Below are 142,285 nucleotides of genomic sequence, written 5' to 3'. Positions count from 1 at the left end.
GCTGCATTCACGTTTTGAGATAACATGAATTAATGAAATTACAAGGAATCCATTGATGCTAACTTTGTCATGTTTGATCTCTGGGATGGGGCAAAAGAATCTAATGATGTGTTGTAACCACTTTGATGAATTACTGATAATAATCAATCTTTATTGATCCCTGAATGAATCCTAACATTTTGCCTGCTGCTGCTGTTGGCTTTGGCTGTGTGTTGGTTTAAATGCTGTTCACCTCTCTTCTCTAGGAAATTAAAAATGAGCTGCTCCCCAATTCATTTTCTTACCCTGTTTTTTTGTTCCTTTTTCGGGTGTCCAGACTTCACTTTCTTGTCTGCTCTCTGTCTGTAACTCGATTGAACAAATCAGTGCAGGTGTGGACTAAACTAGTTTGCAGTTTTAGAGTGATAGGGCCCTTAAAGAACATCCATCATTATTATAATATTAATAATTAGAAAATTTAAAATAGAACACAAAAATATGTATTTAATTCCAGGATTTTCAAGGGCCTCAATCCTGCAGCGGATTAAGTACTGCTTACTGATATCTTGATCTCTTCCTTTTTCCCTTTTAATAAACCTGCTCACCTGTTTGTTGACATAGACGCACCATTACTCGTGGCCAGACTGAGAGGTGGGGGTGGGTCTCTTTAAGGAATTCTGCACCAGTCGGCCACTCTCATCTCAAACTCTCCACATTGTCACTTCTCTGTCTTGATTCAAAGTTGGTCAGCCCTTTGGGGCCTCTTTCTGACTCAGGGCCCCAAGCATTTGCTTGGTATGTCTGTTGAGTTAAAAGCCATAAAACACGACAGTTTAAGTGTTGCTTACTAAAGCAGTCTTAAGTTTCTGTCCCACCTGCAGCAGGTCAGACTGAATCCTGAGAAACTTCAGACCAAATCACATCTTTTAAAAACATTTATTTTATCAAACTTGTGAATAACAGCCTTAAAATATAAAGAAAGTTAAAAAAAAAAAAAAAAAAAAAATGTACATGCAGCTAAACAAATCAGATTCAAATGAGCTGAAAGACGTCTGTTGCATATCCAGTTTCACTGAATGGCCTTAACATTTGATCCTGTTAGATCTCATGATAAAGCTACTGCTGGGACATTTGATTAAAAAGAGCTTTAATCTGTTTAAGCTTTACGTTCTGTTTAAATATGCCGAGGCACATCATCAAAACATTTTATGAAGACTTTAAATGCACAAAACAGTTTTCAAAACAGTGAAAAAAAAATCTGTAAATCTTAGTTTTTATCTATACAGAAAAATATTCTTTAAAGACAAATAATTTAGGCTTATTTTTTTTTTTTTTTGCGCCACAAAACAAGAACATTTTTTTTTTATCATATTTAAGAATACTGAGCTGATTTCATGTAGGATTGATTTTTCAGTGCAGCCCAAACACAGCGTGGCGTTTACAACATATAAGGAAGGAGGTAAAGTTTGTCTATAAAGTTTCTTTCATGGATAAGCATCACCAGCTTCAGAATCCTGGAAAGTACAGCTTCAACACTTCTGAAGTAAACTTCAGAAGTGTTGAAGCTGTACTTTCATGACACGATGAGATCATCACAAAGACATTTATTTATCAAAAATAAAGAAATGTGATCAATTACATGATGCAATGATAAAAAAAAAAAACACAATCAAAACAAGAAAAAGTTCAAATTAAATAAACTGTGAATACAGTCTATAGTTAAATAATTACATAAAGATTTTAAGATGATTTATTTATTTAAGTTACACAGTTTGTCTTAAAAGCTGTGCAGTAACATAAGTAAATTTTTAAACAAATCAATGATATGTTGGATGCTCCAAACAGAGCTGCCTGTAATAGTGAGTGAAAACAGAAATTAATTTAGACCAGTCTCTTGATAAGGTGGTTTACCAGCAAAGATTCTTTTGTAACTCCTTTGACTTTTATCAAAATGGTTGTCTTGTGTGCAGTGATGTTACATCTTTGTGTTAATACATCTATTTTCTGCAGGAACATCAACATGAGTGGGTCTAGTTACCAGTGGGCTGAAGATGACTTCCTTCCACCAGGGGTAATTCGACTGAGTGCCCAACAACCAGATGATGGTAAAACCTACGTCATGTATCATGGCACCACCCGGGCAAATGCTCAAAGCATTAGGGCTTCGGGTTTTCGCCGATCCGCCGATGGGATGCTTGGCCCCGGTGTCTACCTCAGCAGAGACCTGGAAAAAGCAAGCCGCTATCCGATTGGTCTCAGTGACGATAACAAGACTGTAATCAAAGTTAAAGTGAATGTGGGAAAAGTGGTTGTTATTAATCGACAGAACCACCCGCGCCAGAAGACCTGGAGTCAACACGGCTACGACACCGCCTGGGTGCCGCCCAACTGTGGGATGGTGAAGAGCGGCCTGGAGGAGAACTGCGTCTACGATCCCAGTCGAATCCAGATCCTTCAGCTCATTGGTCCAAAGAAAGTCCAAACCCAGCCTTGCCATTGTGGATGTGGTTCACGCGGTTACATGTAGAGGTGTAACCTGCAGTTACTGGCTTCTTTTGTATGTTCAAGTCTATTTTATACATTTGTATACAAAAGTATTTTGTAGCCTACCTGTGTCATTGTGAGCTGGAAAATAAAAATGATAAGTGATGAATCGTGCTCCCTGAACCAATCTAATGACTTATGATTTTAATCAAATATGAATTAATTATGCAGACCAAGTCACATCTCCTGCTCTCTCTGAACTACCTCCAGGTTTGATTCTGTCACCTGACAAAATAACACACTGATGCATGCTAAGGAAACATACTTTTACCAAGTGACGATTATTATCACCATTATTAATAAGCCATTTACCATGTACTATTATTAAAGACTCGGTAATGGAGTAATATTTTCTGTGACCTAAACTTTTACAGAAACTCCTTCTAAAATAACTCATGATGTCCATTTTTCTTTTATTTGCTCCTGACCACCATTAGCACGGCATTTTGACCCTAGTTCTTTCACCAGCAACAGATTGACAACAGGGACAGCCAATCACAATAGCCATAATAATAAGAGCAGAGCCAATCATATCAGTTGAAATGGGATATAACTTAAAGCAGGAATCACCTGTTGATGGACCAGAGAGATCACCAATGTCTCAGCTGTTTGTGAGATGGAAAATGGTTGGAGGTCCGCATCAACGGTTCAATCTCAGTGGGAAAAACCAGAAAACCAGCTGCAACACCTGTAAGGAAACAGAAAACCACTGGCAACATCTGCATGGAAACAAAGCTGACAATCATCAGGAGCACCTCTAGAAGGATAGGTGAGAAAAACAAAAATGTTAAAAATCTTGAATCACAACAACAAAAACATCAGCAACACAAAGAAAAAGCATGAACAAAATTGTAGATAAAGAAATTATATATATATATAAATATATATATTTAACAAACTATTGCATGGAGGCTTAAATGTACCACAGGAAACCCAATATCATGTATATGAGCAAGTTTCTTTTTCCTTAGAGAGGATTTTTGTTTTGAGTAATTAAAGTTTATTTATAGGGCATGTTTTACTTATTAACAAATAAGGTATTTCACGAAAAATCCTACAAGACACATCCAGAGGAGCCAGATGTGGTAACTGACATCTGGTTTGGATGCCTCTCTGATGAGGTGTTCTGTGCACGAAAGGCTCTGGGGAGACCCGGACTGCGTCTCAGATGGCCTGGAATGAAAACAGTTTTCTGTGTGTTGAAATTTTACATTTTAAAATGAACTAATGCCACAGTTAAATTCACCCTGGCTGAATGATGGGGGCGAGACTGTGTTTTGCATCAACAATAACGAAGGATGTTCTCTGACTTGCTATCACTCTTTTAAACCGTTGCACAATGTTTTATTCCACATGTTTACCCGGTAAATTCAACTTGGTTTCTTTTACAAGAGAGGTACGCCGTTTGAGCTGATAGCAGCAGTTTTCAGGGCGAAGACCGCACGTAAAGCTTCATTTTCACTAAAGAGATTCATCCCGGTCATAAATGAATCAGGATCAAAGTCCATTAGTGGCGAATTTTGATGTGGGCGAAGAGGCTGAGTACCCAGGACGCAACCTAAGAGCGCACCAGCGAAAGAAAATAAAAGTAAGTGTAATTTGTCTCATGGGAATGAATTGTACTTTTCCACATACAGTAGCCTATATGATCGCCAAAACATGTATCTGGACGCCGCTCCGACCATTTCAGCCCCTTATGGCACGTCAACGCGTCTGCAACTTTGGACAAAAAACATGGTTTATAGACAGGTGTTGCACTTTAACAGGATTAAATGTTAAACTTTCAGTAGATTCGTGGCTTCATATTTTTATATGGTGGAAAATTTTCATATGGAAGTGTATGTCTACCGATTAAGGAAAGAGGACCATGTCACGTTATTAAGTGATAACCTTTTTTTTTTTTTTTTTTTTTTTTTTGTAAAAGCGTGAAACTTATTACGTTATAACATTATTCGTTTTGTGGTGAAAAGGTGGAATATAAACTGTTTTCGTCTTTGAATGAGGAAACTGTGCATGTAGAGGTAGCCTATGTTAACCGAAAGCAAAACACACGCGCACGAGCATCTGAGTCTCAACGAGTCTCACTGCGCGCATGCAGGTGTCACACAGTGTTGCTTTTACTGTCCCACATTCCAACAAGAAATCATAGAACAATTCATCCTTGTCAAAAAGAGCTGAAATGTTTCTGCGTAATGAGAATAATCTGGATGCAGAACTTTATGTTTCGTGGTCTTACAATAAAACTTATCACGTCATAACGTGATGAGGTCACATTTCTTTCTTTTTAATTTTTTTTTTACAGCTGTTCAGGTTCAATGGGAGGTGTCAAGCGCGAGAAGACGCGGTTCATTTTTCCTTATTAACACAAACATTATTATTATTATTATTATTATTATTATTATTATTATTATCTGATATAAAAGGCATCAATATAAAGTTATAAAGCCTCATTTGGTGAAGATTAATGCACCCATAAATAAATCTGTTTAATTATTAAAAAATAAACAAAGGACTGGAAAATGTTTGGGGTTTTAACTTCTAAATATGCATGACAGATATTGATCAAGTGAGCATGGGGGCTTAGCAAGATGGTTTATACATCGGGCTCATTGACTACCAAAATGATTGTCTTATCTTTGTACTAATACACCTGTTTCCTGCAGGAACATCAACATGAGTGAGTATAGTTACCAGTGGTCTGAAGATGATTTTCTTCCACCAGGGGTAATTCGACTCACTGCCACACAACCAGATGATGGTAAAATCTACGTCATGTATCATGGCACCACGTGGGCAAATGCTACAAGCATCATGACTTCAGGTTTTCGTCAGTCCGCTGATGGGATGGCAACAACAAAACCAAACAAAACAAAAAAAAAATCAGAGATCTGAGCTGCAGTTTGTGCAAATTAAAAGCAATATGAATCAGATTTTATCATTTTTATTTGATATGTTGGTTGGTGCTGAGACAAAGAAAAAGGAAAAATACATGAAAAACAAAAAATGACTAAAGAGTGTTTTATGATTTACACAAGCCTGTTTTCATTATGTCATCAGGCTGTAAAACAACTAAAAACCTGATACATGTCCAGTAGAAATCTTGGAAAACCAGATTTTATAAGTAAAATTATTTGTCACTGATTCAGTTTAATATGTCTTTATGTGTGCAGCAACCAGCTCCCGACAGTCATGTCAGGCACTTCACAGACACTTCATTTCAGTCTAATCCATGTTTTTCAGTTAAAATCCAATTAAAGTAAATCCATTACACCATAAACATTACTCCATTTTATAACTGTTCATATGATAAATAAAATGATTTAACCGAGCAATTTCTGTATTAATTTTTTATCATTCATTAATCATCCTTGATTAAATTCATTGTTATTACATTCATTAAACATTATACATGATAAATTAGTTTTATCCACGTTCATGTTTTATTTGTCTTATACATTATCCTTTCATTCATACTTATGTTCTTTTTTCCAGAGTACAAAGGGATGACCTGACCTTGGGCTGGGAACAGCCTGGTAAATGTGGGAGACACTGAGTTGCATACAGGGCATCTGCAAGATAAGACAGGTCATGGGAAATGTCAGAGGGAGGGAGTCAGTCTTATCTGGTCACAAACTACCCACCCTAGCCCTGGTTTTTCAGAACTTCCTGAGACTTTTTGTGAGTCTGATGTGATGTTCTCCCTGTACACATATTTATATTCTTTCTTATAATTACCTTTGTTAAAAGTCCCTCATCCACACTTTAGATAATTTATTTTTCTACAACACAATGAAACCAACCGCCATCAGAACCAGAACCATGAAGGAAAACCTCTTCCTGGAATGGTTGGGGTGGAGACAAGGATACCTGCTGAGAAAGAAGAAGAGAAGCACAAATAAATGACAACAACAATGTCAGATATTTCTACACGGAGAGTAAAGCGAGCAGAGAGGAGCCCTGTGCATCATGAGATGTCCCCCAGCAGGAGGATGCTCCTCATTCTGGGAATATTATGTAGGTGGAAGAAGGTGGTCCTAGAAACCAGATTTATATGTGAGCCAAGGTTATTTAAAGGCTGAAAAATTTAGATTTTTTTCCTTAAAAATAATTTAAAATGTTCTCATTTGCTGCAAGGGATAAAAGGAAGCTTCCCTATAAACAATATGTCTCCTACATCAACAATGTCTTTGTCAAGTTTTTCTCCTTCAAAATAAGAGTTCCGTGCCGGAATACCTTGGGTGCACCATGTTGCTCTTTCCTACTTCCTGGTTCCTTAACCAATCATATGCGATCTCCACGGTTGCCTAACAACAAGGTTTGGTATTTTATGTCGGCAAAAGAGCAGCTGCGTGCAGGTATGGAAGCTAGTAAAAGAAGCGGACCAGAAATAGTTTCAGAAAACCTAAAAAGCCTCGGCATCCAACTAAAAAAAGCAAACAACCAATAACGGAATAAAACGAGGATCAATATTGGAGAATCTTTTGAAAGGTGGAGAAGTCTGAGCTGGCTAAGTTTCTCCTCGACAGGGAAGCACCGGAATTTTGCTTAAATTAATCGAAAAGTTTATCTTGATTTTCAAAGATTTTAGTCTAATTTATTTCTTGGCACTCATTAAATTAATTTGTGTGACTGTATGGATGTATTAGTGGAGTAAATTGGTGGCCTGTTAGTTTACAACAACAAATGTAATGATGTTTGGGCCTGCAGATTTGCTAAATCTGGCTGTGCAGCATCATGTTAACACTTCTGTTTTCTTTACATTCTGTACACACCTTCTGCATGAACAGTTTGAATGTCAGAATTTTTCCTTTCTACAGAGCAGACAAACTGCACTCTGAATTCCACTCGTTTTCTTTTCCAACACAGCTGCCATTTACTTTTTTTTTTACTGAAATAGATTTATTATTATTTCTTGGCTCGGTTGGCCTACACCCGCTTTGAGACCTCCTCCCCCCACACAAAGAGGAGGGACACAGACACAGACACCTGGACTTCCACACCCCCCTCCCCCTCACCAGTTTTCTCACCAGCCCGGATAAACAAAGCCCTGAGGAGGATCAACCCACGCAAAGCGGCGGGGCCAGACAACATCCCTGGACGAGCCCTCAGAGCATGTGCCAACGAGCTGACAGACATTCTCACCTCCATATTCAACCTCTCCCTTACCCAGAGAACTGTTCCCTCCTGCTTCAAGACCACCACCATTGTCCCTCTTCCCAAGAAGTGCCCCCCCCCCCCACCTGCCTGAATGACTACAGGCCAGTAGCACTCACTCCAATCATTATGAAGTGCTTCAAGAGAGTGATACTGACCCACATTCAGAGCTGCCTACCGGTCACACTGGACCCCCTGCAGTACGCCTACCGGCCCAACAGGTCCACCTCAGATGCCATCGCCGCTGCACTGCACATCTCCCTCTCACACCTGGAGAATAAAGACTCCTACATCAGGGTGCTCTTTATTGACTACAGCTCTGCATTCAATACGGTCATCCCTCACAAGCTCACCCACAAACTGTTCTCCCTCGGACTACACCCCATCCTCTGTGACTGGCTTCTGGACTTTCTGACTGGCAGGCCTCAGTCTGTCAGGATAGGGAACAGAACCTCAGCCAGTATCATCACAAACGTTGGCACACCACAGGGGTGTGTTCTCAGTCCCATCCTCTACACCTTGTTCACCCACGACTGTGCAGCCTCCCACAAGGACAACATCATTATGAAGTTTGCAGATGACACCGCTGTGCTAGGACGCATCACAGGTGGGGACGAAGCAGCCTACAGGAGGGAGGTGGCCTCTCTGGTGACGTGGTGTGAGGACAACAATCTCACTCTCAACACAGACAAGACCAAGGAGATGATAGTGGACATGAGGAAGGAGAGGAACCCTCATCATCCACTGCTTATCCGCGGGCTGGAAGTGGAGAGGGTGAGCAGCTTCAAATATTTGGGGGTCCACATCAGTGAGGACCTCACCTGGACGCTTAACACCACACAGCTGGTGAAGAAGGCTCAGCAGCAGCTGTACTTCCTGAGGAGGCTGAGGAAGTTCGGCATGTCACCAAAGATCCTCAGCAACTTCTACATCTGCCTCGTTGAGTCAATCCTGTCCAGCTGCATCACTGTGTGGTACGGCAGCTCTACTGTCACGGACCGCAAACGCCTGCAGAGAGTGGTGAAGACTGCATCTAAGATCACCAGGACTCCCCTTCCCTCTCTGCAGAGCATCTACCAGCGCAGAGTCCTCAGGAGAGCTGCCTCCATCATCAAAGACCCCACCCACCCTCAACATGGACTGTTCACTCTCCTCCCCTCAGGCCGGAGGTACAGGAGTGTGAAATGCAGGACTAGCAGACTCAGAAACTCTTTCTTTCCCTCAGCCATCAGACTCCTTAACAGTTAAGAGCAGACTGGAGTCTGTAACAATGGACTGTACATTTACACATACTGACTGTTTACATTATCAATGCACCTTATTATTATTATTCAGTATTTGCACATGTATCATACCGTCTACCTCATGACAGTTCAATTACTCATTCAATGCTGAATGTTGCACAGTTTATGTAGCACGCTGCACATTATGTGCATAGATTACTTTACTTACTTATATTTTACCTATAGTTTATATTTATGTTTACTCCTTTGCATGCTCTTCTTAAACTAGTCTTTTCTATATACTTTGAATATTTATGGCATTCGGTGTGGACGGCAAAGTAAGAATTTCACTGTACAGGGAAACCTGTTTCCTTACTGTGCATGTGACAATAAACGCTTTGAATCTTGAATCTGGGAACACCTCGGGATCCCTCCGGATGGATTGTGAATGTGGTCGGGGAGAGGGAAGTCTGTGCTTCCCTGCTTAGGCAGCTACCCCCGCGACTCGACTCCGGATAAGCAGCAGAAAATGGATGGATGGATGGATTATTTCTTAAGGTACTGCAACGTTAGTAAACAACATTTCTTATCAAAAGACAGTACTTGCATAGCCCAGAGATCCCCAATCCTGGTCCTCAAGGCCAGTGTCCTGTCCTTAGACACAATGGACTTAAATTAACGGGTGGTTAACAGGCTTGTGTAGAACTTGACAACCTTCACTTTGAGATCCATTTAATTTGAGTCAGGTGTGTTTTAGTTGGGAAACATCTAACACCCACAGGACAGCAGGCCTCAAGGGCCAGGGTTGGTCATCCCAACATTAAAAAAATGTATCACAAATTCATGAAAAATAGTTTGGAATTCAGTTTAGTGAACACACTTCCAATGATGGTATGAAAGAGATGCTCTCTCCTCTGAATGGATGGAGTTTTGTTTTGGGATGTAAGAAACATGGGTGGTGGCGGGGGTGAAGGGAAAATTTCATGAGAGGGTCCCTCTCCCACCGGGGGGAGCTCAGGCTTCTTTATGAGAGGGGAAGAAATTGTTATGTGACATGGTGCCACGTTGGCTCTTCTCTGGGCTCCCACTGGTTGGCTGTCCCATGTATCATTAGATTGTGCATCACAGACCACCAAGATCTTGTAAAATAGTTCATATGTTGCTTTTTGCTGGACATCATCAGTCAGAAATGTTCTGTCGTTTGCAGCTCGTGTGCAGACTGAATGTTGTATATGTGGTTGTAGAAAGGTGGCGGTACATCTGCATGAGAAAGATTCAGCTCTGTCTAGTGCACGTGTGTGGGTGTATGTGAGACTGATTTTACCTGAAACATTTAAACTAAACATTTCTCAGCAGCTAAACACAGTTTCAGGTTTTTTCATATTTGACCCAAAGACAACAGGAGTGGTTCTCAAACATTTTCCATCATTGTTCCCCATGTAGAATATTTTTCTGTCCAGAAACCCCCTAAACCAGTTCCACCATCAAAATGTTTAAACTTAACTTTTTTTTTTTTTTTTTTTTTTTAAACATTGTGGACAACCTGAAATTTCTGGGAAAAAAGGAAGTTAAATCTTTTTAACATTGTTATTGGAACCAACTGATCCCAGTACTCCCATTTGAATGACTTTGTTTTGTTTTTTGGTCATAGACCGGGGAAGGCTTGGACGACTCACTGTGTTCCAGATGATTCTGCATGCATCCAATTACTGAAAAATCTGGGTTTTAGTTTTTTCTGTAACATTTATATTTAGTTGTTTCTGCTGTTTAGCTCATAGATTACAACCTCAGACAGGTGTGATCTTTAGATTCCAGGTGAAACTACTGAAGGAGGTTATTCTGCGTTATTAAGACATTCCCAGTTTCCATCCAGCCTGGAAAAGGAGAAGAATCCTTCTGCGTATAAAGGAATGAAAACATTTCAGGAAAACTTCAGTGGGATCATCGTACTGTTAATAAATGAGTGTGATTCAGAGTAAACAGGTCGGTTCATATAAAGGTAGATGATGCAAAGTCTCCATCAGGAAAATCATGGTATTCACAGATCAGCTGATGGGCAGCAGCAGGTATCAGAAGCTGCAGGTGAACATAAAGCTGTATCTGGGCCTCCCTTAACCAACAATCACAGAGAAAAGTTAGCAGCAGGCTGATAAAATACATGAAGACTCATTTTCTAACAGTTTTCTTCTCTAATGAACATAATGCTGCACTGAGTGATCCAGATGGATAGAGGTCTGGATGATTGGTGGACGGCCACCATGTCCCAACAAGGCTGCCATGTCAGCAGCTGGAGGTGGAGTGAAGTTCTTGGCTGGAATAATGAGTGAGATGGAGGACCATTTCCTGCAGTGGTATGAAAGGAAGAAGCGTTCCTTCTGCAGTGCAGCATTCCATCCCATGATGCAGGAACACCAGCAAAATCTTTGGCTGCTGTGGGTTTAAAGGCAGAAAAAGTAAGTAAGTAAGTGAATGTTTATTTATACAAAGTGCTTAACAATAAAACAGAACACAAAATAACACAATAACAGAACATAAAAACAAATAAAACTAAGTAAAAGCAAGTTTAAAAAGCTGCATTTTTAGCTGCTTTTTAAAAGCAATCATGGAGTCCACAGATCTCAGGCTGAGAGGAAGTTCCAGAGGGAAGGAGCCACTGCTGCGAAGGCTCTGTCACCTTTAGTTTTCAGCTGCTTTGGCTTAACAACCAGCAGACCTTGATCACTTGATCTCAGGGACCTGCTGGGCACGTAGGGCTGTAGGAGGTCTCTGATATATTCAGATGCTTGGTCATGTAGTGCTCAGTAAGTTAAAACCAGAATTTTAAAACACACCCTGTGATGAATGGGAAGCCAGTGCAGCTGGATTAGTAATTGAGTGTCATTTTTATATCAGCCTTGCAGCAGCGTTCTGAACTAATTAATGGAATTACAATAGATGAAGGCATGAACGATAATCTCCATCTCAGATGGTGAAACAGTTGGATTCAGCTTGGCAATGTTTTTGAGATAATAAAAACAAGAGTGAACAAGTGATTTTAAATGAGCATCTAAAGACGGTGCAGGGTCAAGAGTTACACCAATGTTCCAGACCGAGGGTTTAATAAATGCGGCAAGTGGACCAAAACTCTCAGCTATCTTAGGGAAAAATCTATCAGGGGCACAAACAAGGATCTCAGTTTTTGCATCATTAGGTTGAAGAAAGTTATCATTCATCCAACTCCTGACAGCATCCAAACACCCAAAACAAGATCTGCATCTTAAAAACATCCTGAGGTTTAAAAGAAATAAATATCTGAATATCATGATGGGACCACCATCATTCCCTGACCTCAACCTACTAAGAACCTGTGGCGCATCCTTAAAAGGAAGATCTATGAGGGTGGGGGGCAGTAGACCTCCAAACAGCAACTTTATGAGGAGATTCCGGTCTGCTTGATGGGCTTCCAGGTTCAGTGATGAGAGTTTTAACATAAAACTGGATCTGGAAACATATTTGTTTGTTTTTATCTTTTGTCACAATTTCCTACATCTTTAAGGTGATTCTTTAAAATAACTTCATGCTTATTAGATGCAGTTTTCTGAGTAAACTGTTAATCCTCTGCAGCTGCAGCATCATGAAGCTCTGACATGAATCAGTTTGTGACTCATCCTGCGTCTCACATCGGTGAGCAGGAAATCAGTTATTGTGTGTAATGTTGTTTCATCTGAGACGTCATTTAAACTCCTCCACTACAAGTGAAAGATCCAGCTGGCGTTTAAAAAAAAAGATCTTCCAACTAGTTTTTTTTAAACTTTTTTATTCCTGAATGGAAAATTTGGCTCTAAATTTGACCCATTTCTAGCGTGAATAAAGTTTATTAAATTCAAAATGTTGAGCGATTTCCCAGTTTGATGTCCACCTATTAATGTGCTGCAGTCATGTTTATAGCTAAATATAGTCTAATCTATTTCATTTACATCTGTGTTTATTTTATGGCTTCCACTGTAATTTAATAGGATCCATTTATTTATATAAACATTTAAATCACTTAGTTTAACCCTGAGCTCCTGTTCTAACCAGGAAAAAGCAATGGAAATATTTGCTTGGCTTTTTTTCCATTTCCTTGGGACAATATTTTGATTTTTTTTTAAAATTCAGCTAGTTGAACCCAGTAAGCTTGATTGCAAATCTATAATTTATCCCAACATTCAATAGAATCAAATTAAACAATAATTTTCCATTAATGTTCTAAACTAACGCATAGCCACAATTATCTCATTCCCTTACACGGCCGCATTAAGTCCATGGGATAACATTTGTCACCAGATGGGCTCCGTGTGATTGAGCTCAGAGTGGATAAGAAGATTTTGTTTGTCCCAGTCAATCAATGAAATATGAAGTTGTTAAGAAGGAAACATACAGGCTGACCGAAGACGTCAGTGCTTCAGAAAGCGCAAAGTAATGACGGAAAATAGAAGATGTCCAAGAAAAGAAACAAAAAACAAAAGGACATAAACTAACAGCTAAACAGAAGGAAACCAGGCTCAAGTGAAGCTAAAGAGAATGGAGCATGATGATTGGATGGAAAAGATACAATCAGTGATGAACCAACAATCTGATTGGACAAGATGAAGCAGGAATTTTGGTTCTGGTCCAGTGAAACAGAAAGATGAGCTAGAGGATAAAAGCAGCAGATTTCCTCCATCATGATGATCTGAGGTTGACATCAGGTAAGGACCAGGACAAATGGGGGTCATCACCTCTACAGGAGATGTCCAGGTGGACATTTTGGATACTTTCTCATTCAATCAATCAAAATGAGGCTTGATGATGCTGAACTCAGTTTTCAGTTGATGATGATGATGATGCATCTTCCCCAGGCAGCATGGCTCTAAACACAATGTCTTGTAGACTGTCTGTGTTTAACCTGGATCTTTGTTCATGCAGTGAAGTTTGTACAACTTCATGATTTTCTTTTCCCTCTTCAGTCATCCCGTCTTTGTATTTCATCAACGTGGGTAATATTAAGAGCTTCTGGGAAATTCGGCCACATAATTAATCAAATGGAAACAGAACATGAAATCACTTCTGACCAGTGACGTGTGATCAGGGGAGGTAGCGCCTCACCTGTCATGATAAAGAAAAAAATATACAATAAATATTAATATTTTCCACTGATATGTGATAAAAATGCATTTTCAGTATGACTAACACATTTTTGACAGTTTATTAAGTAAAAATTGCCAAATTTTTTTTTTTTTTTTTAAATTGCCAAATTTGAGTATATCCCGATCAAATCCTTTGTAGAAACCCCGGTGGAGGCACGGGCGAGCTGTGCCTCAGCTCTGACTGTGTCATCCAATACAAACTGGGTTGCATGACACGTGCTGTTTTCTGTTCCTCAGCATATCACCAATATCAACTTTACAGAAATATTTGTTATACACCATGATTCTCTATAGTCTGTGTAATGTGAAAGTCAGAGAAGTCAGCAGGTGAGGCAAACAGTACTCTGCCTCACCTCAAGGGGGCACACTTACACACCAACAGTGTGAGTGTTGCCAACTTAGCGACCTTTTGTTTTTTTAAAGCAACTAGCGACAAATCTAGCGACTTTATCAGCATTCAACATTTTTAGTTCTTAACTAAAAATTTTAGTTTCTCAATTGTAAATCAGTGCCTCACCAACCATAAACTTCACCGCACATCACTGCTTCTGACTCATTTCACCACATTAACTGATGACACAAATTTTTTTCCTCTGCAAATTCACTAAATGTGACACATCATGAGTCAAAGTTTTTCTTTCACACACAGATCACCACCATCTACTGCACCGCCTCCTTTTATGTCTCTGAGAATTAACATCATGATCTCCTCCACTGTCATCATGTTTACCGTTGGAGGTGAACTCTGCAGTCTGGTGGATGTATTGGCTAACAACCATTCTAACGTGAGGGATGCATGGGAGTATGAGGGCAGTGACGTTTGGCCTATTTACGTAGGCAAAGAGAACCTAAATGAGCTTTTAAACTCCACAGCTGTTTAGTTCAGACCATCGTTATGTCTGCAGGTGTGGGAGGAAGAGAGGCAACGCCGGATGACAGATTGACACATCCCAAAATGATAAATGAGGCAGAAGTAGAGTTAAATCAATTTAAAAGGTAAGGAGACATTTTAAGTTAAAAAAAAAAAGTTGGAATGCTGCAGAAAACGTAAATAAATCCAGATTGCAATGATTTACAAATCCCAACACACATTTTATTTCTAATGGAACAGAACCTACATAAGATGTAGAATGACATATCTTGTGTTAGATTAATAAAAAACTTTATTTATCTCAGGTCATGTACACAAGTATTTAGACAAATTGAATATTTTTTGTGTCTTTCATCCTCAAACAGCTGCAGTCGTTGGGGCACTGGAAACTTTAAGAATGAAGATTGTGTGGAGAGAAAAACAGACATCACTAGTGTGCCGCATCACAATATGCCCTGCTAACTTAGCTGTTTCCATGGCAACTAGCAGGACTTTTTACATGTACATATAAAGTTAGTTGAGTTATTGAGCAGACCGCTACATAAAATGAAATACTCTGCTTTTCCGCGCTTTGGATTGGCTGGAAGCTGTAGTTTTTCTGCCCTCTGATTGGCCAGCATGGCTTCAGCGACTTGGCTCTACCAATCAATTCACTTTCATGTGGACGTGGCCTGAAAATCAACCAACAAAGCCGACATGTTCTAAGCAGAATGAGGCTTTAGATATCTGTAGTGATCATTTCTGACCAGAAGTAATCTGATTACACACTTTAGCAGGACAAAAAGATCCATCATTGTGCTTCACACCAACATTTTCACTCAAGTTTGCTCTTCGTAGAGGCGTGGCTCTTCATGTGCAGCATCATGTACGTCTTCCTGTAGAAGCTCTTACCGCACACCTCACAGCGGTACGGCTTCACCGCGATGTGCACTGAGCCGTGCCGCTTCAGCGCTGTCTGGTCGCTGAAGCCACGTTTACAGATGCTGCACTGGTATGGCTTCTCGCCGGTGTGGATCCTGAGGTGTCGCATCATGTTATGCTGGATGTTGAAGCACTTCCCGCAGACGTTGCACTGGTACAGCTTCTCCCCGGTGTGGATCCTCGAGTGCAACTCCAGGCTTTTCTGGCTGTCGAAACACTTCCCGCACACGTCGCACACCTTTCCCTTCTTGTGCGTTTTCAGGTGAGCTTTCAGGTTTTCCTCTGAGTGGAAGCGAATCCCGCAGACGCCACAGACGTCCGTGGCGTGACGTTTGGCGTGATTCACCAGGGAAATGGTGGAGTGGAACATGTGGCCACACACCTCGCAGATGACTTGGGATTTTTTCATCGACAAAGTCTTCTTTAAAGTCTTCTTGTTACCGTTGCCATTTCCCGCTCTGGATGTTGTTGCCATGTCGTTGTCAGGCTTGTTGCCGTGGATCGTTACATGGCGTTTTAGGGCGGAGAGGTCGCTGAAAGACTTTTCGCACACGATGCAGGAGAACGGCTTCTCGCCGGTGTGGATCCTGAGGTGTCGCAACATGTTGTGTCGGATGTTGAAGCACTTGCCGCAGACGTTGCACTGGTACGGCTTCTCCCCCGTGTGGATCCTGGCATGCATCTCCAGGCTTCTCCGACTGTCGAAACACTTCCCGCACACATCGCACCCCTTCCCATTCTCGTGCATTTTCAGGTGAGCGTTCAGGTTTTCCTCCGAGTCGAAGCGTGTCCCGCAGACGCCGCAGATGTCTGTGGCGTGACCTTTAGTGTGATTCACCAAAGAAACGGTGGAGTGAAACATCTCACCGCACACCTCGCAGGTGACGTAGGACTTATTAAAAATCTTTGTTGATATATTCTCACTGTTGTTGTCATTTTCCATTTCGGATGTTTTATCTGTTCCGCTGTCGGGCAAGTTGACGTGGACCACCAGGTGGCGTTTCAGGGCTGAGAGGTCGCTGTAGGATTTTCTGCACACGGTGCAGGTAAACGGCTTCTCGCCGGTGTGGATCCTGACGTGTCGCGTCATGTTGTGTCGGCAGTTGAAGGACTTCCCGCACACGCTGCACTGGAATGGCTTCTCCCCCGTGTGGATCCTCATGTGGATCTCCAAAGACCTGGACCCTCCAAAACATTTCCCGCAAACGCTGCAAACCCCCGCCTTCACGTGCGTTTTCATGTGAGCCTCAAAGGCTGCCTCGCTGTCGAAGCGCTCCCCACACACACCACAGACGTCTTTGGGGTGAACTTCCATGTGGTTGATCAGAGAGACGTTGGCATGGAAACCTTTACCGCAGACTTTGCAACAGATGCGAGACTTCTTCTTGTTCAGGGTCAGTTTTAAACGGGACCTCCTTTTCTTCTTTTTCTTCTCCTCCTTCGTCTTGTGACTGCCGTCGCTGTCGCTATGAGATTCAGAGCTGGCTCTCCATTCATCATCATCGTTGGCTCTGAGGCCATCTTCACCATCCTCACCCTGGTCCTGCTCAGCAGACATGCTCGGTAGAGGATCTCCTCCATCAGCATCTTCACAGCTGGACTGAAAACGGCCAAGGTTGTTCTTTGCATACTGAGGAATGATGATAACATCTGGAGCCCGCTCTTTCTTCTGGCTTGTGCTGGTCTGATCCTGATCCAGACTGGAGCTTAATTCCAGCTCCTGATCAGCGATGAACTCCTCTTCCCAGACGGACAAGGTCAGCTGGGGTTGCTCTGCAAGACAAAACAGAATTATCAGTCAGGATACGGCTAACTGCAAGAAAGAGACAAAACATCTACCTGTTCAACTTCCTGTTAAACACATATCTAACCAGCCAATCACATTGCAGTATTTAATCATGTCGACATTAGGGCAGAAACTTATAATCAAATTATTTGATAGATTAAAATTTTAGTAATTAATGCTTCGTTTACCAAGAAAGAACAAATAAAAATAAACGTTCCGTTTAATGCATCCCTTCCGGTCTGTGTATGCTACTTCTGGTATTACCTGCCGGTAAATGAGAAGAACACTCGTTTGTTGATGGCAACAGGAAGTGATGGAATCAGCAGAGCAAGGAGAAAAGCTTCCCTGGTCTTATACGGGTTATAATATTGTGAAGATTTGCTCGGTCATCACTTATCTAGTGTTCTATTGGCTGGAGGATGTTTGACAGACAGCTCATTCAGCAACCCAACAGAGAGGAACAAATATCCAAGAGCAGAAGTTTAAAGAGCGCAGAGGATGTGTCTGAATGTGATGGAAAAAGATCGATCCTGAGAACAGGAGATTTGAACCCGTAACCCTAAACTTGAGTAGAGGAACAGAGTCTTGAAAGAAAGAATATCTTTGAAACCAAGAAGGGACTATCTGAGTGTGAGAGCAGAGTTTTGAGAGAGAGCAATATTATATTTGAGCATGAAAACAATAAGTCTTGCTCTCAAATTAAACAATTACGCTCTTGATTACAGATTAAGAAATACCCCCATAGCAGCGCTGCAGTGCCACTTATAGGCCTGGTGTTGATACTACAGGAAACACTGTATTGTTGTGGTATTTCAGAAGTGCATGTTGATGTGTGTGACAAAGTGGGTGAGTTCACACCATTTGCCTCTGTTTCGTCTGTTGAAGCGGGAGTCAGTTCGCCGTTTAATATCTTTAGTTCTGTTTATTTGGTTAAAACAGTTTTGTTTGTTAAATGTCATTTGAATGTTACTCACCATACTTACCATGTGTTCCAGGGGCAAAAGGAGGGAAAAGTACATCACTTCCTGCATTTATTGGGTTTGCCCTGATTTGATGATGTCACTGGAAGGGTTTAAGTATGGGGGGGAGATTGATTATGTTTTGTTACAGGAATTGTTTGATTTTTCTATTACCTAGTTCTGTGGGTGGTACCAGGATTAATTTATTACCAATTGTGTCTGTTTATTTAAGTTGACTGGGATTTGGTAATTTAAATTGTATGTTGTATTTAGGTTGAATGAACAGACTCACCTGTTAAGTGAGAGGAACCCAGGGAAGCCATTTTGGGGATAGAACTCAAGCCTATATAAGGCTGGCCTTTAGTCAGTGGGGGGGGACCATGATGATGCAGCAGGGTGCATGGCTAGTTTAAGTTTGGTTTATTAGATTTCAGTTATGTTTAAGTTAACTGTTGAGTTACATTATGTTTCTTTGCTGTTTCCACTTATATTTTGTTAAAACATGCACCTTGGACAATAAATTCTTGCCATTTTTGGAAGACCTCTGCCTACTGCCATCTTTCTGCCACTCTGGTCACACAACCTACAACAATGTGTCAGACCAGATTATAACAGTAATCTGATTACTCCCAGATAACTGATCATGATCGTCACGTAAATGGACCTTGTTTTATAAAAATAGTTATCTAAGAATGTCTTTAATATTCAAGAAAAGTAGCTGTAAATGAATCAATAAATCAGATTTTATCAAATTGAAATAAGCTGCTGTGAATCAAACTGATTCAGGAAATTAGTGACGATACCAAGCAAAGGTCAAACTAGGGCTGGGCAATAAAACGATAACGATATGTATTGCGAAATAACTTTTTCTCAATAGTAATATGAGACTATCGCGATAGAGCTGAATCTGAATTAAGCACCATGTGGAACCAATCACTCCGGGAACATAGTCGGTCAGGTTAGGTTGACGTACAGCACAGGCGAAGCTAAGTAGGTAGGTGTGTCCCAATTCAGGGTCTGCGCACTTCGAAGTGTGCAGACCCTGAATTGGGACACAGCTAGCAGCACGTGTGTAGTTTGAGCTGCAGTAGCCGACTAGCCGACGCGGCAGCCGAAAAAAATGAGTGGTTCGTCTGGAGAACCGTCAACCATGGATGACGAGGTCACTGAAAAGGACAAGGATCAACGTTCAAATGCCGAAGAAATTGTTGAAAGGAAGGGCCCAAAAAGTTCGGTAGTGTGGAGGTATTTCGGTTATTTAAAGTCTGACAAAAAACAGAGTAGCGTGCACTGTAAACTGTGCAGAAAGCATGTTCCCACAAAGTCTAGATTTTTATTTTCTCTAATTTATTGCCTTAGAGCATCAGATTGTTGCATTTTATTTAATTGTCTTTGGAGGCTGCTTTAATTTGCACTAAGGGTTTCAACAAATCTTTATTTTATTTTCTTTTATTTTGTATTTAAAAAAAACAACCCAACAGACTTCTGTATATAAGGACAAGGAAAGATTCTGAGAATTTAATTTTAATTTCTATCTTATTCATTTGATATTGACAAATGCTTGTCCATTTTATGTCTGTTCTCCTTTCGAACTTGAAAACGTTAATCTATTTTTTAGAATTAATATTTGTTTTTAAATGGAGTAGACCAAACACTTTAGTGGTCTGTTTTGTTATTGTTCTCTTTTGAAGCTTGAAAGCTTCTGCCTTGACTTTTAGTTTGTAATATGTACCTTTTTTTTAAGTTATTTTAAACAGTTGCATTAGGTTCCTTCAGTACATCTGTCATGCTGTACCTATTGTAGGAAATAAATATTTAAATCAAAACAATCCTCTCACTTTTGATGATTTCACATCTCAGTTATGAGCAACAGATTATTTAAATTTGACAAATAGTGATTTGAGTTTTATATCGTGATATATATCGATATCGCCTAAAATGAAAATAAATATTGTGATATGAAAAAATCGTATATCGCCCAGCCCTAGGTCAAACATAACAATAACTCAGGTAAAACAAATAAATATGAACCACTGTTAGTGCGGTCCCGGACACATCAGTATTAAAGTATTACTCTAAACAGACATGAAGTTACTAGCAGTCAGCATGACGCCAAACTACCTGATTTCTGTTTACATCCCATCCTGCTCCTCCCCCCAGAGAATGCTGCTTCATGTGATCTTCTGCATGTGGTCTGTCCCCGCTGGCTTGTTCAAATAACAACATGGTGCAATCGATCCCTTTTTACATTCCTGTAGTGGCAACACAACCCCCAAACAAACTGTGTGTGAGGAAGTGGTCTGAGGACCTGTTTACACAATGTTTGCACACGACACCTGATTGCACTTTAGTCGGCTTGATTATTGTAACAGTGTTTTTACAGGTTCTACCTAAAAAATCAATTAGACACCTGCAGCTTATTAAGAACTCTGCTGCTCGAGTCCTCACTAAGACCAAGAAAGTGGACCACATCAGTCCAGCTCTGAGGTCTTTACAGTGGCTGCCTGTTCGTCAGAGAATAGATTTTTAAGTTCTTCTGCTGGTCTATAAAGCTCTGAATGGTTTAGGACCAAAATACATCAGTGACCTCTTGACCCTGTATGAACCTGCCAGAAGCCTCAGTTCATCTGGTTCCAGTTTCTTATCGGTTCCCAGAGTCAGAACCAGACATGGAGAAGCTGCATTCAGCTTCTATGCTCCACATGTCTGGAACAAACTCCCAGAAAGCCTCAGATCAGCTGAAACACTCAGTTTATTTAAATCCAGGTTAAAGACCCACCTGTTCTCTGCTGCATTTCACTAGTTTTGATTTAGAAGTCAAAATCTACATCTGGTTCTTTTAAGCTGGAATCATGTTTTAATTCATGCCTTTGCATGAAAAGCGCTTTATAAATAAAATTTGATTTGATTTGATTTGATTTAACTTTATTTCTTGCATTTTATCTATTTTATTTTAGCATATTCCTTCTGCTTTTATTTCATTAATTGCATTTCTTTTAATCATTATTTATGTTTTTATTTTTTAATGCACTTGTATTGGTTTCTGCATCCTGCTGTAATGATTTATGGAAAGCACTTTGAATTGTCTTGTACATGAAATGTGCTATACAAATAAATTTGCCTTTGACACACAGAAACTGCCCATGCAGGAGAAAATGCAAAGAGGACCAGAAACGATGCAGTGCGCATGCCAAGCCCCTAGTGGGCAGTGAAACTTTGCAATGACACACCCAGGTGTGCACCATCCTCATAAGATGTCAAAACCCAACACAACAACAGAAGTAGGGCTGCATGATTATGACCAAAATAATAATCACAATTATTTTGATGAATATTGTAATCACAATCATTCACCGTGTTTGGAAAAACATGTACTTTTATTGCACCAATTATAAACTATGTACATAAAAAAATTTTATTGAAAAATTAAACTTTAAATTAGAATAGATTAGTGCTGGGCGATATGACGATACATATCGTGGGGATGATAGAAAAGTGTCTATCGTGCCATTTCTCTTCTATCGTTTCTATCGTTTCTAACCTAATTTTATCAATTATTACAACAAATATATCATTAAATAGGCTGCGACAATTTTATTAACGTTGTCTTGTCACTATGCATACTCTAAGTTTATATAAGTGAAAATAAAGAAGAATAAAAAAGAGACTCCATCTGGTGGTTTTGCGACATGACGCTGCTTTACGTTCTTTGATTCTCACAAAGCAAAATGCTTTACGTTAATCATGAGTGCTGAACGATGGACGCGGAACAGGTTGATGTTTCATGCCCGGAGTCGCAGATAGAGACAGCTACGCAGGCAGCCCAACAAGAAGCACTTTTACCCAAAAGAGGGGGTACGTCTGTGATTTGGTTACATTTTGGGTTCAAGAAGTCCGACACGGATCAGAAGACGGCCATATGCAAACTATGCCAAAAGACTATTCCTGCGCCCGATGCCAACACAACAAACCTCTTCTATCACCTTAAGAAGGTCCACGAAAAAGAATACATGACAATCCAAAAAATCCGAGCTAAACCAAGTGGAACAGCGGGGGCAAGTTTCGAAAAGAAAAACTATAGCCAGCCGAAGATAAAGCAGTCTTTCGCACAAGGTACGCCATATGAGAAGGCGTCCCAGCGCCATAAACAAATCACATGTGCCATCTCGCGTTACATCTGTAAAGGCATGGCTCCCGTATATATAGTTGAGAAGGACAGCTTTCGAGACCTCATCAAAGTCCTTGATCCGAGGTACGTTATGCCCGGTCGTAAGCACTTCAGTAAAGTCGAGTTGCCTCGCTTATATGACGAATGCCGGGCCAAAGTAGAGAAGGATGTTTGCAGTGTGGCGCATTATGCCTTGACTACTGACCTGTGGACCAGCAGAGCTACACAGCCCTACATGAGCGTAACCATCCATTTCATCAGCAAAGACTGGACCCTCTGTGCTCGCTGTTTACAGACTTCGTACTTTCCAGAAGACCACACGGGAGTCATGTTAGCCCAAGGTATGAGTCTGCCATTGCTACATATTTATTCTATTTATAATTATTTTACTAAGGTGCATATAATATATGTATATATGCACATTAGTAAAATAATTATATATTACTGTTTTATTATATTGTTCTGTCTGCTGTAGTAATTCAGAGTGACCCCTTATTAAGTATTCATCTATCTAGGTCTGAGAGATACACTGGAGTCATGGGGATTGCAAGAATGCCACCTTGTCTGTGTCACCACAGATAACGCTACTAACAACATTTCTGCAGTGGAACTGAATGAGTGGGAACGGTTACAATGCTTTGGTCACCGTCTACAGCTAGCCATTGGTAAGTGTAAATCAATCTAAAAATGGCTTAGTGCAATATTGCAATGGGAATATTATAGTAGCAACAAAAATATTAGTGAATTGAAATTTGGTTGGTTATCCTGTGTTGTGTTTGATCAGCCTATGTACAAAACATTATTTTACAAGTTATTCTCTCTATTTTATTTATTATTTTGCCTGTCATGGTAAAGAAAAAATTGTGATACTAGCTGCCCCCAGTATCTAATTATTAAATCAATCCATAAATCATTTAAGTGATGCATAATGATAAAAATTTAAATTGCTCTCAAAATATGTTATTACATTACATACTTTTTGTTTTATTTCAACAGAGAATGCTCTAAAAGCTCTCACACCAGCATCTACAAAGCAGGCTGTAGAACGAGCTGTTGGAGTGTGTAAAAAGGTGGTGAGTGCCTTCTCCAACTCATGGAAGAGAAAACGAGACTTGGCCAAGGCGCAAGCAGTGCTGGGCTTGCCTCCCCATCAGCTCATCACTGAAACCCCGACAAGATGGGGCTCGCGGCAGATTGCGAGGTTCCTAGAGCAGGAGAAAGCTCTATCACAGGTCCTCCTTGCAGACAAGAAGGTGAGATATGGCCACTGGACAATGCACATTGATTCTTTTCATTGTGGATTCTGATTATGTTTGCAGCCTAGATTCACCTCCTCATGAAATTAACCTATTTTTTTTGCTATTTGACTTAGGCAAGACATCTGGTGCCAAGCTGGCAAGACATGGCATTGCTAGAGTCCTTGAACAAGGCACTGGGTCCACTGTTCGAGTTTATTGGCGCTTTGTCGGGGGAGAGGTATGTCAGCATATCTTTTTTGAAGCCAGTACTGCACCTCTTCAACAACGAAATCCTCAGCCAGAAGGATGGGGACACAGAGCTCACAAAAGCAGTCAAAGAGGGTATCCTCAATTACCTCAATGAAAAGTATGATGACCATACCACCGACAACCTCCTAGACATGGCAACACTTGTTGACCCACGGTTTAAGACGGCCTACATGAAGGAAGAGAGGGTGGAGTTCATAAAGATGAGAGCTGCAGCAGAGCTGGTGGTCATGGTGGCCGTGGCACCAGAAAGTGCACAAACAGCAGCAGCCTCCAGTTCACCCCCAGCTGCTGAAGATGATCCAGAGCTTACCCATCCCACAAAGAAGACAAAGAAAAGTTTAGGTAGCTACTTCAAAAAGGCAGGTCAAGCCACCATCCACTCCCAGCCAAGCAGAGCATCCATTGAACTGGAGCTCTCCATGTATCTTCAGGCACCTGGGCCTGACTCAGAGACCGACCCACTGGAATGGTGGAAGCAGCATGAGATGACCTTCCCATTGGTGGCCAGGCTCGCCAAAAAGTACTTGTGCATTCCTGCTACTAGTTCTTCATCTGAAAGGGCCTTCAGTGCGAGTGGGAACATCATCACATGTAAGAGGTCATGTCTTAAGCCAAACACAGTTGACCAACTTGTCTTCCTTGCACTCAACCTATAAATTTGACAGAAACTCTTCTACTTCTACAAAGTAGCCTTTTATGTTTGCACTTTTATTCATGGTTAATGCCTTAAACAGAGTTCTGTTCAAACCGATGTTTACTTTATACACTTTATATTGCTTGCAAACTTTGCACTACAAGGTTACAGATTTCAGAAAGCTGAAAAATCATTTGTTTTTTTTATAGCTGAACTTTTGTGCAAAAATGTGTTTTTCTCCTCAGAAACTTGAAACTGTTGTGCACTTTAAAAATAGTGTTTATTTTGACAGTTAAGTTTAAATAACTGTATGATTTTGAAAAAAATGTGAAGGCTACTGTACCTCAACCACAGCTGTTTTCATTTGATACATTTATATTGCTGCACTAAAATGTATGTTTCTCATTTGTGACAGTACAGTTAAATGTCACTTCAAAATAAAGCTGGAGAAAAGTAAGCAATGAAATTTTTGTCAAACTTTTCAGAGAATAACTGAAAACATACTTTATTGTAGTATATCGTGATATATATCGTTATTGTGATATAAAATAATCCATATCGTGATATATGATTTTTTCCATATCGCCCAACACTAGAATAGATTATAAATAATGCAAAAAAATACATTTACCATTCATGTTTGAGAAGTTAATGTAAATTATGGGGCTACAAAAGATGCTAAATTAAGAGCCAATCTGGAGCGTCTCTGAAAAGAGCCGAACATCCCATCACTAGTATAGATGTAATGGATGCTACTATGGAGAGGAATGTCGTGAGAAAGGCAAAAATTGATGAAAAGACAACATAAAAATGTTTATAAAACAGCAAAAAAATAATAAAATAAAATTCTTCAGTCAATATTTGTTTTTTTTTTTAAGTTTAATTTTATTAAGTGCAACATGTCACAACACTTAACTTTTTAAATATTTATGTCCACACTCTTCATTAATAAACACTAATATCTGACGGTAAGCATGTGCGGGATCATCCAGCAGCAGCTTTGTACGTTTCATTTTCAGCCTGGTCATGAAACGGAGGCGATCATCTCCTGCTCTGAATGCAGCTCTGCTGCGTGAGAAACAAGCCTCTTCTGAGTGCTTTGGACTGGGGAGGGGTCGGTGCGGCACCCAGTCCTCATTGAAGAATAAACTATACGCTCTTTCACGTCAGTCTCCAAAAGTCTCCAATATCACCGGAAAAAGTCGCTAGATTTGTCGCTAGTTGCTTTCTTGAAAATAAGTCTCTAGGGGCGATTGAAAACTCGCTAAAATAGCGACAAAGTCACTCAGTTGGCAACACAACTAGCTGCTGATTGTAAAAGGTGTACGCCCTTGTTCTTTAGGCAACTTAATGGCGCTTTGGCCTTGCGTCTCCCCCTGGTGGTTGGCAGACTACTGGTTGAGAATGTGTGTGATCAGAGGCAAGCAGCAGAGCTCGCATTTTGAATGTAAATATCATTGACGATCAGGTTCATTTAATTGTGGCCACCAAAATCGTGATTAAGATCAAAATCCGATTAATTGTGCAGCTCTAAACAGATGTGTTAGATGTCGACCACTAGTTATCTGCTGCATGTAACCTCTGCGTCTTCGCTGACAGCATAAATACTCTACCAGAAACAGGTTTAGCTTCAACAGACCAAATAAATTAAAAAGATGCAGCAGCACAAACATGACACGGAGGTCCACCATTGTTATTCTTGAGCTGAGTGCGCAAGTGCAGGATGACGTGAAACACGTCATTGTTGCCAAAAGATTCAACTTCCAGTTCACACTGACTGGATTCGCCCTACATTGTGAGAAAAGTTCACCCTGGAGGTCGCTGTCAAATCTTTGCATTTCCACAGTAATTCTGTTACCGTGGGAAACGAGAGGCCAGAACACAAAACGTTTGCTTTACTGTCTCAGCATTGTGGTGTAAATGGGGCCTGAGGAAGACTCTAAAGGACTATAATCTTATCTAATATGCCAACTTATTTAGAAAATGCCCAATGTTTTGTCAAAAAGACCCAAGAAAATAGTAACTGTAACAATGTGGGAAACTTTTTTCATCCTACATTAAAAAGGTACAATGTGTAAGAATTACTGACATCTAGTGGTAAAGATAGACATTGCACAGTTGTGAATGTATGGTGGCCATCAGTGACCAGAATTCTTCCACACATAAAGATGTTTTTATCTGTGGATCCAATGGTCTCAGGTGCAGCGATGACTGCACTACAGGTAAGAACCAAAATTATGTACGTGTGTACAGTCTTCTTCTAGAATAGAATAGAATAGAATAGAAATACTTTATTAATCCCTTTGGAGAGTCCTCAGGGAAATTTGGGTACCAGCAGCAATACAACACCAACAGTAAAGCAGGACAAGCACAAGACACAATATATACAGGTTCAAAGCGAAATAGAGGCAACAAGGTGCAAGAAAAGCACAAATAGAATGCAATAAATAACAATAAGATAAGTTAAATAAAACAATATAAACAAGCATTGCACACAGTAGAGGTGGTACAGATTCCCAGTTCACTATTGCACGTATAAGTTATAGCAACTGTTTGTATGGGTTATTGTGCATGTGTTGTATCAGGCGGACTGCACACCTCCCTCTCCCCCCTCCTTCTCCCCCTCCTGCCTAATGCAGAGTTGTACAGTTTGATGGCTCGGGGGACAAAGGAGTCTCTGAGCCGGTTGGTCCTACTCTTGGGGAGGAGCAGCCTGTTACTGGTCAGACTTCTCTGTGCACTGATGACAGTGTGCAGAGGGTGACTGGCATCATTCACAATAGCCAGTAGTTTTTTTTAAGTGTTCTCCTCTCTGCCACTGTCACCAGGGAGTCCAGCTTCATGCCAACCACAGAGCCCGCCCGCCTGATGAGTTTTTCCAGCCTGTTAGCACACCTTTTTGTCATGTTACCCCACCAGCAGACAACAGCATAAAAAAGCGTACTAGCCACCACAGACTGATAGAACATCCACAGGAGTTCTATGGTGCTTTTAAGGTAAACTTAGCCCAAATGATGCTCTAGCTCCTAACAAAGCTACTAGTGCAGTTTTAAAGCTTCATACACAGAGTTGTTTGTCCATTCAGAGACACCGTAGTAGAAATTGTGGCAGCTGCCATTTATGTGGATCCACGGGTCCAAGAAGTAGATATAAATGGCTCATTTTAAAAAAAGTTATTTCAGTACAGTGATTAAATACAAACAGAAACACAGTTTTAAGGATATATTAAATTTTTATGTCATTGACCTTTGATTTTGTTACACGATGCACCTTTAAGCTTGCAACTGTGCTGCAACAAACTATAAAAATAACTTTATAGGAGTGTTAACATAAAATAGAACACGTGTTTAATTAATTAAGGAGTTCAAGTTACATTGTGGCACATCTCAAAATGGATTTATGAAAATTAGAAAATAGTTCATTTGTTTACTTTTATTTTAATCTTCCCATTTGCCAGGTACCAGAAGCCCTTGGCTAATACAAGTTATGTTAACATGGGGGGAGGAGGGGACTTTGGGTTTGTTTATCAGCTTGTTTATGATTTAACTTTATTTATATTCAACTGAACACTAAATAAAGTGGCGCAGCATGTAAATATGTTCTGAAACATAAGATTCCTCATGATAGCAATTCAGGAAATAGTCGGAGCCACACCGTTCTCCAGATATAGTGAAAAAAACGACAGCTCCATACCTGAGTGACCGCCGGACTTTATTTCTTCCTCGGACACTTTCTGCAGCAATCTGCGTTGCCGGCGGATCTCCTGTCTGGACGCCTGGATCTCCTCTTCGTACCCCGATATGGTCTTCTTCAGCGCCTCGAAGATCTCCTCCGCGGCGGCGGACAGACGCTCGTTGACGAGCACTCTGAGCAGCTGCATGCCGGACATGATGCGCGCGGACTGAGTTCTTCTGAAGACACGGTGGTCTCTGGTTTTTACACACTGTTTTAGCTTCGAAAAATTAAACGGCACTTAAACTTGTTTACATACTTCCGGGTAGGCTAACCTTCAAAATAAAAGCTTAATATCCATGTCTCGTTTTTCTCCTACAGTGAAATCATCGGCTAATAGAATAAGCAATTGATGCTTATATAATGCTATGTGGCGCTTGCAATGTTTCTTCTACTATTAAATAAACTTAGGTCAGGTTTAAAACACATACATATAAACGTTTATTGATCAAACTTTCTAGGTGTGTGACCCGTCCCGGATGTTAAATCTCACTTTGAGGATGTCATTTCCTGCCCTCTACCGAATGGAGGTATAAAAAATATCCCTATATTTGCAGATCTGCAATATTTAGTTGGCAGATTTAAAAAAAAAGAAAAGAAAATGCAAAAACAAAATGAAATTCTAAAGAAGATTTGCCTGCTATTCAGAATGTAAACAGGATTTTTTTTGTATCTTAAAAACTCAAACTCATCTAAAAACCCCAAAGAAAAATCTTTGCAAAACATGCAAATTTACAATCCAATAAGAAATCCTTTCCTAACCGTATATATTTTTATGTTCAATCATATGGCTCACTACAGGAAATTCTGTCAAAATAACCTGAACAAGCTGAAAGTAGCCACCAGAAGATGCTACACTGTGGTCATAGAGGGATGGACATGGTCAGCAACAATACTCAGGTAGGCTGTGGTAAATGGTCTGTACTTATATAGCACTTTTATCCAAAGTGCTTTCACCCATGTGAACACTGATGGCGGAAGCTGCCATGCAAGGCGATCAACCAGGACCCATCAGGAGCAATTAGGGGTTCAGTTTCTTGCTCAGGGACACCTCGATATAAGCTCTCCGGACTGGGATTGAACCGGTAACCCTTGGGCTGCAGGACAACCACTCTACCCACCGCCATGTAGTGGTTAAACCAGGCCATGTTGGTACAAAGGGGACCAAAGTGGGCCAAGAAAATATCCCCCACACAACAATACACCACCAGCAGCCTGAAGTGTTGATCTAAGGCTGGATGGATCCATGTTTTCATGATGTTTCCAATAAATTGTGAGCCTAGCAACTCAATGTGGAACTGAAATGGAGACTCATCAGACCAGCAACGTTTCTTCATCTTCTATTGTCCAATGTTGGGGAGTCTGTGTGAATTGTAGCCTCAGTGTCCTGTTCTTGCAGGAGGAACCCGGTGTGTCTTCTGCTGCTGTAGCCCATCTGCTTCACAGTTGGACGTGTTGTATGTTCAGAGATGATATTCTGCAGACCTTGGTTGGAACCAGTGCTGATCTGACTTCCTGTTGCCTTTCTATCATCTCCAGCCAGTCTGCCCATTCTCCTCTGACATCCCTTTCATGAAACAGCTTGAAATTATAATTAAGTGAGTCTTATATATGCAGCAGGTTTATTCCTGCTGCCGTGTTGGCTCGTTTCTTACATATTAAAGCAACACTCAGAGATCTCCAGCAGGTGGCAGCGTCCTCCAAAACTCAGCTGATCTGTCCAGAATCAGACATGGACACATTGACTTCAACATTCATTTTAATTGTGAAAAAGTTTCTTCATACACATCGCCTTGAACTGTACAATCAATAATTTAGAAAAGAAAACAATGTAGAGCTTGGTGTTTGAAGAACATCATCACACACACTCTCACACACATTTCAGGTTACTCAGCAGCTTCAGCCAAAATCAGAAAACAGGAATAGTGTTTTACAGGTTTAAATACAGGGAGCGTTATCAGAGGGAAGCCCTGAAGGCATCCTGAGGCCAAACATCCCACAATCCTTTGCAAATATTTAATAAAAAAACAAAAACAAAAAAAAAAAGTTCAGGTGAGAGAAAGGAAAGGCAAAACAAGGAGGAAGTGTTTCACTGCTTTAAACCTAGAAGGTCTCATCATGCTCATTACCATGGAGACAAAGAGGTGAAAATTAATCGTGGTAACCCGGGAGTCGCTTCTTCTTCCTTCAAGAGAAGAAACACTTTCAACCTTCTTCTTTAAAATAACATCTTCTCTGTTTGGGTTTGTGTGTCTACATCTGGAACAGATTAGTTTTTGTGCAGATTTTCACTCTTTTGAAGTGAAGAGGATTCATCCTGTGGAGAAAATTAAAGTACTTTTTTATGACATATTTCACAGAATAAATCTGGAGCGTAACGGTGGAGCTACAGCAGAATCATCAGGGTGGATCCTCTGTGAACATGTTAGAAGTCATGATGGCATCAGGTGGGTGGATGGACCGACAACCTCGTTTACCTGCTTCCTGCTCATATTTAATAAAAACGGGAGCCAGTGATGGATGCTGCTCAGATAAAGGAGGGAATATATTTATACTTTTCTGAACAACTTCAGAATCTTCTAAGAACCTTTTTTGCTTTTCCACCACAAGTTTAATTCCTGGGCGGTAGACTGGATCACAAACACCGGTTTAAAACAGCTGAAACAACGTTGGGAAGCTGTTTTCTGGTGGGGAGGGGGGTAACTGCTGCACCACTAAACCTGCAGCAGGGCAGGCAGTGTATATTTTATTTGAGATATTTTTTACTTATTTTTCCTGTGTTTATTCAGTTTTCATACAATTGTGAATAAATGTAGGTGTTAAGGGGTTAATACTCAGTCGTGCATGGGTGTATACCATCAATTAGAAAATTGAAGTAAATGTATAATATTTTGAAAAATACTTTAATAAGTAATTCTGGGTCATGTTACCCAGCAAAAAAACAACTGGGGAGACGTTGACTTCAAACATGACGCTTGCAGAGCATCAGTTCATCTGCTTGGTCTCCGTTTTACTCCTGGACCAGAACAGTTGGCGGCTCTGAAGTTCCAGAGTTTGGACAGAAACTGACTCCAGACCAGGTCCCAGTGGATCCAACCACAACTTAATCTGATCTGGTTTAAATGTAAACACAAACCAGAATGTAGTTGATCCTGTATGAAACTCAGACATCTGGAGTCTAGTTGGCACATCTATAAATACTAACAGAGTTCAAACCATTTTCCAGCTCTGAAATCCAGGGTCTGAAATCTCTGGTGGTTTTGGGAACTTTGTTGGTTTAAAGAACATTTTGAAAAATATACTCATACTAAATAGAAAAATCCAGATTAAGTTTTTAAAAAGCTTTAAGTGTTAAATTAGTGTTTTATGTTTCTAAAGTCGTCTACATAATGGAAATTTGCAGCTCTAATCTCTAAATCATAGTAAAGCTGTATAAAATATAATTTTTAACCAAATTCATGGACAAATTTAACGGTCTTGTCTATTAAAAATCATTAAATCTGCATAAAAGTTTTCAATGAAACAACTAGTGGTGCAATCAGCAATAAAAGGCTGCAGGTGGATGTCTGAAGTCCAAAGAGCAGAACACTTACAGGAAATAGTAAATTGGCTGAACCAAGTAAAAGCACTTGTCTGGTCTCTTAATGCTGCAGTAATCTGACTCTGGATTGGAGTGGGAAGCAGAAAGCTTTTCTAAATCAAAACATCTTTAAGTCTGGAAGCTAAGAAAGAAACAGACTGAGCTGAACGGGACCAGAATCAGACAGAAGTTTCCATCAAACACTTGAAGAGGCAAAGAAAACAGAATTAAAAACGAATGAAGCTGAACACCAGCCGCTAATCCTCACAAATGACGAGGAATAAAGCTCGCAGAGTGCAGGATGAAAGAGCAGCGAGGAGGAACGTAGAGGAGGCCCTCCAGAGATCCATGAAAGGAGCATCTATTATTCAGCAGCTATGAATCATGGGACGGCATGCGGAGGCAGCGAGGTACATCAGAGGCAGAGAGAAGAAGAGACGACGTGCTGCATTCAGCGACTCGGAAGAATTCACGTGTTGGGACTTGTTTCTACACGAGTGCCAGCTCAGCCTGATCCCACGAAGCAAGGCACTGATGCTGAACTACATTTACCAGAGACGGCCATTTTTCCTGCTGACCCTAAATGCAGCGGAGGGAGAAATATGGCTGCTGATTGTTTTAATGATGGCTAATCAAGTCTTTGTGATCAGAATTTATTATCATCTGCAGACATGGCTCCAATTAAACAGCTCATATAAAAATATTCTAACAATAAATTAAACACAAAAACTAAAAGTAATCCTGACCAGCGATGCTGGTGTGAACATGTTGTTCGCTATTATTTTTCATCTCCTCTCTAATAAATCTCCACTTTAGGAACCACACAATGCCCATAAAGTCAAGAAACACTGTGTATCCCCCAAGAAAATGTAAAAACTATTTTTCGGGTCCCATATGTGCAGGGGTGCAGCAAATTGGTCCAACAGTGCCACCCCCTGCAGCAGACCCAATAAAAAGTAGTCTTAAAATCACACATTTGTTATCTGATCTGCATCTAAACGACACTTTATCTTTAACAACAGTGACTTCTTGGAGACATCTACATCTCCCTATGCCGTCATTGCCATAGCCCCGCTGTGGACGTGCCATGTTATTTACCCTGTTGTTTCAAACCAATCCAACATGTTAATTCAATACTGAGCTGATTTACATGACCATCATAATCAGATAAATATAATAAATAATCAGATCTGATGCATCTACATGGACTTTTGAATTGTGATATTTAAAAGAAGCCCGTCTATATTTTCTAGTTCATTATCAGATTTCTTTTGGAGTACGTATGATCGTATGTAGTGATGTAACTTATTTTCAAAACATCCAATCTTAAGTGAAGATGGTTGCGCCCGCAGAGCTAATAAACCTGTAGCATAGTCTACATGTGAATGGTTTACTTTGTTTATACTCCAACTTCCTGCTGCTGCATCGTGTTTTTCTTTTGTGTTCTGCTCACGTTGTGACCCTCACAATTTACACCAACAGTAGAAACAGTTGAAAAACTGAAAATCCTACATAAACCACCAAGAGCTGTCAGTGTTTATAATGTTTCTAACAAATTTACCTGGAAAACTATCGGCATGAAAGTAGGTCTGATGATGAAAAAAAGGCAACATAGTCAGAGAGGATTAAAACACGATAAATATGGCTCACTTTTCACCATTAATGATGTCAGTGGAAAACAGGGGGTTCAGTTTAAAGAAAAACAGCAAATCATCATATCAGAGAACATTTTCTTTACAAAACTGTAACGGCATCCATCCTCCTAATTAGCAGCTATGTTAATGATGAGATTTACAACAATACCTAAAACAGTTAATCCATCCTACTGATGAGCACACAGACGGGTTCTGGGTGGAGGATCACTACCAGAGAGCTTTCTCCTGCATTTGACAGGTGAGCAGAGAAATCTGAAGAGTCCCCAGACAGTCGACAGGGAGAACAAAAGAAAAGAGGAGGAGGAGGAAGAGGGGGAGAATGAATCTAATTTGTGAATCTGTCGTCTTTCATCTCATCTTCAAACTACCAGAAACTCCAGAGTCAAAGACGCATCACTTATTTATCCAAACACAGATGGATGAATCTATTTAAAGGAGAAGTCTAATGCTAATCTACACCTCAGTGCCACAAACACCATCATAACACCATCATCCTGCTGCCTAAATTCCAAATGATTACTCTGCCACTGAAAACAGTCCCTTTGAGTCTGCTTTTAGCTAAGCAACACAGCTTTGTTCAAGTGTTGTTTTCTGGGTTTAAATAAAAAATAAAGTTCATTAAAGATGAAAAGACCTTAAAATAGGCTGTCTATTTTTGCACGATATCCATAGCAACAAGCATCACTGGCTCCCCTGCGAACAGCAGGATAATTAAAGATGAACCTCTGTGGGTTTTTGGAGCTTGGTGCTACCTGAATCTTAGACTCCTGTACTGGACTCAAGGCACAATAACAAGTCTGGATCTGAGAGTTGACCAGGTTGTGCCCATAAGGTTTTTAGGAGGGAAGCAGGTGATACTTTGAACCAGCCGTGAATATATGATAATAACTGAAGAGCTGACAGGTTATTAGTGTCTGATTGTAGCTTATTGGTCACTGAAACAGGAAAGAGACGTGGACAGAAAGAAGACACCTGTGCAACATGAAGCGAAGAGCAGAGCTTCATCATGTAGAGCAAGTAAATATGAGTCTGTGAAACATTTCTGTACAGGTAGATAACACTGGAGCCAAGAGTCTGTGCTTCCATAGCAGATGTAGTGAAAATCAAGTCAAAGACTCGTAGTTGTTCTGTGTCCCACCCCCCTCACCTGGAAAGTGCGTTATTGTCTTTAGCACTCTCTCAGGAGGGTGGGATGTCCGCACCCTCCATGTTCCAGCTCAGTTAGGAGATTTTACAGTTGCTGCGGGTGCAGTTCTGAGGCGGGCTCTGTGGCGGACGGATGGACTTGGGACGCTTCAGGCTGTTGCCTTTGGAGCCACCGGCCGGGTTGGCCAGCGAGTAGGAGCGTCCGTGCATCATGACGGCGTTCATGCCGTTGGCCATGGAGAAGGACTTGAGGTGGGACTTGATGGCAACGGGAAGCGGGAGCTTGTCGATGAGATGGACAGGCGTGCATGAGACGATGGCTCTGCAACAGAGGTCCTGGAGGCTGAAGACTGCAGCAGAGAGGAGAGGGGTTTGGGTTTCAGAAAACACAAAACAGGTCAGCTGGTTTCTGACTTAAAGGTGCAGTGTGTATAATTACTGACATCTAGTGGTAAAGATGGGTATAGCACAGCTGTAAATGTACGATAGCCGCCATTGGCATAAATATGTTTTCATCTGTGAGTGGATCCAGTGCAGGGTTGACTGCACTACAGGTAACTACTTAAACACTGTGTACATGTGTAGTGTCTTCTTCTATGGTGCCTTTACTTATCCCAAACAGTGCTCTAGCACCTATCAAACAAAGCCGGTACTGCAGTTTTAAAGCTGCAAACAGAGTTGTTTTTCCATTCAGACGCACCGTAGTAAAAGGATGGCAGCAAATATAACGGGTGCCATGTTTGCCAAAACTTTTTTTTAACATTAACATTTTTTTAAAGGCTGCATACCCTAAGTCTCAGCTTCCATGCCAAATGACTTATGGATTTTTCATCAGCTGATCATGGAGCTTGTGTCGTATCTTACAGATTAATGTTACTGTCTTCTCATGAAAAGTTTTATGTGTGTTTCTTTTGACATTTTGATTTTATAAGTCCTGTGAAAAGCCAAACAGGAATTTGACAGACCATGTCATGTGGCCAATGTGAACCAACATTTTCTGAAATTGACATCAGCCAATGAGAATTTACGTTTAGCATAAAACCCTCCCTCCCTCTTACTATCAAGTTTAGTTGCTAATACGGAGGGAAGAGTCAAGTTTGGATGAGATCATTCATTCAGGAGAGACAGCCACCTACTGTGCAGGTCAGGATGGAGGATTTCATTCATTGTGAAGTGCAGTTTTTCAGCCTTGGGACGCTACAGGTCAACAACGGCTCCAGGAATGTACTTAATAAATGTCAGTGTGGCATCAAAGCGAGTCAGAAACACATATTTCAGAAAGTGACATAGTCCTGCTTTAATACAGCAAAAAGAGTCCAGATGCAGACATGCAGAACATCAAGCTAAACTCTGTTCACATCTAAATCTCAGAGGGCATCACTTCCCACCACTTTAATCTGTAATTACACATGAATGAGTCGGAGAGACGACAGGTGGGAGGGAGGATTAATTACAGAGATGACTTTATGTAAAGATGTGACACCCATTAGCTTGTTTGCAGTGCAAGCTTTACACAGTTTCCACTGGAGAGCATTTAAACTCCCTGAAACCCCCAGCTCTGAAATGTTCACCCACCTCTGTTGGGCCTCCAGAACTTCTCCATGCCGTGCCTCATGAGGACGATGCGCGACAGCTCTGTGAAGGACTCGATGACGTTGAAGTTGCACAGAGGGCTCACTTCGAAGAAGGTCATGCCATTCTTCTCAGCGTATGCCCTCGCCTGCTCGGTGGGTACCTGCCTCTTGAAGGCCAGGTGTAGACGATTACCTACGAGGATGCGAGGCACACCTGGTGCATGCTGGGAAGAAAAAAGAGAAAAGTTAATTATGCTTTTTTTGTTTGTTTGTTTTTTATTAACAAAATGCAAGACATGCATGACAACACAAGGGTTAAGTGACAGAGAACAGATCAGATTTAGGGGTAAAAAGTGTGTGATGTGACAAGTGCTTCTGTCCGTGTAACAGCAAATAATCCAGTAGGTAAAATACATAGTAAACATTCGTGGGGGGGTCAGCCAGGACAACATATTTGTTTTTATTATGTGTTGGTGGGATGCTCTCAAACTAGATGTTTATAAAACATCAACCATCAAGAGTTCACTTGTCTCTTAGAAATAAGACATGAGCTCCAGTAATGATTCTGTAAAAAAAACAATAGTAAATCTATTTGCAGTTGATTAAACGCATCAGATGGAGAAATTAAGTGACTCAGAGTTAAGAAATTCATATAAAGTGACCAGCAGAGGGTTGTTATTAATTCAACAAGCTGGAGGCAGCAAATCTCTCTAATTCACCCCCATCTGTCCTAACAAACTGAATGAAACATGATGGCAGCGACAAGACGACCTCCTTCACTCCTCCTGACTGTCACCATTCATCAGCCTCTCTGTAGACTTTCCTCCTCGCTGCCTTTTCCTGCTCCAATTCTCTTGACTGAGGTCAGGCCTGAGGAAACAGGTTCTTCCTGCAAATAACTTTTTTGTAGATCGTTTCCTAAACGCAAATTTACCTTCAGATCACAAACTTTTAAAATCTGTTTAAAAAAGTTCCATGAAATCCAACCCACTGACATAAATACACATCTAAACACAAAGTTTATACCTAGTCGTTTTAGTAATTGAAACCAATAAAAGCCTGAAGGCTCTCTGATAAACAGAACCTTAGCCTTTTTCAGACCGTCATTAACCCGACGACAGTTGGACGTACTGTAGTTTCCTAAAAATGTGAGTCAGCAGTCCTGCAGCTCAGATCAGATGCAATCACTCAGGCAGGTCGTCGGTCTTTATTCTACATATCGACTTCTTTCTATCCAACAGATGGTATTAAATCAATAAATAGCAGCTCTGCTCAAACCTTCCTCCTCCACAGCTCTGCCCATCATTCTGTGGTGCAGCAGCTGATTCGCAGCTTTAAAGCCAAAGAAAGGACTCAGCAGAGACGAGTTAGAAACATTCCCACTGCTCAACTTATTCACATGGCAACTACGAAACCAAACTATGATACTCCATTCACATCACAGCTAAAATGTTTTAGAGCTTCATCAGATCCATATCCTTCCTAACCAAACAAAAGATTCTTCTTCAGATGTTCTGTTTTTCACTGGAGGTAAACTTAATGTCCAAAGGCCTCATTTAGAAAAATAAACCTTTTCAACCTGAAAAATGTATGTGAAACTTTAAACTGAAACTAAAACCTTTCAGTCCTCTGCTTCAAAGGAAAACCAGGCTTTATCTGAAAGGTCAAAGCATGAGACGTATTATAAATTATTGACTGTCCTATAGCGTTCATCAATATCTTTTAAAATTGTGGAGGAAAAAAGTTGCTGCTTGAAACGGATCAGGACTCCATCAGGAGGAACGAAAGTCTTTTGTGGTGAAGAGGGAGCTGAGCTGAAAGGTGAAGCTTTTGATTTACTACTCCATCTCAGCTCCATCCCTTACCCATGATCAGGAGATCTGAGTAGTGAGCAAAACGATGAAACTGAGGATGGAGGCGGCTGAAATGAGTTTCCTTTAAAGGTTGGCAGGGCTCAGACTGTACAATGGGGGGAGGAGGCTGAGCATCCGTTCAAGCATCTGCCTCCTAGTTACCTCCATTTGGAGGTTTTTGGGTACATCCAGCTGGGAAGAAACACACAAGAGGGATTTTCATCCCCTCTGGCCTGAGAACCCCTTAAGATCTCCCAGGAGGAGCTGCTAGGGGAGAGGGAGGTCTGGGTTACCTCTTTGACGTGACTTTGAACTGGCAGAAGATGGAAAATGTAAATAGTGTTTAAAACGTCCACAAAGTGCAATTTTAACAATGCTTGCTCCGACTCAATTTTTCCTTTAGCTGATCAGAGCAATAAAACCCCAGAGAGGAAAAAGCCAATCACATTTTTTTTCAAATGCTGATGGATCAATAAGCTTTAACATGTAGAGAAGTTAGATAGTCCCATCCATCAACAGTGACTTACACAACCAAAGCACACTTAGTAAAAATATAAACATGTTGTGAGGAGACGGTCAGACATCCAACATCCCGCTGGGCTCATGTCTGAACAAGGCTCTGTGTGGGATTTTAAAAACAAGGCAGAGATGAAGCTCTCCGGAAGCTCACGATCAATATTTCATTGTAATGTGACCACTCTGAAAGCCGTGGGTGGATCCACATGGTGCACCAGCTGTCGTCTCATTGATCATCTATCCATATTAACCCATCATTCCGGTTTATTCCAGCCTGGCATGTGGCTCTTTGGGGGTCTGCTCACTATGAAACTGTCCCTGCAGCTTTTCAGCACAACGCCCAAAAAATGTTGAGCTCAGAAAACAAACTCTGGGACCATTTTATAGTTTTATTTCAGCATCACTTAACCGCTTCACTTCTACCATGAAAAGAATAACAGCTGCAATTATTGCGCCTCATTCACTAATATCTTCTTACAAATTGTCTTAAATTTGTACTTAAGCTGTACTTGAGAAGTTTTTCACGGAAATCTTTCGTCAGATTTGCAAACGTGTTTGTAGACCATGAAATCTTTTGTATCTTTCCTCTTAGACTGGTGAATTTTCCTGCTAAACATAAAAAAAATGACCATAAAAGGTGATGACTTGTGGGCCGTGTGCAAACAGACACAGACAGACAGCAGATGTACAGGTGAAGAAATATAATAAACAGAACGCCAAAAGAATGAATGAAAACAAATAATAAAAGTAATGTGTACGGAGACCTGAACATCATCATGGAGTAGTGGCTAAAGAGGAAAATGATACTCCGTAGTATAAATGTTCATTACATCTTCTGCACCTTCTAGTCTGTAAAGCAAACTGCCTCCATATAAAGGAGCATTACGTAACTTTCTGACCTTAAAACTCTGCTTTCCAGACTCAATAATAGCAGTGGCATCTATTATGTTTATTTCTAGAGTGTTTTTTTTTTGTTTTGTATTATCACAGTGGGTGGCAGTAAAGAGCTGCATCAGGTGTGTTAAATGTGTTAACGGGGCATTTAATTAGCTTGGGTGCTGGAGGATGGCATAGTTTTTACTGCTTTCACGTTTTTGTTAATTGTACCTTTGTTTAAATCTGAAATGTGACCTGTCACCATCACATGTAAAGAATCCCTGAAAATAAACAGGAACTTCATCCAACATGGACAGCAGCTTTAGGACTGGTTCAGAAGTGCGTTAAAAACAAATCTCTCTCCTCACCCAGCTGAGTGGCCGGATACCACAGTCACTACAATTATATTAAGATTACACCATTTTAGTAAATTTTAACTATTAAGTACCACATTCAGCAGGTGGACATGGGAGTCTCAGGTGACCTGGACATTCATGTAGGGATATTCTTCTGGATGAGGGGGAAGACCAGAAATAGAATTAAATCCTATCTTGACTGCGACTTGTTTTTGAACGAATGACTGAAAAATACTTAATTTTTTTCTCTGAAGCAATTAGAACATTGAGACACAATCTCTTATCTCACTATTTATTTAAATAACAAAATAATAGGGATGCACGATATATCGGCATTAATATCGGTATCGGCCAATGTTAGTTATTTTTTAACATATCGGTATCGGTCCGAAAAGCAAAACTGGGCCGATATTAACAGCCGTATAATTGCTGATTGTGTACGTGTGTCAGAAGGTTTGGCCATGCAGCCATGTTTGGACATGTGACAGCGATGCAGCACTACATTGTGGGATGTAACTGAAGCAAGAAGCAATTTCAGCTATGTGGTAATTTTTCACGGTGTAAAAAGAAGGTACTCAAAAAGCAGGATGCAATATCCACAAAGTCGAAGTAATGCGAGGAGGATGCCGTGTCAATCCGTTCAGCACCACAAATTTGATATGTCATCCGAAAAACTGCCATCCAGAACTTCACAAACAATGGTGGGAAGCTAACACCACTAATGTTTGCCTTATTTTCACTTTGTACAGAATTTGATAATCTTAAACCTTTTAAAACAAAATATATATATCGACATCGGTAAATATCGGTCATCGGCCATAACAACTATATTAATATCGGTATCGGCCAAAATTTTCATATCTATAATTTTTCATCATATTGTGATGAACAGAACAGCAAAAAACACAAAAACTAATTTTCTTCAACCACGTCGACACTCAAATGTTTGTCGGAGTTCGCCTGAGTCTACGGAGATATAAAGATACAAAGATTTTCACGAATGCCCCAATCTTCGTAAAAAGTTTGAAGGAAGGACATAAGTTTTTTAGTCTTTAGATTTATTACTGGTTGTAGTCATCTCAGTCACCGTGATGGCTTGTATGCCAAAGCTACGTTGTGCTGTTCACGTTCCCTGAGGAACACTGGTTATCACTGACATACACGGCTCTTCTTATTTTGGGAACTAGTAACAAGAGTTTTTTACACATTGGTGACGTTCATCATTTGAAGGCTCCCAGAGTCTGGGACTGAACTGGGGAAACGATTGTTCAACTGTGTGAAACTGGTAAATTACTGGTTGTTATAATGTATTTTGTAGTTGTATTTTCCATGAAGAGTGCTGCTGAGTTCTTTTTCAGGTTACGCTTGTAAAAGAGATCTCAATGGGATTTTAATCTGGTTAAATAAAGGTTTAAGAAATAAAAAATAAATAATAATGATTGACAGACATAGAAACTATAAGATGAAGTGGAATGATCAGTGCATTAAAAGCAAACAAAAAGAAGCCTATTGTGTGTTATTACTGAGTAAAAATTAGCTGTGATTTTAGCTAAACCGTGCAGGTTGGATGACTCATCTTCATCTGTTTTCATCTCCTCTACATATCCACACAGCATCCACACATCTCTGAGACCTCCAGCTCTGTTTCTGCTCTTAAAGGCTTGAAGTCATGCCACTTCTGTGGAGGTGGAGCAGGAAAGGCCAAACTGGAACACACATTCCACAGACCAAAAATACCACAAACACACACAGAGACAGGCAGACAGAGCGGACATCCTCTGAGTTCCCATGTTAGCAGGAAGGACATGAAGTTAGACGCTCTCAGACTCGGTTGTGTTTCACTGCTTTGTGTTATTTCATGTCAGAGTCTGAAGACATAAAAAATGATATAGCAGCAAAGAAATGAAGTGCAGGTCACTGGGTCAATGCAGGGCTCCAAAGTCCTTTTTTCCAGTAGTACCATTTGGCTCCAAACTAAAAACCTCTTGTCTTAAAACCAATGCTTGTCTTAAATCTGCGTTAACCAGCAGAAAATCCAGTTTATTCTGTTAACTACATGCAAATTCCAGGAAAGCTGCCTAAAGATTTACAGAGGAAAAGGGTATTTCTTTATCTTTGTGGGGTCATGGATGGAGAGTGTGTTAGCTTATTGTGGTGCATGCACATATCACACACACAGTTACAACAGACATGTTACAGGCTGAAATAAATCAAGCATTTTTCCAAAAACATTTGTGGACTGAATAATGACCAATAGGGCAGCATTTATCAGACCGAATGAGCCTCACCTCGTCGATCTCCCTGATCCACCTGTCGATGCCGTCAAAGGACCAGCGGTTGGTGATGTCATAAACCAGCAGGATCCCCTGAGGAGAGATGAACCAGATCAACACAGAAACATGTAGGTTGTGGGTTTGATTCCTGCAGCTGTTTTCACTGCAGCGTATTTAAAGCTGTCCGTTTCTTACCTGAGCACCGCGGGAATACGAGCGAAAGATGGTGCAGAATCTCCCCTGACCCGAGGTGTCCCTGTGGAGAGCAGCGGAGGTCAACACTCAACTCACACATACGTTGTCGTGAAAGATAAAAGATTTTCTCTGTGTAATTTATTTAGGCCATTTATTGTTCTTTTGCTGCGAGCTTTGGCAGACGTATTTTAAGAACATGTCTGAAATTCTATGAATGAAAAGACAGCTGCTCTTTGATCACAACTTTTGGATCTCACCAAAACTGTGGCTCATTTATATCTAAATGATTACATCTAAAATTCTACTTTTCATCCCTGAGAGCACATTGTCACCTTCTGCTTCAGTGGAAGTTAAAAAAGGCCCTGTCCATTTCTCAATGGCTTCAAGATGTTGCCTATTTCCTGAAAGTGGTAAAAAACTAGGATTGAAATAAAGGGTACTGATTATTTTTTTGGCAAGTGGCAACCTTTCTTCAATTTTAGTTCTCTTAGGGTCATGCCGCCAAGTAGCTGTTGTGACAGGAGGAAAAAGGTCAACTGTGGTGGAGATACACAAGAAAAAGATGGACACCAATTACTTTCATATCTATGGGGTCGGCAGGTGCGCCGGCACATTCAAATATTATAACAAATTCAAGACAGTATAGCAACAAGGCACAGCCATACAGTGTCTACTTCAACTTCTGTCTACAGTTCAAACCACTTAAATACCAGTTTTACAGTGCTGCTGATAAGCCAAGTAAAACCAGAGTTATGATAAACATCCGCTTTCCCATTGCTGGAAAAATGCACCACATCAACCATGCAAAACATGATACGACAGCGTGACGTATTTATCGTCCATTCCAGTTGTTTATGGAATTTGTTGTCTGCCAGAAATGACGAAGTTACCTTGTTTTTCCGACTGGAGACTGTGTTCGTTTCAGAGGACCCAGGGAGTCCAGATTTAAAGATGACTGCTCTCAGTACCACCTGTAGTCTATTGTTGTCTTTATTAAATTTCTCTCTAACATGTTTTGTGTCCAGTAAGTTTCTAGTGCAACAGCAGCGAGTTGTTGTTACCGATGACTACAATGCTATGGTGGGGTTGTGAGTGAAATGTCACATAAATATGTGGTTTATTAATCATTCTCATGGTACACATTTTTAAAACTCTAGTTTTATACAGCATAATTGTAGATGTTCATAAATTGGCTACTTTGGAGGCATCCATTTTCCCCACACCAACTGCCTGGTAATGATGTTGCCTACTCTTGGACACTGAGAATTACGAGACAACTGAAACATACCATTAGTATCTGAGGAAGTTGTGGCAATGACCAAAATCCTCCAAAAGCAGATTGAAGTGCTGCCTCCTGGTGGACAGGAGGACTAACACAGCCTGGAAATGTCCAACCTGTTTTATCCTCTCTATCTCTGGTAGGGATTTTTTTGTTTTGTTTTGGTTATATTTTTGGGAAATCATGTACGCGGCACAGGTGGTGTGGTGGTTAGCACCGCGGCCTTACAGCAAGAAGGTCGCTGGTTCGAGCCTTGGCTGGGAGGAGGTTTGAAGTTTCCATGTTCACCCTGTGTATGCGTGGGTTCTCTCCGGGTTCTCCGGCTTCCACCACCGTCCAAAGACATGCATGTTAGGTTAACTGGTCACTCTAAATTCTCCCTAGGAATGAGTGTGAATGGTTGTTTGTGTCTCTGCTGTCCCTGCGATGGACTGGTCACCTGTCCAGGGTGTAGCCTGCCTCTCACCTGTTAAATGCTGTTAAGCTCCACGACCCTTAATGGACTGAATGAATGAATTTATGTGGCATCTTATGGTGACGTGAATATTCTGTTTAAAAGTGCTGGAGACATTGCAATTCAACAATAGTTGTTTATAACTTTGCTGTTTACTAAATTTGTACATATTCTTTTAAAAAGCACTATTTATATTTGCATTCTAAGTTATAAAAAATGGTTTGTTATATTTTTGAGGCTTTACACTGAAAAATCTAACTTTTTCTTACTTGGATTTTATCTTTTTTTGTGGGATTTCATGTCCTGTGTGTTAAAACAAAATGTCAGAATTAAAAAAAAGATAACTGTAAAATCACACAACAAATAGGTAACCGTTTTATAGGTGAAATATAAAAGGTAAAAACAAAAATAGCCAAAAACATCCAATTATATCCAAATTCCCAGAGGGTTAATATCCAGGAATATCTGGAAAATTTATTTATCTGGGAAGAGCCTGGTCAGGTAGACGAGTTTATTGTTTGTTAGCTCACATCATTTTAATCTTTGTCAGATCAGACATGATTTATGGAGTCATTGCTATTCCCTCTGATGTGCATCAAGTCTTTTTACTTTGACCCTTTCTTATTGGGATTGTGTTGAAGTAAATCCCCGCGTCTCATCCTGGGGTTTGATGAAATTAACTTTAAATCTTAAAGTTCTCAGTTTCTTTGTCACCTCAGAGACCAGCAGAGTTTGAGTCATGAGATGGAACGCTGGAGATGATCACAGATCATATGAATGCAGTGAGAATAACACTGAGGCAGCAGAAACCAGGAGGATTCTGCATCATGAAACTTGGCTCTCCACAGGGAGGACGAGGCGTTGGTTCTCCCCCGAGGAGCTGAATTCCTTGGCCTACTTCCACCAAACAGGCCTTGCCTCACACTGCAGTGTCTTAACTGACGAGTACACAGACCTGCTGTCTCTCAGCAGAGCAACAAAGTACAGTAGAATCAAAATGAGCACATCCACCTTGCTGTCTGATGTTGTGTGGCCTGGGTGCAAATGCTTTTACCCTTTGACCAAAATAAACAGATGTGGAAGTTATAGATATACAACCAATAGGCTTGGCTACATCTCATTCTCCGTGACAGTGATTGGATGGATGGGACAAAGCACAGCAGGGTTAACTATTTTTACTGGATAACTTTTTCTTGCACGAGAATCCTCTAGAAGTGTCCAATTTAAAACAGTAAGATGTCTGTATTTCTAACACAGACTGTTTCTATCACAGGAAGTGTTAAACCGGGAAGGTTAGGGATCTCTATGGGGTATCAGCTCAGGTTTTCTGGCCTAATTTACTCTTTTCAATGTCAAACTATTTAGGATTTATTTGGAAAGCTGTGATCATGCTTGTACAACTGGGTGCAAAAGTTTCATACCACTGTAACTTTTATATTAATATTTGTTTTTGCATGTTTCTAAGCACGAGGTTGAGATGAAAATGGGAGGTTATGAAGATTCACATCATGCAGTAAGAGAGGTCTGACATATTTTGTCAGAGAATGGTTGGAATGATCCAGAAAGAGTGCATAAAAGAAATTCACCCTCTTTTAGCCTGTAAGTTTTAAATATCAGGACATATCACCAAACTCGGTTAAAATTCAATAACAAAGACAACATGCAGAGGAAGTGTGTCAGTTTGGGAGAGCAGCTGGACAGATGGCTTCACATTTAACTTTGGTAAAAATATGGACTTTATGGTCCACCCAATGACTTGCAGAAAAAGCCCAGATCACCATCCCTTCACCACTGTGCTGACAGTTGGTATGAGGTGTTTGTGCTGATATGCTCACGAAACCTTAAAAAAGAACTGAGAAATTTCAGGCATCTGTTTACGAAGCAGCAGCTTCGTGCTTCTCGCTGTGCATATGCAACTTGAAAGATTTAACTCCCACCAAACCAAGTTTTAAAAAGCCTATTGCGCAGTCTAAAGTGGGTCTTTTAGCTATTACCTGATGTCAAATTATGGCACAAATGTTGATCCACCCAGCTAACATTAAATTTGCACAACCACGACTGACGCGCCCACTAGCTAATGAGCTACAAACTGCTGATGTGTATCTCTGAAAATAGCCCCCCTCCCACAAACACACTGAATAAATGTTCCGCTTATTCCCTTTGCTTACAGGACAACACAAAACATCAATTGGAAATTCTTTACAGAGATGTCCAAAACCCCTCAGAAATCTTGTTTATGTTCTGTCATATTTTTAAGACTGGATTTAAGGATTACTTGTCATTTTTAAAGGTCTTAATTTTATAAAATCAAATTTAAGACTTTTTAAAGGCAAAATAAGTAGCATTGACACCTAGTGTTTCAAATCAGAACTGCAGTTGAAAGAGAAAAACACGGAGAACATTCTTCCCTCCTCCCCCTAGGAGAGTTTCGCGTAGGTTGCTGGTTTGTGAGAGGACGGTTCTTTTATACAGTCTATGAAGGACGGAGAACATAGCGCCAGCAAACATCATGATGACGAGCGAAGATGATTCACACACACAGTAAGTTGCTATGCTTTGCAACGCTTGCGCTAATTTCACGCACTAATTTACATTAAGCATAAAATAGAGTGTAAAACACTACATTAATCAACAAATGCCACGCAGCGGCAGTTTTCCCTTAGTCTCACTTAATTAATTAATTTGATAGTAATTTCATAAGTTTATAAGGACAAACACAGTATTTACTTGTCACACAAATTAATTTAATGAGTGCCAAGAAATAAATTAGACTAAAATCTTTGTTATTCAAGATAAACTTTTCGGTTAATTTAAGCAAAATTCCGGTGCTTACCTGTCGAGAAGAAACTTTGCCAGCTCAGACTTCACCTTTTAAAAGATTCTCTAATATTTATCCTCGTTTTATTACGTTTTTGGTCGTTTGCTTTTTGTAGTAGGATGCTGAGGCTTTTTAGGTTTTCTGAAACTATTTCTGGTCCGCTTCTTTTACTAGCTTCCATACCTGCACGCTGCTACTCTTTTTCTGACATAAAATACCAAACGCTGCCTTGTTGTTGTTAGGCAACCATGGGGAGTCGCATATGATTGGTTAAGGAACCAGGAAGTTGGAAAGAGCAACACAGTGCACCCAAGTTATTCCGGCACGGAACTCTTATTTTGAAGGAGATATTATTATTTTGTTGATGTAGGAGACAGATTGTTTATAGGGAAGCTTCCTTTTATCCCTCGCAGCAAATGAAAACATTTTAAATTATTTTTAAGGAAAAAATCCTAATTATTCAGCCTTTACAACTTTCTTAGGATCCGTGGATATCCTGTGATTGCTGCCGAGCAGCAAACTGACTCTCTTAATTTCTGTAAGAGTGGACTGTTTTTTACACACTGCTTCTGCATTTTGACTTAGTTTTGTTAAATAAAAATGAAAATGTGTAACATGTTTATTTTATCTAAATTCCATCAAAATGCATTCCTGCTCAGCAACATTTCAGGGAGAAATTTTTGCTGGTACATTTAACTTGATGCTGCACAAGATGGTTGATTAAATCAAATAAATGCAAATAAATTGAGAGTTTTTCTCCCATCCCAGGCAGTGCTGCCAGAGCATTTATCACCACTGACAGCGCTGTGAAGGCCTGGATTTAAGAGACTCACACAAATGTACAAATTTAACTTAAATTATCCCCCAAATTTCAATGATATCTTAAATAGTGTCCTTTTATCTCTTGCAGTGGTGTAGATGTGTTCTTACCAAAGCTCCAGCTTCACTCTCCTCCCATCCAAAAGGATTGTGGTGGTTTTATAATCGATACCTGCACAAAAAAAGAGAGCATAAAGAAGCAGCCATTAGACAAAAAAAAAAAACATCAACATCCTTGGCATCAGCCAGGATCACAATAACAGTCTTCATCTTAAACCATCAAAAAGTGAGCGTAAACTCAGATACAACACACCACAGAGGACTTTGAAAGCAGTGCTCCTGTATTCTGTCTCTCCTTAACAATAAGATGACTTGTCAAGCTAACATGAGCATTGGTTACATGTGAGAGCAGCAGATGAAGCTGTTCAAACCCCACATTGAGACAAGCTGAAGCGATGTCTCACCTACTGCTGTACTGCAGAGGACAAGAAGAGACTACAGGAAGTGGCTCCTTAGTGACATTTACACTCGCAGACTTCAGCAGAAAGAAAGAGGAACCATCAGAGACCCTTCACACCCTGGTCAACCCCCTTTTCTGTCCCTTCCTCTCCGGGAGAAGCTACAAGACATTTACATCCCCTTTACACAACAAAGCCGAAAAAGTAAAATGCTAAACTTTTATGAGTTTTGGCTTCTCGTTTCCAAGGTAACAGAGTTTTGGGTGGACAAAGCCGCAATGGTTTGAGAAAAGGCTCCAAAGTGAAATGTTTTTGTAATGCAAAGTGAATCCTGTCTGTGTAACCATGAACTGGAATCTTTTGGCAACTATAATGCCCCCTTTCTATGCGCTTATTATCCACCAAACCTTGTCCTTGAGTAGTTTTCCTTTTCCAAGCAAACCGTTTTGGGGAAGGCTGCGCTACATAACTAACAGCCATTGTTATGTCTTCAGGTCGGATGAGGATGTAGTGCAAACGCTGGGTGTGTCACTGCAAAGTTTCACCGCCCACTACAGGCCTGGCATGCGTACTACACCGTTTCCAGTCCTGTCTGTGTTTTCAGTCTGCGTGGAGGCAGTTTTTACACTGCTGTTGTGTAAATGCAACTTTTTTTTAATACACAAAGGGAAAATTTTGGGGTTTTCCATGGAAGCGTTGTGTAAACATGGACTTAAAGCAAAAACAAACAAACTCAAGAAGAGCTTTACCCCCATGCTGTTAACTGTATCTCCTCCCATCACAACACACCAACCCCCCACCATCCCACTGACTGAATAACCACCAACAACCAGACAGAGCTACACCCCCCCTCTGTAAAATATTTACTGATAATCGCATGCTATTTATTCACACCCTGTTGTTCATTTGCACCTTGTATATATCTTTTTATCAATCAAACATTATTTAAGCACTTTTCATTCATTAAAATGTCGCACAAACTGCTTTACAGACTTTAAAAAACATTAAACATTAAGAATAGCCTATCAACCACGCCTCTAACCATACACACGCTACCCCTCCAACCATCACCACACATACATATACGCACACATACACTCAGAATAACATGTGGCTCAGCAGAGGAGCCAGGTCAGAAAAACATGAACGTTTTCTGCAGCCCTGAGGTTCTCTGGCAGGCTGTTCCAGATGCAGGGGCTGTAATATTAAAAAGATGCCTCGCTGTGGGTATGTGTCCTGACTTTAGGAAGTGAAGACCAGTGCCAGAGAACCTCAGGGTCTGCGAGGGTTTATAAGGTAAAAGCAAGTCCGAAAGATAAGAAGGTCCACAACCATTAAGGCATTTATAAACCAGTAAAAGAACTTTAAAAACACAAGGGAAGACAATGCATTGACCTTAAGACGGGTGTAATTATATTTTCATATTTGTATTCTGTTGTAGTCTCTCGTCTTATATCTTGTATATTTCTCTATAGTTAACTTTGCACTTTAAACCTGCTGCTATACAGCTTCTAACTATGTATAAAGGTAGATTTTTTTTTTCTTAAGATTTATCAGAAAAATTCAGAACATCTGCTTTAAAATAAAACTTCAGGCTGTCAGTTAATCATTTTTTTTAAATATAGGTGAAAATGGGCAGCCAGCAGCATTTCCTGTTAAAATGTACTTTTTAGAAACAGTGATAAAGAGAGACTGCATTAACACCTAAAAAAAACCAATCATTTGAAAGTACTAAAGAAAACTCCATGTACATGATCCTGGATTTAGTTAATCAGTCCAACCATGGACATAATTTTGTTTTAATGCCAACATTAACAGTTTTAATATTTATAGTCAGTTTTGTAACTAAACCAAATGAGACCAGGGCTACAATGATGTAAAATGAATGCATCAATAGATACAGCAGCATAAAGACCGACCAGAAACAAGAACACTGAATTTATTACTATCAGAACTTTGTAGAAATAACACACAGATCAACAGTGACCAAACCTTTTCTCATCTGCACATCATTCTCTCAAGTTTTGGCTTTCAGGAGAAAAATATTCACATTGAAACAAACACACAACAGAAACAATTTCCATATTTACACTTCTTCCTCATTTACAGTTATTTCTGCTACTATTTACCTGCTATCCTCACTAAACCAACTTCATCTCAGCTGCTTCTTGGCTCCACCGTGCTTTAGAAACGTCTTCTTGGCTTTATTCCAGCCATAGAGGAGCATTATTTTTCTTCTTTTCAGACACACATAGAACTTTCTGCTCACTTTTTGATCTTTGGCTGCTCCTGATTGGACATTATCATCAATTTAAGCTCTCTTGATTGGTGGAAAGTTTAACAGTAAGTGGCTTTATCAACATTTCCAGGTCTAAATAGAGGTCTCTTAGCAACATAGTAGTGATAGTGATCTTTTTGTGATAATGTGATAAATAATGGACTGTGGATTTAGTCTCTGAATAAACACTACATTTTGCAGCTGGATTGTAAACCTCCTAGTTGGGATATAAATGCCTGGAAAACGTCTAAAGCTCATCTTAAGAGTAAGCTATCCATCACAATTTACCCCGCAGAGATGCACACTACTGTTCTTTAGAAACTGATGATGATATCATAGCTAGTACTGGAGTCACTGGAGATCTAGTGGAGTTTTAAGAGTTAAACATAAAAAAGACAAATTAGGAATTGCATTTACTTTTATTAAAAACGATGGTAGTAATGTTTTCTGTCATTTTCATATTTACAAAAAACATACTGTGGGCCAGATTGGACCCCTCTGGTGGGCCAGTTTTGGCCTCCGGGCCATATGTTTGACACCCTGAAAGAGACTCAAACATTTGAGTTGCCCTCTAAATATGAGCACAAGCTCATGTTTATTGCATAAAACCACAAAAGTGAGCTTTGTAAATCAGTTTGATTCATCCTCTGAGGAACATGAATGTAGAAAGATTTAGACCAAACTCAACCGTCTTCTTCCTTTTAGAGATGACACACTGTAGTAGAATTATCTGTATCCTCAAAGTCAACGCTGAGTCAGCTAAAATACTCATTTCCAAAACAAATATTCTTAACTATGCTTATTGTTTAACCATCAGGATGAAGGCAAACCTGTTTGGCTGCTCTGCTGCCTCTTGTTCCATGTCTGGACATGTTTTCACTACGTCTGGCAGCACCTGAGGCCAAACAGGTGAACCACTAAACAAGCAACCGCCGACAAAACGTTTATCTTTTCACCTGTCCACACCTGCTTAAATCTGCCTGTTTAAAGATGCGCCTGATGATGTCTTATAAATGTTTACAAATCAGAAACCAGACTAAGATGAATAAATATAGTCCCAATCAAAATGACCCAAGAGATTACAAAGCCTTTTAAAAGTTGTAAAAGGAAGTGGCAGCCGCAGACGAGGCTAAAAGGTCAACTTCTCTCAGCCATCCACGCACACGTGAACATTTTCCTCTCTGACAGTAATTGCTGGAAACCTCTCTGAAACCTTACAGCTTCAGGCTGTGATGGGTAGCAGCTGCTGGCTAACAGCATTAGCACTATCTTCTAATTTCCAGGCAGCGTAAAGCTGCTGCAGAGCTGAAGTGCTGAGCTCAGACCGGTCTAATCGAATTGGAGTGAGTGCTGTGCTGCGTACCAAGTGCTTCTTTTTCTCTTGTTGCCAGGGCTCGCTTAGACAGCCCAGATAATCAATAAAGCTTCTCCGATGTTTCTGATGTCTTAGTTGAAAATTGCCTTTTCAATTCTAGGAGTTGGACAGCTTTAGGTCCTCTTAAGCTTTGTGAAATTTCTAACATTCAAATTGTGTTGAGACAGTGTTGATTTAAGGACAGAAAAGGTGATGTAGCTAAATTCTCCATTATGATATATATGTCAGTTTGGTATTCATTATGCTGATATTTGATTACTGGGGAAAATAATCAAGAGAGAAAGAGTGAATGCAACACACATACAGAGAGCATCACTCCTGACATCTCGACCATCCAGACGCTTTGAAAAAGATTGGATATATTCAATTTAGTACCACATATGAAAGTGATCTGGGTTGGATTAGAACAAAATCTGATTTGTGCTGTTCAGACTATAATAAAAAAAAACAGGCATGGGTACATATGGCTCTCTCCCTTCCTCTCTTTTCCTTGCTTCTGTCCTCTTGCGTTTCTTGACCGAGTAGGCCACAGCCACATTTAAATCGGCCAGTGTTTTGATATCCAGTTGCTAGCGTGCAGCAGTGTATAAAGCAGCTGTAGCATGATGCCCTAGGATAAAAAAAAAATTAAGTGTGGTTTCTCAGCCTCAGGATGTTTCAGATTGATGGCTCCATGAAAGTACATAATAAATGTCACTAAACCACCAAAACCAGTCAGGAAAACAGAGTTTTAAGGTCATAAAGTTGCATAGTGGTACTTTAAAATGTGTTTTTTTATATATATATATATATATATATATATATATATATATATATATATATATTCTTGCTTCAAATAAAGAAACATTTTTCTAATCCCTCGCTCTTGCTCACAAATATTTCAATAAGCATCAATGTATATGGGTAATGGGCAAAAAGCAGATCTTAAAAATGTACAAAACTTTGATGCATTTCCATGTTTTGCTGGTGCACCCAAATAAAAAAGTTAAAAACACCAGTGCAACCAGTACATAAAGTTATTCTGGAGCCCTGCTTAGAATACCAAAGTACTCAACAAAGCATTGCTGCACAGTTTTACAAACACTGTAGATGGAATTTGTTGCCAAAATTGGTCACCTACAACCAGAACTGATAATTCATCAGCTGACGTCACATGATAAGAAAAAAATGTTTTAAGTGCTGCTATGTTAATCTGTTACCTGTCAACCCTCCTGCTCCCACACATTTCAGGCTTTACTACAAGACGTTCGGGTGGCTGACTGCTCCAACCAACAGTCTGTAGAAAGGCGGCTTTTTTATGGATTTTGCAGCTGCATAAAAACTAGGACCAGAACCCAGAACAACATGCTTGCAGAAGTAGAGCAAATATGTGGTGTAGCGACAAGAAATTAACCACATTCACACAGCAAGCAGCGTAAAAATGTAAAGAAAGAGAAGAAATGAAGCAGAAAAGAAGGACAAGTGGAATAAAAGTGGTGGACTTCATTTACAGCTACGCTCTGTGATGACAGTCGTGTGCCTGTTTGTGGATCTCTGAAAAAGATAAGACCACATTCAGCTTTTCATCCACCTCCCACTTCTTTACACTCTGAAGCCCCCCTCCAGGAGGGTGGTTTAGTTATCTGTGAGCTGGCTTGCATCCAGTAATGATTGCTACATGAGGATACGCTGCTGTGAAACGAGCCAGTCCGCTGTCATGACTAAACAACGGACCACCGCGCCAAGTCCACCCCGGGGAAAAGACGATTGTTAGCGTGCAGCAGGCAAAATAAGATTTAAGGGCCTCCGCTGTCTAGCAGATGCATGGAAATGTTTTTTTTTTTTTTTTTATGTTTCTTCATTTTAATTGGCCCCTCTTCGTACTGGCTTTTATCTGATGTCTACCATCAGCTGTTATATTTAAGCTTTGTAACGGTGAACAGAATTCATCTCTGAAAGGATTTTTGTGCTGATTTACTCCATTTGTCTCCTTTTTATATCAATGAGCCAGTTGGTGTTGTCAAGCCCGGCTCGTAAGAGACTTGACAAACAAGAAGCGGGACAACGAGGGATGCCAATTAGAGTATGATTTATTAAGAAACGGTGACTAAAGTAAATAAACGAAGCTTAACTGTGTAACCTATGTGTACAATCTGTAGCATCAGTAGTGTGTGGAAGTGTTGGTTGTAGAGAGGTGTTGCGTGGGAAAGCTAAAGTGGATAAACTAATGGGTGCATAAACAAAGGAAAAGGAGTGCTGCCAGTGAGCAGGCCGGCGCGAGCAGAGAGCCCCGCAGGTGGAGAAGGCCTGGTATTTAAGCCCAAACGGGCCACGCCCCCGCCAGGTACCGCGGGAGAACCGGAGCAGCATACTGGCCACCTGAGAAACGGAGGACAGAGGCGGAGAGAAGGAGGAGGAGGCAGAACAAGAGAGAGCGGGAAGCAAAAAGTAAAGTCCCCAGAGACGGACAAAATACAGCCCGCTCTGGGGTTGTCACAGTGTGCAACCCCAGCACTCACACGTATTAGATTAAGACAGAAGTGGAGCAAATCATGAAAACCTAAAAAAAAAAAAAAAAAAAAAAGCAAGTGTGGCTAACTTTTTTCTTGGTTGCATCAGTGTATTTAATATTTTACTGTCTCCTCATGCACCTCAGAACAGAGGATTGAATCAGAGGTTTGATGCAGTCTTTGTTGCTTTCCTTTGCTAGATTATTATTTTTATGAACTGGTTCAAGTGAACGCAGTTATAAATGATACTAATGTGGCTCATATAATGGATTTGTTTTAGATGGGTTAACAATAGAATAAAGTTACCACTTTTCTAACAGTAACACTAATCAAAGAGGTAAAAATGTGGCAGATCAGTTTATCCAACTGGCTCCACCAAGATCAGAGCCAACCACAGACTGTGGACAGCGTTATACAATCAAAATCTGTTCTGATTTCCTCTCCTGAAATATTCATCATCTTGTTCTGGTTTGTTCTGGCAGAGCAGGGCTACAGTGATTTTTCAAATAATCTGTAAAGGGTTAGAAATTTTGTCTGTACCAGTCCTGAACTGATTAAAACCAGTAAGCATCTTTGGTGTTAAGTCATAGATAAAATGCTGTGTAATCAGGGTTGTGTGGATTTATTATCATGAAGAGAAAACTTGTTAAGTAAACTGCAGTCATATTTAGATGAGACTGTATTTACCTGACAATATGTCCACTAATTCTCCCATTGCAATGTGTTGATGCACAAAAATCAATATCAAGATTCACAGTTTCAGACCTTGGCAGGATTTACTGAAATAATCTAATCTCCTCTTACTTCAGGAAATCAAAAGCTGAAGCACAGCAGGGGGTTGTGTTTCCTCACAAAGGGGCTTATCAAGCGAACCAGCATTGACTGGCATCTGAAAACTCAGACTGGATGAGGATCGCTGCCCATGTGAGAGAGTGAATTCATCAAAAACACTCAAGTGGGTAAAACTGGGTCAGTTAAACAGTCTCAATGACCATTTTTCCGTTTACTTATCATCTCAGCTTCAACCACAACATCCATCAGCTCTTTTGTTATTTTTTCACACCTTCAGCTGCTGGAGGAAATGTGGGAATGTGCAGAAGGGGAGTCAAACACCAACAGGCAACATCAGCCTCAGGCAGCGCTCATTATTTATGGAGAAAAAAAGATGGGTCATTCTGCTATCTGATGTATTTTTTATGAACACATGCTGTTGTTACTGAAAGGGGGAGAGAGGGGGTCTTTATCTGAAAGTGTCTCATCTCTCAACGTCTGCACAGTTTACCTTTGAGGGATTTGTAATTTAGCACCTGAGAATCCAACATCTGGGATTAAAGATGGAGAGATTAAGACTAATTAGTCTGTGTTCATGTGTCACTGTGCTCCTCATAAACATACAAGCTTTATTTACTTTTATCTATTCAATGCTATGATTTTCTTTTTTACTCTTTCAACTTTGCTTCTGGTTTTATATAATCCAGTTTTACTGATTAAAGCCGCTGGATGATTTTAGTTTAGTGAAAATATTGAGGGAAAACACAAGGAGGTGGTTCATACATGATGTTCAGTTGTCGTCAAATCAATGGCAAGAAGTGCAGGAGGAGGCCATATAGGGACACAATGAAAGTTACTCAAGTAACTTTGTAGGAGATGAAAACAGAAATGACATCATCTTAACTTTAAAAAACAATACAAATCTGAATTACGCAGGTAAGTGACAGGGATGTCCCAGACTGGGTGGTTTTTAGTAAGACACTTAAAATGAAAAAGGAGGAGGACAAAGAGAAAAAAAGAAAATAAGGAGTAAATGACCTTTTATGAAACTGAAAACTGAGATTTGAACCTGGAGCTGCTAATCCTGCAGGTTTCAGACATGCTGATGCTGTCATACATGACCTGTTTACCACTGAAGCAGGTGACTCATTCACCAGATGAGATTGTGGATTAACCAAGAAAAAGTCTTAAAACTACCTGGCAAGTTAAAAATCAGACTGTTTTCAGTGATTTTTTATGTGGTCGTCCAGCTATTCTTAATTGAATTGAATGTATTTATTTAGCAGAGACATTAACAACAATACATTGATATTAAGGGAAAATATGTTTTGTGCCAGGCTTTAGCAAAGCTGCTAATTTCCACCTGCAGTCCCTGGACAGGTAAACGTTACCTGTTACCTTCCCTTAAGGAAGGAAAACAGGGAGAAAAGGCTGAGGTATGAAACATGACACAAGAACTGGGCGGAAAATCAGTGGTAATGATGGAGGGATGGATCCTAGCCAGAACACAGACCTCAACATTTTTAAAGCAGTGTGGAATCATCTGGACAGAGAACAGAACAAAAGGCAAAAAAACATCCAAAAAAGAGCTTTTGAAAGTCTGTCAATGGTTTTAGAAAACTATTCCTCAAAAGAAATTAGAAGAAAGCTCGTCTAAAAGGGTTTAGACTATGAGGAACGATAAAGATGCTCAAACCAGTTCATATTTTGCATGTTTCAACGAATCTCTGCAGCAATCTCCTGTTTTTCCTGTTAGGGAAATAAGCTTGTGCACGCTAAGGGGACAGCAGGTCACACCAGCAGCTTTTCTGCAGCAGCAGGCAGCGATTAGGGCACAAACAGAGATCCAGGTGATCCAACACTCCTGCAGCAAAAGGTGAGATGAGCCATCCGGCCACAGCTCTGTCATGTTAAGAGCTCAGAAAAAGCTTAATACTTATATTTTTGTAACAGTTGTAGCTGTTTAGGAATAAAAGGAGCCATACTGAATATAAAATATCTAACATGAGCGTCATGTGTTAAGGCTCAGAGGTCAATGAAAAGCATTGTTTAGAGAGGGACATTCTCCAGTAACAACAATGCACATACTATACGTCCATGGGAGTCTGACTCATTTCCATATGAATGCTTTGTCCTCTGTCGGGTTGTGTATGCAACACAGCCAGAATGTTCACAGCGGGGGGTGGGGGGATAATAAAAAATCAGCTGAGACAGGAGTGACTCACCGCTACTGTAAGCGTACGGAGACTCTGCAGATCCATCCTGCAGGCTGTCCAGGATCTCTCCTTTGCCCACGTCGCTGTCTCCCACCAGGAGGAACTTGAGCAGGTAGTCATAGCTTTTCACCGGGCTGCCTTGGCTGCCCATCTCCCCTCTGAATGCAAGAGGCTGAAGATGAGCGGCTGGAAACGTGGATGGGTAGCTTCACCTGCACCCTTATGTGTTATCCTTCTTGATTCAAAACAAAGTCTGTTATGCCATGAACTTGTGGAAAGTGGGTCCAACACTTAAGTATTTGTTTTGCCTCTTTAAATGAGTATTTCAGACTTTTTTTTCCCTTTTTTTAAAAGGACCACAGTCTCAAGGGAATCTCCTACTTGAAAAACAAAGCGGGTGCCAAGAACGAGCTTCTGGAAAGCAAGGCATTTTTACAGCACGAGTTAAAGATAGAAGACGTTTTTAGGAAAGGTAGAACACACGGGGGGAAAAGTCCCATGTAAACAACCAAAACAATATATACGCGTGACCTAAATTTGCCCAGTTTGTCTTAGTTAAGCAACTTCAAATAAGGATTAAAAGCAAAGATAACCAGAGTTAAACTCAAGTGGTTTTAGCTGGTTTGAAAGGTAAAACCCCCAAAAAAAGCTAAATAAAAAGCAAAAGCATGCTTATAGTGGAATTATTATAAAAAACTTGGCGCCACTTTGAACATTTTTTAGCTTTAATACTTGATGACATACGTTCTGTAGTCTGCTAAAAAGCTACCAAACCTGAGGTGTGAATGGTTGCTCCCATTTAAGTGAGGCTCTCTGGTTAACTTAGCAACAAGAAGCTAGTCCTCTCTGGAGCTAGCCAGCTAGCTTAGCTGCTCTCACTGCTGCTCATAACTAAATTAATACTTAGTAAAATACTGTCACGCCACAGTCAGACATAAAATGTATTGCTTTATAACTTTGAAGTTAATAAAAAAGAAAAGCGTTATATAACGGGAAGCTTATTGCTATTTTAGCTAGCTTAACTTCAACCAACGTCTAAATAAATTCAGGCCCCCTTGTCTTCGTTTAGTCCGGGTTGACAAAGATTTCCGCGACTTCTATGCCTTGTAAATGATCCAGAATATTCCCACAATTGCAGCGGAATCACAAAGCTGTATGGTTTTTACGTCCAGTCAGAATCTCTGTAGCTGTATTCCGTGATCTCAGCTCGTGATGTTTCCATGACTCTCCATTATACTCAGTCATAATCACAGCTGTGTCTCTTCAACACTGCACAACACTGACGCTGACAGATCCTCGGCGCCCACCACGTCTCATCTAAGCCCCGCCTGTTTTCCATGCAAACCCCGCCTACTCCATTAAATGATTGGACACTGACCTAGCGGTTGCACTGGCCGTCGCTTCTATTGGCTGAATTACATGTCTATCACGGTTCTCTGTCAACAATGCGCAGATGGCGAGGGGAATGTGGAAAACAAAGATGATCCATTCCTCACTGAATTCCCCCAGAACAAAGGCAAAAATATCTTATCATGTGGATAAACATGATTGAATTAAAGCTAGATTTGATTCTCTAAGAGGGCTTTATTCTAACTTAAACCCCTCACTTTTAGGTGGAAGTCTTATTTCTTTCTTAAAACCCATTGAAGAGCGTCCTATCACTTTAGTCTCTGCAAATCAGCACACACAATAGGCTAAACTGAGACGAAATGAGATAAAAAAAAATAAATAAAAATAAATTAAAAAAAGGATGCATTAAACCTGCTAAATAAATCTCCAAATAACAATTCAATAACAATAACAATTTGGTTCAAAAACAAGGTTTCTCCAAGGTGTTATCACGTGGTTCAAATCTTAACAATTCCAGTTTTTAGAGGATGTAAAAAACAAAAGAAACAAAAACATGCAGGCCCTTCTGAATATACTGCATAACTGCTACATGAATAAAACTATTAAATGTAATGTGCAGTAATGTGCTGTGTTTGTATCTGAATGAAATCTGTTTTTATAACACATCATGACTCATCTCTCCCTTCAGCTTTGCCAAAGCACCTACACACATATTGCATAAAAGAAACAGACCTGGACTGACAGCAACAGCTTGAATAAAATCATTAAAGAAAATATTGGGAGCAAAGTACATCTGATGCATTCACAGTTTGGAAATATACTCACAGAGGGCAAAAATATCTGTCCATGTCTGCAGTTTAGCATAAAATGCTTACAATGAGGAGGCTCCAAGGAGCAAAAAACAACAACATTTCAGAAAACATTGCAACCTATCTAAGAGCTGCAAGGTGTCCAGGTCCAGATCATTGCCCCTCTATCACCCTGCTGGGCGGTTGGTATGAGGTGTTTGTGCTGATATGCTGTGTTTGATGTTTTTGTGCATTCCAACCAAGCTTCTAAATTTTAGTCTTGTTTGCCCAAATATTATTTCAGAGAAATCATCCACCAAGCCATCCACTCCTCTCATCATATGAAATAAAATCCTGGAATCCTGTGTTTGAATATGCACATCACATAAGCTCATCAATGAACCATCTCTGCTCAGAAGCTGAGGTTTTTTTTTCCTCAGTGCTGCCATGTTCTTTAAGAGAGAAGGTACTTTCTCCTGCAACCTTCCAAACAAGACATACTGGTTTAGTCTTTTTCTAACTGCAGGGTCTGAGCTGTAGCTTCCTGTTTAATTTTGGGCTGAACTTGCTGGGATGTCCACTCCTGAGAAGATTGGCAGCTTTACTGAATATTTTACACATGTGAAAAATCTTTCTGTGTGTAGAATGATGAACTCCAAACAGTCTGGAAATGGTCTTATAACCCTTCCCCCTGATGAATAACAACAGCAGCTTCTCTAAGATCATGAGGGGATGTCTGATTATGACACCCAAATGTCCCTCCTAACTCCCTTGGAAGCAATAAGGGGAACCTTTTTTTCTTTTCATGAACTGCTTCTGCATTTTGGCTTCATTTACTGTTGAATGAAATATGACTGTGTGATGACTGAAGGTTTCCTTTTAAATGTCCCAATAGATTAAACCTCAGAATTATCAGATGTAATTACTTTTTTGTTACACAGAATACATGATGAATAAAACATTTATTAGACATTTTAGTTTCGTTTGGTTCAGCAAAACATTCAGCAGGAATTAATCTTCAAACTGCAAAAGTTTGAGAAATTTGAGAAAACTCAATTTTTTTTAATCTGCTGTATTTTTTGGCTTTTTAAACTTTTTTTTTAAAGTTGAACTTTTTTGTATATTTCACATTTATTAATTTAAAAATTTAATGAAGTAGTAAAGGGATCCACCAGGGGGCAGAAGACATGTATAAGATTGTGTACAACAGGTTTATGAGCAAAGTCTTTACCATAAAGTGATGCAAAAGGTCTCAAACTGTATGCATCAAATATGACACATACAGTATTAAAGGGTTATCTGCACAAATAATAAACAAGATATCAATAAAGCATGTTTTAATGATTAGTTTTATTTGTGGATAATAAAAAAGTGTGGGAAAAAAAAGCAGAAAAGTAGATATTTAATATATATACATGGAAAAATAAATCACTTGAATTTGTTCACAGCAGGAAAAAAAGTGTGAAGTTAAAATGTAAGTATTCACTTTGCACAAACTCCATTAACCAGGTTCATTTTAAAATGACTAGAATTGGCACATAAACAGTCTGACAATCTGTAACAGATTCATCTACTGGAATAATTTTGTTGTATGTTAGGTTAAAACACGCCCCCAGTGCAGGATGAGTCATTAATATTTTTCATATTCTCTAACAGACTCATCTATTGGTGTAAATAACTTCAGTGATTCAGAGAAACATGACAACAAAATGAAATAGAAAAAAAACAATAGTGATTTCATTCATATGTAAAACTTTCAAGATTAAACTTTGTCTTTAAAAGAAAAAAAAAAAAAGAAAGAAAAATCAGACCACAGTTCGCGTCCTTAAACTTTGCATGTCAGTGCCTGGATTTCAATGAGCCAATCCAATAGACAGTTTTAATAAGAAATAAAAATCAGGTCTAATTTACTGACCTAAAAACTTTCTGTTAAAGTCTGTCTTCAGTAAAACAACTGAACCAAAACCAAAAGAAAAAGTCCAGTTTGCTCTGATTGGTCAGCTCTAGTGTTGTCTATGCCCCACCCACTTTCACAGAAGATTTTAGGTATTTTTCAGAGTCAAAGTTTTCATTGGATGTGAAGTTAGGACATGCCCTCAAGTCCAGGATGAGTCTTCAATTCTTTTTATAATTCATTCGGTAACAAACTCATCAGTGTAAATACTTCCAGTTATTCATGGTGACAAAAAAAAAAATCATACTATACTATAAATCTGTTTTTAAAAAGAAAAAAAGTCTTGAGTTAGTTTAATTTAAACTTGGCTTGTTAAAACTCAAATTGAATGCATAATATATAGGTACCTGGATTCAAGTAAGCAGATCCTATAAATAGAAATCTAAGCTAAATTTACTGACCCTCTCTAACTGTCAAAGTCTTCGTAAAACATGTGAAACCAAACCAAAGAAGTCCAGTCTGCTGTGATTGGTCAGCTCCAGCAGGCTGACTAGGCCCCGCCCACATTTCCTGAAGATTTTAGGTGCTTTTCAAAAGTAGAATGTTTTTCATTGAATATAAAGTTATGACCCAGAGTCCACCCAGATAGCAGACATGTTTGGGCCGAATATCTAGGCTACTTTTGGCACTTATGGCTCAGTTATGGCTCTGGCAAGTGTTATGTGGGCCAGAAGTGGTCTTAATATGGGAAACCTTCTTTATTGCAATTTCCTTGTTGGCCACATGTGGTGGTCATGTGACTGAGTTTTGGTAATCACATTCACATTTAGTCAATGAAGCAAGTAAAGGCCAAATTTGGGCCAAACAAAAATGTAATTTTGGGCCATATCTGGGCCAAACATATTTTGGGATTCAGGCAAGATGAGTAAATATTTTTAAAATCATTATCAGAAACTCAAAAACTCCAAATTAACTTTAAGAATCCTACAAAATGACATTTTAAACGTCACTGGAGTAGAAATTGTAAATATGATGTATGGATAAAGACACTTAAATGTTAAATTTGGGTTCAAATTTGGGGTAAAAGAGGTCAGGATGCACATCTAAACTAGACATGACTTATTCTACAAATAAAAAGTTATAAAAACGAATTTGTCCACTCAGAGGTTTCCCTGATGCAGCAAAACATCAGGAGAAAGTCCACCTTCTCTATAAGTCTTAAAGACATTTCAGCTGGATCTTAGTTTTCCAGAAAAGCGACAACAATCCACCAAATGTCATCAGACTACAAGATGTGAGCAGATAGAGGATCTCAGGGTAAGACTTTCACTAATGTGTTGTTTGTTATGGAAAGCAGTCAAAGGAGTGGACGCCAACTTATAGACGTTAAAACTCAGAAACAAACCAGATGGAACCATGAGGTCCCCCCACCTGTACTGGTTTCCAGTTCACAGGTAAGTCAGAAGTTAAGTATGGGATGTTTTTCCTTCTTAATGCGAAGGTTAGTCATGTTGTGCGGTGTTACACCAATCAGACCTATTCAGCTCCATCAGGAATTTATATCGTGGTAAGAAACATGAATCAGTACAGAAAGCAACCAGAATATTTCCACCTATGGTTAATGACACATCGTGAATTTGTGTGTTAAATAAGTAGGATGAAAACAGCTCATATGCTAGCTTGACGTGTTGTTTGTTGTGTTAATGCCCATCAGCTGTTTCTGCATCTACAGGATGAACATCGCCGACAGTCCCAAACATGAAAGAGTCAATCACATTTAAAATGAAATTTCAAGTTATATCTCTGGTTGGCGACCAGTTACAGCCAACTGGAATGTCGCTTGTATTCCCAGTTTAATCACTCTGAACCTGCTGGGGGAAAAAAACGTTTTCAGAAGTTCAGCTCTGCGTCATCACCGACTGGAAACTAAGCCAATGTCTTTCATGACAACCACCTAAAGACGGATGAGACCTACTTTTCCTTGGCTACATTATTCTAATGGTCATTTAACAGGTTTTACACTATAAAAAACAGTAGAAACAAAATAGAAACTGACTTCTGTGTATGTCAGCATATCTTTTAGCAGCAGCTTTTAAACACACTTTAAACCATTCTTGGTTCAAGGTATGTTAACGTAGCAGACAGGAAAACACCTCAGTTTTCCCAGAGACGACACTGGTGGTGTTAAAAATGTAACGTTGGTGGGAGTGAGCTGCTGAACAAAGATCTGAATAATGAACATGGAGTGATGGAGCACGGAGGATGGAATTCACCTCAGCTGTGAACAGAAAGTCTGGATGTGACAACTTGCTGCTTTCAAGTTTCCTCTGATTTTTCATTCATCTCAAAGTCGATTAGAAAACTTCCCGACAGCTTCACTCCGACGTCGTTTCCGTCCAACACGGCGGGAGATCGTCTTCATGTCCGTTTCCAGTCTTATTATTCACCAGCGTCCCCCCTCATCTCTCCTCCTTTTCTTCTCCTTCTTGATCACATTCCCGGTTCGTTCTCAGTCAGTCTTGGTGGGTTTTGTGTCTCCAGGGGTAAATCAGCTCCCCGACAAACAGCTTCTTGACCAGGGCGGTCCACGAGTCTCTGGGGTAGCAGCTGTAGGTCGGGGTGCGGTAGGTCTGAAGCACGGTGCTGCACTTCAGAGGGTTGATCTGAGGAAGAGGAAACGCACATTAACTCAGATTCTTTTATAAACTTTAATCAGAAGATGCTGTAGAAACATTTGCATGGATTGTGGAGTGTGACCTCTTACCTCCATCAGCAGGTGAAGGGCGGTGCCCGGCTCCTCACACAGGACCCTGAACTTTACACCCTCTGTGTGAACATACACAACAATTTTATACAGTTTATTCATACTTAAAGTTCTGTCCATAAGTTCCCAGTAAAAAGTGGTGTTGGTCAGTAATTCTCCAGCTTTCAGAAGGTTTGTTTTTGTGTCAACACATAACAGACAACTTTTCACCAGTTGTTTATTTATCCAGAAGGCACACTCTTACGTGCATTAGGGTTAGCATGGCTAATGCTGCGCTGTGAAATAAACCCGTCATGCTAAACAAGCTGCAGCTATGAGCAAAACAACCCAAGCTGGAGATTCCCGCTTCTTCCTTTATCTCCTTCGTGAGTCGCATTGTCACACAGAATTACAGCATTTTAGCAAGAAGACTTTTACAGAATGATCTTGAAACTTTGGCTGTTCACAGATTTCAAGTTGCCATCTTGCCTTTTTATGTTTCCAGACCAGAATCTATTTAAATCAGTGATATGCTAAAGTAGCAAACACAGCTCATTACCCATCAGACTTACAGGTGTAGGTGTTGGCAACGCTGTGTCTGAACTAGAAACTCAGAGTAAAGAACTAAATTATTTATTATTTATATATACATGTTCTAGTGGAAACATTTCCTGAACTGATTCTGCATCAGCATATTTTGTTTGGCCTAAACCTGCATATATCTTACAATTTGTAAACACAGGGCCATGAAAGCTCCCTCTGTGGATCTGTGAGGTAGATTGGGGGAATTCAACCCGATATTTGATCCATGAATCAAGTCAGCATTGGAGCCAGATACCGATGTTGGATCGGATCTGACCCAATTCTAATTAAGACGCCAGGAAGTTTAAGTTGTTTAAAAAAAAAAAAACTTGGATTGGTCTCATGTTGAGAAATTTGAGGTGGTGGAAAGGTGCTCTCTCAGCCCTCATTTAGTTCCTGTGTTGTTCACTCAGGCCAAAAATAAAGAAGATGTTTTAACCTGCAGGAATAATTAACTCCCATAAAAAAGACTCTACAAGGATGCTGAGGTAAAGATGGCCTACCTGCCAGTCTGTAGGACCGACAGACACGTAGCCCCATGGCGAACAGAGGGAAGGAGTTGATGAAGTCCACGCTGAGATGGAGGACGCCCTGGAACAGCACAACCACCAGCCGCAGCTGCAACCAACACAAAAACGTTACAAAGAAAATCCCCAGAACTCACAACGAATAAGATGGACACCTGGACTCACCAGAGTGAAGACCAGGTAGTAGAGGGCGGTGGTGGGCAGCAGGAACAGCAGGATGGTGAGCAGCAGCGTACCGATAAAGAGCTGGAATGTCATACACAAACAGTAAACTGAATTTCCACCAACTTTCCTCTCACTGAGATGATCCAAGGATCAAATGGAAGCAAAGGCTTTTCCCGTAGTCAAACAGCCATTAACACATTCACTGACAACATGGAAGTTTCAGCCTCACGTGTGACTGCCTGGTAAGAAAAACAGTGATTTCTGTGGGGGTCACCTGGTCCAGGTCGTAGGAGCAGGAGTCCACTCTCTGTCGCAGGACGTTCCACTTCTTCCCCCGGAAGAGCCTCCAGAGAGACGAGAGGCCGTAGATCTTCAGACAGTACAGCCTGACGGACACAAGCATAAACACGCTGGTCAGACTGGTCCACCCGTCACAATTCATCTGATCTGAGGTCAGATGCAGCCACGCTCACTCTGCTGACAGGAAATCATCTTCCTCATCAGAAACTCTGACCATCATTCATTCCTGGAATAATCTGCCAGTTATTTTTAGGAAATCATGGATTATTCACCATTAAAATGAATCTTAAGAAGCAGTTAAAACACACCAACAACTGTTTCTCATTACGTCCGTTATTATTGCTGGAATTGTTGTTGTGTGTTATTATTGGAGATATAAAGACACATTAACCAGAAGCCTTTTAATTTGCAACCATTGGATGTAAAAATATGCTGTTTCTATCTCATGTCTTGTTTCAGTTCCTGTATTAGGTTATTATACGTTGTTGTTGTTGTACTTTACTGTTTTAAGTCCACCTACCTACCGAGGAACCAAAGTTGGAAATCATTGTCATTGGTTATATGTTGCATATTTCTGTGAAAATGTACATTAACATGGCTGGTCCCTATTCCTATTCTTAAACAGGGCTTCTTTTTAAGAATAGGGACTGAGCAGCAACAGTTGCTGTGGTGGTTAAACCAGGCCACGTTGGTACTAAGGGACCCAAAGTGAGCTAAGAAAATACCCCCCCCCCACCCCACCATTAAACCACCAGCAGCCTGAAGTGTTGATCCAAGGCAGGATGGATCCATGTCTTCATGATGTTTCCACCAAATTCTGAGCCTAGCATCTGAAGGTGGAGCTGAAATGGAGACTCATCAGACCAGCAACGTTTCTCCATCTTCTATTGTCCAGTGTTGGTGGGTGTGTGTGAATTGTAGCCTCAGTTTCCTGTTCTTAGCTGACAGGAGGCACCCTGTGGTTTTCTGCTGCTGTAGCCCATCTGCTTCAAGGCTGGATGTGTTGTGTGTTCAGAGATGCCATTCTGCGTTCTCCTTGGTAGGAACCAGTGCTGATTTGACTTCCTGTTGCTTTTTTATCATCTCCAACCAGTCTGCCCATTCTCCTCTGACCTCTGACATCAACAAGACATTCGTCTTAACAGGCATGCTACATTCAAAGTCACTTAAACTCCCTTTCTTGCTCATTCTGATGCTCAGTTTGAACTTCAGCAAGTCGTCTTCACCATGTCTACATGACTACATGCTACCATGTGATTGGCTAGTTAGATATTAAATTTAAAAAAATAAAAAATAAATAAAAAAAACGCTTCTTCCACCTGAAATCACTTGAAAACCAGGAATTAGTGTAAATAAACTGATTTTCTATTGACTTGAAGCTGCACTACCTCATTTATTATTATATCAGCTCCTTCTCTGGAGGCTGTTTTTTGTTATTGGTTAAATTTTTATCAGAGAGGAGAAGCTCAGGATTTCCTTTTGATACCTTTTAATTTTTTTTAATCAGACACATCAGTAAAATGTGGATCATAGCTAAAGATGCAGCAGTAGCGAGGACAGACTGGATATCCTCAGAATCATGAATATTTCTGTCTGTCCTGGAGGCAAGTGCTGCAAAAACACTCCAAAAACCCACCAGTTTCCAAAAACCACGAGTCCTGATAAGCTCTTTCTACATGAGGCTGCCTGATAGCAGAGGGAGGAACATTTGTGAGGAGGAGTGATTCTTCATCCTTCATCTCCTCCTGAGCTGCCATCACAGCAGGAGGTATTTTTAGGCTGAATAAAAGACTCTGAATCTAAAACACACTTGGCCATGTTTCTGGAGCTGATGGAGCATAAATATGCAACAAGGGATGTGAGAAATATTTCATTGGCCACCACAGGGGAGGGAGAGCTATTTTTAGAGCAAATGCATAATTCAATTAATGGTTTCTCCAACACTTTTATCTAAGCTGATATTCCTCCACACTGAACCAGGATCAATGAATTAAAAAACTGCAACACAGGCAAACATTTGGTGCTCATTTAGGAAAACCAACAACAAACACTTTTCTTTTTATCTCCATCAGGATTTAACAGCACATGAATGTGTGTGTCAACATAAGACCACCAGAGGACGACACCACGGCTTCTCCAGCTTCACAAACTGCACTCAACTCCTTCTTTTCCGCCCCAGAAAAGGACACAACACAGTCTTACAGGGGTGGGCTCAAAATCTTGAGTAGAAATACAACTTCAGCTCCAAAAGATTTGGGATGCTGTGTAAAATATTAATAAAAACAAAATAGGGAGACCGGGGACAGCTGTAACACGGGTCAGTTGTAACACTTGCAATTGCTCCAATCAGGAAGAAGTTAGGAATCATCTAATTCACATGTTCAGTTTAGTCCTTAGTCTGTATGTGAAAAGGAATTGCCTAGAGACAAACACAGCTAGAGAAACACAGAATAAAAAGCTTTCAATATCTTTAGTCATTATCATGGTCCTTATTTCATAATGTTACATTTCACCTCAACGCATGTTACAACTGACCCTGACTTTCGGGTCAGTTGTAACATTTTATTCCTTGTGTTTGAGATAAAGCCATACATTTTCTCTTTGCGCTGCACAGGTAATTTCCAAACCATTTATTAGCAGACACTTGAAGCTAGTTTGCATAGCTGTTTGAACACACAGGGTTAAAAGAGCTTGAAGTTACAGACAGAAATGTCAAAATTGTTACAACTGTCTCATCAACCCATATTTTATTCTCAGCAGAAAAAAGGTCACCAATTTGCGGGTCACAGTCTGGGTCTGGAGAGTTATTTACAACCTGGCAAGAACAAGTTGCTAAATTTACGAATTTCCCAATCAAATACAGAGTAGAAATCCGAGGTGCGGCAGCAGCAAGCCTCACCTCGCCTCTGAATGCAAGGTCCCTTGCAAATCAGGTTCTGTGGTGTGTTTTTGCTTCTCAGCATGTTGCCAAAATAGAGCTGTTCTACTATATTGTTAGAAACTTTGTGTATACACCGCCTGGCCAAAAAAAAAGGTCACACTAATATCTGGTTGGACTACTTTTAGCTTTGATTGCAGCAGCATTCTCTGTGTCATTGTTTCAATAAGCTTCTGCAATGTTACAAGATTTATTTCCATCCAGTGCTGCTTGTTTTCCACTAAGTTCTTGTGTTGATTCTGGGAGAGTCTGACCACTGCACAAATCCTGAACCTAGACCTGACCAACTGCAGCAACACCCAGATCCTAGACTGCCCCCACAGTCTTGTACAGTAGGCATGATGGCTGCATCACCTCATCTGCCTCTCTTCTTACCATGATGCTCCCATCACTCTGCAACAGAGTAAATCTGGACTCATCCGACCTCATGACCTTCTTCCATTGCTCCAGAGTCCAATCTTTATGCTTCCTAGCAAATTGAAGCCTTTTTCTCCAGTTAGCCTTCCTGATTAGTGTTTTTCTTATGGCATTGGACAGTTTTTAACCCAGTTTTAGTATGCCAATGATTTGATCCTTCTTTAACAGACTAACATATTTTCCACGACCACAAAATGTGTCTTTCCACATGGTTATTTAAGAACCGAGAAGGTACTCACTGCTTTAGTTGGGGTTAAACAACTTGTGTTAAACTTGGGTTAAACAGCTGAAAAGTAATAGTCCACGCAGTGATTATCCAATAGGAGGCTCCTACCTAGTTAAATCCAGGTGAACACTTATTTTGCCCAGTGTTGATATCTGTCACAGAAAGCATCCCTACAGATGAAAAATCACACTTCAGTCAGACTGAAATCCAAATAATCCAGCTTTCCACCAGCATTTAAACGCACCACGTATTTGTAAGAGTAAGGAGTCTGGAAGAGCGATATGTGTCGCAAAACTCCACATGCAAGCTGATCCATGCACACGTTTAAATGTGCAGAAGTCTTCTTGAAACTGTAAATGATGAAATCTGTTCAGATGAGAGTAAAAATTTGTGTAAACAGTGTGAAGTGTGTTATTGTGTAAAGTTACTTTATGTTCAAATTTCTTGATTTCTGTGTGGATTAGAAGTAGATCATGTAATATGCATCATACCACACCATGAAACCATTTTTTACAGCACATATTTCTGGGTGAAGCAATAAAAACTCTTCTGTGCCTCACAGCGGTGAAAAACATGGACATTCGTAGAATAAATGAGGCCTACCTGGCTCCGTAGACGTAGAAGCAGTAGATGTGGAAGGTGAGCAGAGCCACCATGTCGGACAGCAAAGAGAGGGCAAAGGTCAGGCCGAGGCAGGCTGACAGACCTCCGTACCACAGGATCCCCTCGATGAAGGGAGACATCAGGTGGATGTAGCCTGGGGGGAAACATGTTGAAGTCTCAACATCTGGCGGGAGAAACGTTTAGCATGATTTTGTTTTTGCTGCCACTCACTGATCCAGAGGTGGATGTGGTACAGGAAGAAGCGACCCAGAACCTGGTCCAGAGCCCGGTTCATCTTCAGGCCTGCAGGTGCTCCCATCAGCCACTGCAGCAGCTCCTCCAGCTCTTTAGCCACGTGCTGAGGAAAAGGAGAAGGAATTAAGTGGAAGAAAATCGCTCGGTCTGACGCCTCAAGTCCGCCTCCATCTCATCTGTGTGGTGTGATCTCAGAGGGACTCTTACGTCAGCTGCAGGCACCAGAGTGTTGGCCAGCATGGCGATGTGGTCGTCTCTGTAGAGCCACGACATGAGCAGCACGCCGAGCGCCACGTCCACCAGGAACGACACCAGGATGTTGGCTTTCCTGCCGGCAGAGAAGGACAGATGTGAAGGAACGGTCGTCACATGCGTTATTGTCATGCACAGAAAACCCCGAACCCTTAACCCACCTCATGAACTCTGTGTGATTGGCAGCTGCTTTCGGCGAGCTGAGCGTCCTCATGTGTTCGGTTCTGTAGCTGAGCTGGACGCACGTGGACAGTTTGGAGGACAGAAATCGCAGCGGGAAAAGACTGAAGATTCTGGACATGAAAATAGACAACTGATCAGAAAGAGGAGGAACATTTGTGGCTACAATCAATTAACCTTTTTATCATACAGCCCCCGCACAGGTGTGTACAGGTGTGTACAGGTGCGCATAGTACAGAGGCTGTTTGCAGACACTAGGAAGCAGCAATCCTAACATGCAGCATACCAAAAAGACGAGGAGAAACTCAGCTGAAAGACTCTGCATCCAACCAAACACAGTTCAAACCCAAAATTTTATAGTATTTAACTATTTATTGTTATTCATTCATTAAATATTAACTTTATTATCTTATACTAATCTTTTTTGTTGATGTTTTTGTCCTTATTTTGTTTTTTACTTTCTTTTGTTTTTATATAATTATGAATAAATTTAGGCCATAAAAGCTCAAACTAACCATCAGGTGATGCTGCTGGAAACTGGAAAAATGAAGCTTTTTCTGCTTCAGATTGTCAACAAGTTTCAAGAAAAAAAGGTCAAACATTTGAGCTCAGTTATGTAATATCTGTTCTGCAGAAATCTTTTTAAAATGATTAGAATGACTGATTTATTCATTCTTTAATGGATGGATGAGTTCATTTATCAGAGCTGGTAATGAGTTATAGATAATTTTAAGATTCTTAATCTTAATTTTAATGTTCTTAGAGAACATGTGAAAGTAATCTGAATGATTGACTTCTGCTCTGGGAAAAAAAAGACATCTGAAGATGATTTTATGGCTAATGAGAAAATAAAAATAAATAAAATCAGCCTGAATTTTCTGCTGTAACATGTGACTGATCTGAGAAAAACCAGCTGAAGTGTCTCGGCTGTGGTGTCATTCGTCTCACCGGATGTCACAGATCCACGTCCACATGGAGAGCAGCCAGTGGACCAGGAGGCAGAGCGGCACTGACGCCTGCTTCAGCAGCTCCACGATGATGCTGGCCTCTCGGCCTTCAGACTGCCAGTGAGTCGACTTCAGCGGCGCGTCATCGTATTTGTCCAGGAAGAAGAGCGGCTGACTGCTGGCCACCGTCTGGAACACCTCCACGTGAAGAAGAGGAGAGATGGAAGTGAAAATCAGCCTGCAGCAAGTGGGAATCGACCTTGGGGCTCCATTTAGTACCTGTTTCAGCTCAGATTGAGGCTCAGCTTTGTCGTCAGGGTCTCCGCTCTCAATGGGATGAAGCTGAGACAGCATCACCTTCCTCTGCTCATAGTGGACAAAGATCACCTTCTCCTCATCTTCTCTGTCACCTTCATCCTCCCCTTCCTCGTTCTTCTTCTTTGCTTCTGGCTGAGCTGCTTCTCCACCTGGAATCAGGAAAAAAAGAAACTGAGGGAGTATTTTCCACGTTACACATAAAGCCCTCGTCAACTCAAGGATCTTACTCTGATCACGGCTGAGCACCTGGCAGGTGAAGCCCATCTTTCCCATCTGGCGGCTGATCTGAAGCCAGCATTTCTGAGGAAAGATGGTGCTCAGGTCTCTGAGGAAACTTTCCATGCCCTCCTGACCCTCTTTGGGTAAACTCCAGGATCCCAGCACCGACAGCTCCACCCCGCTCTGAGCCTGCATCTTGGAGGAAAAGACGAAGAGAAAAGTGATGAGGAATTTTAATGTTTATGTTGTAGAAACAGATGAAGATGCAATCAGCTCTATCAGCTTTTTTTTTATCCGGATATGGAAAAGGTCTGTGGGCAAAAATTTATTTAACAACTCAGAAATCAGTGGGTGGAGGCTTGTAGTTTAAATATAAATCAGAGCTACTCTCCCCTTTTATCTGAATCCAATCTAACTTGCTCAGTATCTCTCAAACATCCTATAAACTCAACTCCAAGTCACTGAGGTCAGATGTTTCTGATCCAAAGTACGGCGGCAGCACCTGCTAGCGTGATGACTTCATATAGAGACTGATCCGATCTATAAGGACTTTGCTGCTGAACCAACCTGCTGGATATACTGTTTGACCTGTCCAGGGATGAATGGGTAGTGGATTACTGCCAGCACCACAGCCGAATCATGACCGGAGATCCAGCGACCCACCAGTAGACCGCTGTCTGCCCGGTTACAGCACTGCGGGAAGAAGATCTTCAGCACCATGATGCCTACAGCTATAAGGACAAACAACAGTTTAAAGTTCACACATTGAGATCACAACTTACTGTTAAACTCAGTTTAATTGTGATCAGACTGGATTTTTATAAATCTGAGAAGGTGAAACTCCTCTCAGAAAAAGACCTGCAGCGCCATGATTAGGTTGTTAAATTCAAAACACTCAGTAAATGAGCCAAGATAAGTCTACAGATTTAATTAAAAATGGTTTGTCCTAAAATATTTTCTAGTTTTGTGAAAAACATCTGAATAAAAGTACCTGAGCTTTTATAAAGCATAACAAACATATATTTTTGGCAATCGATAAACTTTTTTTTTTTATTTCCATTAACTGACAGTTTACCTTGAAACTAGAGATGGGACATTTGACATAGAGTCTCCAAAGCTTATTTCATTCTGTCAAGGCTTGTATCCAATATCTGTGTTCAGGTGACCAGAGACGTTGGAGGCTTCACACATCACAATGAAACACCACCAATGAGATTTTGGATTTAAATCTTTGGTGCTGTTTCATTCATTGTGAGACCTTTATCTGTCATAGATCTATAATAATGGAAAATGCAATTAAAACAATCTCATGTAAGGGATTGTTTTGACCTGGTTTCACCCACAAAGGTAGGTGTTTTATTTTAAAAAGAATATATATGTATGTATGTATGTATGTATGTATATATATATATATGGTCTACTAAGCATGAAGATCATTGTGTGTAATATTAAAAGGTCATAACTCCAAAACACTGATGTTGAAATGTCTGTCACCTCACTTCCCAGCACAAACCTGTCATATTAATCTAAATCACATTCCAAGTAACGAAGTAGGGACAGGTTAACACATTTTTATTAGTAAATTCACATTTAAAAATGTAATATTTTCATAATTGGACAATGATTCTCAGAATGAAGACGTGCGTGCTTAAGACTGATTAATTGATTTTGTGAATTTGATGCATCAAATTTTGTTTTCTTTTAACAACTTGGAAGAAGTCCCAAAGCTTCATCTACCCATTTCTATCTGAAACACTTAGAAACTTCTGAAATACACTACAGGAAAAAAAAGTTAAACAAATATACCAACACATGGTTCAGACATTTAAATATTTGTTCCACATTTTTGGATTACTGGTGACAGAAATCAGATTTTTTCTTCATTAAGTGATGCCAATCGGTAACTTTAAGGTCAAATACGTGTGACGTTTGCCTCATGTTTTTTGTCTGCAGACCATCACAAGTAAGCGTTTACCAACAAACCTCAAAAGCCACATATATAAAAAGGATCGTAATAGAACAAATCAGACTTGCCGAATCAAAGACTGGCTTCTTGACGTTCACAAAAACAAATCCAGGTGTTAGGCGCGAATCTACAAATGACCACAGTCGAAGAAAAACAGTTAAACTCACGGAGTTTGGAAATGTGTCCGGAGTAAATGGTTGGCCTCCTTTCATGCCCTTCAAATATCGAGTCCGAGGCGTGTTGTTATGGCAACACAAAGAGCCCGGAGCATGAATGTCATTGATTTTAGCGGCTGTGATTTCCGTTAACAAGCCAGGACTACAAATTAGGTTGGCTGTGGTGTTAGCTATGGTTTTGCATTATAAAGAGGGAAATAACCGCCATAATACCTAAAATTCAAACATTTATATGAAACTGATAATATAACAAAGGTTTACTCTGTCCACAACCTGCTTGAAGCTCAATCCAGTCTGTCGACAAAGTGTTGAAAAACTAAACTAAATTAAATCTCTGAATCACCTTAAAAGCAGCGGGCCGGTTAAACTTATTAACAACAGCATGAAAAGGAGACCGGAGTTTTAAAAAATACAAAAAATATGCCTCCTTAAGGTGAGTACAAGCTTTAACCTTCCATTTAAAATGCCGAGTGGACTTTAGCTAGTAAGGAACGCCGCCATTTTCTTTGTTGACAGTCCATTCCCTAAACGCTCCGGTGAGAAACACACATGGATGAATGTTCCGACTGTTTTAGCGAGGTTCCTCTCTGCCCCCCCACAATTTATATTCAATTGTTGTGTTAATTGAAGCTTGAGTAATAAATAAATAAATAAGCAAACAAACAAACATTGTGTGTTAAGGACACTGGAGCAAGACAAAACTGAACACCCGTGATCCCCCACCAAAAGAATTAATGTAACTAAGTCAACTATGTTTGTCAGTTTTTCTCTGCACACAAACTGTACAACATAAAACTAAAATATCGTACACTTATAAATTTTTGCATTGAGCCTCTAGGTGAAAATGAAGACAATTACCTCTGTTTGGATACCTATACCTTTTTAAAACGCACTTGTCTACAAATGTTTGGCAGCGGTTATTTGCTCAACAATTATACTGATATTATTGAGGTTTATTTAACTGTGTATGCATAAAAAAGTGACTTATTTTGTAGTACTACCAGTACTCTTGTATTCCCAGAAAAAAAAAAAAAAAAAAAAAAAAAAAATATATATATATATATATATATATATATATATATATATATATATATATATATATATCATGATAAAGGAACCAAAATATAAAATGAGAAGAACATTAGTGGAACTCACCAGTAAGCCCTACTGCAGCTGTTAATGAGGTGTTGGCCTAACTGTAAAGATATTTATCTTCTCCTACAGTGAGACAGCAAGAAAAGAGCGCGAGAGAAGCAACAGACCCCCCCCCCCGAAAAAAAAGCAAAAAAACCTGAGACTTAAATAAATCGACTATTTTTCTATTTGTACCTTGAAAACTACTTCGCCACCAATTTTGACTCTGAATATTTTGACAAAAGGTGGTTTGTTTTATTTATTTTCGTCATTGTGAATTTTTTGGTATTTCTGGTTGCAGAGAATAACTTGAGAGAAACTACATTACCCAGTAGCTCTAGCGAGAGACTGTCGCGGTAGAGTCTAGGTAAGCCGGAAGTAAACAAACTCACGTGGAAGATGGCGCTTTCAGAGCCAAAATCTCTGAAGTATGCAGATATCTTAAAAGAATTGCGGGTCTCGTTTTTCGCCATGAACCGCCTGACTTCGTTTCCCTGGATTGTGAGTAAACGCTACACGAAAAGAAAGTCGCGGAAAGAATTAAAAAACAGAAACAGTCATTCCCAACCCTCCCCGAGTGGTCACCAACTCCGGTCCTCGAGATCTACCATCCTGCAGATTTTAGGGTTTCCCTTGTACAACACACCAGATCCAAATGAAAATGTTCTCCTACAACTTACTAATAAGCGATTGTTTGAGTCAGGTGTGTTGCAGCAGGGAAACAATGAAACCTGCGGGATGGTTAGATCTCGAGGACTGGAGCTGGCGATCACTGCTCTGATAAGTGTCCAGTCCTCGAGAGCTACCATTTTACAACTTATAGAAGCATCCCTTCTGCAACACACATGAATCAAATGAATGTCTCGTTGCCAGGCCTCAGCAGAGCTGAATGACATGCGGATGAGGGAATTCAGCCATTTGATTCAGGTGTTTTGGAGATGGGATGCATCTAAAAGTTGTAGCTCTCGAGGACTGGACTTGGGCACCCCTGGTGTATGGCTTCTGTCAGCACGTTTATGTCATGTTAAGGAGTCGGACAGCCTGAAAGTATCTTTCTTTCAGTGTCAGGCTCCTGTACCAGGTGGCAGCAGGTAGTAAAGTCTGCTGTCTCTTGAAGTTCATCATTATCTTTTTAGTTTCACTGACTGGCCTGGCACCAGCTGGCCTGTATTTCCACCACACCTCGTCTGTTTGTAATTTGGCCCATGATGATTGTGTTATCAGCAAACTTAAAGGATGGCTTTCGAGCCTCACCACCTGTGGAATGTTGGTCACGAAGTCACATAACCAGCTGCAGATGGCGCTGTCCACATCCAGTTAAGTGAGACCAGCTTGAAGTGAATGATGGCCCTGAATGCCAAGCTATAATCAGTGAAGAGCATTTTCCCAGAGCCAGGTGGTTGAGAGCAGGGTGGTATCATCTGTTTGCTTCCTAAGCCAACTGTAAAGCAGGGCTACTCAATTCGGTCCCGCGAGGGCTGCAGTCCTCATATAGAGACTGTTTCGATCTATAAGGACTTTGCTGCTGGTCCAACCTGCTGGATATACTGTGTGACTTGTCCGCGGCTGAACGGGTAGTGGATTACCGCCAGCACCACATTTAATTGATCCATTTAATTAAAATTTAAAATTATTTAATAAATAATCAATTTAATTTTAAACCACACATGCAAGTAATAAAGAAAGAAGGTAATTCAATCCAGAGTGAAAAAAGATGTTGGTTGTTCTTGGGTAGCTGCGGATGAAATGTAGAGCAAACAAACAAAATGGGAAGCTTGTAACCAGAAAACATACAGGTGAAAAGATCAGGACATAACGTTGTAACAACCACTGAATCGTCTCTGACTGACAGCTCGTGGAAAACGAGCTGCAGAGGAACAAGTCATCAGACCTCATCTCAGAGCTATTGCAGCAGGTGAGTTGCTCCAACAAACCGATCAGCTGGTTGTAATCATTAAACTGATCAGAAATAAGCCAGAAGTTCTTGTTTTTTCCCCACAGACGTGTCTTCATCCTCTGTGTCAGAAGTTTCCACCATCGGTCAGATACAGGAGGCTGTTCCTCTCTGAGCTCATCAGACGGGTCAGGATTTATTTCTTAGCCTATTTGTTTAAATCAGCTTCCAGATGTTGTCGCCTTGAACAGATTAAAACTTTTGTGTGTCTGCAGCAGGAAGCTGCAGACTGTGATCCTCTGGACCAGCTGTATGACGCTCTGGCCGAGGTGCTCGGAGCCGAGGAGGCCACGGAGTGCTACAAGAGCTACTTACTGGTACCAAGCATTAATATACGGATCAAGCTACAGCCGGAGCTTTGATTTGTTCAAACAAATGATTCTTGTTCAGAACAATGACTGAAAGCGATGAATGAATGTGTTTGTTGCAGCCCAGCAGTGACGCCGTCAGCCTGCTGGAAAGCGTGGCTCTGATCTCAGAGGGAACCACTGGGCTGGTGACTTGGGAAGCTGCTCTGTACCTGGCCGAGTGGGCTCTGGATCACAAGCAGGTCTTTACTGGCAGGTACGTGGATTTTCCAAACTATCTGGAGTCCATCATTCTACATGAGGTCTGAACTGTTTATACACAAAAATCTGATTGTGATTAAATCTTTAAAATTCCAGCTTCTGTTCATAGTTCATGTAAAATTATATTTCTCACATGAGATGGACGACATGTGAAAATGAACTGTTTCATAAAGCTGAGATAAGAACGGCGTCACTTACCAACTACATGATGCAACCTGTGGCCTAAACTGAAGTTTCCTGTATTTCCCATTTATACTTTGTCCTTGTAGTTAAAGCTAAACAGTCTGATCTTATTTACACCAATTATTTCTGTTTTACACACAGTTTCACCACAATGTGCACACGTAGGCAGGCACACTCCAACCAGCAGATGTAGGAAAATGTGTCTTCATCCAGCTGAAAACCAGACAGAAATCCTGTTTTTTAAACTCCTCCAGGGAGGTGAAGGTGCTGAGAACTTCAATTCCATCATGGAGATGCAGCTAAACAAGCTGTACTACTGGCACTGTAGTCATTTCTGAGTCAAAAATGGATCCAGTATTCTGAGTAGGCAGGCCTGGAATTACACCGGGGCTTTCGGGGAGCCTCATCTCCAGGCCTGCACTGCGACTTCACTAGTTGCATGTACCTGCATGTATATTAGCGCATGGCAGCACGTCAAACCCTGCAGCTGTATGTGTAACCCAATGGTTCCAACCTGTCTTCCCACAGGAGCCCCCGCCCACGCCATGTTGAAACCATGCTTGGTTTTATGCGTTTATCAGCTGCTTCTCATCATAAATGATGCTTTCTGGCCGACTCCTTTCTCTTGACTTTTCTCGTGTTGAATCAGAAAGATTTTGATGTTTTTATTTCTGGTTTTCTTGAAAGAGAAGCTGTCACTGGAGAATCCTGCAGGTCAGTATTGAGTTCTGTTCCCAGCTCCTTCCAGTGGTCACAGGAAGTCCACCTGATGTGGCAACCATGATCCCGTAGATGGAATCTCCAGGTTGGAGATGATCCACAGACGTGAACCTGCAGCATGTGTGAGGAGCTGTGATGGCCTGATCATCCACGTCTGCAGTTTATTATTTATTAGAAGGGAAAACAGTTTCAGGATCTACTGAAATCTTGTGGATTTTTTACGATCGGTCTTTCACGAACCTGTTTCTGCCTGCAGGTCGGTTCTGGAGCTGGGCAGCGGCGTGGGCTTGACAGGCATCACCATCTGTCGCTCGTGCAGTCCACACAGATTCGTTTTCAGCGACTTTCACCCCACAGTCCTGCAGAAACTCAGAGACAATGTCCACCTGAACGGACTGAGCAACGACTCGTCTCCCGTCGTCAGCGTGGACGAGTTGGACTGGACGACGGTGACGGAGGAGAAACTACGAGAGATCCGGGCCGACGTCGTCATCGCTGCAGGTCTGAGATCAGAATCGCAGACAGCGATGAAGAACATCACACAGCACACAGACGTTTACTCAATTCATCCTACATTTATCTAACGCAGGGGTGTCAAACATATGGCCCAGGGGCCAAAAATAATAAACGTAATTCCCATGTGAGGTGTCATTTTTATGTTTAAATGAAAAACTTTTCCAAGGCAGGGGGAAAACTTGTTCTATCTTTTCCATCTTTCTGTTTTATAGATGTGATTTCAGTTTGTATGATGAGGTCAGTCAGTTCAGGTGGTCAGGATTATTACACACATGTGGAAATATGTACATTTAAAATAACTTCAAGATCTTGAAAAGTTTCTATGATCAAAAATAGAATATGTGAATACAAATAAATGAATAAAATTAATATAAACCAAAAAATTATATAAGTAAAAATATAAAATATTTTCATATGTGAAGTTTAAAAAAAACCTTAAATATCTAAAAACATGATTTTATAAATACAAATTTTAAAATAAAAATGAAGATTTATTTGTATATCAACATTTAATATACATAAAAACAATTTAATTGTGTAACTGAGGCTAAATTTTGTTCCCCAGTAACTTTAGGTTTTTCATAATTTTTATGAAAATTTGAGTTTATTAGAAGTAAACGTCTATGGACTTGTACTGCTTTGTACTAAAAGAAAGTAAAAATGTGGTGTTTTCATTATTTATAGGTTATTATGTTGTTATCATGCTGGTCCAACCCACTGGAGACCAGATTGTTCTGAACGTGGAACCTGATCTAAAGTCTTGTTTCCACCAGCGGGTGCGGGTCGGGTCGTGACGGTTAGGGAGCAGATATGGTTTGTAAACTGTAATCTTGTTGCGTTTCCACAGCCAACCGTAACCTTACCTGAGAGGCGGAGTATCAGTCAGATAGTGATAGATGCCTCAGCAACGTAATAGCATGATGCCATCGCAGCACAGCGCCTTGCTTAAAGTAGAACCAAAACATGACTCGGAAACAGAGGAGGAGAATGGCGCTCATTGAAGACTTTGTGTTCTTTTTTCTTGGCTGTGCTTCACAATTCCATTTTAAACAGAGATTTAATCAACAAAAAGGAAATATGTTGCTCTTCCTGCTTTATTTTTATGCCAGGTCGCACAGGAAGTGACTTTTTTTTCTTCAAACAATCAACAAATTGAAGTGTGTCCAACTCCAATCTTTTGGGTCGGGTTGGTTAGATTGGTACCCCAAAGGAAGGGAAGGGTCCCGCAAAGTAGGATGGGCCGGGTCGGATATTAGGGTACTCTTCCCAGTTTTTGCGTGTGGAAACACAAAAAAATGCATCCTGACCCACCCCAACCCGCACCCGTCGGTGGAAGTGGGGTTTAATGACCTCTTCCCACTAGTAACAACTTAGCCTGCCTCAGCTGACACACCACCAACCCAGTTTCGATTGTTCCCATTACGATAGAGGCCATGTTCAGTATAAAATCACTGCAGAATTTGATGTTATGGCCAATAGTGGCCTGCTATCTCGACACATCACGATTTCCGACCCGGCTCTGCATCTTCAGAACCCACACGGAATAGGTGCTAAAAATGTATCTACTCGACCCGGGAAAATCCTGATGGGAACACCTACAAATTGGAAGGGGTGGTGTTGGGCTGGGCTAAGTGGGTACTAGTGGGAAAGGAAAAAATTAATTTGAAAAGCCTGATCTAAAGCATGTGATACCATCAAGTTTGACATACTAAATAATTAATTTTCAGCACTATGTTATCAGAAGCCCTGCGCTAATAACGCCTGATGGAGCGGTTGTTTGGGGATATTCGGCATCAGTCAGTCCTTTTGTACCTGGATGATGTGATTGTGTTTTCATCTTCAGTGCAACAGCACTTAGACCGGTTGGGGGAGGTTCTCTCTCGATTGAGTAGACAGGGATTAAAGGTGAAACTGTCAAAATGCCAGTTTTTTCAGAGACAGGTGACATACTTGGGCCATGTGGTGTCTGCGGAAGGGGTTTCAACAGACCCAGGAAAGGTGGCTGTTGTGCGTGACTGGAAGGAACCAAGTAGCTTGGCAGAACTCCGTTCATTTCTGGGGTTTGCCAGTTACTATAGACGATTTATAGCTGGGTTTGCACACATGGCAGCTCCATTGCACCGGTTGGTTGCTAAACTTCTTCCACCAGGAAGAAAAGGGAAGACACCCCGGAGGCTGCTGGATAATTTTTGGGACTCAGAGTGTCAGCAGAGCTTTCAGCAGCTTAGGGCTGCACTAATTACAACCCCAGTACTGGTCTATGCAGATTTTCAGAAGCCGTTTGTGTTAGAGGTGGATGCTAGCCATATGGGTTTGGGGGCGGTACTCTCACAGGAGTCGGAAGGAAAGCTTCGGCCTATTGCTTTTGCTAGTAGAAGCTTGCGGCCTACTGAGCGCAATATGCAAAATTACAGCTCAATGAAGCTTGAACTGTTAGCCCTTAAATGGGCTGTGACAGAAAAGTTTCGAGAGTATTTGTTGGGCCATCAGTGCACAGTCTATACGGATAATAACCCTTTGAGTCATTTGGCTACGGCTAAGTTGGGGGCGGTAGAACAGAGATGGGTGTCAGAACTGGCTGTGTTTGACCTCGCCATAAAGTATCGTCCAGGTTCGCAGAATGCGAATGCAGATGCCTTATCCCGCCAGAACATGGTAACTGGTGGATCCAGTACCTCATGGTTATCGGAAGAGGAGGACTGTGAGGGGGGGGTGCATGTCCAAGCGGAGATAAGTGCATTGCCGGGTTGTTCTTTATCTGACCTTTCTCTTTTACAAAAACAGGACCCAGTAATTGGTCCCTTTGTAAAATGCTGGGGCAGGTCAAGGTTGCCAAATGCTGGAGAAAGAGATGCTCTCGGTAAGGGTGCCAGGGAACTGGTTCGTCAGTGGGGTCGGATTAAGGAGAAAGATGCAGTGTTGTATTGTCAGGTGGACAGTCCTGATGGAGAGAGAGAGGTTAACCAGCTTCTGTTGCCCAAATGCTTACAAAAGTTTGTTCTTGACTCCCTCCATGATAAGCATGGACATCAGGGCGTAGAACGCACGTTCCAACTAGTACGTTCACGGTACTATTGGCCACATATGTACTCTGATATTGAAAGGTGGTGTAAGAGCTGTGAAAGGTGTGTTCTTTCCAAGGCTGTTCAGCCAAAGGTTAAAACCTTTATGGGAAACCTTAAGGCATCATGTCCTCATGAAATTTTGGCCATTGATTTTACAGTCCTTGAGCCTTCAACAGATGGTAAAGAGAATATTTTAGTAATGACAGATGTCTTTTCAAAATATACTCAGACTATTGCCACAAAAGATCAAAAGGCGAGTACTGTGGCTGAAGTGTTGGTAAAACACTGGTTTCAGTTGTTTGGGCCTCCCAGACGGATCCACTCTGATCAAGGGCGGAATTTTGAAAGCGCTCTGGTACAGCAGCTCTGTAAGGTGTACAAGATTGAGAAAAGTCGCACCACTCCATACCATCCACAGGGTAATGGCCAGTGTGAGCGGTTTAACCGCACACTTCATGATTTGTTGCGGTCGCTCCCTGTAGAGCAGAAACGCCGGTGGCCTCGACATCTTTCTCAGGTTACATATGCTTATAACACCTCAGTCCATCAGTCAACTGGCATGACTCCATATTTTTTGATGTTTGGTCGGGAGCCACGGTTGCCAGTCGATTTTCTGGTGGGCATGGAAGATGATGCTAGTGACCAGTCGGTGGAGGAATGGGTTCAAGAACATCAGAATTCTTTAGCTGTGGCCTATGATATTGTAAGAAAACGAGTAGAGACAAAGAGGGAACAGCGGAATTCAAAGATTTCTGAGGCGAGGGCTGACCCGGATTTGGAGCCAGGCGACCTTGTGTATACCAGAAACCATTCAGTGAGGGGTCGAAATAAGATTCAGGATTTTTGGGATCCCACACCTTACCAAGTAGTGCGATCACCCCGTGAGCAGGGGGTAGTTTATTCAGTGGTTCCAGCAGGGCAAAATGGGCCGATCCGGCAGGTCCACAGAACTGAATTACGGGATGTTCCAGAGTTGAGGGATGGTCACGACCTTGGAGAAGGGTTGGAAAGGGGGGATGAGGCCCCAGAGGTGAATGAGGGGGAGCGGCTTGTAACGGAGCATGAGGGTGGAGTGAAGGGTGAGTGTGAGAGTGCTGACCTGGAAGGGGCCTTGCAAGGGGGGTCTGGGGCCTGTGAGGCTCCAGAGGAGATGGGGGATCCCTCAGGGGAGGGACCACGAAGGTCGGCAAGGAAGACTGCAGGACAGCATTCAAATCCCTTCAGATTGCCAGTTAGTGCATTGCAATGATGGTTTTGACTGAGATTTTAAAGGTGGGGTATGTTTTTCCCTTAGTTCATCGTCGGGTCGCCGATGCATTTGGAAGGGGAGGAATGTAACGAGTGCCACCTGGGGGTTGGTGGTTAACTTCCTGATGGGGAAGGAAGTGGATAAAAGAGGCAGGAAGTGGAGGGAAAGGCCAGCTGTAACCTATTGACGTCGGGTGATGAGGTGAGCCTCATGTCGAGGGTGAGCTTGGTAAGCAGTCTTGGTTTGTAAAATCAGTGTTTCTTGTCGATAACCAGATTGCTTGATATTTTAATGATTGTTTGAAATTTTAGTGTGGCCGCACAGGATTTTAGAGGGCAGTGCACTACGGTTTCTGCGTATGAGGGATACCAATACGCCAGGTGACGTAAAAGTTAAGTTTAGATTTTATTTTTAATGAAACACTGATTAAAGCTGTTTTATTGGCAGATGTGTAGTTAATTGTGTTTATGTTTTTATTTTTTTCAGTTGCCGGACGGCTAATGCCACTGTTTCCTGCTGTCCTAAATTTGTTTAGTTTTTCCTTTTGCAGTAGTTAGTTCCGCTTGAGTGGGGTGCTTGTGATTGCAAAGACGTAGTTGTACAGTGGACTAACTACTGCCTTATTTTTGTTTTTGTTTTTTGTTGTTTTGTTTGGGCTACTCCCTCGTCTAAGCATAATACAGTAGGTCATCACACAGCTCAGTTCCTGGGCTCCGTAAAACCGGTGTGAATTTGAGGTGCCTTCACGTGTGAGGATTTGTAGTGGAAACTTCTTCCGTGTGCGGTGATGTGTCATTTCTAGGGTTTATGGTTATGGGGTTATGCCTAGAACTGTAGGGTGTGTGACAAGCCTGAATTAAGCTGATGAGGAGTTCCTCTGCATTTGTTAATAAAATCTTTCTAATGATTTGAAGCTTCCGAGGTGTTATTGACACGTGAGTAGTAGGACCTGTTACAATTGGTTTAGTAGTTTTCTGTTTGGAAATAACCAGTATGTTTATGTAAACAAAGTTAAATTCAAATCTATTGACGATGGGGGTCCCTCAGGGCTCAATCTTAGGGCCACTTCTATTCATTTTGTATGTTAATAACTTTATGAATTCCTCATCTGTATTACATAAAATATTGTTTGCCAATTACACAAACTTATTTTTTCACACAAGAATCCAAATGAACTTGAACACATCATAAATACACTCGGTTTCGGTGCAACAAGAAAAAACAAACTACATTGTTTTCTGTTCTAAAAAAAACATGGTGCAAAACAAATTAGTGCTTAAATAAATAAACAGGACATTACAAGTCAGCTATACGACGTTCCTAAAGATCCTTAGTGATGAATTTCTTCATTTCAAATGCCACACTAATTTGACAAAAAAAAAAAAAAATAAAAAAATATTTCAGCTTTGTTCTTTAAGTTGAGATGTCTGCTTCCACTGCATTTCTCACCCTATGAAACTTTTATAACTCGTTAGACATTTCCAACCCTCCTTAACAAGCTGGAAATTATCCTAAAGAAAGCCATACCTTCCTTACCATGGTCTAAGTATAATTCTCCTACTAGACCTCTTAATCATTAGTCTTTGAGTAGAATTACCTCCAGAAGACTTATGTAATGAAATAGGTTTTCCATAAACTGTGCCCTTAGCCCAATCTTGCTTCCTATGCATGCTTTGTGACGCCACATAAAACCTTGTTAAAGTGAAGTTTACAAACCAACTTGTTTCATCAGTGATGTGTTTTTTTTCCTGTGCTGCAGACGTGGTTTACGATCCCGAGGTTGCAGAAAGTCTGGTGAAGCTGCTATCAAAGATCCTGAGCTGTTGGTCTGTCGAGGTCCAACCTGAGATCTTCATCTGCTCCACCGTGAGAAACCCAGAGACTTACAGCAGCTTCAAACTGCAGCTTGGTAAGAATCCGCTAAGGTGGAAACATTTAGCTTTAGGGCTGTATCATCACTAATTTACTAGATTCATTTGATTCACAAGAGCCTGATTCGATTCAACTCAATTTTATTACTTTTTTTCCCCCTTTAATATTAAAGACTTTCTCAGATAACTAATTTTATATAACACTGAGCCCGTTTACATGACCACCATTATAATCAGATATATGAAAGTAATCAGACAACAGATTAGTAATCAGCTAATCCACTGTCATCCAATCAGTGTTCATACCAATTCATAATAAATGATAGGAAATATAGGAAACCAACAGATTGCACTGAATCCTGACTTGTGATTCGATCCTCCTTCCATTCTGAGTGTCTACAGGATTTTTATAACACATACGTTGCAGTTTGCTTATCTTTTATTTATCCCTTTAAGTTTTTAATACTCAAATGTTACAATGGTGCAGCAGCAATGTGGGCTCAACAGGGCTGCCATTGTTTTACCACGTGAGCAGACGCGTCTGTGTGTGACGTTGCGTCAGTCTTACATCAGGGGGAATGGAGATCAGAGAGAAAACATAAATAAAACACTGTTAACAAGTCTCAACTCTTTTGGGTCCAAGTCAAGTCTGTAACTGGAACTTGGTGTAAATTGATGGTGACTGCAGCACATTGTCAGAAAAAACTGGAGGAAAATTTGCACTCATCAGCCCAGAAGCTGCACACAGGACCTTCGAACATGACCACAATCAAGAAACAACAGACCTGGTCGACCTGTGTTGACAGAAAGAAGCGCTGGTTGTGAAGTCGCTGTCTCAGTCTCCTGACCTCCACCTAGCTGAACCAGCTCATGCAAGACAGCCCAAAAAACCAGAAGACATGTTTTTGTATCAACATCCATATTCCCTAAAAATGGCTTAAAACAAGATAACAGACTCTGCCACAGTATGTTGGACATGGTGATGGTGTTTGTGATTTCTAAAAGAGCATTTTTTATGCCAGTTCAGTAACTGGAAGCCAGGAAGGTTGCTTCATGATTTCTAGATCAGATGGAATCTAATAATGAGAATGAGAACAAGTTGTTCTTTGAGTGTAAAAACATCTTTTCCATATGTTTCTTCCTAAATCCACCCTCATACTCTGATCCAGCTAATGAAGCTAACATGAAGCTAACAGGCAATTAAAAACACAAGTGAACTGGCAAAAACAGCCTCCTACCTTGACTTAACAGCCTGAACGTTTGGGTTTGTTGTGCAGCAGGAAGCAGAAGACGCTTTAATGAACTCACACTTTTTACTTTTGTTTTTGCAGAAAATTCAGGAATCAGCCAGGAAGTGATGACGGGACCTGTCAGCCAGGTGTTTCCCTACAACCGACTCTCTCCTATAGAGCTGATTAAACTGTACAGGTGACAAAATGTTGCGTAATAAAGATTTTATTTACAAATGTGCATCGCATCAAAGCGTTCTTTATACATTCAAGTAACGTAAAAAGACTACAGGAATGGGAAGAAGCCTGTAACTCCTCATCAAGTGTCCAAAACTCTGGAAGATTAAATGTCTATTTTTCTGTAACCTTTATGGATGTTTTATAGGAATCGTGTTTTTTATCCTCCAGGTTTACGTGGTCCACAGCTCACACTCATGAAGGTTTAAAACCTGAGTGTTTTTGTTGCAGTACCGCAGGTGATCACTGGGAAATTAGACAGGAAGTCTGTGTGGTAGTGGCTTCATGCTTTTCGTACGTCTTTCGTTCATCTTTGAGCAGCGATCAGAGGCAGAACATGCTGGTCCCAGTTGTCGTCCCAGCGCTGCCCCCTGCTGGTGCGGAGGTTCCTCCTGAACACTCCCAGTCTACCATCTGAACTGGGAAACTCTGCGAGGAGAGACTGGGAACACAGAAGGAACAAACCTGAAGTGATTAATAGTGCTCAGAAAGCCAATTCAGTGAAATTTAAGCCAACAATGAAAAAACTGAAGATAAAAAAGCATAAATGAAGATATGAGATATGAGTCCCCCCCCGGGTGCATTTCCAAGAAACTACGATCAGATTCTAACAAATATTAATTACCTGGACAAATCTCGGATTACCCAGTGCAAGTGAATGCAGCATGCAATGTGCTTCTGTGTGTGGTTCTAGATCAGGGGTTTGAAACTCTGGTCTTTGTTGTTTCCCTGCTCTAACACCTGATTCAAATCAGCTTCTTGTCAACTTTTTCACAATGACCCATTAATTTCAGTCAGGTGTGTTGGAGCAGGGAAACAAATAAAACCTGCAGGATAATGGCCTTCAAGGGCCGGAGCTGGACACCTGTTTTGGATCATAATACAGCATTTATACAGCCTCATTTCATCAGCTGTCATAGTCATAAAACCAACAGATTGTGCAAAGTTAAACAGCCAATAATGCTGATAAAATGGCTGATTTGACTCAAAGTGTTTGTGCAGCAGGGTCATGCTAAGTAAACTGTTAATAAAAGGTGTATGACTGGCTGTTGCTTTTACATCAGACCACTTCAGATAAGTAACAGTTTATTATTTCCAAAAATCTAGACCCCTCCCCCAAAAGGCTACTGCCTTGCCTCTGAAGAGTTCAGCATCTAGTTGTTTTCTTCAATCATCATACTTATTCATTTGTCTCACCTGGAGCTGCTCGGCGAGCTCTGCAGAGTCTCTGAAGATCAGTCCGTTCTCCTCGTGCTTCACCAGCTCGTGCAGACTGGAGAAAACACAGCAGAGGTAAATGTTTTAGCTTACATTTATGGTTAAAAGAAGGTTTACTGGAACAACAAGCTGCAGCACATTTATGGTTCTTTTCCAGGAGTAGAGGGGTCTGCAAACCGTGGCTCTTCAGCCCTGCTGCACTGACTCCAGAGGAAAATAAATTGTAGCTCTGAATGGACAGATACATTTACGTTCATTGACAGTGATGCAGGCTTACGTACAGGTTTTGTGGCAACATAAGAGATGGTACAGAGAATGCAGAGTACGCTCTAGTTGTAGAATTTAACTGTACAAAGAAATCTGGGAGTTCTGACATGACAGTGACCAGGTTGCATAAAAAAACAAAACCAAAAAAATCTCACAAGCAATAATTTGGTACTTCTTGATAACCTAAGAGGAGTGCTGTGCCGACTGATGTGTCGAATGTTTCCTGAGAGGCCGCCGTGTTCTCACCAGTTGAAGTGGATGGCGCAGACGGGAAGGCAGCAGCCGAACATGTCCACCACCTTCATGGGCAGATCCAGACCGCTGGACGACTTGTGGAGACAAACACCCAGATCTGCTGAACCTGCCCACAAGCACAAAGTATTTTAAAAGCTCAGATTCTCAGGCATCAGCTTTTTCCTGCAGCCCTGACTCGTCCACCTTCACAATCACTGGGGCCACACCATCCAAGACCTGTCCTCCTCCAGAGTTGACAACTGATCAGACGATTCACTGAGCATGTGCATAGGTGTGTGTCAGCATGCAGAGGAAATGAATAAACTGAGGGAAAGTTTTGTCCTCGTACATCTACAGTGAGGTGTAATAATAACACCATTGCTTAACACTCCCTTAAAGTGATGGATGAGCATATCTGGTAAATAAAACCTGATTATGAGCTTTTCCTGTTACATGAAACCAACCTAATAAGAGTGGGTAGTCTTTGGCCTCCAGCCAGGGGGTGCAGATCTTCACATGCTCCAGGTGCAGAGAGTCGATCAGCTTCCTGTAGTGTTCCTTCTGAGGACCTTTACCTGGACAGTCGCATTAATGCAGAATCAACAGAAAGACAAGGGCCTGATTCCTGATGATAAAATGATTCCCAACAGAACCCAGTTATTTACTAAAGAGTTTCCTTTAGCTGATCTTCCAGAAAAGAGGCATTAAAAAACACAAGTCTAAATTAAACATATTGTTGCTGCAGATAATTTATTCTTTCTCTTCAGGCTGGGCTGCTTTATGCAGCTCACCGTACCGAGTCTAAATCTGATGATCTGCCACAGCAGCTGGAAGCTGAGGAGTTAAAATAAAGATGATGAAGATCACATGAAAGCAATGTTACCTGTGATCACACAGAGTAAAGACGGCAATGAAGCTCCGCGTCTGATGAAACCTTCGTAAGCTGTTGACGAGACACAGTCATCACACGGAAACCCACGAAACAGTTTGGTTTTTATTCCCATCTGAAACATTTTGTACCTTCCAGAGCCGTCAGCAGGATGGAGAAGTCTTCATCCTCTGTGAAAGAAGATGTTGGATTTAAATCAGAAGGGAAAATTTAGAGAAGAGGAGATGTTCGTAATAACAGCTTTTTTTTCACATTGTGAAAAAATTGTCAAAGATAAATTAATCAGATGAAAGGATGTGTGTGTTATGTTGCCATAGAAACAGACACAGACGTGACAGCAGATACTTTATCGTGTTTAGTCTAGTTGGTGTCTCTTAGTGAAATCTAGAAGCCATCATGTGGCGTCTGGTCGTCTGACCTGTCCAGCTGGTGCTGCTGAGCAGCAGCGCTGGTCGCTCCGCCCTCAGAGTCACAGCGCCGTCAGCTGGGTCGCGGACAGTCAAAACCGTCCTCTCCACATCCGAACCGTCAGACCTGAGAACGATCAGTGATGGCCAGGCTAGTTTATTTGTAGAGCACATTTCATGTACGACATAATTCACTGTGTTTTACAATCTCCACTGGTAGCTGATACTGCTCCTCCATGTTTAGTCTGGATCTGGTCTGGACTCTGGTCTGGGTTAGAGCCCTGTTTCCATCAATGGGTCCAGTTCGATACAGTACTGGTTGGAACACTTTTTTTGCGTTTCCATAGGAAAAACTGGGAAGGGAACCAGAACCTCCCACTTTTTTGGGACCCTTCATTGGGGTCCCAGTCTTTCCGTTTGACACACTGCAATCAACTGATTGATGGAAAGAATCATCACTTCCTGAGTTACTCCATGTAAACATGGAACAGCTCCACGTTTAAATAAATGGTGGGTTTATTGTTGTTTAAAGCCACGTGACCAGAAAAAAGAAAACAACTTGCTGGATATCCACCATTTTCCTCCTTTGGTTCTGGATCGGCTTGTTCTTCTTTCTAATTCAAGGAAGCCACCATGATGTGATGCTATTACATAGCTTACACATCTATCACCGTCTGGCTGGTACACCATCTACTGGGTAAAGGTACAGATTGCTGTTGAAACGCAGCAGTGATCAGGATTTACTGAACCAAGCCGTTCTGGATGGACCCGAACCTGCTGATTGAAACGGGGATTAGCTCACCTGAGTCCTTGAATCCAAGACCCCCGCTAGGTTTACATTTTCTAAACATATCACAGGATTATAAAACGTTCTGGGATTTGTCGACTGGGATCAGTAGGGCTTTAAAATCTATTCTGTGACTGACTGGAAACCAGTGTAAAGATGTTAAAACTGGTGTGATGTGTTCAGGTCTCTTAGGCAGCATGACACACATCCACAAATAATGAACAAAACCAACAAAAATCCAAACAGTAAGCAAGTCAATTTTATTACGTACAGACTGTGGCTGATATGTTTTTGTTAAAAACTAAAGAATTAAGGATAATTGAGCATCTCAGTGGTCAGAAGGTTCAAAATTAAATGAAAAAAACCTTCTTGACAATCTGTTTCTGAACCTCAACAACACTGAAGCAGTGGGATCATCTGGACAGAGAACAGAACAAAGGGGCAGAAACATCCAACGAGCTTTGGAAAGTCCTTCAAGAAGTCTGGAAAACTATTCCTGAAGACCACTTATACATGACAAGAAAGCTTCTCTAAGAGGGTTCAGACTGTGTTGAAGGACAAAGCTGCTCAAACCAAATATTCACTTTTAAACTCCTCAGAAATGTAAAAAAAACACCCCAGTTTCTGCCTTGTACACTGTTCTCATACCTTTCTGCATGTTTAAAATAAATCTCTGCAGCTGTTTCCTGTTTCCCTGTCAGTACATAATGAAATTAAAGGTGGTTTGAAGCCTCTGCAGAGTTCTGTGCTGATAGTTTTGGGTCAGCACTCACCCTGTGTGCTGGAACTGAGGATGACTCCCTGTCAGCCTCATGAAGAGCTCATGCTGCAGCTTCAGAGGAGTCTCTCTGAAGATGGAGGCGGGTCGGTCGTACAGCGTTGTTGCCCTAAAAAAGAACAAACTGTCAACAAGGTGTTCCTGCAGGTTTTCTAACCTCACTTTAATGAGCTTGTTGAACAAATAACTAACACATTACTGCCACCAAGTGGTGGAAAGCTGCATTACAACGCAGCATCTCATGGATAGCAGTAATATCTCGTATCTTAAGTTGATAAGTTACGCAGCCCACAGGCGCAACACTGAAGGTTTTTTTGCGGCCTTCTAGGTGGCACTCGTGGCCCAACCATGGGCTTGTCTTTAGATACTCTCTACCTATACTGGGTCTACTGTCAATTGGATGTTAAAAAAATCTTTTTTGTTGTTTGTTTGCTGCTGAAAACAATGTTCCATAAAGAAAAAAGATGATTCTGATTCTAAACCCAGAAATTAAGGATCAAGTCTCACCTGATGCCCCAGTTTTTCTGCAAATCGTCCTTCATGGCGTTGGTGACACACAGGTTGTGTGAAGCCAGAGGCCCGAAGAAGCGCTCGTACCTGTAGGAAGAGTCAGAAAATATCTGATGTTGGAGGTCACCGCAAACCAGGAAGTGACCGGTACAGAGAGGAGAATTTATGTTGCTGCAGCACCGACCACTTCGCCAGACGGACCACCGGATGCGACGCTCCGTGGCTCAGCGCCATGATGGTGTAGCCGTAGTTGTGCCAGTCGATAACAAATCGGCTTCCACGCAGGACGCAGACGAGCCATGCCACCGCAATGCCGGGCAGCCCAGGAGGATTCTGGGATACAAACGATGTGTACAAATGAATGAAGTATAAGTCTAGACTTATTAATATTACTTGTGGGCTACATGTAACATCAATGAGGCAGCAAGAAGTAAAACTAAAAAAGTGGTTTGATATAAATAAATTATCTTTAAATATGAATAAAACTAATTGTGTGTTGTTTGGAAATTATAAGAGAAATGTACAAGTAAAATTAATCATTAATAATGTACATATAGAGTAAATTAAATCATATTCCACTGTGTGATCTGTTGGAAACCACACAATATTTTCAGGGAGGTTCACACAGTGCACTGCCGTCCTGGAAAAAACCAAGGCTCGTACTAAATCATAAAGCAATTTATACTTTATAATAAAGGTTAATTTTACTATACATGAGTTACTGTGTAGATGTGTGGGGAAATACATGCAAAAGTACTACACAAAGAATGACTGCGGAGAGAAAAAGAGCCATCAGAATGATTGATAATCGCACTAGTGAGCTCTAATTAAAAACAAAAGCTGTAAATTTTACAAGATTAGACTATTTAAAAATAGCACAAATAATATTCAGAGCAAGAAATAATTTACTTCCAAATTAAATAAAAAGGAGTTAAAAAAAAGAGAAGGAAGGTAGGATTTAGTGGTCAGGAGAACTTTTAAAGGGTATGTTTGTTTCGGTAGCAGGGGTAAAATAATCAAACAGTTTAATATATAAATAACAGCAAAGTAAAGATATTTATCAGTTTAAAAGAAAATACGAAGCGCTCTTTTTTATTAAATAGAAGCTTGAAGAACACAAGTTTAATCCAGGGTGTTAATGATGGTGTTTAAAAACAGAAATATTCTGTTCTTTTTTTGTTTTTATATATTTTTCTGTGAATCTTTTATTGTGAAATTGTTGCAGAAAGGGAAATGAAAAGGTTAAAACTGAGTGTTGTGTTATAGAAAGGAGGAAAAACATTAGGATTATATTTCTAATGCTTTTCAAACATGTGGGGAGAAGTAAATATGAAAATATATTCTGATTGGATCCATGTAAACGCAGCTACTGCACCGACCTGCATCAGGATGAAAGACTGAAGCTCCATCGTCAGCAGGACACGAAGAAGCTGCAGCGACTGAACCATCACCTTCGTCACGTACGTGAGGAGTTTCGGTCCGGCTGGAAAACAGGAGAATGTTTATATTGAATACACATCGGCACTTTCAGAGCGGATGTAAAGACACAGATCTGTTTACCTCTAACACCTTTCACCTCGGCGATGGCGACAATCCGGATTTTCTCCTCCATCAGCACGTCGGGATGAGGTTTGGAGTCTGAAAAGGATTCACCGTTCAGGATGTTTTTAACTTTGAAAAGCTCAGACTTTTCTTGTTTTTGACTGTTTGGATCCAAAATTACATTTAAAGCTACATTTAAAACATGCAAAACAAAACATGAACTCTTTACCCTGTTTCACTTTGATTGGACTCTTCATAAAAACAAATTATCACATTTCGACGCTGAGAAATGACAGAAAAAAATATATAAACGGCTGTTTTACCTAAAAAGCCGACAAACGTGACATGATATCCGTGTTTGCTGAGGGACAAGGCGTGATACTGCATCCGAGGACTGCGACCGATGTCCCCCAACACCAGCACGCACACTCGCCGGTCCGTCGCACCGTCCCGGTGGCGCAACTGCCGCCACCACAGCGACACCAACACAGCGACTAAAGTCAGCCAAACAACCGGCCACGTTATGCCTGAGTCTGTCATGATACAACTTAATAAAAGCGCCGCAAACAGGGAAAAAAGTGCCAGAAAGGCTGTGGAGGAACCAGGTGCCGCCATGTTTATTTGAGATTTGTGATGACGCGGCTCAGAAAAGGAGGCGGGGCTTAAATTTAAAGAGACTGGAGCGGCCCCGGAAATTCATAAAAAAAAAAAAAAAAATGTAGAGATTTTATTCGCCTATTTTTAGATTTATGTTGTTTCTTTGTCATTATTATTTACATGATTATTTACAATTTGACTTTAAAATGATATCAGTTTACGTTACATCATCACAACAAGAATCGATATTGATGATGTCACGCAGTGGAAACAAAAAAATCTAGCTTGATGTATTTAAAATATAATCTTTTGAAAATCTATTTAAAGTATTATCTTTTTTTTAGTAAAAAAATACTCTGCTGACGTGTCTCCAGAAAAACAACCTAAAGCAAATGTAGTAGAAGTAGGTGCCAAGTGTTCATCTGTGTGCAAATGTCTGTTTGACAGGTAAAAGGCACTGCATAGATAAAGTAAGAACTGTATGAGTGTGTGTGTGAATGGGTGAATACAACTTGAAGTGTAAAAACACTTTAAGTGGTCAACAGGACTAGACCATTTTAATAATGTGCTTTTTAACTGTATAACTACACAGCTCATCTATATTATATTATATAATATTATATTATTATATTATATTATATATATATTGATAGATTATAACAATTATTTCCCAATTAAATTCACGTTTATACTGCATATGAATCCTGAGAAATTTCAGGCTAAACTGCAATTACATTGATATAAGAATTTCTTAAAATAGACAGTTTTCTTGTGCAGATGAATTAATGGAATTATTATTTTTGACATTATGGTCTTAAACACAGCGCAGCTAATTATGTAGTATTCTATTAAGTTTTATTTTATCTAAAAAGTTAAATTAAAATGGACTCCTGTTTAAGCAGGTTTGGCTTTATTTCAGGGTTTGGGGGACTGCAGGTCGGTGTGTATAGATGCTATTAATGAGTTTATTAGAAATATGTTTATAATTTTCTAATACGTCGTGATGATGGTCCCCCTGACGTCATAGCTGGTCCTCCCTTGTTAAAGGGCGGTCAGTCTGTCCTTCCAGCTGCTGTGTGTTGTCTGTCTGTCCGTCCCGGAGCCCCCAGTCTGGGATCCTCCGACTGCAGTAAGGATGCGGGCAGCGAGGCTCCGGCTGGCCGCGGCGCTGGCTCTGTTCGCCGCAGCGGCGTGCGGGTCGCGGGCGGAGGTGATTGATGACATCCTGAGCAGCCTCTCCCACGGAGTGTCCTTCTTGGAGCGGCAACACGAGCACATCAACCTGGACGGGGCGGTGGGCTTCGTCATGCTGCAGGGTAGGTCCGCACATCCTGTCTGGGAGCAGAGGCGTCCCTCCAACTGCGGAAAACATGGTTTATTTTCATCAGTTCAGACTTTACTGAAGGAAAAGCAGTGATGGACAGCGAGCAGCTCAGATGAATGTGTCACTGACACTTGAAATAGTTTGAAAACATCCGATAAGTCATATGCACTGCTTCCCACCGTGTTATTTTTTCATTATAAATTTAGATAACCCATCTTTAATTTAAACTAGGATGCATAATCTCATGTTTTAATGGGAAATTGCATCATAAATTAAATGTGAATTTACAGGGCTGCTGCTAGCTTTTGGACACATTCAGCACAACACCCCCCCCCCCCAACCCCAAATAAAATCTCACACCCGCTAATATTTTTTCAGCATTAATTTATGGGCAAAACTTCAGCCCTGCTTAATACCACAAAATACTAACATAATTAAGGGGATTTTAACCCTTTAATAGCCAGTTTAATATCTTGACGTTACTGTTTTTGTTCTCACTTTTTATGACAAAGGTGTCCCATTAAATCATATTAAACCCCTTTTTAATTTTAACAGCTATTACTACATATAATTATGCATTCTGTGATGTTTGGATTTATTTTCTGGAAAAATCGTGAAATTTATTATGTTTATTGCTCACTACTACAATCAGCCTCATTAGGGGCCTGAGCATAAAATACCATTAGCTGAATTAAAAGATGAATAATAAAACTTGTGAAGAGAGTTTCTTATGAAGAATTATGCCATAACAACCAACAATTGTGGTCAGACTGAGAGATAAAATGTATTTGGATGGACAAAATGTTCATCATGATGCACAAGTTTTAATGCTCTTACAGTTCCAATTCAATAACAGCCACAGTTTCATCTAATCACCGTCAAACCAGAATGTAAAATCTTAATAAATTATTTAACAATACTACCAAACATTAAATAAACAAAATAAAAATTAACCACCATCATAATAAACTACAAAAACTTTAGTCATTTACAGTGTGTAGAAATCACAAACCTGTTAATATAAGTGAATGATGAAGCATCTAATTTCAGATCTGTGATTGGCTGGAGGAGAAGGAGGCTGTTCTGTTCTTGTTTTCTGTTTTAGACAAACATGAACTCTTTACTCTGTTTTACTTTGATTGAACTCTTCATAAAAGCAAATGATCACATTTTGATGCTGAGGGACTCATTCATCTCCCGCAGACTCAATAAGTTATGATGAGTCGAGCGATGATGATTAATAATGAGCAGAAAGTGTTGTCATTTAGAAATATATCTGATGATGCGCATGTTTTTCTGACACCAAAAAAGCCATAAAATGCTAACAGTTTTAATTTGTTAGTTTCAAGAATCAAGTAGATTTAATGTCTCCAAACTGTGTTTATTTGGTGGGACAGGTGGTAAAAATGGCTATTTAATAATGAATGCTTCACACCTCAACGTCTGGGCATCCTGAACGTGTTTTCACCGTTTCCTGCTGCTTGTTTTGTCTCAGCTGAGCTGAAGGAAGCGATTCGGACGTGGCCTCACACCGACCCGGTCAGCTGGGCTCAGAGAACCTCCACAGTCGCTCTGGTCAAACGTCTTGACCAAAGTCTGGACAAGGCTGTCTCTGCCCTGAAGCAGAACGACCCAAAATACTACAGAGGTGAGACATCCAGACGTAACTTCCCATGAGAAAGACTTCAGACCAGGGACTGTTCCTGCTGGATGACGCTTTGGTGTGTTGCAGGTGGTTGCAGCCACCAAAACAAACAAAATAATAGTTTATAATAACTTAGTTTTATTGGTAATTTTTTAGGTGGAGTCTGAGGTTCTGATGCTTTTTCCAATCAAATGTTCCTTCCAGAGTTTGAGCCTCTGCTGACCTGGACGTTCTGGCTGATTCCTCAGGGCTGGTGCTCCACAGATCCCAGCCTGGTTTATCCCTCCACCATGACCAGCGAGTGTTACGATGAGCAGCTCAGCGACAAGTGTCTGACGCTGCTGCTGGGAACCTGGTACGAACCACAGCCGGTCCACACTGGCCTCTGCAGGTCACCCTGCCTTTATCCATCAGGCTGCTTACAGTTAGAGGTTCAGGATGCAGCCTGAGAGGTATATGAACAGTGGGGTATAAAACTGCAATATGTGACTCATTTTTCTTATTTATGTTTGGACAGGAAGATGAACGGGACGCCATGCATCGTCACAAAACCCTGTCGGGACACCATGACTCGTTTCGGTTGTCCACACTACTCCCTGTCCCACCAGCTGCTCTACTTCATGATCGGAAGAATGGTGAGATGCCAAAACACACTCAAACCAGACAAAATCTGCAGAAACTGCCTCCACAGGAACAAATCATCATGGATTATTATGGCTTGGTGTAATATTCATACCTACAAACTCGGGAGCTACGAACTAAACCCTCAGATGAAAAATCACATGCAATAATGCCCATTGTTGTTTAAATAAGTGGGGACTTAAAAAATCTGCATCATTGTACCCAAAGATTATGGGAGGATCCTCTTGAGAGGCTGATTGGTTGTATTTCCATCTCAGAGAGGCTGCAACAACCTGCTGAAAGGCGACACACGAGCATCCAGGGCAAACATGACTGAAGAGAACTACCAGAAGATCTTCTGTTCCAACATGATGAAGACCAACCAGGACATTGTTAGAGATGGTTTAACCGAACAAACAGTCGACATCTTCATTGAAAACAGTGAGTGTGCTTGTTCTTGTTTTCAGGTAGGTTTAGACCATAGACTGGATATAAAAGGTGGGTGTGGTTTGAGTTTAGTATTTGGTTGGAGGTGATCTTGTTTGGAGACAATGAGCAACTATGTCCATTTTTTATGTACAGTTTAACTCTTACATAATTAGAGTATTGTTTAAGAAATGGCTGCTAAAGTGAAACTGCATGCATTTAGTATATTTCCTGAAAGAAAGCTTCTTTTGTATTTATATTCATACTTTTATTAAAAGCTGATTATTATAATTTAACCATATAGTTATCAGCTCAAATGTCCCAAAATGTCATGAAATAGTTGGTGTATCCACAGAATAAAATAAAAAAAAATTGAATTGAGTGGATGATATGTTGTTTTAAAATCTGGTTTCTTTCTAAGCTGTGAAGTGTCTCACAAAACAAGAAATATAGACAAACATTACCATATTTACAAAGTTATTGATCCACTCTGTTTTTCTCCACCAGAAAAAAAGAGAAACAAAAAACCCCTCTCCTTCTCTTTTCTTGACAGTCCTCATTTGCGGATTGGCCGGTTTCTCCGACTTCCACAAAGCTGACTGGCTTCAGCACATCCTCAGGCTGCAGGATGAGGAGGTCGGCTGCTTTGGGAGGGACAGTGAGTATCAGCCACAACAAATTATTTAAGACATTAGTCTTAAATAGATGCAACACAACCTGCAGATATACTGAGTAGCTCATTATGTCACGGTCACAACTTTGTTTCCCAGGTAATAGATTCCAAGACAATAAATCCCAAAAATGAAAACAATAAGGTCTTTTTTTTTTAAAACCCTTGTGCACCATTACAGAAAACACACCTTTTATCCTCAGTGCAAAAAATGTTCAGTGCCTAAAACAATGCTATAAAAATATGTTTTAACTCACTTTCATCACATTAAATATTAACAAAATGTTAAGAGTGCTATAAAAATATACTATATATATATTCATTGTAATTAATCATAATTTTATGATTAATTCCAAAGAATATAATTGATTCAAAAACACTTTTTGCTTAATTTTGTTCTTATAAATAAAATAACTGATTATTTCTAAACTCCACTTCTGACAGCCATTAATGCATTTATGTTGTGTAATTATTGTGATTTGGATCACATTAATCAGGTAACTAACGAGTGTGTGTGGTGTGTTTTTCATGGATCATGTTGTTTGTGTCCTCAGAGAGCATCATTTCTCAGATCATTGGAGACGAGCTGCTAGAACAGCTGCAGCCTCACAGGAGAGTGAAGAGGAGGGAGAAGATACTTCCAGGTCAATTTGTCTTTTCCCTCGTTACATAACAGATTCACAGCAGCAGATCTTTAACCTTCACAGCCAGAAATACTTTACATGTGGTCGTGTTTCAGCTTCGGGACTTCCAGACTCAGACCTGACCATCATCAGAAAGAGTTTCTTTTAATGTGTCTCCGAAATTTCATGTTGAAATGAGGTTTTTAACCCCTTCATGTCTGTGCCAAGAATAAGCAGAAAATTTTTTATTCTTAATCTGAAGTCTTTATTTGGCCTTTCAACAAAATGCAAACCAAATGGATAAATAATCAAATACACAGGAATAATGTTCATGTATGTACTGTGTGCTATTGCATGAACCTGATTGACCTTTCTAATGATCTTAATGCAGTCACTCCCATGGACTGACTTTTGTTTTTGTGCCACCGACATGTTCACCTGAACTCTGATGTGTCTCTGGTCTGACAGACGGCTGTTCCAGTCACATGACAGCAGTGGCAGTCGGCGCTCTGGGAGGATACCTGAACTATTACCTGACAGAGCAGGACATAACGAAGAGGCCACTGTCCTGAAGTACCCAAATGTAAAAAGAGATGTTCCTCGCTCACGGAGACTGACTCTCAACGTGTTACATGAACAAACATGTAGGAGCAAACTGAGCTTATAACATTAATAACATTCTCCATGAGGTCTCATTTTAACCCTTAAAACTCCAAGTAATCTTTCACTATTTTTAGCCTGCCTGTTTTTCATTTGATTTATATATATATATATATATATATATATATATATATATATATATATACATATACATATATATATATATATATATATAAAATGTAGAAGCTGAAGCTTTTAATCCAGTCAGCATGCAGACATGATGTTTTCAGGACAGCCTCAGCTGTCAGATTATGAGGATAAAATGATGGAAAATGAATGTATCAATAGATATAGCAGCATAAAAGCCGACCAGAAGAAGAAAACAGAATTTATTACTAACAGAACTTTGTAGAAATAACACACAGATCAACAGTGACCAAACCTTTTCTCATCTGCACATTATTCTCTCAATTCTTGGCTTTGAGGAGAAAAAATATTGACATGGAAACAAACACACAACAGAAACTATTTACGCATTTATACTTTTTCCTCAGTTCCAGTTATTTCTGCTACTATTTACCTGCTATCCTCACTAAACCAACTCCAGCTCAGCTGCTTTTTGGCGCCACCGTGCATCAGAAACATCTTCTTGGCTTTATTCCAGCCATAGAGGAGCATTATTTTTCTTCTTTTCAGACACACATAGAACTTTCTGCTCACTGGTTGATCTTTGGCTGCTCCTGATTGGACATTACCATCAATCTAAGCTCTCTGATTGGTGGAAAGTTTGACAGGAAGTGGCTTCATCATCATTTCCAGGTCTAAGTAGAGGTTTCTAAGCAATATAGTAGTGATAGTGATCTTTTAACATGAAAATGTGAAAAATAAAGCTGTTACCATGGATCATTGTGGATTTACCAGATAATTTCTGAAAAAACATTACATTTAGTGGCTGGATTGTAAACTTCCTGGACAGGATATAAAAGCCTGAAAAACTTCTGTAGATCACCTAAAGGGTAGCTATCCATCACAATTCACCCCACAGAGTTACACACTACTGTTCCTGAGACACTGATATTGATAATGGTGCTCGGGGAGGTTGAAGGGGGAGGGAGGATCTAGTGGAGTTTTAAGGGTTAAAAGTGGTGACGCTTCAATTTTAAATAGATGCCACAGATGGCGCTGTTGTCTCTACATACAGGAATGTTTAAACTGTAGATGCATTAGTTTCTTGAGTCTGTGATGCTCTAAGCCAGAGATCCCCAACTCTGGACCTCCTGAGCCAGTGTCCTGCAGGTTTTCATTATAGCATGCTGCAGCACACCTGACTCAAATAATGGGTTGTTAAGAGGCCAGTGCAGACCTTGACAACAAGCTGTTGGAGAACTATTTGAAGCAGGTGTGTTGCAGCAGGGATACAATGAAAACCTATAGGACACTGGCTCAAGAGGTCAGGAATTGGTGATCCTGCTCTAAGGGGATGCTGATCATTAAAATCTCCTTATTTTTTATCTCTGTTGGTGCTCATCAGGTTTGAGCAGATGTCCCGGATGTTGTGTCACATGTTCCATAATTTGGCATAAAAATGGGGCTTTTCTTGTTGTTGAAACCCTTAAAGTGTCAGTGAGAGGGTTTCATGTTCACTTTAATACAGGAGATGCTGTTTACTGAGAGCTGTTTCAGCATTGCAGAACGTCTGCAGGACTTTTCTGTCATTTAAAACTTAAATCAACACAAAAGCAGACTGGAGCATCTCAATTCAAAACAAATATTTAATTTACATGACAAACAAATGTATTTTTCCTCATAAATAGTTGTTTCTGCTTTCAACATGTAATCAGCTAGATATAAATCTATAAAACCGCGTGAAACATTAAGGCAGCAGAACTGAATGTTTGTAGATGAACTTGAATCAGCTCATATTAGTTTAAATTTATGTGAACAGAATAAAGATAAACTACTGAAACCAAGTCTGCTTGACTCTTTTATCCAGAGAGAATTAATGGTAATGAACGTGACTGATTCCCTGCAATGTGTCAGAGCTGCTGAGTGGAGCCGAGTTTGAAGGCTCCTTTAACATCAGCTGGATTATGTCTTTCTGGTCAAACCTCAACATGGGCTGCACCGTGATGTCACTTGTTCCAGCCAATGACGTCGTAGAACAGGGCCTTGAGCAGTCGAGCCTCGTAGGTGACGGTGTTCTTGCCGATGTGGATGTGGATCTCTTCCAGGGGCTGCTCGATGATGGCGGGCACCTCCTTCCCGTATGCTACAGGGAGATGGAGAGTCAGACTGATGTCGGCTCAGACCACCAGTTTTTTATTGAAAACCTTCCAGGAACATTAACTCATGAGAAGGAACTTTGCAGTATAAAGAACAAGCGGCAGCATTTAAATATATAAAAATATATTTTAAACCTAAAAACGAACATAAACTTGCTTTTTAACCTCAGCTCCGTCCTGGGTGTAATTGTTCACATACCTGCTCGTGTAACCAGATCACTCCACTAAATCTTACAGTGTTCAGCATTGTTCCCCGTGTAGAATAATTTATTTTGCTAAAAATACCCCCCAACTAATGCAGCGCATTTATTTATTTTTTGGTTGGAAAAGTAACGCTCTACCATCAGTACCTGATTTACTCAAATGTATTACTGGAAAAAAACTTGCATCTTCTTATATCACTGGTTATTCTGGTAAAAATGCAAAATATCTATATATCTGTATCTATATATACAGTCATATATAATATAACTTATAATAATAAACCTGTTCAAATTAAACAGAATAATATAATATCTATTATTACTTTTAAATGAATATAATGTAATATGTTATATTATCATCTAAATATTATTAGAATTATCACTAATAATATAATAATGTTTACTATAATATAATATTAATCTAATATATCATAATCTGATATAATATAATGATAGTGTATTATGCTTATTATATTTTATTATCTGGATTTACTTTATTCCCTAATTGTACAGCTACTTGTGTTTTCTGAGCCATTTCTTTATTTTACTTGTGCATCCTGTGCAACTTGATGACTCTGTGTGCCATGATTTGCCCCTTGTGGACTAACAAGTTTTTTTTTTTTTTTTTTTTAAATTTAATCTCAGAAGTCGTGACTGTCTAATATGAAACAGACGACCATGATAGAAAAGTAATTCTCTTTATATTCTTCGTTTCCCAAACAGACATCTGTGGGCGCCTCCATTTTTATTTTATTATCAGCAGCTGTCAATCAAAGATGGCCGTTATGATGTGGTCAGGCAGAAAGTGACCCTGTAGGTGTGTTTAAACTGTGTGTAAGTGGAAAAGTCCTGCAGGTGTGCTGGAGGGGTGGCTGCTTACCCTCACAGTGCTCAAGGAACTGAATACACTCCTGTACCACAGCGTCCCGCAGCATGACCATGTGTTTGGACATGTTCTCCAGCAGCGAGAGAAAGCAGCGCTTGGCGTAGAACCATGTGTCCGTCCCCAGCTAAACACACACACAAATACACACAAACTAACTCATTACTCACATCATCTGGGATTTACTTTCAGTTAACAACTGATCTAAATCAAACCAGACTAATAACTTATGTTTTTAAAAGTCGTGTTTGTCTACAGAGAACCAAGCGTCTCTTTGGCAGCTCAGTGTGAAACATGAATAATGAATAAACTGCTGTGCATCTCTTTCCTGAAGGCCTCTCTGCTTTCACTGTGGATATGAGTGTGTGAGCTGACTGTCGTGACTGCGGACGCCTTGTGTTCTCAGCTGGAACTCCGGCTGCAGCAGAGAACACTGAGCCAGATCAAAGTTCCCATAAAGAGAAGCTCAGAAACTCAAGAATCCTGCAGGGTCCAGGCTGAACATGGAAAATAACCAGAGCTGGAGTCATTTCTAAAATCTGATGTTTGGTCTTTGGAAAGTAAAAACAAAAACAGCTTTCCATGAAAAACAACTGAGACCACTGGAATAATTCATATTATGTTAAATAAACATCCTGTAAACCCCCTATTGCTGACTATTTTATGTGTGGTTTTCTTAAGAGTTTAAAGTTTCTGAGGATTTATATCAACTTTAAATTAACACATCTCATGTGCCAAAAGCCTTCCTTCACCCCTCATTTCTTTACATACTGCAAGGAAAACAGGAACCAGCTGCACTAAATCATCTTTTCCAAACTGACATGTACAGATGAACAAACCCATGAGGCTGATCCCATGTTTAGTCTTTAGTTTCCAGTTTCCCCCAGTGATGCTATGTGACAAATTTAGTTGAATATTAAGAACTGTCCTTGGACATGTGATTAATAACTAATATCTAAATTAGTTCCCAACATTTCTCAACATAGTCTCCAGGAATAGTTCTCCAGGATCCTTGAAGGACTTTCCAAAGCTCTTATTTGAATGTTTCTGTCTTTGATTCCGTTCTCTGTCCAGATGATCCCTCACTACTTCATTACTGTTGAGGTCCAGGTTCTGGGGAGGATCCATCCCTCCATCAGACCTGTTGAGGTCTGGGTTCTGAGGAGGATGGCTTAAGAATGGCTTCTTGATGGGCATGTTTCCATGGAAACCATTTCTGATGAGGCTTAGGTCAACAGAACTGAACAGAACTGAAAGTCCTGGTTCAGGTCTTTGCTGATTTTCACAGATTAAACTAAATGAAGTGTTTTTGTGACAGGTTGTTGGTACGAATGAGACTAAAGATCAAACTTTTTTTTAAACCATTTTCTTGCTAAGTTGTCTGTCGTGTCGATGTGCGGTCAGGGGAGGCAGGTGAGGCTTAAAACTAATAACAATCACATAATTTTAATATTTGTCCATTAATCTGTGTTATAAATGTATTTTCTGTATGACTCCAATCAGATTTATTATACACCATGATTTTCTACAGTCTGTGTAATGTTTTTAATCTAAGTCTGTGACTGTTCTCTTTGATCGGACAATAAACTGAGGAAAAAAGTCACAAGAGGCAGACAGAACTTTGCTGCACCAGAGAGGGCGCACCTGATCTGGTGGTGCTTGTCGCTGCCGTGCTAAAGTGGAAGATGGAAGATCGTATATGTAAATAAAATGAAAAGACTGAAAACATGCATACAGGTGGATTAAGACAGCTCAATTAAGACATAACTCTCAGGTATTCCTTATATCTTTAGAGGCTGAGAGACTTTTAAAACTACAAGAAAATAAGGAGAACTTTTACAACCAAGTAGCAGATCTTTCTGTGAAGAAGTATAATCTGTATGGACTTTATATACAAAGAAAGGTAACAGGCACAACTAGATGTCAGTTTTTTTTAAATAGATGAGACTAATAAAAGATAAAAAAAAAAAAAAAACATAAATAAAGTACTTTAAAAAATTGACTTTAAGTGAATTCTCCTGTGTGTGTTTGTGTTTGTGTGTGAGTGTGAGCAAGGAATGCTGATGAGACATGAAACATTTCCAAAGTTCAATATGCTGCCATTTCAATCGATTTTTTTTTTACATTTGTAAACCTGACTCCAAAGGAGTCAGCGCCTCCCCAGCCATGAACCTCCCCACATGTCACTGATGTTTAAATGAAATAAAAAACACATTTCTCTGAAAATGGTCAGGTGCAAAGGCCGGACAGAAAATGCGCAAACAAGTAGAAAATGTCCAAAGAAAAACTTTAAAAGGCCTTTCAGAAACCCTGGAGAACTATTGATCAAAACCCCTTTAAAACATCTTCATTTTAGAGATATTTTTTATTTTATGTGGGTAAACACTGATTAATAAAATATCAGTATTTTTACACATTTTGAACATTTCTTATAAGTGTTAATGTGCAGATACCAGAACCAACTGTTGGAGGTGCTTGTTGAAAAACCCATTATGTTTGTGTATTTGACATGTTTAAAGATGAGCTTATGTTTTGGGTCCAGTTAAAGCAGAAAACAAGGTCATTTAAAATGTTCACATCTGTTTTCCAGTAGTTAAGTGTTAAAGTTTATCTGTTATCTAAAGTAGGGATCCACAACTTCGGTCTTCAAGGCCCAATGTCCTGCAAACTTTTGAAGTTTCACTGCTTCAACGCACCTGACTCAAATGAATGCCTCAATAGCAGACTTGTGCAGAGCTTTGAATCAAGAGTGTTGCAGCAGGGAAACATCTAACACCTGCAAGATAGTGGTCCCTAAAGACCAGATAGGGGATCACTGATCTAAAGGCTGCCGATTGGTGGTGAGACCTGATGTACTGCATTTGGGAAAAAATGGCTGACCTTCTTGTTGTAAGGCTCCAGGCTCTTGATGACTCGGGAGATGCCAAAGTCGTAGTTCCCCTTTGCACAGTACAAAGTCCTGAAAGGAAAACCCAACAGCAACAAGACTGAGTTTCAGCTCAATTTAATGATAAAAATGGATCAGATTTGGACCACACTTAGCTTCTTTAGTTACACGAGAAGAAGACTGCCTGCCCCCCACCCTAAAAAAAAAAAAAAAAAAAAAATTGTTGTAGACAAAAAACTCTACCCGATGACGAGGTTGACGATGCAGAGGTGGAACACCTTTTTGTCCGGATCATCATAGGAGATCTGCTCCTCCTCTTTCTCGATTTTCCTCATCAGCTCTTCGGCCTGTTAAAACAACATTACACAAAGAAAAAAAACAAGACTTATTTGATTCTATCTAATGAAAAACAAAGTCACACAAGCTTCTTTAATAATTAATAAAACAAAAAAGATTAACATATGTAAATAACAGTGTTTCACTTTATTATCTTCTATTTTCCATGTGCACCTACTTTAACTCTTGATGACATTTGTCCTACACACAACACTGAGTCTGAAGGCCTCATGCTTTAAAGGTACGACATCTGGTCTGTGTGGACCACTTTACCTCCTCGTTTTGGCTCGTCATGATGTAGGACACACACAGGTTGGCCAGGACCACAGCGCTTACATTCAAGATCTGCAGCAGGAAACACACATTTATCCATCAGCATAATGTTTGAAACTGATCAAGAAACACAGACCAGCAGCTGCTGGTGAAACAGGAAGAGCAGTCTACATGAAGAGCTCTAAAACCTTGTTGGAATTAACTCAAAACCTTCAGATATTGCAAAACACACATTCACACAACCATTGTTATCTAAAAGTGAATCTAAGACTGTGAGTGTGCCTCTGAAGCCTGCAAACCTGCAAACAAAACCAATGTGTCATGCTCTGTTTTTCAGGATGCCACTGCAAAAGAAGCGAACACACAACTAAGCTAAAAAAAATCCCCACATATCTCATCCCACAGCAGAGGAAACAGGGACAAAAATGTATTAAAACATGCAGGAATCGTATTTTAAGACTTTTGGTTGTGATTCACTGTACGTTCATTAAATTCACAAAAGTTGCAAAAAAAAAAAAGTTGCATCCCCGTTGAGAACAATGAGATCTAACCCAGCCCTGCCTCAGGTAGCAACATTTTTCATTTTTGGGTCTCTCCTGACTGAATCTGCATTTTAGGTTCAAGTTTTATCCTTATCTTTTTTTTTTGTGTATTTTTCCACTCACTATTCAGGTTAAAGTGTGATGTTGTCAAACATACTGTCTGACCCTGTAAGCTATTTCTATTTTTGCTATATGCCTTTTTTAACACACAATTTCTGTCTTGCATCTACAATTTTAACATTAAAATGTAGTAAAATTTGTCTTCTTTTACAGTCACTTCTTTTACAGATTTCTCTTAAAGCTTAGAGCAAACCCAAATGTTTGCTTAACCCAAACTCAACTGTGATAAAATCTGAATTTTTGCTTATAATCTGGAGGTGACAAGTCTCTAAGCTCTCAAAAAATACTTTATAATGCACAGAGAATAAAGAAACTTATTTTGCGCCCAGATCAAGATTCTTCCAGTTCAAGATTTCTTTTGATATGACTTAGTTTTTGTCAGTCTCTATTTTTAGTCCTCATAAAAAATTAATTAATTAATTTTAAAAAAAGTGGGAGTCACCGTAGCAACCAGTGACTCAGTGAAATATTCCATCAGGGCTGCCCCCACATGTCTGCATAATCCCTGATATATCATTTCTGATTAGAATTCATAAGACAAAAATCATAATTCTCAAATTCTAGAGATATCAGAACCACCACTCCAAACAAACATGCAAACAAAGCCACACAAATACTGCGGCAGAACTGCAGCGTTTTCGCTGTATTTTTTTTTTACCGAGGGTTTGCACTTGCAGGGACATTCCTGAATGTTACACTGCTCCACCTGGACAAAAAGGCAAACCTCTGACCTTCATCTTCGCTGATGTGATTATCTTGTTGACAGAGATCTAAATTTTCCTCATGAACTCACGTTATCGTAGTGCTTCTTGACGATAGGCTCATAGAAGCCGATGGCTTCTTTGTATTTGTTCTGCATGAAGAGCACGTGAGCCACATTCAGCTTCCAGGTGTCGTCATCATTGCAGAACTCCACCGACTTGCGGAAAATCTTCTCCACCACCTGGAAGTTCTCCCGGTTCCAATAGATCTTGGCCTGTGCCATGAGGACCACAATGTACCTTAAATAAAAAGAACAGAGGGATGTGTTTATTATTGAATAAAACCACATGATTCTGGTGAGGATTATCAGAGATCATATTTCTCCAGTTTTATATTCATGGGCTCCCTGTTAAATCCAGAATAGAAATTTAAATTCTTCTCCTTATATATAAAGTTCTTTGTGACCTCTACTGGATCTTTAAGATCTCAAGAGTTCCAGATTTTTCCCAACAGAGCACTTCACTCAGACTGCAGATTTACTGGTGGTTCCTAGAGGTTCTAAAAGTAGAATGGGAGGCAGAACCTTCAGTTAACAGACCCTCTCTGGACTGACTTGGTTTGAACCCTACTTAAAAGACAGGGACTACTTCGTATCAGTTGGCAGCTACAGATCTACTCAAACAAAGATGACTTGTGGAATTTCCCAAGGCTCCATTTTGGGCCCCCTTTTGTTAAGTATCTACATGCTCACACTAGCTCAGCTCCTGGAAACCAACCAGATATCTGATCATAATTATGCTGATGATACTAAGCTCTATATTACTGTCTCACCAGAGGACTCTGGTCCCATCCCCAGTGGATGTGCCAGAATTTTCTTTGGCTAAATAAAGATGAAACCAAAATTATTGTGTTTGGAACCAAAGAGGAGTGTCCAAACATTATTGTCTGTCTTCAGTCAGCAGTGTTAAAACCAGCAGATCAAAATTTTGAAGTTTGAGCTAAATTTTAGCAGCCATATTACAGCAGGAGCCAAAATCAACCTTTTCCCACCTGAAGATTAGATCTTAACTCAACTCTATTTATAGAGCACTTTAAAACAGTCAGCTGAACAAGGTGCTGAACAGAGCATAGAAGCAAAAAATTTAAAAGTAAAATAAAATGCAAATTAAAAAAAGAAACAAAAGCAGTAAAATTATAAAACAATAAATCAGTAAAAACAATAAAAGAAAGCAAGCAAGAGTCTCATGCTAGATTGAAGGCCAAGTCATTAAAATGGTCTTTAGGCGGGTTTTAAAAATGGACAGTAATGGGGCTTCTCTACCCTTTAATGGCAAAAAATTCCTCAGTTTAGGAGCAGCGACCGCAAAGGCTCTTTTCCATCTGAGCTTCCACCTAGACCTCGGTACCTCCAAAAGGAGCTGATCAGCTGATCTGAGTTGCCAGGCTGGCAAATGTGGGAAAAGCAGCTCAAAGAGTTACGGCAAGGTCAGGCCATTTAAGGTTTTAAAAACAAATAAAAGAATATTAAAATGAACTCTAAAATGCACAGGCAGCCAGTAAAGCGATGCTAAAATAGGCGTAATGTGGTCTCTCTTCCATGCTCCAAACAGAAGACGAGCAGCAGCATTTTGGACGAGATGGAGGTGAGAGGGATGACTGGCTGACTCCAAGATAAAGTGCGTTACAGTAATCCAGCCGGGAAGTGATAAAGGTATTAATTATTGTCTCAAAGTGCTGAGCAGTTCTAAATTATTTTGCCTTAGCAAGTTGACAAAGGTTAAAAAAGCTGGACTTTACCACCAATTTAATCTGGCGATCTAGTTTAAGATCACTGTCCAATTTAAAACCCAAATTAGTGACAGTTGGTTTTAAAAGGCTAGATAAGGAGCCCAGATCAACTGGGGAGGGGCCAGTTACCTTGGGAAACCCCTGAATTACCCCTGCAAGCACAGACAGTCTCAGGTGAGTTATTATAATGTTATTTTAAAGGAGAGCTAATATAAAACAAGTGAGTATGTCTTGTGTCATGGCATTGTAACTGTGTTTGAATGTCCTTACTTTTCTTGCACCAGTGCAAAGTCCTGCAGAGCATTCTTCTGCAGGTCTTCGTCTCGAGGTTGCCTGGTGTCCTGCACCTGAGGGACAACAGACAAAATCTAATTCAGACCAAACTCTTTTCTTTAAAACCTGGTGTTTGTTTTGGTGCAATAATCACAAACAAATGGGAGTAAATTTCCCTCCTTCACAAACACCTTAAGCTTTAAAGGATCCCTTAGGATGTTGTCATGGTGACGGGACAATCACGACCACAGAGATGATCAAGTGTGTGCACCTGGTCAGCTCTCCAGGGCACATCTTGCAGTGTTAACCTGCAGCCAGTCATGCAACTTTCCTCCAGCTAAAGAGGAACAACTTATATTTCCAAGAATCTCAGAGAGGATGCAGCTGTTAACTGAAATGATGCTGGCAGACAGGGTGGGAACTGCACATTTTGTTTGGGACAATTTGTATTAAAATTATTTTACATTCACACACACATTCACATGTTTATACAGTTACTGTGTTGTCCTGCAGGTTTGACATCTTAAGGCCTAAATTTATTTACAATTATATCAAACTAAAATCAATACAGGAAAAAAACCTGAAAAAATAGGAATGAAAGAGAATTGACATAAAATAAAATTACTATATATTAAATAAATGAATAAAATAAATAACATAAATTAAACACACAAATAAGAGTAACCAAAAACAAACAAATAAATAAAAAAGAAATAATTTAAAAATATTTGTGAAAACAAATTTGTGAAAACAGGCATCAGTGGGTTTGTTTTCATATTTGTTGCTGTTGTTCATATTTTTCTCATTTTGTCTTCCTGTAGGTGCTCCTGATGTTGTCTGCTTTGTTTTCTTACAGTGGTCATAGGAAGTTTTCTGTTAAGTTCTTTGCAGGTGTAGCAGCTGGTTAACTGTTTTTTTTTTTCTGTTTTGGTGGTATAGTTGTTGCTGTTGTTTTCTATTTTTTGTATCTTTGTCTTCACACTTTGTTTGGCCCAACAGGCAGCCAGACCATTATTCTGCTGCTGTGATGCTGGACTGCACAAGGTAAAAATAAAGGAAATGTTCTTTTCTTCACAAGTTAAACAGCAAATCTGCTGACAAGTAAGAATAAAAATAATAAGAAAACCTTTGTTAGTCCCTCAGTGGGGAAATTGCTTTGTTGCAAGAGTACAAATAATAAAAAGAATACAGAATAATAATATAATAATATGTGCAGTATATGCTCTGACAGGGTGAGTATGTACAGTATATGAATATGTACATAAACATGTATATAAATATGTAAAGACAGTTTCCATGTGTTCACTGTAAAGTCTGACAGCAGCAGGGAGGAAAGACCTGCGGTATCTCTCCTTCACACAGTGAGGATGGATCAGTCTGTCCCTGAAGCTGCTCTCCAGAGCAGACAGGACGTCCAGTTTATTGTTTAGGTGAACACCCAGATACTAGAGTCCACTCTCTCAATTTCTGTTCACTGGTGAGGACAGCAGACTGGCGTCTGTGGAAATCGACCACCATCTCCTTGGTTTCCTCTGCACTGATCAGGAGGTGGTTTTGCGGACACCAGTCTTAAAACTAGAGGGGACAGGGCCTTCTCTGTAGGCGGCCTCAGACTTTGGAACGCTCTGGCCCTCCATGTCCGATCTGCCTCCACAGTAGAGAGCTTTAAGTCTCGTCTAAAGACCCAATTTTATTCTCAGGCTTTTAACACCGCATGAGTTGTGTGGTCCTCTGTGTCTTTTTATTTATTGTCTCTTTGTTTAGTTTATCTTGTCACTTGTTTTTATTGTTTTTTTATTAGCTGGTGGAATTAAACAGAGAAGCACTTGGTCATTGTTTTTATATTTTTATTATTTATTTATTTAATCCTTTTATTTTATTAATCAATATTGATGATTGTTGATGTATAGCACTTTGGAGTCATGTCTTTGTTTTTAAAATGTGCTTTATAAATAACATGGATTGGATTTTTAAGGTTCTCCAGCGACCAAGATTCAAGATTTAAGCTTTTGATTGTCAATTTTTGCATTATGTGAGTACATACACACGGATCATAAAGGACGATTCCTTTAATGATAAACGATTCAAATACATTATGTAATTTTATGTATTTATGTTGTGATTTTTTAGGATTATTTTGACAAATGACATCAAAGAGACAACAGATGGAAATTAGAAAATGGCTAAAATCTGAAACATTTACATAAACAGTAAAATAAATTTGAAAGCTTTTCACTATTTGGTGATGATCATCTAGAAATTAAACCATCTGTGAAATATTTCTAATCACATTTAAATTGTAGGTGATGAGGGTGAAACCAGCAATGACACTGATGCATTTTCTTTTAAACTGGTGAGTCTGATGGAGCAGAAAGAGATGAATGATTTGAACAACCTGTTTTGTCAGCTTCCGAAGCTGCTCCGCCAATTTGACGTTCATCTCCTCAAACTTCCTGAACGCCTGTAAAAAGGAAACGGAGCAGAGAAGATGATATGAAGTGGATGGTGGGAAGACGGTGGCCTGCATGTTAACTACACCAGGTTTTACATGTTTGATTTTATGTAAATAAACCTAAAAGTCTTTGCGTTTAATGCTATACCTCCTCTGGTGCTGTCTGACACGTCAACAAGGCATCAAGGAACTCGTACAAGTACTGGAAAGAAAACAGATGACCGTATTTTACTTCACGCAGAAAACAGTGAACTTTATTCCCAGCTGTTATGTGAACGTAGTGGAACTCACTGGGGAGAGGAGCTTGTAGGTGAGATGGGCGTTTTCTGCCAGGACGTCAGCTGCCAGGTCGAAATACTGCGAAAAATCCAGCAGAGACATTAATACCATTTTAATGAAAGCACCAAACCTGCAGCCCTGTCAGCTGCTCCAAATCCTTTTTTTAAAAAAAGGCGTTAACTCCCAGTATGGACCCCTCACTGGTGTTCAGGATGGTGGAAAAAAGCCAAACTTTCCATCATGTTGCTGAGGGTTCGTCATGGTTTTGAAGGAGAAGCTGTGATAATCCTCTGGGTAATGAAGACAGAGTGAACACAGTCAGGAGGAGGAGATGGTTGAAACTTTCATCAGAAACTGGATTGTGGTTTTACTGTCCACCACACACATTAAAAAACCTACTAATTACTTTTATTAATACATTTGACTGATGATCAGTGTCAGTCGCAGTGTAAAGTGAGTATTACTGGCAGAATAAAACAGTTGTTAAACTTCTTCTTGATGAGGCCTATTATTCTGCCTCCTGTCTGAAATGACATACCAGAAATGAGAAACCCAGAGGATAGCAGCCCAGTACATCTAGGAATGAGTAATATCGGATGAGGAACTCTGCTACACTTGAAGGTAAAAAGTGAACCTGAGCAGTTTTCCAGGTGTTTAATAGAGATGTCATGCAGGTAGATTTCTCAGGAAGCCATCAGCTGATGATGATGGTGGACACCTCTGTCAATGGTCAGTCTGGAGAATCCAGGGATAGCCCCCACATTCACTTTAGAAACATAATAAGGATACAGAAGGAAGTGAAGCCCAAGATAGTCTATGATAGGAAGAGTGAATCCTTCACTAAAAAAACACCTTCATCTCCATGGAAACTAGCAGGACCTTCATGACTAATTTCTGATAAAGCAGCAGCTCTGAGAAGAACACCCACCAAACAATCAGGAAGAAAAATTCAGGTGTAAATCCTTTCTCCTGTAGGGAGGCACCACAGGTAAGTAGATAGTTCTCCAGCAGGGCCCGAGCTCTAAACTAACACCTGTCAACCTGCCAAATGTTGGTTAAAGTCCATTTTGTTTAGTATAAATAACATACTGTTATTTTTTCAGTTGTTGAATGAATGAATGAAATGTGACAGAGGTTTCATTACATTTCCCATGAACATCACTCCATGATGTGTCATTAGCTGTGTGTTTGAATAATAATAATAATCTAATGGTTTAGCTTTACATTGCTAAACAAGTACTTTACAGTGAATCCATTATTCATTCACTCCACCTTCACACCTGGTGGTGGAGAGCTACCTGTGTAGTCCTGGGACAGACTGATGGCCTCACCAATGGCCTCTTCAACCACCACCAAACATTCACTCATTCACTCGCTCACTGGGCACTGGCCATGTTTATATGAAAGTTTTAATTCCACTTTAATTCAGAATAAAAATGAAATCCTCTTTAAAATAACCTTGTAAACACCTAATTCCAAATGAAAATGGTCATTAAGAATTAAACTTAAATAAGTGGCTGGTTTATTCTGATTTTAAATCCAAATAATAATTCCTGGATCAGGAATACGTTCATTCTGCTTAAATTAATTCCGGTTGTTCTGCGCATGCTCGTTCCCTTGTCCTGTTGCGATGATGGTATGGTACTCTATCTCCCTTCTCCTCCTCAGCGGACCAAAATGAAGTAATGCTAGTTGCTGCTTCAAAGCTAGAATCACAATCAAAGCGAAAATGGTTTTTATTACATGTAGCCGAAAAGAAAAGAAGCAGGAACGGGAGTTTGTTTTCCTCCGGTAGACGTAAATACGTCACGTCTGCCCGCCGTCCAAATAGAAATCTTCACAACCCCCAGAGCTTAAGCAGAATTAAATAAAGGCGATTAAATGTGTTTTCCATGTAAGCCTCAATTCAGAATTACTATTTCCATGTAAACGCGAAGGAGAATACTTTAATTCCAAATGATTTAATTCAGCATAATTAATGCTGAATTAAAAAACATCATGTAACCGTGGCCACTGGAAGCAAGAACACAACACATTAACTGGGATGAAGCAGGAGTTGAACTGCCAACCTTCCCGTTGTCAGGCCAGTTCTATTGCCTGAGCTGTTGTCACCCTGAATTAACAAAAATGTGTCTTATTTGTATGTAAAACTATATTCAAAACTGACTTTTTCCAGGTTTAATGGTTGCATTAAACACAAAACCTTTGATGTCTGTTTTTTTTCATCTTAAAATGCATAATAGAAATTTACACACAAAAAAAGGGTGTATTTTTTTTTAACAGTTGTTAAACACTAAATTCTCCTCCATTTCTGGACAGACCCAATCAGAGATGGCTCAACTATGTGTGGTTGGGGACCGTAAACAGGGCCGCGTACCTCGTGTTTGCAGTAGAGCAGCAGCAGGTTTCCGAAGGTGATGGGGGGGTAGGAGGGCTGCTGCAGGAGGAAGGCCAGCTTCTCGAAGCCTTCCGATGGCTTTGTGTCCATGTTCACCAGAGCCTGGTTGTGAAGTGTCACTGGGTCCAGTTCCTGCCAGAAAACACAAACGTTGTGCACATCATGCAAAACAAGAATTTCCAGCAGGAAATAAACATCCTTGTTTTAAAGGAAATAATCTTATTTTTTCCAAAAGCAAAACAAATCCTGTCACACATGTTTTGCATTAGAAAAGGAATTGTTTTTAAATCTATTTTACAACACACAGCTAATTTTGATCCAATATGAACCAATGACAAGCTATAACCATGTTGTATAATAAACCCCAGAGGAGAAACAAGAATTTTGGTCATTTTATAAGCAAACAACCTCTCATACAACCTCTCTGGCTCATTGTGTCTTATATATTGTTACTCATTATTATTCCCAGACAAAGGTGTTAATTCTTAAGGTAACTTAAATCGGAGTCCAAAATTTAAATTTTAAACAGGTTTATCTTCACTAAAAGAGTTTTTATTGTCTGTAATGAGATAAGCTGCTTTCGATTTTGGATTTTTTAAATAATTTTTGTCAAACAAAATGTTATGACCCCACTGGCAGATTTTTATGCTCGATACAAGATGATCTGATGGAATTTAATGAATATTCATTTTATTGGGATGTGTTTGCAGTGAAGTTATACACATACTGGTCATCTGAACTGTTGAAATAAAAAAAAACATTTTTGTAAATTTTCTTGTAAACTGAGCTAATTTTAATCATATAAAATACAGACTTTTTCCTTTTTTTTAAAGAGAGAAACATGCATTTGCAGTAGCTTCGCATGACATGAACACTGACAGGATGCACCCAGCTGTTACTTCCACCAGGGGGCAGTAGTTCTTCACTTCAGTTGTGGTTTGCACACAAGGTCCTGACATGGCAACTGGAATCATCAGTCCATCAGTTATAATGAGGCCATTTTAAGACCATGAAACCATCATCATTACCTCCATGTAAGCTTTCACACCCATGTCTTCACTCTAATATTTAATTCATCTCCCTTCTCTCCAGGCTGTGAGAGGGCAAGTCCAGGCAGCTTCAGATTACAAACCTGAACCACATGCACAAACTCACATGCATTTGTTGGTGGCTAAAAGTTACTCACTTCTTAAAGCTAACTCTTTAACAACAATAAAAATGAATACTTTATGTTATCCCCAGGTTTGTTTATTGTTAGTATTATGAGCAGATGTGGGGGTGTACAGGCGGTGATAGTTACCTCCTCTGATCTTGGGGGCATGTCTGTGAGAGCTTCCTGAGCTCCTTTCACTGCAGGAATCCACATGAAAACACAGCAGATAAAAACATGTCAGTGCACCCGGCTTCTCTGTGCAAGATCAACTTTACAGAACAAAAACCTCTTTATTTCATTATAGTGGCTATTAGAAATAAACTCAAATATTTCATCCTTTTACTCCCTGAGTTAAAGCACCCTTGTTTTCAACAGAAACTTTAAGAATGTGATTTGGTTTGGATTTCACTCAGTTTGGGGAAATATTGTGGTCTTTTCTGCTCTGCAACACTTTAAACAATCTTTCAAAGCACAGTTGCTAATGGAAACCAAGAGAAGAGACATGAGGGAGAGAAAGTATAGACTTACAGGTTAGTAACCACGGTAAAACTTGTTTCACTCTGCAGCCTCAGTCTCTAAAGCAGACCTGCAGCAGGTGATGCTGCAGGGTGTTTGATGTGCACTTCAGACATCCTCCTCTCTGGAAGTCCTCTGATCACTGTTCTTTAAAGCTTTGGTCTGATAATGTGCCACAGAGCCGAGAGAGCAGGGAAGATGAAAGGAGGCTGCATGAGTTCTTTTCCAGGTGATTTTCATCTAGAACTTTTTCTCTAGAAGCAGCCTTGACTGAAGAGATCTCACAGTACAGGTAGGATGCAAGATGGATGCTGGATTAGAGGGTGCAACACTGAGAAAATCTGCTAAAGGTTTTTGGTGCTTCTTTAAAGTTTTTATAAAATTATTGTTTAAAATAAACAAAACACAGTGTGTATAAATCATGTTTGTGGCAACATTTGTAAACACTGTTCAGCATTTGAAACCCTGGTCAGCTCAGCAGAAATGCAGTTTGAAACAGCTTCACCTGATGGTATTTTACTTCTGAAGATGATCACAGAGAGCAGAACATTTCCTGCTTGATGGGTTTGTTAGTTATTAGACAAAATCTTTCCTGAACTTCTTGAATATTGCCTTCAGTCACAAGCACGGATGCATTTATGAGAACTGGAGACTGGACTTTAGGACTTTGTTCCCACTTGTTTTTGAACACATACTCATTAGTTTTCCCCTGCTGGCCTCACCTGCATGTTCCTGCTCAGTCTGCTGACTTTACAAAGTAATGAATGATTCAAACTATTTTTGGCTCCAGGGAGGATTTACAAATATGAAACCACTGCTAATTAAAACTCAGCATAGAAAGAGAAGCTACAGGTGTCATGTAAACATTTTTTCAAATCCATCTAAAGCCTTCTGGTGATAAATGAGGGGAAAATGCAGACCTCATTTCAAGAAAATTTGGGAGATTATTCTAAAATGCAGCAAAATAACTAAATATGTAATTTACTTTATTCTTTAGTAATCACACACAAGTCTAAAGCCTAATCTCTTCACTGACCAGCATCACTAGAAAATAAAAATTAATCTAAAATCTGATGGAGTAACAAAGTAAAAAGTAGGTTGGGATAGAAGCAAAAAAAAAGACAGAAATAAACAGATTCCTCTGAAAAACTAAAACAATTAGTATCCTCAGATCCTAAATGATTAACCCTGTAAAACCAACCATGTTGCTGGTGGCATTCTTGCATCTCAGTTTGTTGGTCGTATGTCGCTGGCATGACTGGTTGAAGAGTCACGATAATTTAAATAATTCATATCTGTTCAGACCTGAAAGGTTAAAAAGTCTCATTTAAAAGGAAACTGCCGAAACACAATGGAAACATGACTCTATCTAACTTTTACTGAGTGTGTCCTGAAGCAGATTCTACATTTGTTTATATTTTCTAAGTGCAGTGAAGTTGGTGAGTGAAGGCGCTGAAAACATTTCCTTTGTTTCAAGTTTTTATGGCCTTTATGGAAGTTGGGTTTGTGCTTTGAAGCATATTTTTATGAAACCGAGATTAAGTTTTAAGCTCATTTTATTGAGATGCTCATTTTAATATTTTCATTTACACTTTAGTTCACTGCAAACTACAGGACAAACTACAGATCTCTGGAACTGTTGAAAGGCTCTTGTCAACTGTCAGAGAGAAGGCAAAATCTAAACATCTGTCCATCTATCTATTATTTCTATCAGCAGGTTTAGTCCTAGACTACTAGTACTACGCACTCTTTTTTTTAACCCGCATACTGCTGTTATGGCTGATGTTTCTGTTGCTATGTGTGAGAATTTTTTGCTGACAAAGTGCATGTGTCAGGCAGGCTGTAAGTGGGGATTTTAATATGTACTTCCATATTCCCTCTACTCATTCTATTGTGGTGGAACACTGAGTTGGCTTCAGTGTCTCCTTTGCTGACATTTTGAAATCCTCGAACCCTAAAGAAGGTTTTTAATACAGTTGGGCCTAGTCTTCGGTCTTTTATTAACACCTCTCTTAGTTCAGGTTGTGTCCCAGCTGCTTTTAAACATGCAGTGATAGGACCTTATCTTAAAAAATGCCCCTTTGGTTTTATGTAACCTAAGGTTTTATTATATTAAAAAATATTTCTATTCAGTTGTATTCCTCTCTAGAAAACAACTGTATTTTAGAAAAATTCCTATCAGGTTTCAGGTAATGTCTGTTGATGCCAAGTGGCCTGTTATTTTAGTCATGCTGGACTAATGGCAGCCTTTAAAATGGGCTACCACACTCCTCCTGTCATGTCTTGGCCTTTATGTTGACATCCGTGTCAAACAGAATATTTTCTGTAATGACTGATGATCTGTCTTTATCAGATGTGCAGTTACCGTTCTGATGAGGCAGAAGTCATGACAGCTCAGCTTTAATCTGGCTGTTCAGGACCTCTAATCACTACCTGCCATGTTTCAGAGGACGCAGACTGAGGTTCTTACAGTTCTTCATCTGGTATTCGATGGCTGCTCTGAGGTTGAAGGCTTCAATCAGGGCTGTCTGATGCAGCACCAGCGTGTTCCCCACACTGTGGACCTCCATGCCTTCAGTTGTCATCCCAATGCTCAGCTCTGGAATAAAGACAAAACATACAGTAAAAAAAAAACAAACAAACAAACAAACTGATTAGCAGATAATGAAAGAGCAGGACAAACAGAAAAGACGCATGTTTACCTGGATGCTCCTTGATTCCTTGTTCGATGATCTCTGAGATGTACTTGAGGGCCTGATCATAGTTCTTCAGACTGTAATATGTCAGAGCGATGTTGTAGGACAACGCTGACCAGGACAGAAGGCGCAGAAAGACAAAGAAACCAACATGACTCAGATTATATAAGTATTTTGGGTTTTCTCCCCTTTCTTCACCCGGTTTTGTAGAGTCACATAAAACAGGAAGGTGTCTTTTTTTCTGTTCAAAGACAAGGGTCTAAAGGATTTATTCTGCTCGACCTCAAGTGATGCTATATGTGTTTAAACGGAATTAAGTGTAAAATATATTGAATTTGAAGATACAGATAAGACATAGAGACAGCAGGGACGTTTTGCTACAATCTTTGAATAAAATGTGGAAAGGCAAACATGAAAGCAGTGCACTTAACTCACTTCAGACACAAGAATCAAGGTGCTACTGGTATAACTGATGGAATTAAACTATTTATAGAAGGCGTCTTCATCAGTGTCTTTAGCTGATTACCTGGCATATATCCTAGCACCTGCATCGCAGACATGAACCTCTTGCATGCCTCCTCATAGCTTCCCTCCTGGTAGAGTAAACATCCCATGTTATAGATGTAGTCTGGGTCGTCCTGCGGCAGCTGTTCCAACAACAACTGGAAATACACACAAGCAGGTAGTCAGACCAGCAGAAGACAAACAAATGTGTATGTGTGGCTGCAGAAACCAAACAGACAGTAATGTGTTATCAGAGGATGTGCAAGAGCTCATCACCTTGGCAGCAGAGTAGTCTTCCTCACAGTATTTAATACATGCCTGCAGCTTCACCATCTGTGTCAGACAGAAAATAAAAATCAAAGAGAAAAAGGGCACAACACAGCAAACTAAACATATAAATAAATACTGATATCTGATTCTGACATCAGCATGGATTTGTGCGGAACAAACCTTGATGTGACTGCTGGGGTTATCCAGAACAAAAGAAGCCTTGGTGGCTTCAGAATAAACTCCTGCTTTGTACAGGGACTGGGCGTAGTACACCTTGTACTCCTCAACCTCTGGGTGTAGCTGGGTGAGCTGCTCGTAGCATTCTGCAGCACTGGCAAAGTCCTGGATGTGATAGTAGCAGTAACCCAGCAGAGACAGTGCTGCCCTGGACTGAGAGACAGAGAAAAGGAAGAAGATCATCACCAGAGGAAACAAACAAGAAAAAATACCAACTTGTAAATAAAATAATTTAATTGTCTGTAACAATGTCACAGAAACCTGTGACCGAGTTGGTCCAGAGAGGAGACCAGGAAAGCTCTGGGCCCAGATAGAGTGTCCCCCTCCCGTCTGCGGGCCTGTGCAGATCAGCTGGCTCCTGTACTCACTCAGCTCTGTAACAGATCTCTGGAGCTGAGTGAGGTCCCCTCCTGCTTCTAACGCTCCACTAAAATTCCGATCCCCAAAAAACCCACCATCACAGGACTGAATGACTACAGGCCTGTCGCAGTCGCAGGTCAGGTGCAGTCAGAACAACCTAGAGCTGAACATGCTCAAGATGGTACACTCTTACAGTCCACAGCAGCACTGTGCCCATTGTAGAGAGCTTTAGATTCCTGGGCACCATCATCTCTCAGGATCTGAAGTGGGAGTAAAACATCAGCTCTCTATTCAGGACCTGTACTCATCCAGGACTCAAAGAGTAGGAGACATCATAAAGGGCTCCTCGCACCCTGCACACAGTCTTTCTGAAACGACTCCCATCTGACAGATGCCTCAAAACCCTGAAGACCAGGACTAACAGGCACCAGAACCGCTTCTTCCTAATGCAGTCACTTATTTAACAGATAAACAGCTAACTGGTTGCACAATCCATAATTGCACCTCATCACTCTCATGTTTATTTTATACTGCTCCTCTACTAAATCTACTGTATATAATTTATATTTAATTTTATATTATAATGTGTATTTGTATAGCTCTGAATATAGTAGACCCCACTATATTAGAGTCTGTTTTATTTATTACGTCCTACTTATTTTATTCCTTTACATACTGTATTACTTATCCTATGACTTTTACTAAAGCAGGGCTACTCAGTTCAGTCCTACAAGGGCCGAAATCCAACAGGATTTTTTATGTATTCCTGCTCCAACAGACCTGACTTATATTAATAAGTCATTGTGACAGACTGTTAAAGCCATTTAAGTGTCAGGTGTGTTGAAGCAGGAATACAATAAAAAACCTGCTGGATTATGGCCGTTGTAGGACCGAATTGAGCAGCCCGCACTAGAGTGACAACACCTGCTGTCAGAAATTCCATGTATGTGTCCATATTTGGCGAATAAAGTTGATTCTGACTGTATTTTTGTGTCTTATTTCTCATCATCTCAGTCACTTTGATATTTACACCATAAACCTGCCTTTTATATGCCATAGACTTCAGGAAAATTTGAGGTAGCACATCTGGCTTTCTCAAAGCCACTATGAAACCTTAACCAGGTATCTAAGAGGAAAAGAAGAGAAGGAAAAGAAGTTTATATGTGCATAAAAGGGATAATGCTGTGAATGTAAACACAGCAAAAGCAGTTGACAGTTCTCAATTGTGTTTTCTAAACAGTTTAACTCAACTAATAATTTCCACTTTAAATAATAAAACATTTGAAATAAAATTTAAGACTATGCAATGTCCTTAAGAATGGCAAATTTAAAAAAAATATTAATTTGACATATTTTTCTTTTATATTATTATTTTACTGAAATTTATTTGTGTGGTTTTGCATAAGCTGGGTAAACAGTATTTCGTTTAGTATACACGTAGTGTAAATAGGAAAGGACGGTAAAGAAATCCTTAATCTTGAATCTTGAAAAAAGAGAGGAAAAAAAAGAGATAAATTGGGACATCCTGGGAATAAAAGGCACTTACCTTAGTGTGTTTCTGAAGTTGGCCGTTTAGGACGTGAATTGCTTCTACATATTGACTGTCTTTTATCTAAAACACAGATGAAAATGAGCTTTAATGGGTTTTGTGTCATTTAATCTTCATCAACGCGTTATGGAGAAGCTGTTTAAATGTGACAACGTCAAATGGGAAAAACATACCAAGCACGTCTCAGCCATCTGAAACATCAAACTTTAGCTTAAAATAAAGTGAACTTAATCGGCCGTTTTAGTGCTTGTTGTTTACGCCGAATTCTAGAAAAAACATTTTTGTTTGGGGGAAGCGTAATACGCTGTAGATTTATTTCTCAATAAGCAAAAACCAAGAAAAACAATGATTTTTTAAAACGAGATTCGGTAAAGTTGGAGTCGATAGGAACCTAAGCTAAACACAAACATCAATGTTCTTACCAATTTGTAGATTGTAGCGGTGTACTCTCCGTCTTTGATATCTGCCATGACTTCAAACCAGCAATCTCAACTAATATGAATTATCTGTTTTATATATCTATATTCCCAAATTCTTACACGTAGCATTTAACTAGCTTCTCTTGAGCGGATGGAGTGCATTAGAGCCGTTACTTAGCAACGAAGTAGACCGGAAAAGGAAACGGATACTCCACCAGCCAATCATCGAAGAGAATGCTTCATGCGAGCTAGAGTGCCTCTAGAGGCACACTAATGCGAGCCAACTAGTGAAGCCAACTACTAGACAACAGGCTTCCTAAACCTGTTTCTTAACATAAGTGTCTTCTTAATCAATACTGCTGTAATAAAAAGGTAAATGAGGAATGAACACTTATGGGTCAGAAAGCCAGTGCGTCTTCACCACAATATAGTCCTTTTTGCTTAAAAGATAAATATTTTGCTCCCCCTTTCACAGGTTAACACAATTTCCATCTGAAATATTAATAATCCTTGAAGCACATTATTACTGCGTGAGAGAGAATACAGTAAATTGCCTGAAAGCTCAGACTTAAACACTTCAAACTAGCATAATTATTTAACTTGCAGTTTTATTAATATCTCATTTGTTAGCAGCTTAATTACAAACATGTGGTAAAGATTAATAATAACGACAATAAGGAAGTCAATACAATAATCAAAACAATCAAATTATTATTTCTCCATCCCATATTACTTCTAGAAACCTTTGGCTTTATTGTTGCTTCATTTATCTAGGTTTTGTTTAAATTCTTTGAGACAACAACTGTTGCTGATGCAGGCAAATGGAAGAGCTACTGTTGCACGCTGATGTAGTATCTAGTGAGAAAGTGGAATTTAGAAATAGCTCCAAATTCCAAACTATAGTTGTGGATGAGGAACATGGAGATTTGATAATTTCACTATAACTTTGTACTATTATAAACTGTTATGCTTCAAATCTATAAATTTACACTTCTCCTGACCTGGGAGTCTCAAAGTTGGTTGGTTTTTATTTGTCTTTCAAGGTAAAAGTCCACTCAAATGCTTTAAAGCACAACCACCTCGCCTCCTGCAATTAATTTATTTTGTGCTTTTTGGTTTACACTCTCATGATTTACATATATATATATATATATATATAAATATATATATATGTGTGTGTGTGTGTTGGTGCTTTGTGTTTCTTTGTAATTTTTTTTACGTCAATGATCATCACTTCAAACAGAGAATATAAAATGTGGGCCTTGTGCCCCTTCAGGCCCCTGGACCCATGTCAGCTGACATAACCAGACCTTTTCTGTTTTCTTTCTTTATTTTTCCTTAGGGCTTTGTATGTCTTCTCCCTCCATTTCTTCTTTTTTTTCCTCACACAGCAGAGCACAAGCTCAGACTGGTAATTTTTACCAATGATCTCATATTTGAAGGATGTACGATGCAACTTCAATCATAGGTCACAGAAAGAATAACACAACACACACACACACACACACACACACACACACACACACACATACACACACACACACACACACACACACACACACACACACACACACACACACATGAAACCAACAAAGGTGTTGGAGCTTTGCCTCCAACCCAAACCACACTGCTGACCATCGGGCCTCTGTAATGATGGGGGAATGGGAAAACACTTTGTGTGTGTGTAACAAAAGTGTGAGTGTACATTTTTGTGTTTGTGTGTTTGCATGTGCATGCATGCTTGTGTGCTGCAGGGGAGTGTGTTGTTTCTCTCTTTTTCCAGCTTTTTCTGCACCTCTTGCAGGCCTGTCACTGACTTGTGCTGGAGCAAGAGGGAAGCTGTGCTGCAGAGGAGCTGCAGAACAACAGGTACTGATCAATGCTTTAAATATTTTATAAGTGGATGATTCAGAAAAGACAGAGGAGTGCTGTCAGTAGGGGAGTGTTTGTGCTTTAAATTTTACCTTTATATTAAAGGCCATTATTCTTTTCACATTTGTTTTATTTTCATTAAAAGACAGTTTTCATAGTTGCTGTGTTAGAAATCATCTTGCATTCATGCTGCGTAAAATCAGGAGGGCTACGTATGCAAACTTGAAATGAGAATCTTTGTTAATGTTAATTTAAATAAGGCATCTGCCATCTAAATATTGAAAACCTCTAGGGATTTGTATAACTGTGTTATGTGCCTTCCTGCTCAGTAAGGCCATACTTATTTCATGGAGCCAGATTGAGCCTGGTTGCAGCTGATCAGATTTGGCTGTTTATGAGAGAACCTGCAGCAGAGATGCAGGCAGAAAATGTGCTTTGGAGCCTGCGTGGGTTTGCATACCTGTGATTCAGGTGTTTTTATGATGGTATGTGGGTGGGAGGACATCAGTGCAGATTCAGACTCAGGATTCAGGTGAAGAAAATACAAAACTTTAAACACAAAAAGTAAAGACACTGCCATTGCCATGAGTTTGTAAAAGGAATCCAAACTTAGAGCAGATTGTGACAGGAACTAAACTGAACTTGGCAGGAGAATATAAGATTGTACTGGAGGACTTGGTTTGATTTGGTGGGAAATTCCCCAAATTTCCACACCTTCATTGGGTTTGGTTTTGGTTCGTCAAGCGAACTAATCTGTACAACGTCACAGAGTTACAACACCAGCTCAAGGTGGGAATATTCCCCAAAACAACTGCTGACCAGGAAAATGAAAGAATATTCAATTCATTGATTGGCCAGGACAGATAACATCTCATTCACCACTTGAAAACAATGGAGCAAGAATATATTTTTTATTTAGTCTTGTTTCTGTTTTTGCTTTGGTGTTAAAATCCAATGTGGTTTTCACCAGAATTTGTCCAGTATGAGCAGCAGGAGAGGCAGATATCTGACATGTTGGGGTACATCGCATCATACATCACTTACTGTCTTTGATCTGCTGGATGGTCTGTTTGCTTTCACACAGTCAGCGCACCGGACCATAGTTCACTTACAAGCAGACCGAGAACCCTGGTATTCAAGGGGACCAGAGTTCCGCACCAGAGTCTGAATGCGTGTTCACAACTCTCCATGAATCTCCATGGATGTGACCATGATTTGCTTACACTAAACAGCGCCATTGTGAATATAACAAAAACAAGGATCTGGCTCTGGAAAACAGAAACATAGTGTATCTGAATAGCATATATACCGAGGAAAGTGATGATTTTTAACCTAAGCAAAAAAAAAAAAAAAAAAAAAAAAATAATAATTTGGTGGATTATTTCTTTTTTGTAACAATGCTTCTTGGAAATAAATCTTATTGAGTTGGAAAGCTGTTTATTTCTCTTTTAAATGGTATGCATTTGGGGGATGAGCAGTATCAGTGTTTAGCATGTGGGTTGTACCAATGAAAAACTAAATTCTCTCTACCAAAGTGGTTTTTCTACTACTCACTTTAAATTTGTATCATTTAGAATCTCAGTCAGAATGACATTCTCTGCATCTTCTCCACATCTTGATCCTTTGATCCAACTGCCGTTGGCTGATGCTGGACTCACTGCTGAACATATTGCTCCTCGACATGTCCAAGTACCAGTGCACATTTTGCAGATACCAGCACAAACAAGCCTGCTATGAAGGGTAGTCCTGGCAGTCCACAGCAGAATCAACAATTTGGTAGAAAAAGTTTGGCAATTTTTTCCATGGGAACAACCCACATACTTAATTCCACAGCTCATTCCACAAATGCATTTTCCTTAGACAAACAACATAATATTGATTGCAAAAAACAAAGCAAAGAAATAATTCACCAAACACCAAACACTAAACTCCTTGGTTTTTGTGCTAAGTTTATAATGTGCGTGCTCATTAACAAAAATACTAAAGCCCAGACATCATCTAACATACACACATATCTTGCTCTTGGATTTAGGTTGTTTTAGCCTGTATTTTGATTTTTAACTGTCACATTCTGTTTTTCTGTTAGCTTTACTTCCTGCGTCATTTACTTAATTTCCTGTTTGCTTTGCCTGTCACACGTCAGGCGTTAGTGGTTGATCTCTGTTGTTTATCTGCCTCCTCAATATGAATCTTCCAGTTTTTCTTGCTCTTCCTAAATTTTCATTAATTTCTTTCTGTTCATTTGTGCATCTTTTGTTTTATCTAAAAAAAGTAACTTTGTTTCAGTTTATTCATCATTTACCCACCTGGCTCTCATTTTTGGGTTTTAATTTTGGTCTTCCTCTGTTACACAAACACGATAAAGTTCAATCTTACCAACCTGGACCGAGATAGATAAAACTATGAAGAAATGTTAAGTAGATTGACCATGTTTTAATAAAGAAAACAATATTGGCTGTAGTAAAGAAACTTAAGCTTAGTTGTGGCCCATTTAGTTTAGCCCATCTGCACCTTACTCTGGTGTACTATCCATTCAGTAGGTTGTGAGAAACCTGAGTGAAATCACTGATAACATGTTGTTCCTTTCCTAAAGAACCTGGCCATCAAGTCTTCAAGAATATGAGAACACCTCCTGTACTAACATGTCTTACATTCTAACATGCCCAACTCATAATTATTTCTTTTTCTTTCTTTTTCTTTTTCTTTCCTTGGAATTAATGTAAAACTTTATGTATATGTCCCATAATAGTTATTGTACATAAGACACCAATATTAAAACAAATCAACGATCTTGTGTTTTGTGAAATGATAAAATCACATTTTATTGTTTGAAAACACACACAAAAACAAACAAACAAACAATAGAACTAAATATCACTTCCCAATCAAAATCCCCAGTGGTGCTTGCTGAAATCAGAAGCTCTTCTAACATGTTTAAGATGTGATGTTGATATTTCTAATATCATTTTGTAGAAGATTATTATTATTCTCAAGGTGTGTCTTTAGTCTTGTCAATTTAATACAGTTTATCTAAGTTACACATTAGCTGTGCTGATAATTTTTGCAGTCTATTGCTCCCACATAAACATATTTTTAGCAGCTAGCAGCTAGTTTAATGATAACTTTATGGACGAGTTAAGCTATCTGCTACAATCTCTAATAGTTAAATGGCTAACGTTAATATGGGCAGATCTCAAAAGTCCTTATAAAGACTGTAATGTCAGTGTTTATGTGTCACCAAGTTACTTTTGCCATTAAATCAAACTGTGTTCATTAACATTACAGATAGGCAGGATAACATATGTTGCACTCCCAAAATAGCAAAGTCACAGCAGCTAGCAACTAGCTTAAATGATATTGTACAGCTAATGTGGCTATTAGCTAATATGTAATGGTTAAAGAGCTCCATGTCTGCAGCCAGATAGTAACATCCATAATAACTATTTTAATTACTTTGAAATTCTATATAAAGACTGGCATGTCTGTGTTGTTTAAAATGCTTTACCAAGTTTGTAATATTTCTAACATATACCCAATACTTTGAACAAAACTAACATAAATAAAACAACAAAATAGTTCAAAATAACTAGTATTAAGTCTGAAAAGGAGCAGAATGAAGTAATAACTTGTCTATTACTGCCTTGTTGGTAATATGGGTTTTAGATCAATTTCATTTCAATTCAAACTTTATCTGAGAATCAAGGTCTAAAAGTCAGTCATCCACAAGAAAAAAGCCAATGACTTCACAATTGAGCCTGAATACATTAAAGACTACATTTTACATTAGTTAGTGCCATAATAATATTACCTGATGAATGGAAGCAACAAATAGATTTAAACATTAAAAAGAAAACAGTCCGAAAAGTACTGAAACCAGCAACCACAAACATGCTACTTCCTGAACCATCTTTTTTTCTTTAACAACCCCATGGCATCACTAACAGCTACTTTATGTCTCTGTAAACTCCCCTTTCTGTAATTTGACCACAAGTGTGTAGTATAGTGTACAATATGTCCTAAACCAAGACATTTATTGATGTTTTTAGCTTTTATGACCCATACTAACAGACTTTGTTGTGGTAACCCACTCCTTGTTTCCACAAATGTAATCTTTTTATCGTACAACCAGGCATGAAAATTATTCCATTGACAAGCTTATTCTCACTACGTTTTGTTAAACAGTCACAAAACTAATATTTTTAATGGGATTTTAAATGTGACAAAGTCTAGATTTGGAAATTCAAGGGGTCAAGTTAAGCTATATAAGTGACTGTATACACCCAACATGAGCTACAGTTTGGTCCAAAGTATTTTTAAATTTTACTTATATTAAATTTTTATAGTCAGCCACTGTTTTGTCATTGTTTTACACAAAACGAAACACCAAAAACATTAATATTGGGAAAACACTAGACACAAAAAATGTATTATATTCATTATTATCTAAAATACTGTTTTGCAAGTCTTGGTGGGAGGCACAAAGTTTCAGTTTGATTGGACTTCAACAGAAACCTAGTTTTCTGTTTTGTGAATATTTCTTGCTTTTGCATGAGACCAGACAGTTTTTAGAGATTTAAAGAAATGAGGAGTCCCATAAAACAAATTTCCAAAGAACCTAAATGTCAATTAGGATTCAATTCTAAGTTCTATTTATATGTCTAGAACAAGTTTGCAAAGGGTTTAAAGGATGTTTGTCTGATATTTTGTCTGATACCTGTGGGTGAATTGGGTTAGAATAGCTGAAATTTTCCTTCATATGTCCTTACTACTTGGTCATTTCTCTGTTTCCACTGACAGCCAGCCCATCCCACAAACGTATGAGGTTTCTTTAAACAGATGTCTCCAGTATGGACAGCTGTATAGTCTACTTCAGCTTCTGTGTATTATTGTAGGTGTGTTTGGGACAAACATACAGTTGCTGGGGTGGTTTGTACTCAGCATTCCTCTGCAGCTCTCCTCCCTGTTTTCAAGTTGCTCTGTCGGTTCAGGTTAGCTCATTAGCTCTGTAACTGGAGCTCAAACTCGTCCTTGATGACTGCTGAAGTTTAGTTTATGACCTTGGGCTTTAATTCTGTTCCTTCTTTTAACATGTCTGTAAGGCTTAAAAGTTTGCACATCAAGAAGTTAGATGTTCTTTCTTGTTAGCTACAGAGGGGAAGTGTGACGATTCCTGTGATCAGAACTATATTTCTAGGTTAAAATAAAGAATTTAGCCTGAACCCAAAGAGAGAGCTTGAATATGAGATTTAATTATTTTGCTGGAATGAAAAAATGAAACTTCTGATGATTGACATGTCCTGCTTGAATCTGATGAAGATTCAAAACATGCAGAGAGATCAGTTGTTTATATCAAGGATGGTTAAGCTGCAGCAGCTCAATCTTCATTAAAATACTCCTTCCAATTATTTCTAAAAATCAATCAAACCATCAGTAAAGCAATCTGCTTTCACCCAGCATAGCTGGAGGAAGATGGAATTTGAAGGGCTCGGTTAAAAGTTGCTGTTTGCATGTGAAGCAGATGAATAATTAAAGAATAAATGAGGATTAAATCAGACATGTGGGGCACATTAAATTCCAGACACCCAGAAAAGAAACAAAGTGAAGATGTAGAAAGAGCAGAACTTTAAAATGATCTGAGTTGAAGTGGACTCGTGTTTATGTGGAAAACTCAACTCAGAACCAGACTGACTTTTTAGCCCAGATGCATCACATGGAGCTGTTGACACATACAATGCAACTTAACAGGTAATGTTTTTTTAAACAAATACAACAATTGCTGCTTTAAATCTGCAGCTACAGTTCACTCACCGGTGGTGTTAATTTTTCATCAATGGAGAAACACAAATATATCCCTCCCAGTATCATAAAAATGAAACAGTTTGCTCAAGTTACTGATGCATGAGCTTTGGAAATAACAGACAGTCAGATGTGCAGCAGCCAGATAAGTTCAGTCATTCATGGCCTCCTCAGTGTCAGTCATTCACTTACATCTTTTAGAGAACCGCTCATCTGCTATATAAATTAAGTTGCCTTGCCTCTCTTACCTCTGCATGTTCACTTTTGTTGATTAAAAAAACTAAATGAAACTTTTTTTTTAACCTCATACCAATAAAACATCCTTTCTTCCTGCACCTGTCATGAGGTTTGAATTTTTCATTTAAAAAAGGAAAATTTTGGTTTGAAGAAGGAGGTGCTAATCCAAAGAAAACTGGACAAAAATCTTAATGAATAAATAAATAATATGTATTTGTTTGCAAAACTAGCAAAAAAAAAAAAAAAAAAGCATAATAAAAATAGATATAAAAAATTAGTATTTTGGGGAAAATGGCAACTTAAAAAAACTTATTATGAAACAAATGAAGGAAGACACATTCAGGAAGGAAGTCAGAACAACAACAAGGCAACACAATTTTTTTTCAAATCAAAAACAATATTTCAGATATTGTCTTAGAAAATAAAAAAAGGAAAAAAAACAACAATAAAAAATCTGATAACAATACCATATTTTGTAAATAGTCATAAAAACAAAGATGAAAATATGATTTCAACTTATAATTTCAACTAAGGTACAACAAAAACATTTACATTAGTTTTTGTTGTATGTTATGTTTTCTTAAACCTAAAATTTAGTCGTTTTGGTTTTGCTGTTATATTATATATTTTACTATTGTCTCCTTAGTTCATCACCAACAACTTGAAATTAAAAGACATAAACTAGTGTTTCTGTGCCTTTTTGTCTTGTGTGTGTGTGTGTGTGTGTGTGTGTGTGTGTGTGTGTGTGTGTGTGTGTGTATATGTAGAGAGAGAGAGAGAGAGAGGGAGAGAGAGAATAAAATGAGGACAAAACTGCTCTTTTCTTTAAAAAGTGTCTTCCCTGTTGGAGATAAAACTGTGACAGGACATGAAGACAGAAACAGAGAAAGGCTTCTATGTGAGGATGATGATGATGAAAATGTTCAGCCTCATGGACCCACAGCTCCAGGAAACTCACACTGTGGCAGTTTTAGCTGGTATAGACAGAAATGAACACACGTCTCCTTCTTTCTCCAGGTGCTGGTCTCATCATGGCCCCCAAACTGAGTGTGCTGCTGCTGTTACTGGTTGTCGCTACGGTAACGGTTTTTGCACAGAGGCGACGCCCGACAACAAAGACCACGGACGAGTGGAACTACAGGGATGGCTGTGAGGACAAATTACTGCTTGTTTACTTTGAGTTCAGGGTCCAGTTTAGGACTCATGATGGTTTTAGAGCTCCGTGATAGAATGTTTTCTAAACTTTTTTTCATTCTGTAAGCCATTATCTAAGTAATTTCTGATCTGATCCAACCCCATACCACCAGAACCCTGATCCAACCCCATACCCTCACAGAACTGATTTGAGTCCTGTTTAAAGGACACAGATTACTTTGTGTCTACAGGTAACTATAAATCTGTGCACTACTTTGTGGAGCTCCCCAAGATTACATTCTGGGGCTACTGCTGTTCATCATCAACATCTACATGCCCCCACTAACTCAAATGATTAAAAACAATTGAATATGTTACCATTATTATACACAAATTTACATAACCATCTCACCAGGAGACTATAGCCCAATCTAAACACTCATCAAATGCATTGATCAAAATAAAGTTTGGATGTACCAAAACATCCTGCTGTTACATGAACACATCTCCCTGGCCTTTTAATGCTAGCAAATTAGAGTTTACTGTGGCTTGTTATTGTGATTTTTATATGATTTGTGTTTTATTTGTATCTCATGACTGCAGTTGCTATTGTGAAGCACTTCGGTCAACTGATTGTTGCTTTTAATGTGCTATATAAATAAATTTTAAAACGAATTTAACTGAAAGAAAACGGATCATATAACTTCAATCCTCAGATCTTTGCATTGGCTTCCTGTCTGTTAAAGAGCTGACTTCAAAATACTGCTGTTACTTGCTTTAATTATGCATTATGTGTGATCATGGTGGATGCCTTACACATTTTGCATTTGTTTGAAGAGCCATTTGTGCATGTCTTCAGAAATGAAGGCTAAGAATTTGCAAGCTGCACTATGTGAGTAACCAGTAGGGGCAGTGTTGCTGACAATTTGACCAGAATAGCACATAACTGTGATTGAAAAATATGCGCTGTATTCTTTTCTGATGGACAACACAGACAGAGCAGGTAGAACAGATGGATCTATAAATTCAGCCTGCAGCAAGACGTTTTGACAACGTAGCACGTTTTGACAGAACACCGGCTCATTTCTAAACAGATCCTATGGAGGATTTTCCAGGTGGTTCTGAACAACAAAATAAATAATTACTCTTATTTATAAAATGATCAAATAAATCTTAACATAACTTAAAAAAGATCAGCTTAAATGTTGTTTGTTGCTGGTATGGATGAAGCTCTAACAGGGACCATGTGCTTGCGTTGTGATTTGTCCATCGCAGCTGAGCGGGTTAGCATGCGCGGCGTGGCCAACCTGACCCAGGTTTTGGACAACTGGAGGTTTGACATCCTGTCACAGATGAGAGGGCTCCTGGAGAACGACCACCAGTCTCTGCTGCCGGATTATGCCAGGTAGGAAAAACAGTGCCAGAGATTTAAAGTTCCTTTAACTTTATTTTTTTGGGCCTGGGGAGAATCTGAAGACATATAACTATGATGCAGTAACATCACATAATTATGTTGTTAGCGAGAAAATATTTTAGCTTCTTCCCAGTCACCTCATTTTGCTTTGATTACATCTTTTGTGTCCAAACATGGGTTTGCTTCTGTGCATCAGATATCTCTGTCTCAGAGGACATGTCTTTGTCCTCTGTGTGTTAGCAGACTATTCCACATGAGTGAAATAAAACAGCTTACGACTTCAGAGTCACCACAGGAATTTGTTTTTTTCCCTGTGGCTGAAACTGAAGTCGGTAGTCTGTGGCCGATGTCATCATGAGAAACTGCTGCTTAACCTGCAATTAAAAAATCTGAATAGAATTCCACATGAAATCTGCAGTTTCAAGAGGTCTTCACGTTGCTGTGGTTCAGAAGGTGAATCAGTAGACAAGGAGGAAAAGAAAGGAGTATAAAGTTACAAACATAACTAAGTATATAGAACAAAAAAAATTACTAACATTTGCATATAGGTTCTTGTTGGATATTTGATTGTTTGAATACTGACTGCCAGAAACGATCTAGTTTTAAACAGGACTTAGACATATCGTTAGCCTCATAGCATAACTGCTTGAGTCATGTTTCAAGGTTTTATAGGCAATGATGCACAATCAATCAGCAATATTAGGAGAGTACAGTTAGACAGACATTGCATTTTAGCCAAAATATGACTTTGGCAAATTGGATCACAAGTGGGATTGATGGAAAATGGCAAGTCTCACTTTAGACCAGTGGAGGTGATGTACAAGCAATCTTACCAAATCTCCTTTGAGGTTTTCAAACCTAAATCTTCCTCCAATTGTTTATTTATTTTACATTAACCCTTTAATGCTGCATGTGTCATATTTGATACATTCAGTTTCTGAGACTTTTGCATCACTTTATGGTACAAACTTTACTCAAAACCTTGTTGTACACAGTCTAACACTTGTCTTCTTTTTTTTTTTTTTTTTTTTTTTTTTTTAACCTGTCTTGTCCAGCATCGTTGCAAACAGAATGATTGTCTGGCTGCTGTCTGGTGCTGGGCAATTTTACTCTATCAAGCAGGGATTTATACTACATGTATAAAGTCCCTCTTGATGACATGAAAAACTTTATTAAATCAGACTCTTAATGCTGGACTCGACCAGAGGGGACAGAGAGAGAGAGAGATAGAAAAGAAAGTAGAGAGAAGAGGGAGGGGAGAGAGAGGGACAGAAAGGGTGTGGGGAGTGCGGGTGGGGACTTAAAACATTATACAGAAAACCATGTAATCCATACTACTTGCAACTAATACTTGTCTTCTGCCCCCTAGTGGACACCCTGTGCACTACAACAGTTCTAAACTATCTCCCAGTAATAAACCGTAAATATATACAAATTTTTGATTTTAATTTTTTAAAAGCCTGCTAAAGACTTTATATAGACAGATATGAAAATGTATTGTCCCCTTGGACATTATCTTAAGTTTCAAGATGGAGTCTAGGAGAGATTCTGGTGGATGGGATGTGAATGGGTAAATTAAATAGGTAAATTATGCTAAAATAAAGGTTTGGGAATCTAAATAAATGGAATGGGCCAAAGGATGCAAAAATGCCATCAAGTAATAGATTCTTTATCCCAACAATTCCTCTTCTGTTCCATTTATTACAGCTTTGTCTGTAGCTGAAGGTTTGAATTGATGACTTCTATCAATGACCTTGACATGTTCTTGAGGGAAAATACTCATCTGAGCTGTGTCCAAATTTTAAGAGAGTTCTTTAGAATTATATTTGAGGTATATTTTGACGTAGATTTAAAAAAGGGAATTTTGAACAAAGCAATGAGTGTAGGGAGGTATGAAGACAAGAAGAATTTTCCATTCATAACCATTCTAAAGTAGTATTAAATTTTAGATTGTGATTCCTTCCAGTATAGCATGAAATATTACCACATTTTAAATTAAACATACTTACGTAATTATTTATGTACCTTTAATTTGTTTTATTTTTAGTTACTTAAGTAATTAAATTATTTATACAACTTGTTTTTATTTCTAACTATTTTTATATATTCACATAAGTAACTTATTTATTTCAAATAAAATACACATAAAAATAACAAAAATATTTATTTAAATTAAAATACACTTAAATAATGCACAAAGTATACATTTTTGAATAAATATGTATTTTTTATTTAAATTGAATAAAATTAACATTTTTTTAGTTCAACCTTTTTTTAGTCTTGAAGTGATGTTTTTTAGATTACTTATTATTCCAAGTTAATGTTTCAAAGTATGAACTCATTAAATGTCTAAATGAATTAATTCAAAACAGTGTGTCAGTGTTTTGAGATGATGTTTTTGTTGTACTTATTATATTTTGATGTAGCATAAATATTTTTTCAGATATCAAGTCAAAATATAGTGTTAGTTTCTTAATATACTAAATTGAAGATGATTTTTCCCTTCATCTGTGAAAATGGGCTTCTGTAAACAAACTTATATCAACATGCAGTACATGGCTTGAACAAGCTGAATACTTGAGCCACTGTTGGTGTTGAAATACAGTTAAAAGAATAAATGAAATAAAATAAATTTATTTAAGCCTCCAGAGTTTTCTTACATCAGTTAATGTCAGGAGCATGTCTGTCTGTTTTAGCTGCAAGAAACCCACATTGGTCGCACCACAATCTCACTGCCAAATGTCAAGGAAACGGATCGTTTAAAAACTCAAAACAGACCTAAAATTAGAATTACATCACAGGCAAATGGGCATCTGACTTTAGCCACAGAGGATGGAGAGAAAATAAAAACGATTTTATGCAAAAGACACACACACACACACACACACACACACACACACACACACACACACACACACACACACACACACACACACACACACACACACACACACACACATTTATATCCCATTTAGGAGGTTTACAATCCAACCACAAAAGGTAATATTTATTCATCCATTTATTGATCCATGATAACATCGTTATTTATCACATTTTCATGTTAAAAAGATCACTATCACTACTATGTTGCTAAGAGACCTCTATTTAGACCTGGAAATGATGATGAAGCCACTTCCTGTCAAACTTTTCACCAATCAGAGAGCTTAGATTGACGGTAATGTCCAATCAGGAGCAGCCAAAGATCAACCAGTGAGCAGAAAGTTCTATGTGTGTGTGAAAAGAAGAAAAATAATGCTCCTCTATGGCTGGAATAAAGCCAAGAAGACGTTTCTGATGCACGGTGGCGCCACAAAGCAGCTGAGCTGGAGTTGGTTTAGTGAGGATAGCAGGTAAATAGTAGCAGAAATAACTGGAAATTAGAAAAAAGTGTAAATATGTAAATTGTTTCTGTTGTGTGTTTGTTTCAATGCCAATATTTTTTTTCTCCTGAAAGCCAAAACTTGTGAGAATGATGTGCAGATGAGAAAAGGCTTGGTCACTGTTGATCTGTGTGTTATTTCTAAAAAGTTCGGTTAGTAATAAATTCTGTTTTCTTGTTCTGGTCGGCCTTTATGCTGCTATATCTATTCATACATTCATTTACATCATTTTAGCCTCATAATCTGACAACTGCGGCTGTCCTGAAAACATCATGTCTGCATGCTAACTGGATTAAAAGCTTCAGCTTCTACATGTAGTTTTAAATTAATAGCAGTAAATGGCTTGAAGTTTTATGGGTTAAAATCCTGACCTGGTTTTGTCTTGGTTTAGGATCCAGCCACTCTCCGAGGCCTTAGATGACCTTTACAAGGAGTTCAACAGCCTCAAAGCTCACCTCGGTGACCTGACAGAGAAGTTTACCGCCGTAGAAGCTTTCATCGATGAGGTCAAGGTTAGCCGTGCCAACAACGCTGGCCCTGCACCTGGTCCAGCTCCTGGTCCAGGACCAGATCCAGCCCCCGCCCCAGCCTCAGTCCCTAGGCAGACTGGGAGGAGGGTGATGAGGAAGAAAGCCACCACCTCGACCTAACCAAACAACAAGGAGCCTCTTCTACTATGATATCTGTTTCCTTTCAGGCTGTTTCTAATTTGCCTTTAGCTTCAGGTTTTATCGACTGTTTTCAGGGTGTCAAATACTGTTGGTTTGTCGTAGCTCATACCAGCCATCATGCTGAGAATCCATCATTTGATCTGTTCACATTCACATTAATCTTCTCTAAAAGTGCTTACACTTGTCCAGTAAAGAGAAACATACCAGGTGAGAGCTTCCAGTCCAGATTTTACTGGTTTTCTGTTATCAGGAAGGCAAGCACCTGTCAGTCATTTTGTCATGGCATACTGTTACCAGAAGTGGTGCAAATCATTTCTATGGATGTCTGCCTTACGGGAAGTCCTGAAGCACCAGCTTCAACATCACTGCCTCCTGTACTGGAGGTTGGAGGGGTGGTGGTGGTGTGAACTGCATGAAATTTAAAGATTATTTTTTGTGAGTTGTCATGAACTCAGCAGCCATTTTATTTTAAAATCCTAAGTATAGCCCTTCAGAAAGTTAACCACATCCATAGACAATGCTTAGGTGTATCCAATCTGTTCCTGTGACGTCAAAGAGCCCTGACAAAGCAGCAGTACGTGAGGCCCTGGGAGTGATTATATAACTGTTAGATCCTCCACAGTAAGCTTAACCTCTTGGAGTATTTACTTGTTTTTCATAAAAGCCTACTCTTCCATTAATTGTTAATCACACATAAATTTTAATGGAGAAAACACACAAAATGCCCAATTAACCATGTACTTCATAAAGATGTCGACTCAGTGAGATGCTGTTGTGTGCACATATGGCCAAATCTGAAAAATTCTTTGAGCACAGTTTGCTTAAAAGAAAAGCTAAACTCATGCACACGTTTACCATTTGCAGTTTACTAATTGAAAAGCTCATACACACACACACAAAAGAACATGCATAAAGCATCCAATCAATGGTTATTATCACCCTTTTCTTCATTTATTCACTTAGTTATTATGTAATCTGAAGTTTCACTGCCTTTGATATTTCGCAAACCGAAAGAAAAAAACTGAAGGAATTAATGAGTTTAATATGACTTCGACTCTTTGACTGCGAAAGAAGGAGCCTTTTTAGAAAAAAATGGGGTTATTGAGATTTGTCACTCAAGTAAAATGATTTATTGGTGATCCATGTTTTAATCTAACACTAGGTGTAATATTTCTCCTAACAACTAAAAAGTACATTAAATTTTAAATGCTTGAAAATTTTTTGACTTTTTAAATCCTGTCTGCTTGTGTCTCTTCTGCATTTTATGAGCTCGCAATAAACCCAATTATTGCATTCATTCATCAGTTCAGTTGCTTCTTCAGATTTTTTTAGTTTACTTTGATCTAAAAATAGAAGAGTTGCAGATGATTAGTGACATAAACACAGTTCAGCTTAAGTGAAGATATATGTTGAAGCCAGTCTAAGTAAAACTATGATCCAGCCTTCATTAAAATAACCTATAAGGTTAGGAATAATTCACCTGCCACTTTATCCGGTCCACCTTAGTACTAGGTTCGACCCCTTTTTTAATTTATGGTGTCATAGATTCTCAGAGTGGTTGGAAACATTCCTCAGAGGTTTTGCTCCATATTGACATGACAGCATCATACAGTTGCTGCAGGTTTGTCGGCTGCATCCATGATGAGAATTTCCTGTTCCACCACATCCCAAAGCTGCTCTATTGGATTGAGATCTGGTGACTGTGGAGGCCACTGGAGTCCAGTGAACTCATTGTCATGTTCAAGAAAGCAGGTGGAGATGATCTGAGCTTTGTAACATGGAGCATTATCCATGTCACAAAGATGCTCCACTTTGGTCATAAAGGGATGGATATGATCAGCAACAATACTCAGGTAGGCTGTGGTGGTTAAACCAGGCCATGTTGGTACTAAGGGGCCCAAAGTGGACCAGAAACATATCCCCCCCACCATTACACCGCCAGCAGCCTGAAGCATTGATCCAAGGCAGGATGGATCCATGTTTTCATGATGTTTCCACCAAATTCTGAGCCTAGCGTCTTAATGTGGAGCTGAAATGGAGACTCATCAGACCAACAACGTTTCTCCATCTTCTATTGTCCAGTGTTGGTGAGTGTGTGTGAATTGTAGCCTCAGTTTCCTGTTATTAGCTGACAGGAGGCACCCGGTGTGGTCTTCTGCTGCTATAGCCCATCTGCTTCAAGGCTGGATGTGTTGTGTGTTCAGAGATGCTATCCTGCAGATCTTGGTAGGAACCAGTGCTGATTTGACTTCCTGTTTCCTTTTTATCATCTCCAACCAGTCTGCCCATTCTCCTCTGACCACTGCTTTGTGGGTTTTGATTAAAATCTGGAGTCTTCAATTCATAACAGTTAGCAAAAAAAAAACAAACAAAAAAACTTTTTACACCCCTTAACACCTGAATATACGGTATTTACAATTATATAAAATCAAAATAAATGCAGGAAAAAAAAATATAAAAAGAAAATGACTAAATAATAATAAATTAATTGATAACAATTTATAAATAAACATCATTAATAAACAAACATTATGAAAATAAATTCATAAATATGAATTAATAAAAGCAGACATGGAAAAAGAATAAATTAGATATGTATAAAGAAATGAAAAGAGTTCAGAGGTGGTTTGTCATAAATTTGTGACACCAGGCCTCCCCTTTTTGTTTCAGTTCTTCACTTCAGTAAAGGATCATTGGGTTTCTCCTCTTTAATGATTTGAGGCCTGTCAGTCCATCAAGAGGAGAAGTAAAGGAAATGATTTGTCTATTGAGGATGATGGTGAGACTTCCTGAAATTACTTCCTGTGGTATTTTATCATATCGTTATATTTTTGTCTGGCTAAAACTGACTAAATACCACTTCAGGAAGCAGGTCATGGGGTAAAAAAAACAATAAAACAAAACATGGCTGCAGAGATGTAAAACACTGTCACCTGTGTTGCATTAAAGTGTTTTATAACAGCACCCAGAATTTAAACACCCCTGGAGCTTTTTTAGGAGCTAAAATGCAGCTTCAGCCCTGGGTCTTTTTGCATTAAGCAGCTTATTTGCTGAAGTGTGTTAATCTCCCAGGTAATCCTGACTAGCCAGACAACAGTTTGCATAAAGTCTCTTATTCTTACAGATTTGTCTTATGTTTACATATTTTACATATTTGAAGGAGCAATACATAACAGGTTTGTGATTTTCCAGCAGTAGTTTCAATTCTTGTGCATCTCCAAGCCTTCAGCATGAACTCCAGGTTCCCCCCTCCATCCACAGCTGGCTGAAGCAGCTGATGAATTCAACATGAGAGCAGGTGTTGAAAGGAAAACTCCTGCCAGGGACTCACTTTCATGCTGTAATTCGCCATCACACGCCAACACTAATTCACCTCGCCCAACCAATGCATGAGCGGATTCCCCTGGCTGCAGCCTCTCAGCTGTCATGCTTATATTTAAGTGTCAAAGCGACGCTCGGATCAATAATAGATTTCATGCATTCTGGTGTGAGAGATGCTGTGCTGGTGGAGAAGAAGCTCTTTGCTCCATTCATGTGTAAGCTGAGAGATGTGTTGTGGAATAAGATCATTCTCTGATATTCTGGTACAGTTTAAACTTGACAAGTTCACACACTTTTGTCAGCAAAGTGAAATTATTTTTCCTGTCTAATAAGTGAAGGTGTTTATGATAAAAAAGGTCATTTTGGGTTTCATATACACTATATTTTTCATGTAGTCAGGGGAAACTGGGACTGAACCACCAACCTTTCAATTGGTAGATGACCACACTTCCCCTCAACCACCATCACCCCATGTTTATCACTTCTCATAAAATTTTAATATTTTATCAGATGAAAGGAAAAAGTGGTGTCCAAAAGAACAAGATTGCAAATACAAGAGGGTGAAATGAGTTTCCTCTGTGGGAAATCTGGACTCTCCCTTAGAGAACCTCGGTCATCCGGGAGAGTGTCAGAGGAACTGCTGCTCCTCGACATCCAGAGGAACCAAATGAGGTGGCTCAGGCATCAGGTCGGGATGCCTCCCTGGTGAGGTGTTCTGGACATGTCCCATTAGGAAGAGACCCTGCCGAAGACCCAAGACATTCTGGAGGGACTACATCTTTCAGCTGGCCTGAAAATGCCTTGGGCCAATACCCCAGCTACCAGATAACTGGTTGGCTGTGGAAACCCAACAGAGATCAGGATTTATTGAACCAAACCATACCATAACAACCTAGACCCTTGTGGTGGAAACGGGCCTCTTAGTACTGACTTGGCCTGGTTTAACCACCACAGCCTACCTGAGTATTGCTGCTGATCATGTCCATCCCTTTATGACCACAGTGTAGCATCTTCTGATGC

The 142,285-nt window shown here is 39.8% G+C and overlaps 9 protein-coding genes and 1 long non-coding RNA gene across 20 annotated transcripts in view; 5 read left to right on the top strand and 5 right to left on the bottom strand.

Annotated features, from left to right (window-relative positions):
- LOC121628238 overlaps nt 1-2,632 on the top strand; it is a 12,066-nt gene extending 9,434 nt beyond the window's left edge. The window contains exon 6 of the mRNA XM_041967223.1: nt 1,990-2,632. Coding sequence (XP_041823157.1) covers nt 1,990-2,506 — 517 coding nt within the window. The 3' untranslated portion in view covers nt 2,507-2,632. The remainder of the gene's footprint in view (nt 1-1,989) is intronic.
- A 12,664-nt stretch (nt 2,633-15,296) lies between these two features.
- LOC121629782 (zinc finger protein 2 homolog) lies at nt 15,297-28,905 on the bottom strand. The gene is made up of 2 exons (XM_041969575.1): nt 28,588-28,905; nt 15,297-17,612 (listed from the first exon to the last, which is right to left on the bottom strand). The coding sequence occupies exons 1-2, from the start codon at nt 28,781-28,783 to the stop codon at nt 15,733-15,735; spliced, it is 2,076 nt and encodes a 691-aa protein (XP_041825509.1). The 5' UTR covers nt 28,784-28,905; the 3' UTR covers nt 15,297-15,732.
- Nucleotides 28,906-30,367: 1,462 nt separating this feature from the next.
- On the bottom strand, nt 30,368-58,885 carry rab40c (RAB40c, member RAS oncogene family). Its single transcript, XM_041997323.1, has 6 exons — nt 57,617-58,885; nt 48,132-48,192; nt 42,651-42,711; nt 42,471-42,548; nt 36,583-36,805; nt 30,368-35,357 (listed from the first exon to the last, which is right to left on the bottom strand). The coding sequence occupies exons 1-6, from the start codon at nt 57,756-57,758 to the stop codon at nt 35,083-35,085; spliced, it is 840 nt and encodes a 279-aa protein (XP_041853257.1). The 5' UTR covers nt 57,759-58,885; the 3' UTR covers nt 30,368-35,082.
- A 2,191-nt stretch (nt 58,886-61,076) lies between these two features.
- pigq (phosphatidylinositol glycan anchor biosynthesis, class Q) lies at nt 61,077-75,677 on the bottom strand. 9 transcript variants are annotated; one of them, XM_041997233.1, is made up of 15 exons: nt 74,715-74,961; nt 74,346-74,404; nt 72,879-73,042; nt 72,320-72,506; nt 72,054-72,241; nt 71,776-71,972; nt 70,809-70,940; nt 70,603-70,723; nt 70,372-70,498; nt 70,141-70,294; nt 65,931-66,042; nt 65,657-65,737; nt 65,468-65,582; nt 64,404-64,465; nt 61,077-64,302 (listed from the first exon to the last, which is right to left on the bottom strand). In XM_041997233.1, exons 3-15 carry the CDS (start codon nt 73,029-73,031, stop codon nt 64,153-64,155), a joined length of 1,779 nt encoding a protein of 592 aa, XP_041853167.1. In that variant the 5' UTR covers nt 73,032-73,042; nt 74,346-74,404; nt 74,715-74,961; the 3' UTR covers nt 61,077-64,152. The 9 variants fall into 9 exon arrangements, with proteins under 9 accessions (XP_041853167.1, XP_041853157.1, XP_041853204.1 ...); XM_041997223.1 differs by having other exon boundaries at nt 74,727-74,961; XM_041997270.1 differs by having other exon boundaries at nt 74,797-74,961.
- A 253-nt stretch (nt 75,678-75,930) lies between these two features.
- On the top strand, nt 75,931-87,184 carry eef2kmt (eukaryotic elongation factor 2 lysine methyltransferase). Of its 2 annotated transcripts, none has more exons than XM_041997310.1 (8): nt 75,931-76,088; nt 77,440-77,502; nt 77,589-77,669; nt 77,760-77,858; nt 77,972-78,105; nt 79,270-79,514; nt 85,603-85,752; nt 87,046-87,184. In XM_041997310.1, the coding sequence occupies exons 1-8, from the start codon at nt 75,987-75,989 to the stop codon at nt 87,144-87,146; spliced, it is 975 nt and encodes a 324-aa protein (XP_041853244.1). In that variant the 5' UTR covers nt 75,931-75,986; the 3' UTR covers nt 87,147-87,184. The 2 variants fall into 2 exon arrangements, with proteins under 2 accessions (XP_041853244.1, XP_041853237.1); XM_041997303.1 differs by having other exon boundaries at nt 77,757-77,858.
- LOC121647685 lies at nt 79,859-85,461 on the top strand. Of its 2 annotated transcripts, XR_006011875.1 has the most exons (5): nt 79,859-79,870; nt 82,956-82,962; nt 83,925-84,071; nt 84,155-84,223; nt 84,330-85,461. It is a non-coding gene; the product is annotated as an uncharacterized LOC121647685 (long non-coding RNA). The 2 variants fall into 2 exon arrangements; XR_006011874.1 differs by lacking the exons at nt 79,859-79,870; nt 82,956-82,962 and having other exon boundaries at nt 83,779-84,071.
- On the bottom strand, nt 87,157-94,439 carry alg1 (ALG1 chitobiosyldiphosphodolichol beta-mannosyltransferase). Its single transcript, XM_041997291.1, has 13 exons — nt 94,136-94,439; nt 93,831-93,908; nt 93,650-93,753; nt 92,455-92,603; nt 92,268-92,357; nt 91,756-91,869; nt 90,207-90,322; nt 89,920-89,958; nt 89,783-89,842; nt 89,364-89,474; nt 88,912-89,026; nt 88,378-88,453; nt 87,157-87,622 (listed from the first exon to the last, which is right to left on the bottom strand). Exons 1-13 carry the CDS (start codon nt 94,425-94,427, stop codon nt 87,488-87,490), a joined length of 1,479 nt encoding a protein of 492 aa, XP_041853225.1. The 5' UTR covers nt 94,428-94,439; the 3' UTR covers nt 87,157-87,487.
- Nucleotides 94,440-95,462: 1,023 nt separating this feature from the next.
- On the top strand, nt 95,463-100,481 carry c2h16orf89 (chromosome 2 C16orf89 homolog). The gene is made up of 8 exons (XM_041974548.1): nt 95,463-95,725; nt 97,229-97,381; nt 97,583-97,733; nt 97,896-98,013; nt 98,278-98,440; nt 98,979-99,083; nt 99,650-99,739; nt 100,187-100,481. The coding sequence occupies exons 1-8, from the start codon at nt 95,545-95,547 to the stop codon at nt 100,288-100,290; spliced, it is 1,065 nt and encodes a 354-aa protein (XP_041830482.1). The 5' UTR covers nt 95,463-95,544; the 3' UTR covers nt 100,291-100,481.
- A 1,591-nt stretch (nt 100,482-102,072) lies between these two features.
- flr (fleer) lies at nt 102,073-123,629 on the bottom strand. The gene is made up of 19 exons (XM_041974536.1): nt 123,444-123,629; nt 123,019-123,084; nt 121,056-121,265; nt 120,882-120,938; nt 120,628-120,763; nt 120,108-120,212; nt 119,876-120,004; nt 117,037-117,086; nt 115,716-115,868; nt 113,351-113,416; nt 113,208-113,261; nt 113,003-113,068; nt 110,605-110,681; nt 108,638-108,845; nt 107,183-107,254; nt 106,817-106,920; nt 106,567-106,645; nt 103,684-103,813; nt 102,073-102,587 (listed from the first exon to the last, which is right to left on the bottom strand). The coding sequence occupies exons 1-19, from the start codon at nt 123,489-123,491 to the stop codon at nt 102,451-102,453; spliced, it is 1,947 nt and encodes a 648-aa protein (XP_041830470.1). The 5' UTR covers nt 123,492-123,629; the 3' UTR covers nt 102,073-102,450.
- A 1,570-nt stretch (nt 123,630-125,199) lies between these two features.
- Nucleotides 125,200-139,241, top strand: si:ch211-76l23.4. Its single transcript, XM_041996649.1, has 4 exons — nt 125,200-125,309; nt 132,363-132,494; nt 133,755-133,884; nt 137,665-139,241. The coding sequence occupies exons 2-4, from the start codon at nt 132,377-132,379 to the stop codon at nt 137,921-137,923; spliced, it is 507 nt and encodes a 168-aa protein (XP_041852583.1). The 5' UTR covers nt 125,200-125,309; nt 132,363-132,376; the 3' UTR covers nt 137,924-139,241.
- The last annotated feature ends 3,044 nt before the right edge of the window (nt 139,242-142,285 follow it).

This window comes from Melanotaenia boesemani, chromosome 2 (genome assembly GCF_017639745.1).
Source record: "Melanotaenia boesemani isolate fMelBoe1 chromosome 2, fMelBoe1.pri, whole genome shotgun sequence".
Taxonomy (NCBI): Eukaryota; Metazoa; Chordata; class Actinopteri; order Atheriniformes; family Melanotaeniidae; genus Melanotaenia; species Melanotaenia boesemani.
This window is presented reverse-complemented; position numbering and strand designations above follow the sequence as displayed.

What these genes read in the sequence shown, in the direction of transcription:
- LOC121629782 (XM_041969575.1), bottom strand. Translation starts at nt 28,783, where the DNA reads ATGTCCGGCATGCAGCTGCTCAGAGTGCTCGTCAACGAGCGTCTGTCC. An exon ending in AAAGTCCGGCGGTCACTCAG is followed by an intron (nt 17,613 to 28,587) that starts GTATGGAGCTGT and finishes TTTGTCTTGCAG; the next exon opens with AGCAACCCCAGCTGACCTTG.
- rab40c (XM_041997323.1), bottom strand. Translation starts at nt 57,758, where the DNA reads ATGGGCAGCCAAGGCAGCCCGGTGAAAAGCTATGACTACCTGCTCAAG. An exon ending in AGAGTGAAGCTGGAGCTTTG is followed by an intron (nt 42,712 to 48,131) that starts GTAAGAACACAT and finishes TGCTCTCCACAG; the next exon opens with GGACACCTCGGGTCAGGGGA. An exon ending in CGTATTCCCGCGGTGCTCAG is followed by an intron (nt 42,549 to 42,650) that starts GTAAGAAACGGA and finishes ATCTCTCCTCAG; the next exon opens with GGGATCCTGCTGGTTTATGA.
- pigq (XM_041997278.1), bottom strand. Translation starts at nt 73,031, where the DNA reads ATGGTGCTGAAGATCTTCTTCCCGCAGTGCTGTAACCGGGCAGACAGC. An exon ending in ACGTGGATCTGTGACATCCG is followed by an intron (nt 70,941 to 71,775) that starts GTGAGACGAATG and finishes TTTCATGTCCAG; the next exon opens with AATCTTCAGTCTTTTCCCGC. An exon ending in TCGGTCCTACAGACTGGCAG is followed by an intron (nt 64,466 to 65,467) that starts GTAGGCCATCTT and finishes ATGTTCACACAG; the next exon opens with AGGGTGTAAAGTTCAGGGTC.
- eef2kmt (XM_041997303.1), top strand. Translation starts at nt 75,987, where the DNA reads ATGGCGCTTTCAGAGCCAAAATCTCTGAAGTATGCAGATATCTTAAAA. An exon ending in TGACTTCGTTTCCCTGGATT is followed by an intron (nt 76,089 to 77,439) that starts GTGAGTAAACGC and finishes TCTGACTGACAG; the next exon opens with CTCGTGGAAAACGAGCTGCA. An exon ending in CAGCTTCAAACTGCAGCTTG is followed by an intron (nt 85,753 to 87,045) that starts GTAAGAATCCGC and finishes TTGTTTTTGCAG; the next exon opens with AAAATTCAGGAATCAGCCAG.
- alg1 (XM_041997291.1), bottom strand. Translation starts at nt 94,427, where the DNA reads ATGGCGGCACCTGGTTCCTCCACAGCCTTTCTGGCACTTTTTTCCCTG. An exon ending in CAGCAGCACCAGCTGGACAG is followed by an intron (nt 89,959 to 90,206) that starts GTCAGACGACCA and finishes CTTCTTTCACAG; the next exon opens with AGGATGAAGACTTCTCCATC. An exon ending in TGCGCCATCCACTTCAACTG is followed by an intron (nt 88,454 to 88,911) that starts GTGAGAACACGG and finishes TGTTTTCTCCAG; the next exon opens with TCTGCACGAGCTGGTGAAGC.
- c2h16orf89 (XM_041974548.1), top strand. Translation starts at nt 95,545, where the DNA reads ATGCGGGCAGCGAGGCTCCGGCTGGCCGCGGCGCTGGCTCTGTTCGCC. An exon ending in CGGCTGCTTTGGGAGGGACA is followed by an intron (nt 99,084 to 99,649) that starts GTGAGTATCAGC and finishes TTGTGTCCTCAG; the next exon opens with AGAGCATCATTTCTCAGATC. An exon ending in GAGGGAGAAGATACTTCCAG is followed by an intron (nt 99,740 to 100,186) that starts GTCAATTTGTCT and finishes CTGGTCTGACAG; the next exon opens with ACGGCTGTTCCAGTCACATG.
- flr (XM_041974536.1), bottom strand. Translation starts at nt 123,491, where the DNA reads ATGGCAGATATCAAAGACGGAGAGTACACCGCTACAATCTACAAATTG. An exon ending in CCGCTACAATCTACAAATTG is followed by an intron (nt 123,085 to 123,443) that starts GTAAGAACATTG and finishes TCTGTGTTTTAG; the next exon opens with ATAAAAGACAGTCAATATGT. An exon ending in AGGAATCAAGGAGCATCCAG is followed by an intron (nt 120,005 to 120,107) that starts GTAAACATGCGT and finishes TCTTTATTCCAG; the next exon opens with AGCTGAGCATTGGGATGACA.
- si:ch211-76l23.4 (XM_041996649.1), top strand. Translation starts at nt 132,377, where the DNA reads ATGGCCCCCAAACTGAGTGTGCTGCTGCTGTTACTGGTTGTCGCTACG. An exon ending in GTGGAACTACAGGGATGGCT is followed by an intron (nt 132,495 to 133,754) that starts GTGAGGACAAAT and finishes TGTCCATCGCAG; the next exon opens with CTGAGCGGGTTAGCATGCGC. An exon ending in CTGCTGCCGGATTATGCCAG is followed by an intron (nt 133,885 to 137,664) that starts GTAGGAAAAACA and finishes GTCTTGGTTTAG; the next exon opens with GATCCAGCCACTCTCCGAGG.